The sequence below is a fragment of the Medicago sativa genome, chromosome 2, assembly GCF_051527215.1.
Source record: "Medicago sativa cultivar Bolivia chromosome 2, Bolivia_mono, whole genome shotgun sequence".
NCBI lineage: Eukaryota > Viridiplantae > Streptophyta > Magnoliopsida > Fabales > Fabaceae > Medicago > Medicago sativa.
In genome coordinates, this window is record NC_140750.1 from 47,328,249 (window position 1) to 47,472,427 (window position 144,179).

At 34.6% G+C, this 144,179-nt stretch overlaps 9 protein-coding genes, 2 long non-coding RNA genes, 3 other non-coding genes and 1 pseudogene across 16 annotated transcripts; 11 read left to right on the forward strand and 4 right to left on the reverse strand.

Annotated features, from left to right (window-relative positions):
- The first annotated feature begins 5,733 nt into the window (after positions 1–5,733).
- Positions 5,734–5,840, forward strand: LOC146946973 (small nucleolar RNA R71). Its single transcript, XR_015029477.1, has one exon. It is a non-coding gene; the product is annotated as a small nucleolar RNA R71 (small nucleolar RNA).
- Positions 5,841–11,825: 5,985 nt separating this feature from the next.
- On the forward strand, positions 11,826–11,932 carry LOC146946974 (small nucleolar RNA R71). The gene has a single exon (XR_015029460.1). It is a non-coding gene; the product is annotated as a small nucleolar RNA R71 (small nucleolar RNA).
- A 10,638-nt stretch (positions 11,933–22,570) lies between these two features.
- Positions 22,571–23,942, forward strand: LOC146946975 (uncharacterized; annotated as a pseudogene).
- A 3,555-nt stretch (positions 23,943–27,497) lies between these two features.
- Positions 27,498–30,735, forward strand: LOC146946976 (uncharacterized). Its single transcript, XR_015026875.1, has 3 exons — positions 27,498–27,603; positions 27,682–27,831; positions 30,564–30,735. It is a non-coding gene; the product is annotated as an uncharacterized LOC146946976 (long non-coding RNA).
- A 4,828-nt stretch (positions 30,736–35,563) lies between these two features.
- Positions 35,564–36,067, forward strand: LOC146946977 (uncharacterized). The gene has a single exon (XM_085748347.1). The coding sequence runs from the start codon at positions 35,564–35,566 to the stop codon at positions 36,065–36,067; it is 504 nt and encodes a 167-aa protein (XP_085604473.1).
- A 3,616-nt stretch (positions 36,068–39,683) lies between these two features.
- Positions 39,684–42,054, reverse strand: LOC146946978 (uncharacterized). Of its 2 annotated transcripts, XR_015026877.1 has the most exons (4): positions 41,918–42,054; positions 41,704–41,815; positions 41,129–41,193; positions 39,684–40,443 (listed from the first exon to the last, which is right to left on the reverse strand). It is a non-coding gene; the product is annotated as an uncharacterized LOC146946978 (long non-coding RNA). The 2 variants fall into 2 exon arrangements; XR_015026876.1 differs by lacking the exon at positions 39,684–40,443 and having other exon boundaries at positions 41,003–41,193.
- Positions 42,055–42,291: 237 nt separating this feature from the next.
- Positions 42,292–106,348, forward strand: LOC146946979 (uncharacterized). Of its 2 annotated transcripts, XM_085744744.1 has the most exons (4): positions 42,292–42,639; positions 42,872–43,012; positions 46,856–47,766; positions 47,872–48,594. In XM_085744744.1, the coding sequence occupies exons 3-4, from the start codon at positions 47,617–47,619 to the stop codon at positions 48,187–48,189; spliced, it is 468 nt and encodes a 155-aa protein (XP_085600870.1). In that variant the 5' UTR covers positions 42,292–42,639; positions 42,872–43,012; positions 46,856–47,616; the 3' UTR covers positions 48,190–48,594. The 2 variants fall into 2 exon arrangements, 1 of the variants encoding a protein (XP_085600870.1); XR_015026878.1 differs by lacking the exons at positions 46,856–47,766; positions 47,872–48,594 and adding an exon at positions 106,022–106,348.
- LOC146946980 (uncharacterized) lies at positions 62,358–63,304 on the forward strand. Its single transcript, XM_085744745.1, has 3 exons — positions 62,358–62,676; positions 62,766–62,859; positions 63,096–63,304. The coding sequence occupies exons 1-3, from the start codon at positions 62,527–62,529 to the stop codon at positions 63,164–63,166; spliced, it is 315 nt and encodes a 104-aa protein (XP_085600871.1). The 5' UTR covers positions 62,358–62,526; the 3' UTR covers positions 63,167–63,304.
- On the forward strand, positions 71,055–77,192 carry LOC146946981 (uncharacterized). The gene is made up of 10 exons (XM_085744738.1): positions 71,055–71,113; positions 71,839–71,903; positions 72,021–72,135; positions 74,074–74,110; positions 74,238–74,307; positions 74,583–74,687; positions 75,728–75,878; positions 75,968–76,050; positions 76,565–76,658; positions 76,759–77,192. The coding sequence occupies exons 2-10, from the start codon at positions 71,879–71,881 to the stop codon at positions 76,844–76,846; spliced, it is 768 nt and encodes a 255-aa protein (XP_085600864.1). The 5' UTR covers positions 71,055–71,113; positions 71,839–71,878; the 3' UTR covers positions 76,847–77,192.
- LOC146946982 (deSI-like protein At4g17486) lies at positions 78,938–82,290 on the reverse strand. Its single transcript, XM_085744737.1, has 4 exons — positions 82,016–82,290; positions 80,080–80,367; positions 79,429–79,503; positions 78,938–79,314 (listed from the first exon to the last, which is right to left on the reverse strand). Exons 1-4 carry the CDS (start codon positions 82,179–82,181, stop codon positions 79,175–79,177), a joined length of 669 nt encoding a protein of 222 aa, XP_085600863.1. The 5' UTR covers positions 82,182–82,290; the 3' UTR covers positions 78,938–79,174.
- On the forward strand, positions 94,537–96,617 carry LOC146946983 (RNA-binding protein csdA-like). The gene is made up of 4 exons (XM_085744739.1): positions 94,537–94,661; positions 95,374–95,716; positions 96,233–96,303; positions 96,393–96,617. Exons 2-4 carry the CDS (start codon positions 95,379–95,381, stop codon positions 96,404–96,406), a joined length of 423 nt encoding a protein of 140 aa, XP_085600865.1. The 5' UTR covers positions 94,537–94,661; positions 95,374–95,378; the 3' UTR covers positions 96,407–96,617.
- An 892-nt stretch (positions 106,349–107,240) lies between the features above and the next one.
- On the forward strand, positions 107,241–112,308 carry LOC146946984 (uncharacterized). Its single transcript, XM_085748348.1, has 7 exons — positions 107,241–107,363; positions 107,506–107,891; positions 108,036–109,749; positions 110,233–110,766; positions 110,902–111,195; positions 111,424–111,578; positions 111,771–112,308. Exons 1-7 carry the CDS (start codon positions 107,241–107,243, stop codon positions 112,306–112,308), a joined length of 3,744 nt encoding a protein of 1,247 aa, XP_085604474.1.
- LOC146946985 (small nucleolar RNA R71) lies at positions 107,608–107,714 on the reverse strand. The gene has a single exon (XR_015029517.1). It is a non-coding gene; the product is annotated as a small nucleolar RNA R71 (small nucleolar RNA).
- A 23,643-nt stretch (positions 112,309–135,951) lies between the features above and the next one.
- LOC146946986 (nudix hydrolase 19, chloroplastic-like) lies at positions 135,952–141,667 on the forward strand. Its single transcript, XM_085744746.1, has 6 exons — positions 135,952–136,518; positions 137,814–137,954; positions 138,039–138,143; positions 138,302–138,401; positions 139,925–140,017; positions 140,950–141,667. Exons 1-6 carry the CDS (start codon positions 135,952–135,954, stop codon positions 141,240–141,242), a joined length of 1,299 nt encoding a protein of 432 aa, XP_085600872.1. The 3' UTR covers positions 141,243–141,667.
- Positions 141,668–142,469: 802 nt separating this feature from the next.
- On the reverse strand, positions 142,470–143,017 carry LOC146946987 (zinc finger A20 and AN1 domain-containing stress-associated protein 6-like). The gene has a single exon (XM_085744747.1). It carries the CDS (start codon positions 142,964–142,966, stop codon positions 142,580–142,582), a length of 387 nt encoding a protein of 128 aa, XP_085600873.1. The 5' UTR covers positions 142,967–143,017; the 3' UTR covers positions 142,470–142,579.
- Between the last annotated feature and the right edge of the window lie 1,162 nt (positions 143,018–144,179).

The window sequence follows — 144,179 nt, forward strand, 5'->3', positions numbered from 1 at the left end:
TTCAAATATCATATAAACCATATACAACTTCGATTCTACTTCAATTCCATGAGAAAAACGAGTTTCCGGAAAATTGACGTTTTGGACCATTTTTCAAAAGTTAAGTGAAATTCACAAATTCAAGTCCAATTTGATTCAAATGAAGTTCCAGTAGGATTAAGAGTACAAACAGAGGTTAAACAAGTCAAAAGAAACATTTTAGAAAATCCGGATTGGTCCCCAAGTGCACGAAGCGAAGAAATAAAAGTGGCTAAACTGGGTGCTGCACGCTTAAGCGTCCAACTTCCAGTAGCTTCTGGGAGTTGCTCGCTTGGAGCACGCTTTCTGCACGCTGGGTAGCTCGCTTAAGCGTCCTCTGCACGCTTAAGCGTCCTACACCAGAAGTTCAAAAACCAGTTACGGGTTCCAACCCTTTTCACCCCAAAATCCCCATTTTGATCCTTCCAAACCCCAAAACTTAATTCCAAAGATGTTTATAGGTCATATAACATTCAAAACACTTAAACATACACAAGTTTTGAGATTACAACATCAAATCAACAATAATTCATCAATTCACCAAACTTCCACAACTTTCAACAACAACAACAAACCTCATCATAATTCACCAATTCATGATACCCATTGCATCAATTCAACAACAACATATGTCAAGATAACAACAACAACATTTAGACATGATTTCATTCATAGTTCAACAACCACAACATCATTCATCATCAATTTCATACAAAAACTCATCATGTTCATATCTACCCATTTTAACATACAAATTCATCAACAACAACACAATTATCATTCAATTCATGTACATAATCTTATCATCACAATTAAGCACGAATTTCTACACCAAAAATCAAATTAACCACTTAAGCAAAGAATTAGGGTAGAACTACAACTATTAATTATGATTAAAGTTTAACCCCCTTACCTTAATTCTTCACAATCTCCAACTAGGGCTTCACTTTAGCTCCAAAAGCTTGAATTCTAGCTCCCTCTAGTCCTCTCTAGATATTCCTCTTCAAACCCTTATCTTCTCTCTATCTCTTCTCAATTGTGAAAATGTTGGTAAAACCCTATTTCTCTACAAACTAGAGTTTATATAGGTTCTATCTAATTGGGCTCAACTCACAATGCCTTAATGGGCCTAACCCATTACTAATCTAACTCCAAAATGTTACTACTCACTTAACGGTAAAATGTAATAATAACGGTCACCTACCGGTAATAAAACAATTTACTACAACTCCCTAGTACTTAGTAAAATAACACTAGCCCTCACTAAACACTAAAAATAATCCTCATCAAAATTACTAAATTACCCCTACTCACAAAATGACCAAAATACCCCTGAGTCCTAAATGACTAAAATACCCTTATAATACCGAATTCTACAACTCCCAACCAAAAATACACACAGAGGCAATTAATCACATAAGAGTACATATAAACATATAATAAAACAATTAAATAAATAATAAAATAAATCTAGCGAAAAATCGGGCTGTTACAACTCTCCCCCGCTAAAAAGAATTTTCGCCCTCGAAAATTACCTGACGGAAACAACTCTGGATACGAAACCCTCATCCTACTCTCCGATTCCCAAGTGGCACTCTCACCAGTTGGTCCAACCCAAATCACTTTAACCAAAACGATTTCCTTGCCACGCAAACGTTTCACTTCCTGATCCTCAATCCTAACTGGCCAAGTCTCAACGGTCAAATTATCCCTTACTTCCAAATCATCCACTTGAATCACGTGAGACGCATCATACACATACTTTCGCAACTGAGACACATGAAACACATCATGAAGATTCGACAAAGATGGTGGTAACACAATCCGATATGCTACAACCCCAACCTTCTCAACAATCTCAAACGGTCCAACAAAATGAGGAGTCAACTTCCGAAACTTCAAAACACGACCAACACCGGTTACAGGATTCACTCTCAAAAACACATGATCACCAACCTGAAACTCAATGTCCTTCCTCCTCTTATCATGATAACTCTTCTGCCTACTCTTAAATGCTCTCATCTTCTCTTGAATCATCTTAACCTTTTCAGTAGTCTCTTGCACAACTTTCGGTCCTAACAAAGCACTTTCACCTGACTCATACCAACACAACAGAGTCCTACACCTCCGACCATACAAGGCCTTAAACGGTGCCATTTCAATACTAGAATGAAAACTGTTGTTGTAAGTAAACTCAATTAACGGTAAACATTCGACCCAACTGACACCTTGCTCCAACACACAAGCTCTTAACAAATCCTCTAAGCTCTGAATAGTCATCTCCGTCTGACCATCAGTCTGGGGATGATAAGCAGAACTCAACCTCAACTTAGTTCCCAAAGCAGCCTGCAAACTCTCCCAAAACTTAGAAGTAAACCTCGGATCCCGATCCGACACAATACTAGAAGGAATACCATGCAATCTAACAATCTGCTCAATGTAGATCTCAGCCAACTTCGCCACAGACATACCGGTCTTGATAGGAACAAAATGTGCCAACTTCGTCAACCGATCAACAATCACCCAAATCGAATCAAAAACTTTAACAATCTTTGGTAACGCTCCGACAAAATCCATAGAGATATTATCCCACTTCCACTCTGGCACAAACAACGGTTGCATCAAACCCGACGATTTCTGATGTTCAATCTTAGACTTCTGACAAACTAAACAAGCATACACAAACTCTGCAATCTCCTTCTTCATTCCAGGCCACCAAAACAACCTCTTCAAATCCTGATACATCTTAGTCGCTCCTGGATGAATACTCAAACTACTTCTGTGACCTTCTTCCAAAATCCGTCTCTTAAGCTCAAGAACATCTGGTACACAAACACGATCACGAAACATCAAGACACCGTTCTCACCCAATCTGAAGTCTCCACCCTTGCCTTGCTTAACCAACATCACTCGATCTACCAGTTCCAAGATAGAACGTGTTCCTTAAAATACCTACTCATACACTTGCTCAAAGATTGCAACTGGGTGCTTTTCTCATTGGAGAATTTTTCACAATAAAACATGATGTGGGTATAGCAAAAACATTAAAAACACAAGAAATTGCTTTGATGCACAAGAAACAACCTTTTTAAGAGAAGACAACAAAAAATTTTATGCCATATGATTTCCATTAAAAACAAGCTACTTAATCATGCCTTTCGCTATAAAAACAATAAAAGAATAAAGTTCAAGGGAGTTTGTGACACTACGACTCTAGACACTTTATTAGGCTCCCCCCCCCCCCCCCCCCACACTTAGGAGAAGCATTGTCCTCAATGATTCAAGAAGAAGAAGAAGAAGAAGAAGAAGAAGAAGAAGAAGAAGAAGAAGAAGAAGAAGAAGAGGAAGAAGAAGAGGAAGAGGAAGAGGAAGAGGAAGAGGAGTAGAGGAAGAGGAAAGCTCACAATTTTATTGAAGTCCATAGTGGACTTTGGAGGTGAAGGTGTTGCATCATGTTTTTGGAGCATTTGATTGTTTTCTTCATTTATTCGATTGCTCCTTTGGACATTGTTCCTTTCAACACCTTATTTTTGTTGCTCGGTGCTTATTCTTTGAACTTTGGTTTGCATCCATGCCCGCCGTTCATCATTATAGCTTCCACCGGCTTCTTGTTCATGGTGCAAGTTTGCACCTACCTCCGCTTCATCACCACCATCATCACGATCATTTTGTACCTGTGGGTTAGTACCAACATAAAGCAAATTTTCCACCACCTCCAGAATAGTTAAGTCCGAATTAGGTAGAATAATCAAATAATAAGCTCTAATAATTCTCCATTCATATTGGTAATTGTGAGTAGAGCCATGTGTTCTAAGGAAGGACAAAGTAGTGAGAGTATAAGTCTAGATAATTGTTCCCTCTATCCTCTTGTTCCCTTGATTCATACTCACCCCAAACTTCCTAACAAGAAAAATGATGATTCCACTTACCATTATATCACCCTTATCATCCAGTTTCTTTTTAACAATTGAAACAAGATAATCAAGCAAATAATAGCAAATTTTAATATGATAGTTATAAAACATAGCCCACAATATAAACAACTCAACAGTCCTCAACATCCCTACCTATTTCCTACTCCATATGGTACAAGCCAATGTGTTGAACAATCTAACCATAGTATCTCTAATACCTAGTGTAATCATAATATTATGATCAGGGTACCTGCAAGCAGATATAGGTCTAGAGTCAAGAGTTTTATACCTATTCGGTATCTTTGAATTTGATATCCTGGTTCATGACTGTTGATTTCTTCCTCCTTGCATCATCATCTGAGCCAACAATCTTCTTCCCTAATTTTTTTTAAAATTATTTTTTATTTTTTTTTCTTAGGCACGACCGTGCCACCATAGGCACGGGCCGTGCCTACTCTCTGGAGTTTAGGCACACATTTTTTTTTTTCTAAATTTTTTTTTTTGAAATTTTTTTTTCTTTTCTTTGCATCATCTTGGACAAGTACCTACAAAACAAATTTAAATAACACATAAGAAAAAATAAAAGCAATAAAATTCATGGGTTGCCTCCCACGAAGCGCTCGTTTAGAGTCATTAGCTTGACGGTTAGAAAGTGGTTCATCTATCCTACACCCAATCTCTCAGAAAGGGACAATGGCATCAAACTAACATTCTCTCCAAAATCACACATGGCTTTTTCTATAGTTTCAGATCCTATGACACAAGGTAGGGAAAAGCTTCCTAGATTCTTAAGTTTAGGTGGCAATTTGTTTGGAAATATTTCAATAAATTTTCTAAACTGCTCATCTAACTTGGACTCATCAAACCCCTGTGTTAATGGATTTTCATGCTCATGAGATGGTGAAACAAGTGGCTTTTCATTCTCTCCTATGGCTTTCTCACTTTGAGGCTCATCACACCCTATCTCTCCTTTATTGTTCTTAACTTTCACAACGGGGTCCTCTAATTGTTTACCATCCCTAAGAGTAATATTACTTATATGGTTTTTGGGGTTGGTTTCGATTTGGTCTAGGAGGACTTCGGAGGATTGAGAGGAAGTAGCCACCTGTTGGGGCACTTGCGAAGTCTGAGTCTCAAGCATCTGACTGTGAGTAACTATGGAGTCTTCTTTTGATGTAAGTTTGGCAAGAGAGTCCTTCAAAAATTCAGTTTGATTTTTAAGCTCTTGGAGCTGCTCGGATTGATTTATACAATGATTTTCTAAAAAAAATTCCAAGCTGGATTTTTGAGGGACTCTTTGGTTGTTTGCATAACTTGGTGATGTTGTTTGTTGTCCAAAAAGATTTTGAGGGGTTTGAAAAAAAATTTGATTGTTTCTAAACCCTTGATTATATTGAGCATAGTTTACTTGCTCAGGACTTCTAACAACACTACCTAGTTGGCAACCAATGCCAATATGGCCAAATACACCACAAATTTCACAAAAAGGAGATGCAGAAGAAGAAGAAGAGATGGCACTAACATTTATTTTTTCAAATTTTTGGGTTAATGCATCAATCTTAACGGCAAGGTGATCATAGTTAGAGACTTCATACATACCTGCCTCCTTTTTGGAGGGTGAAGAATTAGTGATGGCTCTCTCGTCGGTCCGCTTGTATGATTTTGAGCCATGTCTTCAATCAAGGCGTATGCTTCTGTGTAATTCTTGTTCATTAAAGCTCCACCTGCAGCTGCATCAACATAAATTTTTGTGGTATATAAAAGACCATTATAAAAAATGTGAATAATAAGCCAATTCTTTAAACCATGATGGGGACAAAGTCTAAGCATTTCTTTGAAGCGCTCCCACGCATCGTAAAGAGATTCACCATCTTTTTGAGTGAATTGTGTGATTTGAATCCTTAATTGGACGGTTTTAAAATAGGGAAAGAATTGGGCAAGAAAAACTTGTCTCATTTGTTGCCATGAAAAGATAGAACCAATTTCCAATGAATGAAACCAAGCACTAGCTCTACCCCCTAAGGAGAAAGGAAAGAGGTGCAGCCTTAAGGCCTCTTGGTTTGCATTCAAGGTTCCACTGAGTCTTAAAAAGGTTGAAATATGAAAATTCGGATCCTCAGTGGGTGATTCGAAAAATTGATTTTGCTGCACTAGGTGAACAAGTGCAGGTTCTATTTCAAAATTATCCTCAACCGTTGGGTACACAATAGCATCATATGACTCATTTGAAGATGGGATTGCATACTCTTTGAGAGAGCGTTCCTTAGTCATATCGTTATTATCTTCCCAAGAAGTTAAAGGAAAAAGAAGAAATAGAAATATATATATATATATATATATATTTTTGGATAGAACTATAAAAAGAAAAAATATAAAATAAAATAGAATAAAATAAAGCAAAAGATTTTTTTTTTAGAAAGAAATATATAAAATAAAATAAAATAAAATAAAGCAAAAGATTTTTTTTTAAAGTCTAATCGTTAAAAAAAATTAACCAAATTGCAATAACTCCCCGGCAACGGCGCCAAAAACTTGATAGGCCAAACCGCAAGTGCACGGTCTATCGAAGTAATAGTAGTAAAAGAGTATCGTTCCGCTAGGGAGTTATGAATTCGATTAACTTTTAGAGAATGATTAAAAAAGAAGAAAGATTATAAGAAGGGATGTTTAGTTGCTGAAGGTAAATAACAATAATAATAATAATAATAATAAAAGAGCCTTGGGATTATTGGTTCATCATAACAACGAATCTTTTCACAAGCAAGCCTTAAACTTATAATTATGCGTTAATCTTAATTTCTAAGGACAAGTTTCTCTTTAGCATATCACAGCTTCTCTCGAAGTCAGTGAGTGTATCCCTCCAACAACCACACCTATTCTCATGGGTGATTGCCTTTGGGACCCTTGAAGATCGAAACTTTATGTGTCCCAAGGTTTGCTAGACTATTCTCATGTTTCGCAAACCTTGTCTAAATTCACTTGTTCGGATATCAAAGCTCCGCGTTCGCTTTATGAATTGATATCTGTGATGATGAATTAACCATTATCAAACCCTCCGTGTTCGCTTCCACAGTTTGATAATAATTAATTCATGTTAAAACGGTGAATTTAGATTAGGAATTAAGGTAACATATAATTAGGGTTTAAGGCTTAGCTTGATCTGGATTAAGTCATTAGACTTATCCAACAATCCCAAGACAAAGAAGAGTCTACTCACTAACGTTCATTGTAGACATGGGGGAAGAAGAGAGAAAGCAATAAAGTAAAAGAACAATAATATAAAAGTGAACTTTTATTCCAAGAACAAAAGATGAATGTTTATGATGGAGTGCTACTCTATTTATAGCTTTACAATTGACTTAAAATCTAAGCAAATATAAGGGCTAATCAGTAAAACTACAACCGAGTAACTTGGCCCGAAGAAAAAGCAGCAAAAGGCCTTCTGTGAGGTGGCACGGCCGTGCCACATATTGGCACGGGTCGTGCCAAGCTTCTGACTTGGGGGCTTTATATTTTTGTTCCGAATCTTTCGTATTTTTGCTCCAAATCAGCTCCAGACTCCTTTCTTTTGCTCCAAGACACCTTCCATCATATATTCGTTCCTAAAATATAAAATATGCAATTGTAGTAAAAAGATTCAAAAAGGAAATATTATTGTAATAAAATAAATTCAAATCTAAATAAAACTAAACTAAATAATGCATAAAAATAGATTAAATATAGACTCATCACATGTTTTTGTTCCATATTTCGTATTTTCATCCCGAATTAGCTTCTAACCCTCTTTCTTTTGCTCCAAGACTCAATCTATCAAATATTCGTTCCTGAAATATAATAATTTGCAATTGAAGTAAAATGGTTCTAAAAGGAATTAATATTTAAATAAAATACACTTCTAAATAAAATGGAATCAAATATTATATTAAAACTACTAATTATTGACTCATCAAACTCCCCCACACTTGAATCTTTGCTTGTCCTCAAGCAAAAGGCATAGACACATCAGCTTAAAAAGACTAACATATGACAATTCAATTAAAAACTTATGTCTCCTCAAAGGCTTTTATTTCAAGCGTACACTAATCACAAACTCAAGCATTTCTTGTAATCTTTATTCAACCCAACAACAAAATTTCAAGTGAGTGTGTGTGTGTGTGTGTAGTCCAACCCTTTTCTTGCTCTTGTATAAGATAAATATTATGAGGAAACAGGTTCTAATCTTAGCACTAAACCAACCGAGAAAAGTCCTTTCTTCATTTCATATAAGAGAGATGGAAATTAAATGGAAATTAACTTGATTAATTTTTTTGACAATTTAAATGTATTGGGGGCTTCAGATTGCTTAAGGGATACCATATTCTCATAGGAAGTCAGCGAGGGGGTATCGTTTCCTCCTAGATTCAATGATCACCCTAAGTAGTGCTGCAAAAATTATAAGTTAAAAGACACCATCTTTACGTAGGAAGTCAGCGAGGGGGTATGCTTTCCTCCTAGTGTTAATGATGCCTCCTAATTATGCATTTGATTCTTACCTCCCTTTAGAAGGATTCATGGAAGCTACTTTTAGTTATTAGAGAAGCATCACCTTCACATAGGAAGTCAGAGAGGGGGTATCCTTTCCCCCTAGATTCAGTGAGGTCTCATTTTAGAAATATATTTGCTTCAGCCCCAATTTGATTTATCTTTTTATTCCCCACACAAACTTATCTTTTAGAACGTGCTCCTTAAAATACCTATTCATACACTTGTTCAAGGGTTGCAACTTGTGCTTTTCTCATTGGAGAATTTATTCACAATAAAACAAGATGTGGGTATAACAAGAACACTTAAAACACAAGCATTCACTTTCATGTACAAGAAACAACCATTTTAGAGAAGACAACAAAAATTTATGTCATAATTTTCAATAAAAACAAGCCGCTTAATCATGCCTTTCGCAACAAAACATAACAAAAGAATTAAAATTCAAGGGAGTTTGGAAACACTATGACTCAAGACACTTTATTTGCCCCCCCCCCACCCACGTGGGAGAAGCATTGTCCTCAATGATTAAGAAGAAGAAGAAGAAGAAGAAGAAGAAGAAGAAGAAAGGAGAAGGAGGAGGAGGAGGAGGAGGAGGAGGAGGAGGAGGAGGAGGAGAAGGAGGAGAAGAAGAAGAAAGAGTAGAGGGAGAGGAAAGCTCACAATTTTATTGAGGTCCATAAGGTAGACCTTGGACGTGAAGGTGTTTCATCATGTTCCGGAGCATTTGATTATTTTATTCATTTATTCAATTACCCCTTTGGACATTGTTCCTTAGCCCGACCATTTCAACACCTTGTCTTTGTTGCTCGGTGCTTATTCTTTGAACTTCAGTTTGCATTCATGCCCACCGTTCATCATTATAGCTTCCACCGACTTATTGTTCATGGTGTAAGTTTGCACCTACCTGCTCTTTATCACCACCATCATCACCATCATTGTACTTGTCGGTTAGTACCAACATAAAGAAAATTTTCCACCACCTCCGGATTAGTTATGTCCGGATTAGGTAGAATAATCAAACAAATAGCTCTAATAATTCTCCATTCATATTGGTAATTCCGAGTAAGGTCATGGGTTCTAAGGAAGGACAAAGTAGTGAGAGTATATAAGTCTAGATAATAGTTCCCCTCTATCCCCTTGTTCCTTGATTAACATTCACCCCAAACTTCCTAGCAATAAAGGTGATGATTCCACCTACCATTATATCACCCTTATCATGCAGTTTCTTTTTAACAATTAAAACAAGATAATCAAGCAAATAATAGCAAATGTTAACAGGGTGGTTATAAAGCATAGCCCACAACATAAACAACTCATCAGTCCTCATCATTCCTACCTCTTTCCTACTCTAAATGGTGCAAGCCATAACCCTTTGAAGGTACATAAGCACAGGGTTGTGTTATTCAACAGCCTAATCACATGTTCCTCTATTCCTGGTCTATCCATAGCATTAACATCAGGGTACCTACAGGGAGAGATAGTTCTAGAGATTAGAGATTTATACCTATTCCTTTGCTCGGGATCCTTGAATTCGATCCCATGATTTCGGACTGTTGATTGTTTTCTGCTTGTACCGCTTTCAGAGCCTTCAATCTCCTTACTTTTCCTCTTTGATGCCATTGGCCTTAATTTGACTTGGTGTGGGTTTGGGTGGATGTTAGGTTTGGACAAGGTTTTGTGTGAGAAGGGTTGGTTTAGTGATGAGGTTTGGGTTTAAGTGAGGTTTATGAGTTGAATGATGGAGATTGGTGAAAAAATCTTGGTTTTCGGGTTAGGGTTTAATGGTGTACGAATTTGGTGTTTGGATGGATGAAAGTTGGTTTTGATTGATGGTTTATGTTTGGAATGGTAATTGGATATGATTTAGAAATTGTTGGTTTTGGTGGAGTTATGAAGGTTGGGGGTTAATGAAGTTTTTAGGGAGAAATGAGTGAATGGGGAAGGAGAAGAAAATTTTTGAGGGTATATGGTGCTGATGGGCTGGCATGGCCGTGCCACCACAGGCATGGGCCGTGCCAAGCTTCTGCCATTTGGTGGTTTTTGTGTTGTTTTGGACTGGCACGGCCGTGCCACCACAAGCACGGGCTGTGCCAAGATTCAGGTCATGCTAGGCTCAATTTTTTTCATTTTTTGCATCATATTGGACAAGTACCTACAAAACAAATTAAAATAACACAAAGCAAACAAAATAAAAGCAATTAAACTCGTGGGTTGTCTCCCACAAAGCGCTTGTTTAAAGTCATTAGCTTGACAATCAAGAGGTTTCTCTACCCTATACCCAATCTTTCACTAAGGGACAAAGGAATCAAACTGACACTTTCCCCGAAATCACACATGACTTTCTCAATGGTTTCAGATCCTATGACACAAGGTATGGAAAATCTCTCTGGATCCTTAAGTTTAGGTGGCAACTTGGATTTAGCAAACCCTTGTGTTAATGGAATTTTAGGCTCATGAGGTGGTGAAACAAGTGGCTTATCATTCTCTCCTATGGCTTTCTTACCTCGAGGCTCATCACTCCCTGTCTCTCCCTCATTGTTCTTAACTTTGACAAGAGAGTCCTCTAATTGTTTACCATCCCTAAGAGTAATAGCACTTATATGGCCTTTGGGGTTGGTTTCAGTTTGACCTGGAAAGATTCCGGGGGTTTGAGAGGAAGTGACTACTTGTTGGGCTACTTGAGAGATTTGAGTCCCTAGCTTTGTTGGTGAGTAGAAATGGAGTCCACTTTAGATGTTAGCTCGACAATAGAGTCATTCAAAAATCCAGTTTGATTTTTAAGTTCTTGAAAGTGCTTGGATTGATCCATAACATATTTTTCTAGTAATATTTCCAAGATGGATTTTTGAGGGACTCCTTGGTTGTTTGCATAACCGGGTGGTGCTGTTTGTTGTCCAAAGGGAATTTGAGGAGTTTTGTTATAAAAATTTTGGTTTGACCTCATCCCTTGATTATATTTATCATAGTTCAATTGCTCGGGACTTTCAACAACACTACCTAGTTGGCATTCAACGCCAGTATGGCCAAGTATTCCACAAAATTCACATGGTGGTGAAACAGGAGTAGGTGTGACAACACTAACACTTAATTTATCAAATTTTTTGAAAAAGTGTGTCCACCTCAGCAGATAGATGATCAAGGGTAGAAACTTTGTACATACCTGCCTCTTTTTTAGAGGGTGGAGGAGTAACAGCAGTGATGGCTCTCTCACTTTTCCATTGGTAGTGGTTTTGGGCCATGTCCTCGATCAAAGCATATGCTCATGTGTATGTTTTATTCATCAAAGCTCCACCTGCAGCTGCATCAACATTCATTTTTGTGGTAAACAAAAGACCATTATAGAAAGTATGGATAATAAGCCACTTCTCTAAACCATGATGGGGGCAAAGCTTAAGCATTTCTTTGAAACGCTCCCACGCATCATAAAGAGATTCTCCATCTCTTTGAGTGAATTGTGTGATTTGATTCCTCAATTGAGCAGTTTTACTATGGGGAAAGAATCGGGAGAGGAATGCCTTCCTCATTTGGTCCCATAAAGTGATAGAACCAATTTGCAATGAATGAAAACAAACACTAGGTATATCCCTCAAAGAGAAAGGAAGGAGGTGCAGCCTTATGGCCTCTTGGTTTGCCTTCAAAGTTCCACTGAGTCTTAAAAAATTTGAAACATGAAGATTCGGATCCTGAGTGGGTGATCCGAAAAATTGATTTTGCTGCACTAAGTAAATAAATGCAGGCTTTATTTCAAAATTATTACCCTCAACCGTTGGGTACACAATAATAGCATGTGGCTCTTCCGTAGAAGGGGTTGCATACTCTTTAAGAGTGTGTTCCTCAGCCATATCGTTATTATTTCATGCTTCCCAAGAAGTTAAAGGTAAAAGAAAGAAATAGAAAAAGAAAGAAAGAAAAAACAAAAATAAAGAAAAAGATTTTTTTTTCAGTCTAATCGTTAAAAAAATTAATCAAATTGCAATAACTCCCAGGTAACGGCGCCAGAAACTTGATGAGTAAAACCGCAAGTGCGCAGCTCTACCGAAGTAGTAAAAAGAGAGCACTGTTCCAACATGGAGTTATGAATTCAATTAACTTTCAATAAGGATTAGAAGAAGATTAAATTATATAGTTGTGATTTTTAACGGTTTAGAAAATGATAATAAAAAGAGCCTTGGGATTATTGGTTCATCATAAGAACAAACCCTTCACAAACCAAAACCTTAAACCTAGAACTTTATGTTAGACCTACTTTCTAAAGACAAGTTTCTTTTTAGCCTATCACATCTCCTTTCGGTCTCAGTGAGTGTGTTTCTCTAGCAACCACACCTATTTTCATGGTTGATTTGAAGCTCGAAACTTTATTGTCTCAAGGTTTGCTAGACTATTTTCATGTTTCGCAATCCTTGTCTATATTCACTTGTTCCAATATTAAAACTTCATCTTTCAATCCTTCGCTTAATATTTGTGATGAATCAATAACAACTATTAAACTTCATCTTTCGATCTTTCGATTAATATTTGTTATTGATTATAAGAACAATGAAATAGATTAGAAATTAGGTATACATAAAATTAGGGTTTAAAGCTTGGTTTGATTAGGATTACGTCATTAGACTTATTCAACAATCCCAAGACAAGAAGAGGCTACTCACTCACGTTCATTGTAGACATAGAAGAGAATAAGAAGAAGAAGAACATAAAAGTAAATAACAATAAAATAATGGTGAACTTTTATTCCAAGAACAAAAGATGAATTGTTGTGATACCTAGCTACTCTATTTATAGTCTTATGTCGACTTAAAACCTAAGCAACTAATCACTAGAATGTTCCACAAGAAACCACGGGCATTTAGGTCAAAATAGGTAGCTTGTTTCCGAAGCAAAAGCAGCAAAAGAGCACCCTGAAGCTTGGCACGGCCGTGCCTCCTCTCTGACTTGGGGAGTGACATATTTTTGTCCCATATTTCATATTTTCATCCCGAATCAACTTCTAATCCTCTTTCTTTTGCTCCAAGACTCAATCTATCAAATATTTGTTCCTGAAATATAATAATTTGCAATTGAAGTAAAATAGTTCTAAAAGGAAATAATATTTAAATAAAATAAACTTAAATCTAAATAAAACGAAATCAAATATTATATTAAAACTACTAATTATTGACTCATCAGCTTCTTAATCAAAGCCTCTCAGATATGGTTGACGAGAATTAGCAGTACTATTCAGCTAATAATATTTTACAAAAATTAAATTATTGTGTCGATGATATGGAAGCATGGAGCAAAGCAAATAGTCCAAATTTCCGCCATGAAGCCAACAAATTACAAAACGAGCTTGCTGCCATTCGAAGTAGTAATGACCACTCAACTGATGCATCTATTGTTAACATCCAAAACAAGCTTTCTTGTGTTTTGTTGCAGGAGGATATTTATTGGAAGCAGTGATCCAAAATCTTTTGGCTCAAAGATGGGGACAAAAACAATAAGTTTTTTCATGCATCCGCTAGTGTAAGGCGCAAGAGAAATAATATAAAAAGTTACGGAATTTTCATGGTATGCATGTAAAAGATCAAGCTGGTTTGTGTAGCATTGCCCAAGACTATTTTTGTAATCTTTACACACCGAACGATGGAGATCATTCACCTATTATTGCTACTATCCCTCAATGTATTTCTCCCCAAGATAATACTTCTCTAACGACTCCTTTTAAGGAAGAAGAATTCAGACAAGCTGTTTTTTCTATGCACCCCGACAAACCAACAGGACATGATGGTCTTAATCCAGGTTTCTTTCAAAAGTTTTGTCCCCTTATTGGTACAGAGATTTTCGAAGCTTGTTGTTCATGGCTTGATGAAGGTAGCTTCCCTTTTACCTTAAATGATACTAACATTGCTTTAATTGCAAAAGTGGATCATCCATAGAGCATGAAGGACCTTCTTCCCAGCTCACTTTGCAACATCATCTACAAGATTCTCTCAAAATTCCTTGCCAATCGACTCAAACAAATCCTCCATAAATGCATCTCTGATTCTCAGGCCGCTTTTGTTCCTGGTAGAGACATTCTTGACAATGCTCTCACTGCTTTCGAAGTTCTTCATTATATGAAATGCAAGACCAGAGGTAAAGAAGGAAATATTGCCCTAAAGCTTGATGTTAGTAAAGCCTTTGACAGAGTCAAGTGGAGTTATCTTCAAGCAGTGATGGAAAAGATGTGTTTTTCAAATGTTTGGATTAATTGGATTATGCAATGTGTCTTCTCTGTCAACTATCATGCGCTTGTCAACAACGATCATGTAGGACCTATTACTCCTCTTTGTGGTCTTCGACAAGGGGATCCCCTTTCCCCTTATCTCTATATTATTTGTTCAAAGGGTTTAAGTTCTTACATCAGGCACCATGATAATAACGGTCTTATCCACGGAACACGCATCTGTCGGGGGAGTCCATCAATTACCCATTTCCTCTTCGCAGACGACAGTTTTCTTTTTTGTAAGGCTACTATCTCCGAAGTGACAACTGATGTACTAGTTTTCTATCAATCAAAAGTAAGTATTGTATATCGTCTCCACAGGGACTAGCGCGATATTCAAGCCATTCAACAATCAATATTGTTCAAAGTGTATGGATTTAAAATGCGTGTTTGTGTAAACCTATATAAACTATTTGACATAAAATAAATAGAGAATAGATAAGGCTATTTCACTTGGGGCCAGAGACACTCAACCAAGCGTAACAACTGCAATCTCACGATCAAATAATGGATTCTAGCTTTTTAAACGATATTATCACAATCACTCAACAACATCATTCGTGTCCAAATGATGTCGTGATTTCTAATGGACTATTCAAAAGTCAATTTCCCAAACTATTAAACAATCACAAAGTCGATCGGTTCATTTAATCGATGATTTCCCAATCAATTAATTGATCCAAAAGCATTAAGTTCTAGATTAAAAGTGATTATCAAAGATTAACATATATGTCTAGAATGAAAACTTAGATAGATTATTATTCTATTCCTAGATTCAAAATTATTTGTCAATATCATTTCAAATCTCAATAAAGCTTTAAATACGAGAATAACAACAATATTGAATAAATAAGCTAGAACCATATATTAAAAGATCAAGAGTTTACATAATGGCTTGTTTGAATACCTCAAAACCCACAAGGGTATATGTAGCTACATATGTCTATGCAAGCTTGGCAAAGGATGAAAGAAAGATGAAGATTCCATGCCTAGACTCATGATGTCTCAACAAATCTTGGGTAGAATCTACTCCTAACACCTTGCTTTGTGTTTCTCTATAAAAATGCCATCTCTCTATGAAATTCTGGCACGTCAAACTTAAGATGTTCTATAAGATGTTTCAACACTAATTGGATGTATTATAATGTTGAAACATATACAAGAACAACTTACAATAACAAATTAAACAGGAACAAAAACAAGCAGAAACAGAAAGATGCACAGAGAGTTTGTTAACCCAGTTCGGTGCAACGTCACCTACTTTGGGGGCTACCAAGCCAGGAAGGAAATCCACTAGTGCAGTCCGTATTCAAAATCTCTCAGCAAACCATGTTTGCACTGATAACCTAGGACCTACCCCAACAAGATTTCAACCTAGGAACTCCTAGATCTGAGATCCCATCTCACTCCCTTACAACTGATCACAAACCTTATGATTCTCAAATTAAAGACGCTTATAGAATGAAGTTACCTTCAAAGCACAACAACTTGCAACCGTGCTTAAAAGCTTTGGTGCAGTTCACAGACTACCTAACTCCTTGCTTAAAAGCTTCGGAGTAGTGCACAAATTACAACTCAAAATACAGACCTAAGCATGCATTCAAAAGATACACGAAAGGCTCACAAACAAGAGACTCAAAACCCTAAATAAACTATTCTTCTGAAATGTTGGCTTGAATACTTCATCAGGTCTTGCAGCCTCCTTTTTATACTGAAGCAAAGCGGGTCATAAACATGATCGGGCTTCAGATCAAACCGGTGATCCATTACTCAGTCAACATGGCCGGATAAGGAACTCCTAAAAGGTAGGCACTTTAATAGGAACATTATGATCACCTTCAAAAGACTTTCTTAAGTCGTTACCACTTCCTTAGGAAATCACATACGTTCTGATATTCTCATAACTGCACACGGTTTTGACCGACACATGCTGGCGTGGATTCCTTAAATCAAGTGAACGCGTGCGTAAACATAGGCAAGGCACATAACATACATACAAAGCCTGGATGCTGGAACATTGTGTTCCACATCTGAAGTGAATGTTTGTTTTAGGCAAAAGTGAAGCCAACATACAAATATCCAACAATCTCCACCTTTGGCAAATTTTTGGCTAAAACAACTCGAGGCCAATCCAATCAAACTGGAGAGATAACACACGCAACCTTTCCTTCATACTTCACAAAAAAATCTACCTTGAAGAAGGGTTCACATCCTCAGATTACCAATAGGTACCCTAAATACAGTTCTTCAGTCATCACACATAATATTTAGGATATAGAAGAAGTATATTATAGACCTCAGAACCTACTTTCACAATTTTTCACAAATAATCATCATATGAAATAGTAGGTAAGAGAAACAGGTACCATACTAGACAATCAGAGTCTCGCAAGAGCGGACATATAAGGAAAAATAAATTCCTTATATGTCAACTGTTACAACACACTACTCAGATAAACATGAAGAGAATAAACTCCCAGACAACATTCAGTAGCTCAAACAAGGATGTTCCAACATCCATAGAAACATTCAGGGACACAGATAAATACTCCCCCTCAAGGAGCGCAAACAATATTCTAATACTCCCCTTGAATATATGCACGAGGAATGATATTTTGACATCCAATTTTCAACAACTTTTTAGGGACAACCTTTTTCCTCCATTCTTATTGGACAATAACAATAGAGAGAGGAAAAGGAAGAGAGAGAATAAAGATATAATGAGAGTATGAAAGAGAGTTGTCACAAAAGTTGTTGAAAATTGGTTGTCAAAATAACATTCCTCTATATGCATAATAAGCAGAATTTTGTTCAAACTAGAGCAACATAAAAAAATACAAATGCCAGAATCAGATGTCAACATCATACACATCATCTGCTAACACAGTCAGGATTATAAAGCATCAGATCACTACTCCCCCTTTTAGCCATAAAATATGTCAAATTAGAAGTTGAGTAAAGCATAAATTATAGCCGAGGATACATGAGACTTTGAACATTAGTTGCTATAATTCCTCATGAACACAAATACCCAGCTTGTTCCTCAGTTTCTCAAATTGTTTGACATCTAAGGCCTTTGTGAAGATGTCAGCCAGTTGTTCTTCAGTAGTCACATGCTCCAGAGTTACTACTTTGTCTTCAACAAGATCCCTAATGAAGTGATGTCGGATGTCAATATGCTTTGTTCTGCTGTGTTGTATAGGATTCTTGGAGATGTTGATTACACTTAGATTATCATAGTACAATATTAGAACACTTTATTGAACATCATACTCTTCCAGCATTTGTTTCATCCATACTAACTGAGAGCAGCTACTTCCCGCAGCAATATATTCTGATTCTGTTGTTGATAGAGAAACATAATTTTGTTTCTTGCTGAACCAAGACACTAGATTGTTCCCAAGGAAGAAACAACCTCCTGAAGTACTTTTCCTTTCATCTGCACTACCTGCCAAATCTGCATCACAATAGCCAATCAACTTGGAATTTTTACTGTGAGAGTATAGAATTCTATAGTCTGTGGTGCCATTTATGTACTTTAGAATCCTCTTGACTTGAACCAAATGACTCATTTTGGGCTCTGCTTGATATCTAGCACAAACTCCTACAACGAAAGTTATATCAGGTCTGCTTGCAGTAAGATATAGGAGGCTTCCAATCATGCTTATGTACAGACTTTGATCAACAGCTACACCATTTTCATCTTTGGATAACTTTAAGTGAGTGGCTGCTGGTGTTCTCTTGTGACTGACATTGTCCAGCCCAAACTTCTTTACAATATTCTTAGCATACTTGCTCTGGGAGATGAATATTGTATCTTCCATTTGCCTGACTTGTAGACCAAGAAAGTAAGTCAGTTCTCCCACAAGACTCATCTCAAATTCAGACTGCATCTGAGGAACAAAATGTTGAACCATCTGATTCGACATTCTTCCAAACATAATGTCATCAACATAGATCTGTGCTATCATGAGTCTTCCTTTGTCCTTCTTAACAAACAAGGTCTTGTCTGTTCCTCCCTTCTTGTACCCTTGATAGGTTAAAAATTCTGTGAGTCTTTCATACCATGCCCTAGGAGCCTGCTTCAACCCATACAGTGCCTTTTTCAGCTTGTACACATGATCAGGAAAATTTGGATCAACAAATCCCTTTGGTTGCTCAACATAGACTTCTTCATGAAGGTACCCATTGAGAAAGGCACTCTTCACATCCATCTGAAACAATTTAAACTTTGGAATACAAGCCACTCCCAAGAGTAGCCTTATGGATTCCAGTCTGGCAACAGGTGCAAATCTTTCATCAAAGTTTAATCCCACTACTTGTGTATAACCTTGTGCTACCAGTCTTACCTTGTTTCTTGTAACAGTACCATTTTCATTTGACTTGTTCTTATAGATCCATTTTGTCCCAATGACATTTATGTCACTTGGTCTTGGCACCAGATCCCACACTTCACTTCTTTTGAACTGGTTGAGTTCTTCTTGCTGCTTCAATCCAGATATCATCAGTGAGAGCTTCCTTCACATTTTTAGGTTCAAATTTGGAGACAAAACAGGAATTGGTGACAACATCATTAGCTCTTCTGGTTCTGATTCCTTGATCTAGATCTCCAATAATGAGCTCTTGAGGATGATTCTTCTGAATTCTAATTGAAGGTCCTTTACTTGTTTCTGCATGTTCCAGCTCAGTATCTTCAGAGTTAGTTTCAGGTTCTTCAACAGTTTCAGGCATTACTTTTTCTTGAGTGGATGTTTCAGGATATGCTTCAACACTTGGTACAACTTCAAGAATTGGTTCTTTAGCCACATCATCTATCACCACATTGATGGATTCCATAACAACTTGAGTTCTGTTGTTAAACACTCTATAGGCTCTGCTGTTAGTGGAGTAACCCAGAAAAATTCCTTCATCACTTTTTGGATCCATTTTTCTTCTGTAATCTCTATCTGCAAGAATGTAACACTTGCTACCAAAGACATGGAAATATTTTACAGTAGGCTTTCTTTCTTTCCTTAGTTCATACAAGGTAGTTGTAGTACCTGTTCTCAAGGTGACTCTGTTATGAACATGATAGGCTGTATTCATAGCTTCAGCCCAGAAGTAAAGAGGGAGATGCTTAGAATGTAGCATGACCCTGGCTAATTCTTGTAGAGTCCTGTTCTTCCTTTCCACCACTCCATTCTGTTGAGGTGTTATGGGAGACGAGAATTCATGCCTGATTCCTTCATCTGCACAAAATTCATGAAATCTGGAGTTTTCAAATTCTATTCCATGATCACTTCTTATCCTAACAATACCTCTATTTTTCTCTCTTTGAAGTTGAATGCAAAGTTCCTTGAGTGATTCAAAGGTATCTGACTTCTCTCTGATAAAGCTCACCAGGTGAATCTTGAAAAATCATCAACAACCACCAGAACATACCTCTTTCCACCAATGATGGCCACTTGCATGGGTCCCATTAAATCAATATGAAGAAGTTCAAGAGCTTTTGAGGTTCCTTGATGTTCCAACCTAGGATGGGACATTCGAGTCTGTTTACCAACTTGACATTCACCACAAATGCTTCTATTAGTGATCTCCAGTTTGGGTATACCTTTGATTGCTTCTAGAGAGATAGCTTTCTTTATTCCTTGCATATTCAAGTGACCTAGTTTTTGATGCCACAGTTTAACCTCGTCAGCTTTGCTCAACATGCACGAGGATAAGAGAGCCTGTTCTTGAGAGGTCCATAAGTAATAGTTGTCCTTTGACCTAGTACCCTTCATACTCACCTTACCCTTTCCATATAGGATCTGGCACTCAGTTTTACTACAATTTACACTTAGCCCCTGGTCACACAGCTGACTAATACTAATCAAGTTGGCTGCCAACCCTTTGACCAACAAAACATTATTCAGTCTTGGGGATCCTTCACTAACTAAGTCACCAATACCAATAATCTTTCCTTTAGCCCCATCCCCAAAGGTGACATAGCTCTTGGCATAAGGTCTGACATTTCCTAGAAAGTTGTCCACCCCTGTCATGTGACGAGAACACCCACTATCAAAATACCAATCTTCACTGGAAGATGCTCTTAGAGAGGTATGGGCTATTAGTCCTAGACACTTAGGTCTCCACTCTTTCTTGACCCCTCTCAAGGTTGGACTAGGTTGGTATAGTCTAGGTGCTCCATACAAATCATAGCAGAAGGGTATTTTATGACCCTGTCTATTACAAAAATGACACCTCCAAGAGTGATACTCTTTTGCTAACTCAGTTTTGGGTTGTTCTGCAGAATGTTCCAACTTAGGACCTTTACCAGTTATATTATCTGTTCTAATTGATGCTACAAATTTAATTTTCTTAACTGGTTTTCCCTTCTTGGCCTTCTGATAGTGTTCTAAAGCCTAAACATAACTACTGTTTTGTTGTTCCTGTTTCAGGCGTTCATGTGTAAAGCCTATGCCATTTAGTTTACCTATCACTTGACCCTCTAACATCCTATCTAGAACATCAGTTCCAGTGGTCATCATTCTAACTTGTTTGAAGACATTATCAAGTTGAGAATTAAGTAATATTACCTCTTTATTTAGATCTGTGATTTTAGCCAGATGACCAATTCTCTCTTCCTGAAGTTAATTAATGACTTCTTCCTGCTCTATCAGACGCCTGGAAGTGTTTGTATCATGAATCTCTTGATAGCAGTAAGGCATAGTTATTTTCTCATAGTCAGGATCTTCATTATCAGATTCAGATTCAGATTCTACTCTCCCTGTCATAGCATTGACACGTTTAGCAGCATCATTCTCACCATCTCCATCTGTTCCCTCATCATCAGACCAGGACACAATCCTCCCTTTCTTTTGGTTTTTGAGAAAAGTTGCACATTCAGTCCTGATGTGTCCATACCCTTCACATTCATGGCATTGAACTCCTTTGTAATGACTGTTCTTCTCTTCATTTTTGTCATACCTCTGATTACCTTGTTGCCTATCAGTGTTCCATCTGATGTTCTGCCCATTACCTCTAGGTCTGCTGTTTACCTGTTTGAAAATGAGTAAATTACACCCCCTCCCCTGAAAGATTATGATATTACATTCCCATCCCCTCTTAAGATTAAATATACAACTTAGTCCATTTAACTTGAAAAATTTGACACCGTTAAAGAAGATTTAATTTTATGTTTAAATTGACAATAATATCCTTTCTATTTGTTTAATATTCTACGCTTCATTTCATTACCTTCTTCTTCTTCTTCTACCTATCAAAAGCCTAACCCTTATTCTCTAAGGTTTCTTAATCTGCTAACTGGCGGCTGTCGCATAAAGATTGAAACTTCTGCACACGGGTGTTATTTTTTTTATGAATATTTTCTTTCTTCTTTGACTTTGCCTCTTCTTTTTTGTCCTTTCTCTTTTTACTCATCAACTGAAAAACCCTATACACATATAGGAGTTAAAGGTTACTTTAATTTATTAATTCTTAGGATCGAATTTTATGAATCTATAAATCTTGTTTTTGGGAGCATGATAAAGATTGATGCATCATCCCTCAAAAAAAAAAAGAATGATGCATCAGACATTTCATTCATGATATTATATGTCCTTGTATTTACTCACATACATATGCCAAAAAATTGATTAATATTTAAAGAATCGGATTATTAGGTTAAGTAAAATGAATAAAGTTCTAAATATATTGTTATATTCAACAACACAATAGTGATGAACAAAATAAAAACAATGATAAGTTTCTTCCTTACGAGACATCCTCCTCCACTTTTATTTCCTGCACAAATGCAAGAGAAATAAATGTAATCAAATTTAATTTTGTTTACATACATTGAAATTACATGAATGATTTATTTGTAGTGTTTCTTATATATGATACATAATATGATTTATAGCTGCAGTAAATACATGAAAACATGATTAACAATGTGTTGGAAGGTCCAAACCCAATACCTGCTAGTTTTGATGAAGCAAACCTTGGTCATGACAATGATACAAGTGAACCAAACATAGAACAGTTACATACCGACACAGATGAAGAATACATTGTTCACAGCAATGAAGAAATTGAAGAAAGTGAGGAAATGGATGAGCATGATTACTCTTTAGATGAAGGAAGTGATGCAGAAATTGACATGGATGAGGGTGATAATTCTACAAGTGGTAGTGATGTAGAGAAGCCACAAATATCTAACATCGTAAAGAATGTGAAAGAAAAAAAGTTTGAGTATGATGATAACGGGAAAATACATTTACAAAGGTCCCAGTTATTTTTTGACGTAAACGAGTTTCGAGATGTATTGAGGGATTATATAATCCAAGAGAGTTTTGACATACTCAGGGTAAAAAATGAGAAATCAAAAGTCACAGCTATTTGTGCTTCTGAAGGATGTCCTTGGAGAATCCATGCTTCTCCTGCCCCATATGGTGTAGCATTTATGATCAAGAGTTATGAACCAAAGCACACTTGCATAAGGGGGTCTGAGAAGACTAATGCAACCTCAACATGGATAGCAAAAAAACTCAAAGGATCACTAAACGCTGATCCAAACATGAGCTATAAACTAATGTCTAATGAGTTGAGCAGTAAATTTGGAATTGAACCCAATCATATGCAATTGTACAGGGCAAGAAAAAAAAGGGAGGAGCTTGAAGGTTCTCATGCCGATAGTTATAAGAAAATAGTTAAATATGCACATTTGTTGCTAGAAAAAAAATAGGGGCAGCATAGTTAAATTGAACTTTCATGATGGAACATCCTTAGAACATCATGTTTTCAAAAGAATCTTTGTGTGTTTGGCTGCTTGCAAAGATGGATTTGTTAAAGGTTGCAGACCATTTTTTGGGCTGGATGGTTGTCACTTGAAGGGACCTTATGGAGGTGTCTTATTGTCCGCTGTTTCACTTGATGCAAATAATGGGCTATTCCCAATAGCATTTGCAGTGGTTTAGGTAGAGTCTAAAGACTCTTGGAGCTTTTTCCTAGAGTGCCTATGTGATGCAATAGATGATAAGTGTTACATGATTATGAGTGACAGACAAAAGGTAGTATTTTTTTTTTTCATTTGCATTGCTTTGATTTGTTACAACCAATCACTTACTTTGATTTGTTACTATGAAATGTAGGGATTGATACAAGCAGTTTCTGACTACTTTCCAAAATCATGGCACAGACACTGTAGTAAGCATTTATTAAATAATTTCAAAGCCAAGTTTCCATTGCTAATCTTGCGAGATCTTTTTTGGACGGCTGTTAAGGCCCCAAATGAATTTATTTTCAAAAAGGCAATGGAAAAAAATGAAAACATATGATTTGCAAGCATACCAATTTTTGATGGACATCCCTTTGCACACTTGGTCAAGACATGCATTTCATGAAAGTTATAAAAGTCCGCACATTACAAATAATGTGTGTGAATCATTTAATCAATGGATAGATGATTTTAGAAGTATGACTGTTTTGAACTTAGTAGATGGATTGAGGGAAAAAATCATGATGAGATTTTCTAAGAAGCTTCATATTTGTTCAACATGGCAACAAAGTGTTGGGCCAAGGATTATGGCAGTCTTAAATAAGACTTTAGAGGATGCAAGATATTGTAAAGTCAACCAATCTGCTAGTGGATTATTTGAAGTCTATGATGGTTTCACAAGATTTCCTGTCAACTTGAATTCACACACATGTGACTACAAAGCATGGCAAATAAGTGGGCTACCTTGTAAACATAGTGCAGCAGTCATTATGTGCATAAGAGCTAAGGTGGAGGACTATTGTGATCCATACTACAACAAAGAAAAATACATCACAACTTATTCTAGTTTGGTTAGCCCCTTACCTGATCCAAATACATTGGAGGAAGAAAATGTGCTACCGCCTCCATTACGCAGGCTTCCCGGAAGGCCTAAAAATAATCGAAGAAGGGAAAAAGATGAAGATGCACCATCAAATGCAAGAAGACTGCTTTCAACAATCAAATGTTCTAATTGTGGAAATTTAGGACATAACAAAAGAAGTTGCCAAAGGGCTCCAACAAAAAAACAAAAAACAAAACAAGTATTATCTCAATCCTTATACTTCTTTAAAACAAATCAGCACACACATGCACATGTATATTTGTATTGACAATGATATATATTTGATTCAAACTACAGGGAACACTACTAAAAAAACAGCGTTTTTGGACGGAATTTTCGGACGGATACAATTTTGTCTGAATTTTTCGGACGGATTTGAGACGGTTTTAACGGAGCGAAATTTCCGTCCCAAATCCATCCCAAAATCGTGTGAAAATTCCATGACATGTTCAAACAGGGTTTTTTCCCACGAATTTCGGACGGATTTCTTAAAAAAAACAATTCCGTCCCAAAACCGTGTGAAATATTGAGACGGATTTCAGACGGCTAATATTTTTGAGGGTTTTAATTGGGAAAGTTTCATCTCCCGCTTATCTCACAAAATTTCCCTCGCGTGTTCTGTTCTCATTACCCTAAAATTTCATCTCCCTCTCTCATAACCCTAAAACCAATTTTAAACTCAATTTCTCTGTGTGCTGCTATTCAATCAACTTCTTGTGTCCTGCTCTTGAATCAATTTCTTCCAAAATCTTCTCAAGCTCGTCAATCAATTTCTCAAGCTCACCAAGGTTAGCTTCTCTTCTCTTCTCTTCAGATCTGAGGATTCTCTGTATTTTTTTTAAATTTCTCAGTGTTTTCTTCAACAAATCAAGCATGTTACCATAAACTTGTACATGATTCTCTGTTCAATTTTAGGGTTTATTTTGTTTTACTTATTAGGGTTTTTAATGTGCTTAACTACCTAAAAGAAGATGAAAGGTGCTGGCATTTTTGGACCTGCTACAGAGGCTTGAGTGGCTCGGTTTTATGCTACTGGTTTTTTATTGTTTAGGCCACAGGTTATGTATTTGTTTTGTGTGTTCTTTTTGGTATTTTTACCTTTCCCTGTACCTTTTTTGGGCCGTGCATGTTTTGTATTTCTTCTGGTTTCTGTCGAACAATAGGCTTTCTGCTGTTGTTGCTGTAGCTTTTTGCACTTCTGGTGCGTGGTGTTATAATATATATGCTGCTTCAAAAAAAAAACTAGGTAACATGCTTATTGAAATAGGTTATGACAAATAATCTCCTATGATAAATGCTTATTGAATAAGTGCTTACTAGGTAGTGGTTTTGTTTAGATAAACAACTTAATTAAGTGCTTATTGTATTGGTGCTTATTGTATTGGTCTTGTTTTGAGGACTGTTGGAGCGCTGCTGTTTTGCTTGGCCTGCTTCTGCTGCAAATCTGAGTTGTTGTTGGCGTGTTGGGTGTTTTTCAGCAGGGAGTGTCGTGCTGTTTTCTGTTGTTCAGCAGGGGTGCGGCTGTTTTGCTGGGTTTTTTTGGGGTGTGAGGGAGGGATAGGCTTGTTTTGACACAAGTACATATCAGCCACTTTGCTTACTAGGTATTGTTGATAATGTTTTCTGCTAAATAAATACTATAAAACTTTTGCTCATAAAGTGAACATTTATGTTTCATGTTTCTCCTTTTTTGATTCTGTTAAGTTATTACAATTTTTATTCCAGATTTTGGTTTAGATTTAGATTAATTAGTGGTGATTGATTGACAAGTATGTAATTATATACTCTATTGAGTTTTGGTCATTTCCACTACTATTGTTTTTGTAACCAGCACTTAAGAGGTGGAAGGACTTTATCCTCCCAAGGTCGACACTTAACTGGTAGAGGGAGAATTGTTGTAGATGTTACACCTACTATACCATCTCCACATGTATCTCCAAATCAATCATTATCACATGTACAACCTGCACCATCACTTCTCCAGCTCTCCTCTTTCGTGAAACCTTGTAAGCCCCTAACTCATCTGCTATTTTCTTTCTTTTCCAATTCTAGTTGATAATTCTCTATGTTAATGTTCTCTCTGTTAATCTTTCGTTCATACTTGAATCATACCATAATATTATTGATTTTTGTTATGTCATCAAATTGGAACTTGAGCATATTCATAAATTTGGGGAATTTAATATTTTGATTCAGACAGACTTATGGATATTTGCACGGCTATCCCACTTTTGGGATTGACTCTCTTCCTTTATTTGTTCATTCAGTTTTGCTGAAAATTGTTAATGAATTTGGTTTCACCTTCACCTTCAATTTTCACATAACCTTAATCAAACCCTTCTGAAATCACTAAACCATGTTTCACATCACTCTGAATTCATTAACTATTTTATAAATATGTATATATCATAAGTGATATTGAGGGTGTGAAGGTTCCTCTCCATAATTTAACAGTCTCTCTTTTGGATCCACTATTTAATTGAATGAAGGTTTGCCTATCTGTCTATCATCTATGCATTTTGGTTGACTTGAAGGAAGGATTCATATATTTTCTCTTCTTGTATTTTGTTCATCAGAGCATTGAATTTCATTTTTTGAAATTGTTTAGCACAATGAAGAGTCTTTGGACATAATTAGCATATTGAGAAGTATCTTAATTACTTCTTACTGATGAAAATTGCTTTACCTAATAAAAATGCATCATCATCATTGTCTCTATTTGAAGTATAGTCCAACGTGTTTGTGTGAAAACCGTCTGAAATCCGTCTGAAATATATTTCGGACGGAATTTGGGACGAAAATACGATTTGCGACGCGGTTGTTTCGGACAGTGCCCTATCCGTCCGAATTCCATCCGAAAATGGATTTTCGTCCGAAATCCGTGGGAAATGTCCGTAAATTCCGTCCCAAAACCGTCTAAAATTCCGTTTGAAAATGACTTTTTTTTAGTAGTGGAGGTTCGGTAAATGCATCACAAACTTCAACGAGAAAAGAAACTTCACATGGTTTAACACAAGAAAGGATAAAGTCACGGTTGCAAGCTAAACAACTGAAAAGGGTAAGCTAATCATATGCTATTCCCTTTTGAATTTACTAGAATAATGTGCTAAAATATACTTTTTGTTTCATTTTGAAGAATATTAGGGAAGGAAGAATTCCTATTAATCATTCAAATCCAGAAACTCAAGGGATTATATTTTCTAATATGGATCCGTATTCAGATGGTCAATCAAATGTCAGCATGCTCGAGGTTGTCGATACTGTTGGAACTTCTTCAAGGGACAATGTAACACCCTACTTCTATTAAGCGGTAAAACGCGCTAATATACAAATATATTCTAGAAATAGATGCTACGTCTTCCAATTAAAACATACATGCATAAAGATCATGTTACATCACATAGCAGCGGAACACATACATAATCCAAATCTCATGATAATAAATACATGATCTCAAATCTCAACATAATAATGTCTCAACACCAAAACTACATAATCAAATAGAAATCCAACGTGCAAGTACTACCCTAGATCAGAGCCCTAATCTAGACACTTGCTCATAAAAAGAGGAACCCCGCTCCTCTGCAACATCAAGCATAAGGTCTAAGCATCCTGCACTCCATCTACCCGTCCATGCGGAAAGTTAGGTGGTAAACCACTGAGGGTTAACATTACATCATCATAATCCAATTAAAATTAACAAGAAACTTTGAGAATGAAAGATATATTTAAGAACGATGAATAACAAACTATACACGTACTCACAAGTATTCTTAACATTCACATCATTCAATATCATCATCTCAAGTTCATATTAACAAGGGTATCATACACACATCACAAAATCAACCATGTTAATCAACAATTAACAAATTCAATTATCATTCACAACTCAAATGCATTTCAATTCACCGACAAGGTATGCAATGGCTCTAGACTCATCTAGATGCATGTGGTACCAAATCACCTCAAGGTCGTCACCTCCGATGCAACAAAAATATCGTAATCACCTCAATTGGATATAAAATCCACCACCATCAGTCATGAATGCATGAACATATGACTCAACTCCAAATGCATATGTTCACACATACCAATCACCTCAACATCACCAAGACTTAGTATATATGCAAACAACAACAATTCACCACCACATAACATATATACAATCACCAACAACATCCATATTCCAAATAACATGTAATTGTCACATATATACACCATTAATCATCTCCACTTAAGTTATAATAACTATCCATAAAGGATTCACAAGACAATTAGCTCTTAAAGTCATATTCAACAAAGTTCGTCTCTCAAAGTCACAACATAAAATAATTAGAGGTTATGAGCCAAAACCAATTCCACAAGCTCAAATGCATATGCCATGTACCCTCACAAGTCACTTATACGTGCAGTAGAGGTTACATAAACATTTCATTGGCCACATATGGAGAATTATCAAAAATTCCGAAGTTCGTCTCACTTGATCACTTTTCACAAAAAATTCCATTTTCAAAGAAAGACAATTTAGATTCACCACATCACAGTTAAAATACCTTTGTTGAACTCATAAAAATCAAGTTTCAAAGATTGAAAACATTCCACAAGGTTTGGGTCGACTTAGAACTAGTTATGCGGGATTTTTCGATAAAACTTTTCAAGAGTATTTTCCCCATAATTTGAAAACCAAAAACCATATCCAAGTCAAACCAAAGCCTCTAGAAAGCTAAAAATATTATCTACAATTTTCATGTTTATACCAAAAGTCAGTTCAAAACAAAAACGAGGGATAAAGGCACAAAAACGCAAAACAGGGAGTACTGACCTATGCAGCTCGTCGTTGCGAGCAGGTCCACTCGCGAGTCGAGTGATCAGCTACTCGCAGTTGCGAGTAAGTTTACTCGCGAGGCGAGTTATGACAGTTCAGTCTCGGGAAAACCTCATTTTCACCCCAAAACCCCAATTTTGACATCCCAAAGCTCAAATTTGATCCCAAAGTTTGTTTAAACATTTCCAAACATGAAAAGACACTCGATTCCATATAAAATTTGCCCCAAAACATTCTCTTAACAAATCACCATTTGACCCATTTTTCATTAAAACTCCAAAAACAACACAAGGTCATAGCAAACTCCACAATTATGATTACCCAAGGTTTTAATTATCAACAACAACATCTCTTAACAACAACAACAACTAACCATCATGAATTCATCAATAATTCATCACAACAACACCTCATATCATCATTTTTGGACAAAAATGCAAAGCACACATATAACCACAATTTAAGCATGCAATTTCATCATGAACAACTCAATTAACATTCAATTTACATACCCAAACATTGTATTAAAACATGAGCAAGAATTTACAATCAATTAGGTTCAGTTCATCAATTTCACAAAATGGGTAGAAATGAAGAGCTATGAATTATGGTTGAATTCTAACCCTCTTACCTCTAGCACCAAGAATCTCTAACCCAAGCTTCAATTTAGCTCCTAGATGATGAATCCCCTCTTGCCTCTAACCCTTGTTCTTGTTCTTCCCTCTAGCCTCTATCTCTTCTCTTCTCAAATGAAAAATGTTGGTGAAAAACCCTATTTCTCTACTAACATTTGTTTATATAGGCTCACTTAATTGGGCTTATCTCACAAACCTTAATGGGCCTAACCCATTTCTATGTTAACCTCAAAAATGTTATTACTCACTTAACGGTAAAATATAACACTAATGGTCACTTACCGGTAAATAAAATAATTACTACACCCTCTAGTAACTTGGTAAAATAATAACTCTCACTAAGCACTAAAAATAACCTTCAGCAAAATTACAAAATTACCCCTGCCCTCAAATGACCAAAATGCCCCTAAGTTCAAAATGACTAAAATACCCCTCTAATACCGAATTCTACGGATCCCAACCAAAAATACTCACAGAGACAATTAATCACACAAGAGCACATATAACACACATAAATAAATAAATCTAGCGAAAAATCGGGCTGTTACAGACAAGAGAAGCCTTACTTAAACATTTGTTTATGAGTTTTTTTTTTTTAAATTTTAAACATAATCAATTTTATGGCACATTTTTGTATAATTTTCGTTGAAATAAGTAGTTCAAAATTTGGCACCAGTACATTTTTGTATAATTTTCGTTGAATAAAATAGTTCACAATTTGGCACCATGAAGTAGATATCAAATTTCATATTTCATATGCGCGGCACCGATTATAGATCTAGGAATAGAAAGAAGGTAACTTATTTATTTGCATAAACTAATTTTTCATATACTAAAAAATGAGCCAATACAAACAGGCTCTTATTAGAGTCTATCTAAGATTTGTTGAGACACCCATTATCAGACCAACTAATATCAAAGCATACTTCCTAAGTACCAACTAATATAATTTGTGTAAAAAAATAAAATTAAAAGAACCAAGGTCTACTAGATGCATGTTACTATTGTACAAAAGTTAGTGAGTAATAAAAATAGAACTGAATACAGTCCTAATAGAAAGAAAAATTCACTTAAAGAAAAAGAAAAAAAAACGAAGTGGAGTTTTGTGTGGTAGAGTTTGTCAATAGTGCTAAATACAGATCAAGTGCTCTCTAATTGTCCATAAAAACAAGAGTTTTTGAAGAGGGTCACTCTTTCACCGAGTAGCAAGACATTAAATTCACACATATTCACAACCAAAGCATAAAAATATTATAGATTAAACAAAGATCAACTCATGCAATAAATATTTTCTAAGAAACCAAGTGAAGGAGACTTACTGGACAGAGAACGGCTAGAAAACAGATGGAGTGATGGTGGACGGCGAATGGAGGTGACATCGAGAGAGAGAGAGAGGGCTTACAGGCCGACGAAGAAAGCGAAGAAGAATGGGAAGTGGTGGTTGGGCACTGAAGGGTGTTTGGGAAAGGAGAAGGAGGAATATAGAACGGGAAAGGAAGAACATCAGTGACATAAACTAGTCTTATAATAATGAAGGAAAGAGAAAAAGCAATGACAGAAAGTTGTTAATAAAGGCTATTTTAGTAATATTAAATTTATTTAACGGTGGTTAACATCTAGTTAACGGAAGAATAAAAAAATGGATCAAAATGTATCAAAAAGCATCCTTTAAGGGAGGATAATGTGTGTTTCAAATTAGGAGGGGAGGGGAGTGTAAAAGTAGCATCTCTTAGGGGAGGGGGATGTAATTTACTCTTTGAAAATCTTGTTAAACTGTCTTCCTAGCATCACCAAGTTTTCTGATAGATTCTCATCCTCCACACTTTCTTCCAGACCTTCATTATCAGTTGTGTTTGCTGTAAAGGCAATGCCTTTTCCCTTCTTCTCAGTCCTGTTGTCAACAACAAGTTCAAAGTTTTGAAGAGAACCTATGAGCCCTTCCACTTGCATGTTGGACACGTCTTGTGCTTCCTCAATGGTTGTGACCTTCATGTCAAATCTCTTAGGCAGAGATCTGAGAATTTTTCTTACCAATTTTTCATCTAACAGTTTTTCTCCAAGAGAATCAAACGAATTGGCAATGTTAAGAACATTCATATAGTAGTCCTGTATAGTCTCATCCTCTTGCATTCTCAGACTTTCAAATTTGGTCGTTAGGAGTTGAATCCTTGAGTTCTTTACCTTGGAGGTACCCTCATGAGCGGTTTTAAGGATGTCCCAAGCATCTTTAGCAACATCACATTTTTTGATGATCCCGAACATATTCTTGTCGACTCCATTGAAAAGAGCATTTAGAGCCTTAGAGTTTGCAAGAGACAGTTCATCTTCAGGCAGGGTCCACTCATCTTCTGGCTTCAAAACCGTGGTTTTATTGCCATCTTTGTCAAGAACAACCGGATGTTCCTAACCTTTCATCACAACTTTCCAAGTCTTGCTATCAATAGACTTGAGATAGGCACTCATACGTGACTTCTAGTAGTCATAATTGGTTCCGTCCAGTAAAGGTGGTCTGTTAACAAAACCTCCCTCTTTCTCCATATTGCCAGAATAAATCTCCTCTGGATCTCACCCAATAAAAGGCAGGGTGCCTGCTCTGATGCCAATTGAAATTCTGGCACGTCAAACTTAAGATGTTCTATAAGATGATTCAACACTAATTGGATGTATTATAATGTTGAAACATATACAAGAACAGCTTACAATAACAAATTAAACAGGAATAAAAACAAACAGAAACAAAAAGATGCACAGAGAGTTTGTTAACCCAGTTCGGTGCAACGTCACCTACTCTGGGGGCTACCCAGGAAGGAAATCCACTAGTGCAGTCCGTATTCAAAAGCCCTCAGCAAACCACGTTTGCACTGATGACTTAGGACCTACCCCAACAAGATTTCAACCTAGGAACTCCTAGATCTGAGATCCCATCTCACTCCCTTACAACTGATCACAAACCTTGTGATTCTCAAATTAAAGACGCTTATAGAATGAAGTTACCTTCAAAACACAACAACTTGCAACCGTGCTTAAAAGCTTTGATGCAGTTCACAGACTACCTAACTCCTTGCTTAAAAGCTTCGGAGTAGTGCACAAATTACAACTCAAAATATAGACCTAAGCATGCATCCAAAAGATACACGAAAGGCTCACAAACAAGAGACTCAAAACCCTAAATAAACTATTCTTCTGAAATGATGGCTTGAATACTTCTTCAGGTCTTGCAGCCTTCTTTTTATACTGAAGCAAAGCGGGTCATAAACATGATCGGGCTTCAGATCAAACTGGTGATCCATTACTCAGTCAACATGGCCGGATAAGGAAACTCCTAAAAGGTAGGCACTTTAATAGGAACATTATGATCACCTTCAAAAGACTTTCCTAAGTCGTTACCACTTCCTTAGGAAATCACATACGTTCTGATCTTCTCATAACTGCACACGGTTTTGACCAACACATTCTGGCGTGGAATCCTTAAATCAAGCGAACGCGTGCGTAAACATAGGAAAGGCACAAAACATACATACCAAGCCAGGATGTTGGAACATTGTGTTCCACATCTGAAGTGAATGTTTGTTTTAGGCAAAAGTGAAGCCAACATACAAATATCCAACACTCTAGGAAACCAAATCTCCACCAAAAGTGTGATGTGTGGTGCCCTTTTTCCCTTCTCCAAAACGTGAAATCCTCTCCTCGAAGTTATTGTGCGGGTCCTTCTTTTATTAGCTTCTTATGGGTCATGGTTTTCTTTCTCTCGGGTCAACACCTATCCATTTGGTCAAAGCCCATTCTTCATTTAATTGTGTATAGAACATGTTTATATTCCTACTTCCCTTTCTTGTTAGGCTAGACACTGTTTCAACTTGTTATCATTTTCCTTGGCCAATCACATTCATCATAAAACAATATTTTTGTTTCACTCTCTTTACTAGCCATTAATTGACCAATAATAGTAATATGACTCAATAAATCAACAACGACAACTTATTCAAAATGACTCTAAATTAAATACTAAAATAATAATAATAGACTAAAAACTTAATTAAAAAGACTCTAAAAATGTGATATGATGGACTCTCATTAACAACCCTTAAGAATATCTTGGATACTTATGAGACCGCTAGTGGACAAGCTATTAATTACCAAAAATCCTCTATCGCTTTCAGTAGGAATACAAATGCGACTCTCCGGAACAATATTATTCATTTATTAGGTGTTGTGGAAACTATGAGGAACTGTAAGTACCTTGGCCTCCCATCTATGGTAGGAAGAGATAAATAATCAATATTCACTTTTATTAAAGAGTGTATTTGGAAAAATATCCAAAATTGGAATGCTCGATCTCTTTCACGTGAAGGTAAGGAAGTGCTTCTAAAGTCAATTGCCCAATCTATACCTACTTATTGTATGAGTGCTTTTCTTCTCCCTACATTATTCGGGGAAGAAATAGAGCGCACGATGAATTCATTTTATTGGGGTTCAAAGAAGAATGGTGGTAGAAGTATTAATTGGCTAAACTGGGATAAGATGACTGTTTGTAAGGATCACGGTGGCCTTAACTTTCATGACCTTGAAGGTTTTAACCTTGCCATGCTAGGTAAGCAAGGATGGAAGCTCCTCACAAACTCTTCCTCTCTCCTCACCAAAGTTCTCAAAGCTAAATATTTCCCTAGAAGCGGGTTTTTGGATGCCACTATTGGCCATAGTCTAAGTTTCACATGGAGGAGTATCTGGAGCACTATTCCAATGTTATCTCTTGGTTATAGGTGGAAAATCGGTGATGGTAAAGATATTAATGTCTGGAAAGACCCCTGGATCTGCACTCGTCAGAATTTGCGACCTACCACATTACCGGCAAGCAATCTTCTCAACCTGACTGTCTCACAACTCTTCAATCCAACAACCAACACTTGGAATCTTGACTTTATTGCTTCTATAATGAACATACACGACACATCTGATATTTGTAATTTGCCTTTGCCCTCTCGAACTCACTCTGATACAATAATTTGGAATGCATCTCCTAATGGCTCATATACAGTTAAATTCGCGTATAAGATGTGTGTGTGAGTATTTCAGACCAGCGGTCAAATTATCATGTCCAAGGGGATTGGAAGTTAATTTGGTCATTGCGCATTCCGCCAAAAATCAAACATTTTTGTTGGAGATTGCTTCGCAACAGTTTACCTACAAGCCCTAATTTGCAAAGTCGTGGAGTCCATTGCCCGTCTACTTGTGTGGTTTGTAATCAGGATCTGGAAGATGAAATGCACGTGTTTATGCATTGTAAATTTGCTACGGATTGTTGGAAAGTAGTGAACCTTTGGGATAAGATAGCATCGTACATGACGTCAAGCGGTAGTTTTTCCTCTATTATGTTTGCCACTCTTAGATCGCTTGACGTGGAAAACCGTGCCAGATTTGTCGCTATGTTATGGAGTATTTGATGTGCACGTAATGCTTGCTTATGGGAACAAAAATCAGCCAATGCACACACTACTTGTGTTCTAGCATTGGATATTGTTTGAGATTTCATGTGGTGCAACCGTCCCAATGATACTATGCAGTCAGCTACTCCAGGGAGGTTTAAACCACAAGCAGATTGGATAAAGTGTAATGTTAATTGTGCCCTTTTCGAAACCGAAGGAAAATTTGGTGTTGGTATCTGTTTTCAAAACAACCTTGGACATCTTATCCAAGCTCACTCAATGGTATTTCCCTCTATTTCAACTGCAGCAAAGGGTGAAGCTACTGCTCTACAACAAGCCCTCCAAATTGCTCTCGATCTTGGTCTCAATCGGGTAGTTTTTGAAACTGATTGTCAGCTGGTTGTGAATGTTGTCCTTAGTAATAACACATATGTTAATGAACTACGAAGTTTACTTTCTAATTGCAGGGCGTTGTTTTTTTTTTCTAATGCTAGTTATGCTCTAGCTTATGTTATGAGACAAACTAATAGAGTCACTCATAATCTTGCTCGAGTGTTTATATTACATGCTAGTCCCAGTATTTTCAATCATCCTCCACACTGTATTGACTCTATTATTCTGGATGAAATAAAGTGAGCTATCTTCCCATAAAAAAAATAAAGCTCCTAGGTGGTGCGATCGGCCCAACTGCGTCACCACCAAACACCAACCGAGGTTGTATCGCGTCGCCTGTTGATAACAACAGTGCTTCGTCGCCGTTTCCGTCTTGTGCTCCGGTGCATAAATCCTTCAACAGCAGCGCTGTCAGCTTCTTGTTGTTATGGGTGTGCGAAGGAGTTGAAAATCGCATCTCTGTTACTGTGATTTGAGTTTCTGTGTTGCTGGTTTATTCGGGTCATATCCGTTGAAGGTCTACCTTGATTGAGTTTTGATTCAAATTGTGAAATGGTGTGTAATGTCGTCGTGAACTCGCTAATGTTGTGTTGATGTATCACCTCTTGATTTCTGATCCGTCCTGATCTGTTGAGATTTGCAGTTCTCTTTAGGTTTGGTTCATCGCCACACAACGCGGTGGTTTTGGTGTCTGCTATCATCCTCAAGCCCGCTTCGATCAGTAATGATTGATTTCAGAATGTTGGATAAGAAATGGATGTTAGTATGTTATGGTTTGTTGTAGCAAATGGTTGGTGCATGTGGATTCGTTAGTTACCGTACTGGCAGTTGGATCCACTCCACACTCTCAATAATTTATTTGTGGTTTCCTATCCTAGTCATCTGTTTAATTGACATGAGATTGTGTGGATTCGAAAGAGTCGTTAATTCTTGTTGTCGTTGTTGTAGGGAGTTGATGGTACGTGATCCGATTTCGTGTTGATGATCAATTCATTCTCCAATTATCAACCCGCTTGGAATTGTTTAGGGTTGGATCCATTGTGGTGTGCTTTTTGGATGTATCACCTGTAAAGGTTGATTCACATGGATTGACTGGGTTAGGTTTTATGTCCCCCCAATTTTAGAGTAGAGTACCAACTTAGTTGGACATTATTCTTTCTGATGTCATTTTATTCTTGACTTATAAAAAAATTAAGTATATGTGTTCATTTTCACACTCAATCCTGTGTTATCTTCTTCGTCTGTTTTTTCTCAAACTCAACAAAAATCCAAACAAGATGGTTTCCAGTACAAAATTGTGACAAAATAATGTTTGATGCATCAAACTACAAGCCATGATAGATTATTTTAACCAAAGTCACACTCCAACATAGGCTTCAAGATTTAAATAAAGGCACAACTAAAATATGGAATTGTATATCGACGTAGTCAGAAGTGTGGGCTAGCAAGCACTAAACCTAGATTGAAAAGAAACAAGTTTGCAAGCGACAAACTTGTGAAAATAGGGTTCCGGAATCCACCAAAAATTGAGAAAACTCTCTAAAATATTATTGAATGAATAAAAGTTAAATCTCTTAGGCTACAATTGTTAAGCTTAAATAGGAAATAACAAACCCTAATGGGCCAAAAAATAAACAACTGAAAATAAAACAAACAAATAATAAAATTAGGCTGAAATAATAAAATGCTACTAAATTACTACTAAATTACTAAGGAAACCCTCCTATATCAGTCTCCTCCTCTGACGAACTCGACCCGGGTTTTCATTCTGATGCATGTTGAATCTTCCAATGAACAAGAGACCATCCTCCTGAATCCCATTGAGTGGAATGTAATTGTTTGGCAGGTGGAGAGTCGCCTTTGTGCCGAAGATAGACTCTAACAATTTTAAAAACCCAAGCGATATACCAATCAACGGAACAGAGAGGTATGCAAATAATCACATCATCATCCAAAGTTTGGCACAAAACAATTATTTGATCAATTAGCCTACATTGTCCAATTTCACACATGTAAAACATATTTGAAAAAACTTGGAAATTTGTTCCCTTGCGTTTGGTAAATTGACAAACACGTAGGTAGTAATCTTCAAACATAAAAAGGGGTTTGTGATTATATAATAAATGCTTTTTCTTTGTTGCTCCATTTAATGTGGATCCAGTCGCCTCATGTTTGTAAGTCGATCCTATATATCCTTGAAATTCTATTTTTGGAGGATTTTGGTACGGCATTTAATCCCAAGTTTCAAAGTTTGTGATAGGAGGAAGATCAAAGATGGCATTTGGAATAACAAGAGCTTCCTCTACTTCTCGTTGTTGGTCCTCATCAAAAGCAACGGTATTGCGCTCAATCTCAGGCGGAGGCCAGTATCTCATAATAACATCATGTGATGGCATTGGAAATTGGGGTAGAACATCGGTCTCCTTTATCTCTGAAAAACTAGAATCTTCAATAGAACACGAATCTGAATTAATTCCATTGTTTCCATCATAAACCCTAATTGGTTCACATCTCCCCTTCTTTTTTTTCTTTTTTTGTTGTTGTTGTTAATGTTGTCAATCTTAGCTGTCAACACCGTTGTTGTTGTCGATGCCACTATTTGGTCTGTCAAAGCTTTGGCGTCCCAATTAAACAATTGATGGTTTCGTCACCGGTTGAGAAACTTTTGAAAATAGCGTTCCGGAATCCACCAGAAATTCAGAAAACTCTCTAAAATATTATTGAATGAATAAAAATGAAATCTTAGGCTACAATTGTTAAGCTTACACTAGTTTATTTACCCAGCGTTGCCCGGGTTAGACATATAATTAAGGATGAGTGAAATTCGCTATGTATGGTATCCGAATTTTTTGAAAAATTACTTTCATCTTTTGATACTTATTTTCTCCCCCCTCCCATAAAAAACATAATCTTAATATCTTTTAATTTGAAATTGTTTTTAGATTTTTTTTTAGATCACGGTTTTAAAAAAAAACAATAACAAAGAGAAATAATGCTCTTAAAAGTGATCTTTTTTAAAAGTTATAACGAACAACCCCTGTTTGTAACAAATTTAAATAAAAATGATTTTGACATTCAATAATTTAGAGAAATTTTTTTTACTATTAATTAACATTAAAAAATAACCAGAGCATGTTCGGTTTGACATTCAAAAATCATACTGGTTATTAACTTTCAAAAATAGTGTTTGGTGGTATGAATTTTTTAATGGATATGATAAAAATTCGAAGAAAAAAAAACCAGTTTTAAAAAAATAGCAAATTTTCCTTCAATTTTTTCTTAACAAATTTGTAAATTCAAAAACAAATAAAAAAACTACATTTATTGAAACAAATAATGCTGAGTAGCCATTAATTCATTAAACAAAAAATTATTTCACAAATGAAAATTTACAATGGTTTAGGTTTTTTTTTTGAGAGAAACACGGTTTAGGGTTTGCTATATATAGTCGGGTTTGCATGGAAATTAAGGTAGCCGAGTTTGCATGGAAATTAGGGTATTTTGTTTGTAAACGTATTAAATAAGTGAACAACAACTTGTCAAAAAAAAAAGTCTACAAAAACAATAGATATATACAAACGATGACACAACAGGATAGGAATGAAAAGCTCATCAGTGAGGAGAAATATTAGGGATTACTGCATTTTAGAGGAAATTTGTTAGGTTAAATTGGTGTGCTGCATTTTAGATGGAATTTGTTAGGTTAAATCGCTGCTAACATAATGCAGCATTTTAGAGGGGTAATTATTAGGTTAAGTTGTTGCAGACCTAGTAAAATTAATAAATAATGATAGGGAAATAACAAACCCTAATGGATCAAAAAATAACAAACTAAATATAAAATAAACAAATAATAAAATTAGGCTGAAATAATAAAATACTACTAAATTATTAAGAAAACTCTGCTACATCACATATTTGGAGATCCTTCCTACCACTATTTTGTTGCATCTCTCTTTGGTTGGGACTTGAGTTGAGGTAACAGTTACTATCATGGAGAAGATAACAAAAGCCTTTCCCAATAACAAAAAACATCTTTTTTTTAGCCAAAATAAGAAATATAATAAAAAAGATCAGGAAGTACAAGACTGGGGGGCATAAACCTGACCAGCAAACCACAAAAACAACCCGAAATGGGGATACAACAAATAAGCACATAAGTGGTATAAAAAGGACACAACTCTAAACAATCACTACCACGGACAATCCAACGAACCCTCGTGTGGGAATGAAACCGAATTGCAAAAAAACGTAGAGTGAACATTCAGAGCTTTTTAAAGGCGTATGGATCGACTGCCAACACAGAACGACCCAAGTTCCAACAGCTCCCTTCTGAACGAAGCAAGCGAAACGCCCTTTCGGGCTAAACCAACCATTTACGAACCGAAGCACGTATAGGTCTTGAAATCACAGTCCACCAACGATGCAAGACAACCCCGACAGATAATATCCTTAAGGTACGATAAACAACAGCTACCGTCAACACGGAGCGTCTACGTACCTAACCCTTTCGAGCATATCAGGACAGAACCAGAGAATCCATCTTAAACCTGGAAAGAACCAGGTTCGAGATTTACGAACCAACAACAATCAGATCATCCACCACCATCTTCCACTTCCTGTAAACAAAACAAAAGGAACAAGAACAACACACAAAACAGCCACCACCTCAACGAAGCAAACCATAAAACAACAGCGGCGGCACATTTGCTGTTGAATTCATAACATCAAATGTACTCCTACAATGAAATTGCTATGATTTGATTCGTTTTTTCAATATGTAAAGATTGCAGTGATCACTTCAACATTCCTATCATATCAATTAGTTAATCTATGCTACATCTCAATCAAAGTAACGATTTTAAAAAAAAAATAGATATGTCTGTTATATTGTTTTTTTTAAAAGAATGTCTGTTACATTGGTTTTAGAAGGCAATGAATCACATGTTTTAATTATATTAAACAAATGGAAATATTCATTCTGTTTTTAAGTACAATGTTTGTTAAACATTTCTTCCGAATTAAGCTTTTTGATCTAATATCATTCTGTTTTTAAGTACAATGTTTGTTAAACATTTCTTCCGAATTAAGCTTTCGGATCGGATTTTTATGGCATACTGCTAAATTTGATATAAAATCCGTTATGCTAACACCGTGAACTTAACTTCTGATGCAAAATTAACCGAATTCACTGTCTAATTGAAAAAATTTCTCAAGCAAATCACAATCATAACACATGAACTGAAATAAAACACTCAACGGATAAGAACCAAAATTCATGTCAAGGCTGCGATTATCACTCACCATAACCTGAAGAAAAGCCCGATAATTTCTCTTTGCAATATATTAGCTTCTCCATTGTTTATGACCTGGGCGGTAGCACGGGTAAAAGTTCTAGTTATTATCTATAGATATTATTATTTTCAATCAAGATAAATTGTAAATTAAATCTAAGGGCATTTTGTTCATGGTCTACTGGTGATGGACTCGATTGAGACCTCACCTAGAATCCACCATTTTTTTTATTTAAAAAATAAACTGATTTTTTTATTAATTTCGATTTTCTAATTTTTTTTTCATTTTGAAAATTAATTTCCTTATTTTTTAAATTGTTTTTTTACATTTTTAAATTAATTGAAATGTCACATCAGCGTCATGTGGCTATTTATACATAGTCAGCGTGTGCCACACAGACATTAGAGTGCCGATTATTTTTTTACATGGACCAAAAGTTAAACGAGGCATATTTGCATGGACTTTTCAAATATTTTAGCCAAATATAAATTAGAAAGTGAAAGCAGTAACAAGAGTAATAACATTATGATGTGTTTATAAAATTACTAAGTTCGAAGTAACATATTCTTAATTTTGAACTTAACTATATCAGTTTTATGCACAGGCATAGCTCCTCAGGAGTACAAACCACTTTCATATCAGGCATGCACAAATGTTCAGGACATGGATTGTATTCATCACAAAAATGAGCAAGACCTATGATGTAAAACAAAAACATTGGAGTTTTAACGATGGGGGATGAAGTATTATAGATAAGGTAAAGAAGGAAAGTTGAAAATGAAGAGTGAAAGGGCTTACCAGCTTTTACGTCTCTAACAACCAAAAATAAAGAGATAAAGACGATCATAACATAAAGAGGCTTAAAGAATCTAGACATATTTTTTGCCATTTTTTATATATTGAAAACCTTTTTTCTCTTCTCAAAATATAATAAGTTTTGTCAGCTTTTATAAAGATGCAAGAAAGTCTTAAGAAATTTTACGTCATTATTAATATTTTTAAATAAATCAATGTATAGTGTTTGTCCCTTTGTAGATCACACAAGTAAAGAACTAACTATTTTTTATAAACCTTTCATTATCATTTTTTTTTCTACAACCTTTCAAGGTAGGCAACGAAAAACCTTAAAACGATATAGAAATGTTGAATGATGATCAGGTTAGTCATAGGAAGAATATACCAATAAGGTGACAACATATTTTTAAAAAAATCTACACCAAAATTCCTTTGACTTTATTTAAAGTTGCAAACATGTCCTGCATTTTTTATTTGTGTTTTACTAAAAGTCTTGTTTGACCATTAAAGATGTAAATTTAATTTTCAGTTCATCAAGATAACTCTAAGTACGTGTTAGGTTACACGGTCAAAAAGAGAAAACGCGCTTCCATATGTTCAAAAGCACTTTTAGGATGTTTGGCTCCCCATCACCTTCTGCCGCCGCCTTGCTTTTGACGATTCAAAATCGATTTTGAAAGAAGCTGCTATTCCTAGCTTCTACAAATCGATTTCCTACACCTCAGGTTTGGTTTCTCTCAATTTCTCTTTTTCGCCCCTGATTACCTTCACCGCCAAATCCATGTTGATCTGAATTTTTCAATTCTCTTTTCAAACATTGAACACAAAGTTGTTTTTCACCTGTATAATAACTCCATGCTTATCTGAATTTACTAATCTCTTGTCAAACATTGAAGACAAAGTTGTTTCTTCACCTAAATCATAACTTCATTAAACTCTAATTCCTTATTTTGACAGATCAAACCAACCTATTCACCTACATGAAAACTTCTTTATATATGTTGGCTCTTCTCCCACCCTCTTATTCCCTCATACATGCAAGAAAAGGAAGGAAAAATAAGCAAAGTTCCATATAGAAGCAATGTAGTATACCTCAAGGTAAGCTCAAAGTTTCAACTTGTGTCCATTAATTTAGTTATGATAACAGTGCATTTGATGTGTATGATAAAATGCCTAAATAAAGAACTATTGTTATCTTTTGTTTTCATTGACCTTAGTTGTGATGGCTTCTTTCTTTTGCTTGAAATATTAATGATATTTTGAAAATAGCTTCTCTTATTTCATCAAATGATAGTGATATTGATGAATACTATTTTCATTACATGAATGCTTTATATTTACTCTTAACATGTTTTTTTATTACTAATTAAATGCTATATGTCTTTGTTCATTTGAAACAAAATAAAGTTATTTTGAAAACTTAACCACTTGTTCATTTGAAACAAAATAAAGTTTCTTTCCTATTGATGAATGCTATATGTCTTTGTTTTGTTAGTGACTTGGATCAGTTTTTGGTTAAGTTTTGCTAGTATTTTGGTTCAGTTTTGATGTAGGATGATACAAACTGTGTCAACAAATTCTTTATATGATAATGATAATAAAGTCTCTCTTTGTCTGCTTCTTTGTTTTACTTGAACTCATAGTGATTTTTGTTTACCATTTTCACCTCATTAGATAAGCGGTTATTTGAATATAGATTTGATTCAAATAGATTTATATTTAACCTTGTTTACATAGAATGATGAATACCAAGAAAAATGTTGTGGGTTCCTCCTCACCTAATGATGGGGGCAGAAAACAAAAGCTACTTGGGATTATAAGTCAACTGAAAACTCTGTGAAAGCATGTTTGGAGCAAGTTTCCAAGGGAGAACGTGTTGCACGAGCTTAACAAAAAAGGGTGGAAAAATATTATGGCCCGATTTCATAATTTAACCGGACTGAAGTATGAGAAGGCTCAACTAAAGAATAGGTATGACAGTCTGAGAAAGGTTTGGAGAGCATGATATAACTTATTTGGGAGAGAAACTGGATTTGGGTGGGATCCTGTGAACAACATTGTTATAGCACCTGATGAGTGGTGGGAGACCAAACAGCTGGTATGTAATAGAAAAAATTGTTATTTCGTAAGTCTTAGATATGTATACTCTTGTTTCTTATATGATGTGAGTTATGAAAATGCAGGAAAACCCTCTTTATGAAAATTTTAGGAACAAGGTGCTTCCATTCGCCAATGAGATAACAACACTTTTTAAGGATGTAGTGGCTAATGGAGAGTACACTTGGGCACCATCATGTAGGGTATTGCCATGTGTGTTTGAAAATGATGATAATGATGACAATGATGTAGTGACTGTAGAAGATCAGGCGATAGCGAGGATGCAAGTGTTGGAGCAACAACTGAATTTGCAAATATTGGACTGAGTTCTTCACAAAAAATCGATAGTCAAAAAAGTTGTGAGAAGAGGAAAAGAGTTGTTAGAGCAGACAAGCCAAGTAAGAAAAAAGCAAGTGCATCATCAAAGATAGCTGAAGTTGTTAGTTTAATTGCAGAGACATGTCGTTCTCGCAATGATGCTGCGGGAAATGCATCTATTGATGAAGTGATGGCCATGCTTCACACCATGGATGAAGTCTCAAATGATCTTTATTTGCATGCTTAGTGTTGCAACTTGCTAATGTTTAAGCCTGCAAGGGAGATTTTTATTTCCCTACGAGGTTCAGAGGAGAAAAGGTTGAATTGGCTTAAACATGCAGCTGATAACCCATTGCCATTCATGAATATGTAATTTGGAACCTGTGTGACTAGGATGTAATGGGAATTAAACTAGAAAGTACTATGAATTAAGAAGTAATCTAGGAAGTACTAGTAACTATGAAGTATTGTTATGTTTTGCCTTTTAATTAGGAAGTAATCTAAGAAGTGGTAGTAACTATGAAGTACTAGTAACTTAGTAATGTTTCTATCCCTTAATGAAGAATTATTTTGTGTGATAATTATGCTCGTATTTTTGGTTCACTTATGTTGAATTTTTCTTCAGTTTTAATTGGTATTTTGGCTTTGATTTGCTGGTTTTCACCTCTTGTTCTGGATTCATTGAATGCATTAGATTGAGTGTTTATGTGTCAAAACTAGACTTATTGTTTTAGATTGTGTGGAAGTATTGTTCTGATCATAGTTATTTGCAATGCCATGATTTCTTATGTTTTTGTGACATTCAAAGCATGTTTTTTATGACAGTAAATTGTGTGACATTTATGATTGTTCTAATCAAAGTTATGTTTATCTAATGAAGTTCAATGGTAGTTGTCGGGGTTTGAACTCCGGACCTTGCATATTTTATGCATATCCCAACCAACTAAGCTAAGCTCACGAGGACGTTCAATGTCCCATCTAATATTTGGGCAAACACATGTGAAATCTTCACAAATATATAGTTACAAAGATAGGATCATAATAAAAAATTATACAAAAAAGAAAACTAACATGTAGGTTGCACTTGGCAGTTTGTTGCAAAATGCAATACATAAGAGTTACTTTGCTGGTAAACTTATTTACATTGTTAGTGTAACACCATAAACTCTAAAAGCGATAAATTACGCTAATGATACGATCACATCAAGAATCTTGATGTTACTTCTTCAATATATCACCAATCATGCATAAATAATTTTCTCAAGCATCGCAGCGGAATAAAACATCATTACATCGACATCTAAATAAAACACTTCAACATTCATCCATAATAAAATAAGTCACCAAGTATCCATGTCATCACAAAATCATCAATACATAGTCTCGACATCTCCAACAGTCATAATATAAACAAATAATAAAGACCGACCCCTAATCAAAGCCCTAAAGTCTAAGACGTCAAAAGGCAATAGACGAGGTAGCATCCAAGCTATCCTCAAGCAACTCACCAAAGCAAAGCAAAGCAAACTATTCCTGCACACCGTCTACCCATCCATACAGATAAGGAAGGCGGTCAACCAAACAATCACTAGGGGTTAGTCACATCTCATAATTAAAGTATAATCAAACATAAGCATTCAAGAATTTCATTCATAACACATATACATACTCAACATTCCTAGAATACTACCATCTCATGAATATTATCCCACATTCTATACACATCATGTTATCACAATTCTATCATAGCATAGAAAACATATTCATCCTTTAATCAAATCATCAACAAAGTACATCACCTAACAACATCAATCAATATGAGAATTTTTTACCTCATTCTCTATTCAAGTTAATCATCAAACTATATCAACTTATCGTTTAGGAAGTATAAACATACATGTAACTTTACTCATTTTACATAAAACACGTACTTTCTCTAATGCATACAATTCATCTAATTCACAAGTATAAATAAGGAAATCATCGTCACCAAAGAACCATATAATTCAAACTTCATTATTTTCACCAAAATAAATATCATCGATTAAAATCACTAACAGTACAAGTATCACCAAAATAACGAACATCATCATGTCCACATCTTCACATATTCACCAAATTTCATCAAGTACACAATTTGTCAAGTTCACATATGCACATAATCCCCAAGCACATATTCAAATGATTCACCTAGTTCACCAATTTTAACTATTAACCAAGCACATAAGCAAAACATAACACTTTTCACCATTTATCAAATGTATGTCATGCGACTAGACACGACTCTATATGCATGTGGTATCGGTCACCTCAAGGTCGTACGTTAGATACAAATGTATCATAAACATCATCGTTGAATACAAAGTATTCTAATCACCTTCATTTTGCATACATGCATTCACCATTAATATCACCATCATTAGCATGTAATAATTCACCAACATAATTCATCATCATCATAATCAACACCATATGTGTGGTTAACCAATTTGAACTTGAATGTATGTTTTCTTTCCTTCTCTGTAGCTTAGGGGCGCTCCAATCAAACGACAGAAAAGGGAAATGCTGCTTCATTTATACCAGATATGCAGAGATTTTTTGTTCTCGACCGTGGGTTCTTGTCTATGGGGACTATGTGCAAAGATGGTTAGTTCTTTGATTATAGTTGGTCGTGTGTTGCTTGGATGGTGAATTGTTGTGTGTTGGTATGAAATTGGACAGGTGCACTTAATTTAAGATCAATATGGAATAGTTTATTAACTAATAACAACCTCATGTTTGTTATGTGGTTTGATAGTGTTTAAAATTATTTGCTATTGATTGTTAGTGATTTGTAAATTCGTAGATTAGCAGGTTTCTAAAAATTACTTGTGTCTGTCTCTCTATTAATTAGGGGAATCTTTTAATATATCTATGTTTTTACCTCTTGATGTTATAGTTCACAATTGTTTGACTGAAACTGTTGGTTGTCAAAATTTCCTCTGATGTTGTTTGTTTTTTGTTTGATGGAAATAATATTTTTAAATGTTCTGCTTTTTGAATGGACCACTTTCCCTCTACACCAAGCTATGTCCTTTATATGTATCACATAGCCCTCATTTCATATCCATGAGGTGCAGATCACTTTCCATGTTTGTATGGTGTTTTGCTCTGGTTTTCTTTCTCCTGTTTCATGATTTGAGGATGGGCAGGCTTGATGATTTTGTTAGAGACCAGTCAATAACAAAATGTAATGATTTCTGTTCATTGTCCGTGCCTGCTACATTAGAGTTGAAGAGGGTGTAGATATGTGGTTTTCTACGAATGCTACTGGCTATAATCCCAAGTTTAAACTAAATATAACGGTTGATAACAACGAGAAACAAGCTACTTTCAATCTTCGTGATGGTGTAGCCATAATGGTCGCAATGGATACCTGTGATGTCTTAATGTCCATGGTAGGTTGTGTGCAATGCAGATTATATACATGTTGATTTCTTCAATTTTTTTTATTTTCTTTAATGTTGTGGTTGCTAACAAAAGGTGTGTACTATATTTGCTAGGATGATGGGACTTCGATGAATCCTTATGAGTTTGATGATTTAGTTAGGGAGGCCTTTCTTTTCAAAGTGAACAAAAGTATGAAGGAGGGTATTGACTCGGGCATGACCTATGATGTTGAGGATGTTTTTGATGATCTCTGTTTGGTCAATATGTGGTTAGATGCCAATGAAGGAGTATACGACAGCGCTGTTGAAGAAGTTGTCGATGAGGAGGTCAAACGATGGCTTAAGAGGAGGTATAAGGAACCTCTTGCAGTTGATGATGGTATGGAGCCACTTATTCGGTTGAAATATGAGAGTGCTGCCAATGATGAATGATTTCGTATTTGGTGCATAATTTATTTTCTGATGAAGTTGTGCTTGGGATGGTTGTGTCTGGGTAAGCTATATATTATGGTGTTCTAAGTGTTTAATTATAAGTTTGAGGTGCACTGGACCATGTTTATAGATCCATCCTTCATTAGCTAGGATCTTAATGGTTGGAGTAATTTAGGGTAGCCATATTTATGTGTTCGGTTGACTTGATGGGTTCAGTTACTTCCTGTTAATGTTGTTAAGCTGCACATTTCTGCTTTTAATTGGGTCGAGTTTATTACTGATTGCAGTTGTATTGTATGGTGAAAGGTGTGTTACAGCTTGATATCAAATGTATCCGAGCTGGACTTAAATGAACCTCATGTATTGTAACTACCTTCAATGTTAATGATATTATTTGCAGATAAATGTGGTTATTTGTTGTACCCTAAATTAATTTATAAAGGGGTATTTTGTTTTTAATGTGTGATTGAGTGTCAGTCTGATCTCTATCACTGCAAAGTGCAAAGAAGTGTCATGCGTGTTTGGTGGTCGTCTTTTCCTGCCACAAATGGACAAACATGAATCACAATATGGGAAAGCTTGCTTCTTTTGTTGACCATGCATGTGACGAGGTTGTGTAAAGGTCCTTTCCTTTATGTCATGACCCTACGTGCATTGCATTAGATGATATATGTTGCCTTTTTTTGATGTATACAAATATTTGCGGTGGTGCAACTTTCCAAGTTATATAATCCAGCCACTTCCAGACATCCTGCTTGTCTGTTGTTTCTTTTTACTTGTTGAATCTGATTTAGACTATTCTTTTGGAGATGTTGTGAGGGGTCATCTCTGTCTCTGTACAGTCAGTGTATTTTCAAGTTAAGTGGACCTAACAAATTGCTTTTGTATGCATGGTCCATTTGAGGTTAAAATATTTGGACATAATTTATCATTTTTCATACTTACCCACCATGACGTGGTGGTATGATATTTTGATTGTCAAAATTTAATGTACAGACAATATGGTTGAATGTGGTCACACATCAAAATCCTAAATTTATATTCAACTGAGTTGTTTTTTGAATAACAATATTCTTTTTTCATTGTCTATACTTATAATTATTATTATAATAAGATCTTATTCACCAAAATTTTCAATAGAATAAAATTGAATTTTATTGGCACAAAATGAGTTGTTTATTAGAGAACGATATTATTCTTTTTATTGTCTAGAGTTATACATATTGTATCTTATTCACAAATCGTTGGTGAAATGAAGTCAATTTTTTCTACGCCCATAAACATTGTTTTCATTAAATAGGTTGTTAATTCGTGGATTTAAAAAGGCATGTTATCGGTATGCCTCAGTATAAGGTTGTACTGTAAAAGTTTCGGGTTTTATTAGCTATGGCCAAAGCGATTACTTGTGGTGGTTTTTGTTTCACGTAAAAGGAAAAACGATAAAGAAGATGTGAGTAATTGAATTAACGAGGGAGTAACGTATGTTCTTATCATCTATAACTATAATGAAGATATTTTATTCACCAAAATCGTTGACGAAATAAAATTGATTTTTTTTTCCATTTTAGTTGTTATTTAACAAAGGTAATATTGTTTTATCACCTATAATTAAAATGATTGTGTATTATTTGCCGAAGTTGTTCACGGTGTAAAATTGATCTTTCTTGCTCATAATCAATGAATAATGTTTTTTTCCTATAGAAGTTATTTTCTATAATATAAATGCTGACATGTAATTATTTTTTGGTTAAATTGATTATTAATTTGTGAGATTGACAAGGAATAGTGTCGATATGCCTTAATGTACGAGTGTACCGTAGAAGTTTTTGGTGTAATTAGCTTTGCTCTGTCGTACTTGGCTATTTACTTTGCATCTGGATGCGTGGTGACATAGTGTGATAGTTTGACGTGGGGAAGGAAAGTGGTTGTCATGGTGATATTGGATATGACTTTTATATATCATATTTGGCCAGAGTTGATTAGTTGTGGCAGTTTATTTTTCACAAAAAAAGGAAAACATGTGAAAGAAGGTGTGTGTAATCGAAGAAATGAGAGAGTGGCTAAGTTGCCACTTTGGGGGTATGATCCTTTGATCTATTCTCATCACTGTGATCACTTTCATATAGGGGCACAATGTGGTTATTTGCAGCTGGACATTCCATGTATTCCTCTTAGTGTATCTTGGTATAGCTATTTTCTAGGATGTTAAATGGCCACAATTTGTGTATCTTTTAGTGATAACAGGATTTGGGTCGTGGATGCGGTTGAGAGGGATTTGGGTCGTATGTTCTTTGTTGATGGTTTTGGTGGTACTGGTAAAACATATCTATGGAATGCATTGTCGTTTCGGTATCATTCGGAGGGTAAAATTGTCTTAAATGTTGCATCTAGCGAGATTGCATCCAAATTACTTCCGGGTGGGAAGACAACTCATTCTCAGTTTGCTATTCCTATGGTATTGATGGAGGAGTCGTGCTGCATGATTGAGAAAGGAAGCAAGAAGGCCGAATTATTGGCCATGGCAAGTTTGATTATTTGGGATGAAGCCCCAATGGTTAATAGGCTAGCGATCAAGGCTTTTAGCAAAACTATGCAAGATATCATGAACAATGTCGTTGAAAATTCGTTTGGTCTGCCATTTGGGGCAAATACACTGGTTCTAGGTGGTGATTTTCATCAGATTCTGCCGGTTGTCCCTAAGGGCGGACGTGCCGACGTGGTTCATGCAACAATCAATTCTTCTCATTTGTGGCGCGGGTGCAAAGTATTGAAGCTGGCCAAAAATATGAGGTTGGAATCACCGACAGATCTTACCGAGAAGGAGTCGATGAAACAGTTTGCGCAATGGATTCTTGACATAGTGGACGGTAAGGTTGGTGATATGAATGAAGGTGAAGGAATGGTTGAAATTCCTGAGGATCTTCGTGTTAGAAATTCAGGCAATGGTATACGGGACATTGTTGAGTCAACCTATCCAAATTTGTTGATAAACATGCAAAACGAGGGATTTTTTAAAGACCGTGCTATATTGGCCCCAACTCTAGAGCTGGCTGAAAAAGTTAACGACTATGTAATTGACTTGATGCCTGGGGAAAGCAAAGAGTACTTGAGTTGCGATACAGTTTGTAAATGCGACGAGGATGTCGGCATTGACAAACGATGGGTCACGACTGAATTTTTGAATGATATTAAGTGTTTGGGGTTGCCTAACCACATATTGTTCTTAAAGGTGGGTGTTTCGGTCATGTTGCTTAGGAACATTGATGTCTCTTCTGGTCTTTGTAATGGTACCCGACTGATTCTACAATAATTGGGGAAGAATGTGATTGGTGCTCAAATTCTTACTGGTCCACATAGCGGAGAATTGGTGTATATCACTCGGATGAACCTAATTACATCTGATGCCAACATTTCCATCACCGTCCAGAGACGTCAATTTCCTTTGATTTTGTGTTTGCCATGACAATCAATAAAAGTCAAGGACAGACTCTATCGAATGTTAGGCTTTATCTTTCGAGGCCTATTTTTACGCATGGTCAATTGTATGTTGCGTTGTCAAGAGTAAAGTTTAGGTGTGGGTTGAAGATGTTGATAACTAATGACAGTGGTCAACCATCAAATTCAACGATGAACGTCGTCTACCACGAGGTCTTTAGGAAGATATAGGCTGCTTTGGATTTCATCTCTGAGGTTGATGTCATAAGATTTCTCTGGTGTGTGTTTCATCCTACTTTATTACCAATAATATGGTTTCGTCTATTTTGTTGTTGATTAATCATTAATAATGCAGTTAGTGTTTAGATGTGGGTTGAAGGTGTGTTCCTCAATGTTATTTGTATGCTACTGGGATGATACCAGATTCCCTATATATTAATGTCATCTTTGGTTCTCTATGTTGTTGTATCTATATCTAAATTCATTAAATAGAATTATCTGGGTGTTAAATTGGCCTGAATGGTTACTAATATAAAAGATGTTCTGGGGTCAATGAAAAAACTGCATATATATATATATATTAGGTGATACAGGATACATAATATCATATAAGAGTAGCAATTACAATTACACATAGTGGTAATCCACGCACAACAGTTGACATTAAATTAGATAAAGTGCAAAGAGTAAATATAAAGTTTACTACACACTACTTCAAATCATCTTCCTTGACAGACAGTTGAACCCCGGACTTCTATTCTGGAAGATGTTTACATGTAACACGCACCACGGAAACAACAATATCCCACCTTGCATGGGCTGATGATCTTCAATCACAACCATCGAAACATCATCTTATTTAATAGTAAGTAGTACGTGAACGAGGTTACTGACCTAATCCAGATCTTTGTCAAGACAGATGGTAACGATCCATGCAATAACTAGGAGTGGGAGGATGATAATTATAATAATGCCCACTAAATTTTCTCCAATTTCTTCGATATTGATGACGCTAACAATGATTTAGATGACTATAAATATGGTGATGCAGATTAAGAAACCTTTACCCATTTTGGTAATATTACTAGATTAATGGATAAATAGTTTTTTTTTGGAATGGTGTGGGTATTATTGCATTATGTAGTGTATTTATAGAATCTGATGTTAATGATATTTATTACTGTTGTTCATTAGTACTGTTAGCAATATTACCGTTTTTCCTCGCTGGATGGGCTACTGCCTACTGATGTTGGTCACTTAATCAAAAGCATTTGTTGTGTTAGCAGTGTGTTTGCAGCCTTTACTACTTTTGTATGGATAGCCGTTGCCTATTTGGGAAAAAATAATGTAAAGCAGCACCATGTTAATTAATTTTGATGCATTGTTTATGAGAATAGACTCACTGGTTTTATTGCGAGTATTTCCATAAATTGACTATTTCCATTGTCTTCTTTGGTGTTTTATTATATTTTAGGAATGAGAGCCAGAGGTTATTAGAAGTTTAATGCAGGGGTATTACTAGTTTAGTCCATAAATATGTATCAAATCCTTTTTGTAAGCTTTTGTATGTTTAAATTTTATTTTATTTTGGTTGTATCAATACATGGCGAGTTTTATTTTTGCTACCGAATTTTTTTTCGTCAACAGTCTGGAGGTAGGTATTAAATATTTGGAGAGCACGTTGTTTCGGATTTATCCACTGAGTCAATGGATTTACAAATGATGTTTTAAATTGTATTAATGGGAAGAAATGTTTCATATGATTACATGTTTGTAGTATGAGAATTGAGGTGAAAAAGGTAAGTGTTAAGATTCAGTGAACATAGCAAGTAAAAACTTTCACATTCCACTAATTAACCAGAAAAAAACCAAATTTGTAGTTGCTTTGTTAAGTTAATTCCAGCACAACTGTATTTTTCGCAGGATTTTTTCATATATGACGTTGCTGGTCCTTTTCCAAAGTGTGGGTACTGAATTCATCATTTGCTTTTAAATTGTTGTGCTGAGCTGCTCCTTATTTGGCTACCTCCTCTCCCAGATTTGGCGTAATTACCTTGAACGCCAATCGTAAATTCATTCCATCAAGTTTTGTGAGATGTATACAATCTCTAACTCACCTGTGATGAATTTCACATACACCTTAATCTTTACTAGATTCCATGTTGCCATCATATCTCATTTTTTGCAATATATTGAAAAATGCAGATTTTAGTTGGAACTGGTAGCACGTTTCCTGAAGAAAAAAATACATGCATCATAAATATAAGAGCACAAACATTGATCACTTATTGAACATGCGAAGGACTAAGGTCAGTGACACGGTAAAATTGCTTTGTCAAAGCTCAAAACTATAGGAACAAAAGATGTATACCAGTTTCCAATAGAGCCCAAGGGTGTCAAATAAGTCGGCCATTGAACCATTTGGAAAGACCATTTCCCAAAAATAAAAAGGAAAAAATGCATCCAAAATAACTTATTCAATAATCAATATGGCTAACACTACTGCAATATGATAGGACTTGACATAAAATCAGTTCACATGGCTACAGTTAGGTCATCATGTTATTGCAATAATGTAACATTTTCACAAACACAAACAAGATACCACAATAATTGAATGTTCTCCATCTATAAAGCAAACATGTCACAACCATTAGAAATGCAAAATACAAGAATACTAGGAAACAATCCAATGACCAGTGGGGAAAGGGAGAATCCAATAGGAGGATTCACAACAATACACATGGCAAATCAGGTAACAATATTTTGCTTTTTTGAATCTAATATCATCCTGTTTAGTTTTCATTGTGAATTCATTGCGAATGAGCCACGTAGTTATTAAGCAAATGCCTAACTTTGACTTTCGTTGCACCATCCATTCAGCTAGAGCTGTGAAAATGGGTCGGGCCGTACGTGCCAGCCCGTTTAGCCCGATTAATTATAGGGCTTGGGCCTTAAATATTGAGCTCGAATTTTAATAGGGCTTTTAGCCCGGCCCTAAAATGCCTGGTACCCGTTAGGGCTAGCCCGAACGGAATAGGCCGCGGGTAGCCCGTTAGCCCGCATAACAAAAAAAATCCTATAAATTATATATATTTTTCAAATAATTCATTACTTAGTTGATTGTCAAAGTAAAAAATAAAAGTGAAAATTCAATGAATTAACACAAATATAAATGTAATATAAAATTATATTTACTCGTTTCGTTATTTATAATTTTAAAGATCGAATATATAAATATCTATAACCAAAACGTATCTAATTTATTTAAAATTGTTTTCCTTGCCGTTTTAATTTACGTACGAAAATGTTTACAATTTATTTTTGTGCCAGACATTATTTAAACATATTAAAAATATTATTTATAAAAAAATTATAGGAGTATTTTATAGTACCTTTTTTTTTAGAAAATAATGTAATTTTTAATATGGGCCAGCCCGTTTAGCCTGCGGCCCGTGTAGGGCCGGGCTCGGGTAGTATATTTCAAGCCCGTTTTCCATCCAGGCTTTTTGGACCGGCCCGACAAAGCCCGAAGCCCGTTAGGGCTGGCCCTACACGGGCCGGACCGCCCGTTTTGACAGCTCTACAATCAACACTATGGCGAAGTGGACCCTGATTTTGTAAAGGTACATGGGAGTGGTATCAGCAAGAAATGGAAGTTCAAACGCTCAGATGGACAACATAAAATGGTCGACTTTGAAAGATGGTGTGCATACCCAGTTCTAAGTACGGGGTGGAGCGATCTAAGAGAATTCTACCGGCTGGAGCTTCAAAATGAAACCATGCATATTGGATATTATGGGAAAAATGTATTTGAACTACTGGCAGATGTACCAACAAAAGAACCACCATATACTTCGATTTAAAGCTAACTGGCATATTCGCACAAAAAAGCAAATTAGTTAATTCTTGACTAATAGTTCCGCTATCTTGCCTGATTAAATGGAATTTGAAATAACAAAATAACTTAATGAACTTGGTTGTGACACTGATCATCGATCTTATTTTGCAGAAACTAAGTTGCAAATTTGAAGAATGTGTCAGAGGACATAGCATTGTCATACCATTCGACGTTTATTGCAAGGACAACCCTCACAATTCAACAAAAATCGAAGGTGGGTGGAAACAATTTTGCCTTTGCAACGACTTCAAGGAAGAGGACAAGATAAGATTTCGGTATGTCTACACTGGTAGACAATCTATATTTCGTGTATTTAAGGTTTGAAGAAAGACAAGACTATGATTATAGAGTGTGGTGTACCGATCAAAAGTACTGAAAAAAGTGATTTAGGGTTGACTTGTGTGTATGCGCACCGGTACCATTTCCTTTTTTTACCCATGTATTGTTGTTGATTGACATTGTTATGCTTTAGCTTATGTAATTTGTTGTATTCGTTATGGTTGTCTCGAGCTTATCATGCGTTTGTACGTTGACTTAAACCCAATTACATAATCTCTATATGAATTGGAATGATCTGATCAGGTTTGTGGCTTTCTAATAGAGCCAGATTGGTGTTTACCAAGGTTTAGATAGTACATAAGAGGAAAACTATATATAAATTATGGGTAAAGGCAACTCATTGTTTAATACATACCTATTCCTTTCGGGTTAAGTGGCGACTCCTTGATAGTTACTTTTCGGTACATTCCAAGCGAGCATGCATCCTAATGAACTTTTGATGACCTTATATCATTATTTGTCTCCATTGTGTTTGTTCCTTGCGTACCTGCCAGAACGTTCACATAATCTACTTTATTTATAGTTAAAATTTGAAAGCACAATATGATTATTATACTATGAAACTACTTCTTCTGAACAGCCTAATATAAAAAACTCTTGAAAATAGTAAGATATATGCCTGAACCCCATATCCGTAGTTTCATGGAAGTTGTTGAGTAGCATATTTTGGTTGTATCTGCCGGTTATTTTTATGATGTTTTTCCATTTTGAACATGCGTTTAGGACAGGGTTCCCAAATTTAATGGATCTGCGTCTGATGCCATGGTTACCATTTTTTCCCAAATTTTTTGACGCATTACCAACCTCAAAGGGATATGAACCATATACATTAAAGGGTAAACTTAAAGATTTCCAACCTAGCGAGGATCTAATAAACTACAATATTTTGCAATGAAATAATGTGGTCAAACCAAGCAACACAAGACATGCAAAATTTGTAGAAGTAAAAACCCAATAAACAAACTTGAATACCTGTGTTGGTGCGATTCTTCCTTATGTTTGTGGGTAATGGTAGATAACGACTGACATTGTACTTGATCAATGCGACGATCGTGGATTTTACAAAGAACTTCGTAACAAGATATGACCCATTATTCAGATATGCTCTTTTTGTGATATGTTGGCATAGAATGATGGGAAGGCCAAACGAGTGAACAGAATGTGGTCTGTCTGCCTGAATAAGGTCGATTTGGCGCTCGGGAGGAGGGGGTGGTGGCGGCGGCTTCAAGGGGAAAACCTTCCATTTAGCGTTTGCGAATAGGTGAACCGTTGATGAGTGTGGGAAAGGAAAAAAAACCTAGAGGTTATATCTTGCAGTTTTCAAGATGTATTAACCTTCAAGTTTATCCCGCTAAATTCCCAAAGAAAATTTCGAGGTAGATAATCTGTTTTCAGACTCCACTAACAATTATTGTTCTTTGCAAAAATAATTGACCACTAAATATTCGTTTAAAATGTTACATTACAAATAAATTACGATAAGAAAATATTAAAGTAGTTTACAATTTTCGTGTAGTATTCTAGCAAAATGTAACCATTGTTTCATAGGAGTTTGTCATTGTGTTTGTCGAGGACAAATACATCTTTTGTAGTTTTAATTTTATGTTCATGTGTTGTGGTTGTGTCGTAATGTCCGTGATCGGATGTTGATTCATTTTTCCTGTAATGTTTCGTCAAATATTAGTCAATTCAGATGTCTGTGTTCGAATGTAAATCCACCCACGCGTATGTGTCCGCCCGTAAATCCATTCACCCGTCAGGGACCGACTATAATTCCACCCAGACATGGCAACAAAACCTGTGCCCATGGGTACCCGCCCAAACCAACCCCGATTTGACTGGGTTTGGGTATGGGTTTGAGTTTTCCCTGATTTGAAAATACGGGTACGGGATGGGTAACAGGGATATATGTACCCACCCCGAACCCATACCCAAACCCTACCCGAATGTAGAAAGGTCATGTTTTTGTTTTTGTTGAGGGGGTTGATAATGATATGTCATGTTATTTAGTTTGATAATTGTCATAAGGGTTAATATGTCTTTACCACCCTGTAATATAGGCGAGTTCCGGTTTTCCCCCCTGTAAAAAAGATTCTTTCGATTTCAACCCTGTAATATAAAGATTCCGTCGAAAACACCCCTGAGCACATTTGAGACCCCCCAGCTGATGACGTGGCGTGACGTGGCGCGCTGAGTCACCCTTTTCTGCTGACGTGGCGTGCTGACTGTATAATTAATTTTATTTTTTATTTTTTTTATAGGGTACACGTGGCATTTGTCATTTTTTTATGTCTTTACCCCCCTGTAAATTAGGCGAGTTCCAGTTTTTCCCCCCTGTAAAAATTTAAAAAATAAAAAATAAAATCTGGAAAATTTAAAAAAATAATTATTTTTTAAAAAAAATTCTGGAAAATTAATAAAAATTGAAAATAATGAAAAAATTCCAAAAAAATTTAAAAAATTAATAAAAATGAAAAAATAGATTTTTTTCGAAATTTTCAAAATTATCAAAAAGTTCGGATTTTTTTTTTAAATTTAGAAGATATTTAAAAATACTGGAATTTAATTTTCAAAATAAAAAAGTTTAGATTTTTTTGCGAAGTTCAAAAGACATTGGAAGAGCAACTTGAGGTACTCACTTTTTAAATTTTAATGTCTCTTAAATTAGACGCTTTTTAAAATTTATTTTTAAGCAAAAAGAAAAATACATTAAAAAAAGAGAGAGATACAGAGACTCGGGGGACATAAAACCTAACCCAAGTAAAACCCAAAATGGGCATACATCGTTATAAATCAGACCAAGCAAAACAGTCCTAAAATATCCAAACAAAAATTCACTAATCATGAGCATAACCCAGCGAACGCACGTACGGGGACGAAACCAGATTACAAAAAAAAAAATATGAACAGTGAACATTTGTCAAAAACATTTAGGATTTAATTTTAGCGAATGGATTGACTGCCAACACAATAACAAACCCAACTGTCAACAACTCCCTGCTCAAGCAGCAAGCATAAAGCTCTTTCGAGCTCGATGAACCTGAGTGTAATTTTTAAAATTTTACACGCATTAATAATTCTTTTTACAAAAATATTCCTATGTAATTCAAGCTTCTTAGATTTTTTTCCTAAATTTTTAATTAAACTAAAATCAATTTTTTTTTTCTTCAGATTATATGATTTTTAAAATTTAATTTTCATATTGTAATTGGATTTTTAAAAAATATATATCCAGATTTTTAAAATTTTAAATATTTTCCAGTTTTTTTATTTCGCAAAAAAATCTAAACTTTTTATTTTGAAAACTAAATTTCAGTATTTTTAAATATCTTCTAAATTTCAAAAAAAATCCGAAATTTTTTCCAATTTTTTAAATTTTGATAAAAATCTAAATGTCTTTTCTGCTTTTTTATTTTATTTTTTGAAAAAAATAATCTGATTTTTTGTTATTTTTAAAATTTAAAAAAAATCAATCTTTTATTTTTCTTAAAAAATAATCTGATTTTTTGTTATTTTTAAAAGATTTTCAGTTTCTAAGTTTTATTATTAAAATGATTTAATGATGTGGTATGTATATACACACATGTCATGCGAATTTTTTTTTCCAAATTTTTAATTTTTTTGTATTTTTTGCAGTATTTTCAATTTTTAATAATTTTCCAGCATTTTTAAAATATAATTATTTTTTTAAATTTTCCAGATTTTATTTTTTATTTTAAAAATTTTTACGGGGGGAAAACTAGAACTCACCTAAATTACAGGGGGGTAAAGACATAAAAAAATGACAAATGCCACGTGTACCCTATAAAAAAATAAAAAATAAAAATAATTATACAGTCAGCACGCCACGTCAGCAGAAAAGGGTGACTCAGCGCGCCACGTCACGCCACGTCATCAGCTGGGGGGTCTCAAATGTGCTCAGGGGGGTTTTCGACGGAATCTTTATATTACAGGGTTGGAATCGAAAGAATCTTTTTTACAGGGGGGAAAACCGGAACTCGCCTATATTACAGGGGGTAAAGACATATTAACCCTTGTAATAATATAAGAACTTTCATTGAAGTTAAAGGAGCAACCGAATTATTAGGTAAGGAAATGTTAAAATGAGCGCAAATTATTGGATAATGCATTATAACATTACAATTGAAGCTTAAAAGTTTAAAAAACTCTTTTTTTATTAAAAAAAATTGATTCACTGCGAGGACGAGGATGGGGCGGGAATACCCGAACCCATTGAGGACGGGGATGAGATTCAATTTTTCATCCCTGTTGGGTATGAGTAAGGTAATATGTAAGTATATCGGAGTAGGGGATGGGATGGGGAAGGCAAAACCCGTCCCCACCCCGCCCCATTGCCATGCTTAATTCCACCTACGCGTTGCTCGACTGTAAGTTCACCTGTCCTGTAATATGTCGTCGACTGTAAATCGATCCAGTCCTTTGTGTCCAACTGTAAATCCACATACGCGGTTGTGTCAGCCTGTAAATCCATCCAACCGTCTGAAACCGACTGTAATTCCACCCGTGCGTCGCACGGGCAACACACTAGTAATATTACATTATAACTTTTATTAAGTCATTTCTGGCACAACTTGTGCATTGACTTGCTTGATTTGAAAATATATTTTATTTTAGTTTTCATAAGAAAATATTACAATATTCTCTCCCCGTTTCAAAATATATGTCACCGTCAACCACTTTATATATGTCAAGACAAAACTTTGATCATTAATATATTTAATTATTTTTTGAAAGACCATAATTAAAAATTATTAAAATTTGATATTTTGAAAATGCTCATCAAAACAAATCAAACAACAATTTATATTATAATATTTGCATTTATAAATTAGTTAAAAAATATAATCAAATTAAATTATGTAAATAATACACATTATCAAAATAAGACAGGTATTCTAAAATAATAATAATCTCTATTATATATATTTGCACTATTTTTTTTCAATAGTACACGTGGCATCCTATTGTTGAAAGTTTCATTTAATGTTATTGCTCATTGCTCATTGCTCATGTACACACAAGATATGATGGAGTTATTAAGGCTTATTTTTTTTACAATACATGACATACATGACATTGATGATGCTTATTATTTTTCAATATAATATCAATAATTTCCAGGATTGTTTTTTTGTCGAAAAAAACATCAGCCGATTTGTTAAAAAAAAACTATTACCTTTATCGACCGGTCAAATATTTCAATTGCAACATTTAACCATAAGTTTTGGTACTTATTTTTAAACCAAATACTAATTTTTTTTTGAAGGAAACCAAATACTAATAATCCATTACACAATTCCGATGGAGAGAAAAATCAAAACAAATAACAGTGAGACTATCATTATCGGTGTGCGAAATGTTAATCAATCCTTTAAATAAGAAAAAACAACAACGTGTGTAGCACTAATTGTGTAGCACTAATCTACTAATTCCCTCAACAAATAAATTAAAAAAGTAATCTTTCATATAACAACCATGTATTTATTGTTTTTTTGACAAAAAACCATCAGCACAATTATTAAGATAAATGTCGGTTAAAATAGATCCTAAAACGGTGGCACTACCAAAAAAAAAAAAAAACACGGTGGATTGACTAACATCAACACAGTGCAAATTTCATGATATAAGGAATGATTAATAACATCAACACGGTGCAAATCTCATGATATACGGAATGATTAATACACAAATGAGGATGCTTGAATCTCTATTATATATATTTGCACTATTTTTTTTTAAAAGTACACTTGGCATCCTATTAGTGAAAAGGTTCATTTAATGATTTTTCTCATGCACACACAAGGTATGATGGAGTTTATAATAGGAAAAAAACAAACAAAATTGGAATCCAAGTATGGTAACCGAAAATGTTGTGCAAAAAGTCAGAATTTTAAATTGTTGTTTAATTCACCAATGTTTTCTTTTATGTACACAATAAATATGAAAAAGTTTATAATAGAAACAACAATCATAATTTGATGAATTATCCTAAAATGTTATCTCTATTTTATAAGAGTATTTAATGCACATGATTTCAATCAAAAGTTATCTCTATTTGAAAAAAGAGGATTATTGTTATTTCCTTAACAGAATTTTATAGGAGTATGTTATGCATATAGTATCAATTTTTTCGTATTTCCTTAATTTTTTCCTATTACGGAAATAATGAAGGATTATTGTTATTTCCTGCGGATTTCCTAATTTGATGATGTTAATGGGCATGAATATTTCACTAGAACATTTCCCGTGCAAGAAGATTATGGAAGATTAAGGATTAAAATATTTTTGCCTTTTGTGTAGCTGTTTTTAAATCGATAGAACTGATATAATCCTTATTCTCTATACTATTTTATGCATATAGTGCTTTTTTCTCTAAAAAAAAAAAAAAACCTCTGTCACAAAATAGAATTATTAAAATTAATTCATTTCATTTGTAAATATTCGTCCAATATTACATTGACATGTGTCAATGTCATTCTTTTAAACCAATCGTTGCAACTATTTGATCTTATTTTTTATTTTCACATTGCTTCCATTAATATTTTATTTGTGCAATTAGCCTATTTATACCAATGTTTTCTTCTGTTAAATCATCTGTCTACTTCTCTTCCCTCTCAACCTAGAAAAAAAGGTATATTCAAATGGCTCCAAGATCAGATATAATATCTGAGATCAGTCCGGTGAAGGATTCTTGGACCATAGTTGTACGAATTGTCCGTGCTTGGTTTGTTCGTGATGTCAATCGGGATGCTCATCCGTTTTCTCTCGACATGGTTCTCATGGATGCATCTGTGAGCATATTACGTTGCTTTTTTTATTATTAATGTTTTGTTTTGTGTTACTGATTATATATTGATTGTTTTATTCCTTGCGTTTTCAGGGAAACAAGATTCACGCCACTGTACGAAGAACTCTGATCTACAAATTTGAGAAGGACCTGCAAGAGGGAAAGGTCTACTCTATGAGTGGTTTTGGTGTGGCTGCAAATCTTGGATCTTGATTATTCAATGATTTTTCTCTCTCTATATACCGACACTTTGTTTTTCATTATTTTCATGTGTCTCTTCCCCCCATAATTTTTTTTTGTTGTAAAAACAAGTATTTTATGTGTTTTAAAAGCATATTAGTTTAATCACTTGGTTGTAGACTATGAGGTTGATTTTATTTTTTATTTGTATCTAATTGTTTATTGCTAATGCTACTTTCTCAGGGTTCCATTGGAGAGCATGTGTCTACGTTCTACAACTTCAAGATGTTCAGCATCAACAATATAATTTTTAGTCAAGGCAATGTTTTGTATTTGATATAGAATCAAGATGTTAGAGTTTAGATACGTTAGGTTAATTTTTAATGAATTGTTATGTCGAAAAGCTAATCTCAATAAATTGATTTAGCCTTTATCTATATTTATTTTATGAATATTTGTCTTGCACAATGGGTATATTACACATGAAATCTTATTTGATGAATCTTAATTGATGCTTTTAAGCACATCTCCGGACATGTTAAACGTCACCGTAAAAGTTGCATACAATTGGTTCACATCATCTAAGTTGGACAAACCATTTCTAATAAGAAGACATCTTAACATCATCATGTTTTACAATGACTGTTTTTCACTTATCATAATTTCTTCGATATAATGAATGTATCAAAATCTTCAATCAGCCATTGAGCATTAATCATGGTTTCTATTTTATTTCTTTTGACCGGATAAAACACAATCCTTTAAGTGTCATTTTATCTTATTTATTTGACAATCAATATATGACTTTTTCTACTTTAATTTGTCAATGAGATAGTTACTATTAAATAAATATATACCGTTTATTATAAATAGCTTCCATTTGTAAGCAATTTCATGCACCATTTCAATCAAAAATTGTATTTTTTAAATCTTTTGTATCAATGTCATGTCTTTTTTTTTTTGTCTTTCTAAATTTCACGTATTTGGTATTTTTAACAAGGCAAAATGAATTATGCTAACACGAAAGTTTCAAGTATTTGTATAATTAATATAATTCTCAAATATTAGTTTTTTTCTTTTTATTAAGGATAATAATGACAGAGAAACTTAAAAGTAATTAATGTCATTTAAATTAAAATGATTTTGTAAAGGTTAAAATGTGTCATGTAATTATTTAGAATGAAAAGGCCTTGATCGATGGATCAGACGGATAAAGAAAAAAATGATAGTGTTAGTTTTAGCCCCTAATTAAAGGAAACAACTAAACCAAAAAAATATGGAAACAAACAAATATTGAAGTATATTATAACAAATAAATCAAAGACATTTAAAATTCCAATAGTTCAGGTTTCTATCCGTATAAAAAAAAGTGAATTATTTAATCTTTTAACCTTTTCTATTAATGTTTTATATTCAATTCTTTTAAGAGAATATTTAATTTACAAAAAAGTTTTTGACAAATTTTCCAAAAAATAAATTGTCATTAAATTTTGAAATTTTATATTTTTATAATGTAAAATAATTAAATTTTATGTGTCATTTCAATTGGGTTGATTCTATAAATATTAGACTTTGTTGTTTAATAGGTCAAAAAAATAATAAAACGATCTTTAAATAAGATCCTTAATTGTAACCCTTAATTAAATTAAATAAAAAATATTAAATTATATTGCAAAAAAAAATGATGTGCTGTCGAAATTTAAATAATTGAGGTTACTTAGAAAAAACCTATTGAATATTTTATTTTTTTAATAAACTAAAAAAAATTTAAGTTTTTTATTATTGTTTCACATCCATTCTTTAAAAAGGAATATTTCATGTACCTAAAAAAATTATCGCTAAATTTTCAAAAAAAAAAATTATTAAATTTCGAATACTTCAATTTGAATAATTTAATATTTTTCTTTTTTTTGTGATTTTTTTTTTCTGTTATTAAGTATAATCATGATAAAATAAATTAAGAGTCATTAATGTGACCATTTAAATTAAAATGATTCTATTAAATGTCTCATTTATTATGTCAGATGAAAAAAATGTTATTTAAATGATACCATTATATTTTTTTTGGTGGTGGTCGGGGTTCGAACCCCAGACCTTACATATTTTATGCATTGTTCATACCAATTGCAACTGAGCTAAGCTCACGAGGACAAATGATACCATTTTATGATATCATGTTTTGAATCACTATTTTTGCTATTAATACTAATAATAGCATTCCTAATCAAGGTTAATTCGGCTAATAACAAGTTGATTCAACCTCAAGGGCGTGGATTCAATCCACACTATTAGCGTGAGGATCTCTTTGATCGGGAGTAACTTTGTAAGTGCTCATTGAGTCATGAGACATATCTTGATCTTGATGTATCCTCCAGAGCCTAACTCACCTAAATTTTTTTATAATAAAAAAACATTTTTTTTTTTTAAAATTGTAGATTATGATAGTAGTCTTTGAAATGCCTCAATTTACTTTATGAAAAATTAATGATGTGTTTGTTTCAAGGCAAAAAATTACATTCCTTGAAACGACATTCCTACCCATTTGTTTGGTAAAAATTTAGATTTCCTGGAATATTTTATAAATTAATTAATTAAAAAAATAAAAATGGAAATAAATGTTAATGGTAGTGAGAATTTATGGCAAGTTGAGTTTTATTACCATGGGAATTTTATATTCACATCCTTTAAGCATGAGAATAACAATAGAAGAAAACATGTAAATAACATTCCTCATAATATAATATTCAAGGGAACAAATTTTCAAAACTTGAAACAAACATGGGAATGTTGCATATTTCTAATCTCATGTTCCTAGGAATCATATTATAAACCTTAAAATAAACACACCCTAAGGCCTAAAGTCTCTTTGACATATTCTAAAGGAACTTTTTTATGAAAAGAAATGATAATAACAATCAAAATTTAAAAGGAGAATTGAATGATATCCAAAATTAAATTTTAGCAACAACTCAGTGATTTGTAAATTTCAATTTTACAAATTTTCAACAATTTATTTTATAAAATTTATTTTGGGGTCCCTCACAAAAGTGAAGAGAGATAGGGTGCTTCTATAGCCACCCTTCTTTGCAAGCACCTTATTTATTTGCTTCAAAACGGGAGTGTTTATTTATTATGGTGCTAAATAGGTGAAACACTCACCATTGTGGATAGTCTTAGAGACAAAAGAGCACTTATAAATATATTTATGTTTACTTTTCTCAAAGGATACAAGCTGAGTTCGAAACTCAAAATCTCGAAATTCAAAGTTTGTCCTTCTACTACTAGATTAAACTCTTAAGTTGGAAAATCGCATTGAACAAGAAAATGAATTTTTATTTCAAATTAATAATGACAAATGAAATATCCCTTATATCCAAACCATCTATCATCTTGATTTTTTACTAAAAGAGTTTGTTGGTTTAATTGTTCATGCTAATTGGGATTTCTCGGTCAAACATATTGTCCAAAAGTTGTTGGTAATTTTATGGATTTTTTAAAGGAGTTGAAAAAATGACACCACAAAATGAACCAAAACCTTAAGTCATCAGGTATATTGGTCATCTAACTTATACGTAACATCCACTCTAGCATCCAATATAAAACTTTAACTCACACTTGACACGTTGACATCTCTCCTTTAAGTTTGAGACTCTTTGCGACTGGGATATAGAGACATAATAAAATAAAGTTAGACGGATGCACACCATGCTAAAAAGGTGGGTTGATGGTGGCTTTATACAAAGAGTTTTTATCCCTTTCTTTCATGATAAATATAATGAATTAAGAAAATGAAATCCAAAATAGAAGAAAACATTTCATCATAACGTTAGGACTTTCGCAGGAGTGTAAACTGGGTTGGATAAACACATTAGACTAAGAGCAACTACTCAAATGATATTAACATCACATCTTCATCCAAATCCTAAAGGCATTGGATTTATGAGTCATCTCACTTATATGTTTGTCACTATATTCTCTTGCATCCAATCTAAAACTTTAACTCATATAAGACATGTTAACATCTCTCTCTTTAAGTGTGAGACTCTCCACATCTGTGATTTGGTAACAAAGCCAAATAAAATTAGATGAAGACATATCATGGTAAAAATGGTGAGTTGGTGGTGATTTAATGGAGGGAGTTTTATGTTCCTTTCTTTCATGAGAAGCTACGAAATAAATTAGAAAAGGAAAGACAATAAAAAAATAATTTGAACATGAGAGAAATGATAAGGAAAAAAAGGAGTGTGTGCTTTTATGGGAGCGTATAAGGAATAGAGTGAATTGTCGATAATTTTACTGGTTCGATTCAGGAGTTGGACATTTTTTAGTAAATATTTAACCAACACACATATTTAACCAACATTTAGGAGTTGGTTCTAATAAGTATTTATTTTTGTCAAATTAACAAAACACATATGCGTTTTCTTCCGTTGTCAAATTTTACCAAAGAATAAAAGTGAAGGAGTTTGAAGTAGTTGAGGTTGAATAACAAAAAAAATATAGCATGAAAGAGAATGACATCCAATAACTAAAGTTTAAGATAAATAAATAAACAATTGACAACTGAAAACTAGCAAAATAAATTATCAAAATGTTGGGATTTTTGGGTGAGTCTTCACCGGGTTGGATGATCGTATTACGTCAGTAACAACCATACAGGTGAGATTGACACCACATCTTTACATAAAACCTTAAGACATTATGTATTTCGGTCATCTCATTTATATGTTGTTCAAAATCTACTCTCCCATCCAATGTATAACGTTAACTCAAATTTGACACAATAACATATCTTAATCAATAATGTAACTATCTGCGTCCATAATTATGTAATGTAGTCAAATAAGGTCAAAATTAGGTACAAATGTTCAAAAAGATTGATTGGTGGTGATTTCATGAAGGGATGTTTATATTCCTTTCATCCATGAGAATAGAGAAAGGAAACTAGATAGAAAAATAAAACAAATATGAAGAAGTAAAAAATTGAACATGGGAGAAACATTAAGGTGAAAAATATATAGTGTGTGTTTTGTTCATGAGATTATAAAAAATAGATTGAATTATCAGTAATTATGTGGTTTTGTTGAAAGAGTTGAAGATTTTTGGGTAATTATTACAAAAAAAAATATACTTAATTAAAAAAACGTTGTACCATTTTAAAATTTCTAATAAACATGTATTTTGTAAATTCATCATGACACATGTACATTTTCCATTGTCACACCCCATCATAGATCATATGCAAATGAATTTGAAAAAAGAGTTTGAATACAAAAATAGAATGAAAGTGAATGACATCCAAAAACAAAGTTTTACGGTAAAAATGATTAATTAAGTAAATGTTTCCCATAAATATTAAGATTTTTTTTTCAGTCCCTTGATTTTTTTTTTTTGTATATCCGAATTTTTTGTTAAACATGAAGATCTTGGATTTTTTCCAAGAGTGAGGGATACTTTCTCTCCCACACTGGACGTAGTTGAGCACGTAAACAAATTCCTTCTTTCATTGGTTTCAGGAGACGAAAAGGAATATATCAGTTCTGATTCGGTTTGCAAATCAGATGAGAATAATGAGGTACAAAGCGTCAAGTTGTGGATTTGATAAAGAGAGCAACAAAGCTGCTATGTTCAAAATTAATAATATGGGATGAGGCACCGATAATACATCGTTATTGTTTTGAGGCATTTGACCAAACCATGCGCGATATAATGTCTTATGATGGTCGATATAACCATTTGGGGGTGTTTCTGTGGTGTTGGGCGGTGATTTCAGACAAATTTTGCCAGTGATAAGAAAAGGATGCAGACAAGATATACTTGCTTCATCCATCAACTCATCAAAGTTGTGGAGTCACTGTAAGGTTCTCACACTTACAACAAATATGTGTTTAAGTGGTTCAACCGTTCGTGCCGAGCAAGATGAGATAAGAAAGTTTGTCGATTGGATGCTTTCAATTGGAAATTGAATAGGATCCGCCAACGAGAGTGCAGAAATTAACGTACTCATTCCTGATGAGTTGTTGATAAAAGATTCCTCTGATCCGTTGCGTTCTCTGGTTGATTTTGTTTATCCGGATTTTTTGCAAAACATGAAGATCTCGGATTTTTTCCAAAAGTGGGGGATACTTGGTCCTACACTGGACGCAGTTGAACACGTAAAAAAATTCATCCTATCATTGGTTCCAAGAGACGAAAAGGAATATATCAGTTTTGATTTGGTTTGCAAATCAGACGAGAATAATGAGGTACAAAGCGAATGGTTTACCACCGAATTCTTAAACAATATCAAGTTTTCCGATATTCCAAACAACAAGTTGAGATTTAAAGTTGGATGTCCAGTTATGTTGATGAGGAACATTGACCAAGCAACTGGGTTGTGCAATGGGACTAGGTTGATCGTAGACAATCTTTGGAAGAACTTTATCGGTGCAACTGTTATTACCGAAAAAAATGCTGGTGAAAAAGTAATTATTCCAAGAATGAACTTAGTTCCGAGTGATCCTAAACTGCCTTTCAAATTTACTACGAGACAGATCCAGTTGGCTTTGTGCTTTGCAATGACAATAAATAAAAGTCAGGGTCAGTCATTGTCTCATGTTGGAATCTATCTTTCCGAATCGGTTTTTACTCATGGACAGTTATACGTCGCTGTGTCGAGAGTCACTTCCAAAAAGGGATTGAAAATGCTTATACTGGATGAAGAAAATCGTGTGTGTACTGAGACCACTAATGTTGTGTACCGTGATGTTTTTCGGAACGTTTAACCGGTCGTTCCTGATGACGCAGGTGGGTATGATTTTTTTTTCTATTTTGAACTTCGTTGTGTGTGTGTGTGTGTGTGTGTGTGTGTGTGTTATTTGGATATGAATTGGTTGTTGCTACTTGCAACCATTCTAATAGTTGCGTAAATAAAGATTAATGGATTGGTCATGTAGATAAGCTACAATTCTGCAACTAACAATTGAGATCACACTTCTTATTTCATTGTATAAAATCCAATGACATTTATTGTTGTGCAAAGAACATGTTGAGTGATCGATTTGTTATAGGGACTAATATGTTATATGGAGTAATATTTTTGATCCTTTTTTGATAATATTTTTGGTCTCATGTACCTTCAGGTGTTGGTTTTGTGCTTCAGGTGACGTGATATCATTTAGATGTACACAGGCTCACGTTAATGGAATTTCTATGGCATTGAAATATCATTGACCAATTGCAATAGGTGCAATACCTTCTTTTCAACAACGTACTTAACACTGCCTGATACATTAATGTGTTTATCTACTGAGACTTCAGTTTTTCTATTATCTGATAGAGCAACTCCAATATTCTCATACTCAGTTTAATTTTATTTATAATGTCAGTATCCTTCTGATCTTTCTCATTTTTCCTAATGTAAGCCGTACTCTTCCAGTGACCATATTATCAGCTATATGTTCTGCTTCATTTTTTTATACAATCAGCTATATATCTGTCTTTTTTTTTCTTTGTTCTTTGGAGTGCCTATGTTTATGTGCATGCACATGAGAATTTTGTAGTCCCTTTTTCAAGCATTTTTTGTTGTGTTTTTGTTGATGAGTTATTTTATAATATGCTTAGTTAAAAAAAGTGATAGATAGTTGGTGTCTTTGTCGTTGTTTGTTATACTTATTTGTTACACGATTGAATAATTACAAATTCGTGTTGGATGTTAAGATGAATCAAGTGTATGCACGATATTAACATTGTATATATAAGGGTATCCGCTATAGAAATTATGGAATTTGAAAGAAACTGTATATAAGGGCATTTGGTAGAAAATGTATATGCAGTGGTAGGCCTCGAGACTCCAACACCCCCAGTTATATGCATAATAGCCAAAAAAAAAAAAACAAGACTCATGATGTCTCCGTGATTACTTTTAGTCATCCGTGTAAAATATTCCGACATTAAATACTAATATTTCGACGTTACATCCGTTAAATCATTCCTGTTTATCGATACGAAAATCCAAATAACTACATACGCATTGATATTTGTATATAACATGCAATCGAAAATACGATAACGATGCGTTTTATTAATATATTGTGTATAAAATAATGAATTTGCTATTTAATTAGATTTTATATAAAAAAATAGTCGTAATTCTAGCCCGTGCTTGGCACGGGTTTCCAAGCTAGTTTTCTATAATTACCAAATGTTAAGAGAAAAACGAGTAAGAAAGTTAAGAAGACAACGCGCGGAGCTTCGGAGTCTCAACACTGCCGGCCATTAAGGTAGAAAGTCGAAACTGAAATCTCATCAATCCTTACAATCTCATGCTTTTTTTCTCTTTCCTTTTCATTTTCAATTATGAATTGGGGTTATTGATTTCTAAATTGTGGATTCATTATTTACTTTTATCTATTTTTCTCTTCACTGTTTCGTTATTCAGATTTATCTATGCCATGTTATATTTTGTTTTTTCTTTTCTTGGAATGTATGGTATTGGTGACACTAATAACTATTTTAGAACTGTATAGATGAGATTTGAACTATGGAGGACAGACTCTCCTCGGATTAGGTGTGTCCTGAGTTGGAAAAAGCGTTAGTGTCCAACTCCGACACCAACACCTATGATTATACTGACTTATGTCATTTTCTCAAATTATTATCGGTGTCAGTGTCCAATGTCCATGTTAGGATTTGAATTATATCCATTGAGGTTATAAAGTTAAGCTCCTACCACTGACATGTCATATGGTTTGACCCACTTTATTGAAAGAGAAATGATATTTGTACAACTATTTTCTAACAACTTTTGTGACAACTTTCTCTTTCATACTCACATTATATTTTTACTTTCTCTCTCTACTGCTTTGGTTTTCGTGTAAATACATAACTTTCTTTGTAAAATCATGGTTGTCAATGTGGTTTTCAATCAAATTGATGTTCAAATAACATTGCTCTTATTGAAAATAGATATTGACTATTACTAATTGTCAATGATTGTTCATTGCAGCTTTAAGACTGCTCAATAGGTGTATTCTTTAGAGGCTAAAATGAGCTTTGCTGCATCATCAGTTGGTAAGTTTTTCTCAGCAATCACCATTTTGATTATGCGTGTAATTTTCGGGTGTAACTTCGGAGTTCTCGTGTTATTATTTGGGATCTCTTACGGTGGATGACTGTTGTTTTTATCAGGTGGTAGATCTGCTGCAACAGCATATGAGTTTGGAAGAACCTATGTAGTCAGGCCTAAAGGTAAACACCAAGCAACTATAGTTTGGTTGCACGGCCTCGGTGATAATGGCTCCAGGTGATATGACATTACCTATTTTGTTTTTTCCAAATTTGTATGACTGAAAATTCTTCTATTAGTTTTCGGGCTTTAATTTATAATTATTCACGTTGGTAGTTATGAAATGAACAATTTATTATTTTTAGGCTTTAATTTTTATTATTTTACATTTTCTCCACCTCATAACTTACTGGTGAAAGGAGCTGTTACTCGTATTGTTGTGATGAAGCCCCTTTTGAATAATTGCTTATAATGTATTTATTTGATTTGTGGGGCCAAAATGGAAGAGATAGTTTCAAGACAGAAACCAAACAGGCTTTCATATCTGTCTGATTTATCTTCTGAAAAACCCTTCCCTTTTACAATAAGAATGTGTTTTGTTGGGTCTTCGATAGTACATTTGTTAGTTGTCCATGCAATAGAACATCTTGTGTGCTCTTTTCTTTATAATATGAGTGTTCAGTATATGCTTTGATAGTCCCATTTTACAAGCGTGTCTTAGGATAGGGAAAAGAGGGAAAGAGAAGGATAATGGGCTGTAAGATAGAGACATGCGTTTATAAAAGAAGAAAAAAGTTTGCACGAGAGGATTTGGTTTGAAGAGGGAGTTGGATTATAAAGAAAAATGACAAGTGACCAGGTGAGAGTGTGGGAGAGGATGCATGATTCATGCTAGGAGGGGTATGAGATGATTTCTCTCTGGTTTACAGTAGGTTAATCAGGTTTCGAGGAGGAGCTGGCCTTTTCCTCATGCTGCTGGTGTTATATTTCTCTATCTTATTTTCCTGTTGTCAACTTGCGATGAACTTTTTGACTTGTGATAGGACACTGACTTTGGGACTAAGCCCAAATAATTATGCTAACTAGGGAAGTTAGAGAGAAATTGATAATATAGCAGTTAGTTCGGAGAAAGCAACTTAGTTGTAAAAAGAGGGCATGTAAAAATGAAATAGTTCTGCAATTTTTGGTTAGGACCTTAGAGGTTTGAGAAGACATAGTTATCTTTACTTCAGGGAGCTTAGCTATGGGATTACAGCCTACAGGGGCTTTCTTTTGTTATATTGCACTTATCTTTTCAATCAATAGTACCATCACTATCTCTTTTTATATTTTTTGGTCAAATAGCCTAATGGCTAGAAATTCACCTTTTTAAGGTGAATAAGTGGGGTGTCCGGGGTTCGAACCCCGGCCCCTGCATATATTATGCAATGTCCCTACCAACTGAGTTAAGCTCACGGGGACCCATCACTATTTCTCTTTAACTCATATCAAATAGTCTTACCTGCCTAAATTTGAGGTAGAGCCAATGTTGATGGATATAAATGAAGCTCACATGGTGGGGTTGCCAGTACATAACTGCAACCTAGTATATAGCTGCTTCCTAATACACAATAACTACAGCCGAATCTCATAATAACGATACTAATAAGAGGTCTAACAATACTTCCTCACAAAAGCATCACCTTTTCCTCAAAAGGTGATATGAAATAAATTGCTCCATGATAGTTGCAATGCAACCGGTTCCCTAGTGGCTTCAAAATTCGGAATTTTCAGATTTCCTCCATGGTGGTCCATTACTCCGAGAACTAGTTTGATTCCCAAAGTCGATATCCTGTCGTGACTCCGCTAAACACTGCAATAGCGGTTTCTTTTTGCATGTCGATGATAGTGACTATTGCTTACAAGGAAGTTTATGTTTTTTATGCCTTTTCTCTAATTATAATTTATAACATTCAAAACATCATGTGAGCTGCACATGACATATATTTGAAAACAGTGAAATGTTCCACTTGATGCTTCTCCTGCTGTTTCTAATCAAATGCAACAATCCATTAAAAGAGATACGTAAAACTTCAAACGGATAACAGGAATGCCAATTTGATGCTTTACGGTGGTTTTAATGTTGTGGTTATAAATCAGAAGTCAGAACCCTGATTTAACTCTCTTTTTTTGCAGTTGGTCGCAGCTTTTAGAGACTCTTCCTCTTCCAAATGTAAGGACACGACTTTGATTGTTGGAGGAAGACATACATGATTATTGCCAAATTATTTATCTTTAGAATCAATAAGATGGTTTCTATACTAATAAGAAAAACTATACCGTTGATTTGTGTGATGCAGATTAAATGGATATGTCCAACTGCTCCAACTCGGCCAATGTCTTTATTTGGTGGCTTTCCATCTACTGCTTGTATGTTTGATTGTTTTGTAGGCTATCCTCTGATTATTGTCTTCAACTTTTAGTGTTTAATGTTTTCATATAATAAATTAGGTGTATGAGGTGCGATACAGAATATGCACAATTACTGTGTCATATTGATTAGTAGAATTTTGAATAATTTCCATATTTAGTAATGCTTGGAGTATCAAAATGCATTCAATGAACGAGGTGATTCGAGTTTAAATCTTAAAATAACCTTAAATTGGTCTTGATAAATTTCTTAACTGCGACTCTATGTCTTTTAGGGTTTGATGTGGCAGAGCTTTCTGAAGAAGCTCCCGATGATCTAGAAGGTTTGGATGCTTCAGCTGCACATGTTGCCAATTTGTTGTCTACAGAACCCACAGACAGTAGGTTTCTTACCTGAATTTTATCTGTTAATGCTTCTGACGTAATTCGTATTTGTGGAGTGCTATGAACACTCTTTCTAACACTCTAACACTCACTCTCTTATTGGGTGAAATCCATGTGGGTACCATACTTTGGAAATGGGTCCCAAATAAAGTGGTGAGACCCACACGAGTTTCACCCAATTGGAGAGAGTGTTAGATATAGAGTGTGCTCCTAGCATTTTTCTTATGTTGATGCTAGTTTATCATAAAACATATTTTAATGATTGTAAACAAACACAGAAAATATGCTGGTTATTGTGACACATGTTAAATTTCGAATTTGCATAAAAGTGAAAATTGCCCAAATAACTTATCTCGGGTATTTACCACGGATACCTGTCTAACCTTTTAGTTATGTATGTCAATGTGTTTAAATGTTCTTTTTGTATTAGTCTAAGGATTAACTTTTGTTTATAGCTAAATTTCTCAAAATTTTGCTATACTTATGCTTCGGATGAAAGTGTGAATCCCTCTTAAGCATGGGTACTCCTAAAATGGTGAAGTACCCGTACCGGGTACTGGCATAGTACTTGCACCATACGTACCGATCCGTACACGTGCAGGCGGTGAAAAAAAAAAGCAGAAATTATTTTGATTTTTTAATGCATTTCAATTATCTCCCTTTTGCTTTTGATGAAAATAGTGGATTCGCTGGACAAGATAAACAAATTTTTGAAGCATGATGATAGATGTGTGGTTAAACACGTGGTTAAAATATGAATAGTTTTATACTATTATAATTGAGTTTTTTTTTTTTCCTAAACATAGGTTTTTACAACAACGGTTGTACCCATACCCATACGTTCAATTTTTAAAATTTTCCGTATTTCGTACCCATACCATTATTGGGTACCGTACTTGTACCTATGCATCATAGGTAAATCCTCAATTTCAGATGATGTTGGAAGGCAATATTTTTTTTTTTTTTTTTTTTCTGTCGCATGATATTTTATTTATTAGATGTTATATTAATTTCAATTCTGATATGTGTGTGGCAGTTAAGCTTGGTGTTGGAGGGTTTAGCATGGGAGCTGCTACTGCCCTTTACTCTGCATCCTGCTTTACTTCCGGGAAGTATGGGAATGGCAATGCTTATCCAGCCAACATAAGTGCAGCTGTTGGTTTAAGTGGCTGGCTTCCATGTTCAAAGTATGTCCATATTTTACTTCAGCGCATCATGTTGTGAAAAAAAATCACTTTTTGTACTATGAAATATTTATATTTCTATTGTTGTCTAGGACCTTGAGTAACAAGTTACAAGGGGTAGATGAAGCCACGAGGCGTGCTCAGTCCTTTCCCATTTTGATGTGTCATGGAAAAGGTAAAATCTATGAAATTAAAAAAATATACTTTAATTAAACTGAACTTAATTAAACATATGTGGTAAGTGAGATATCAAGATTGGATAACTCATTAACCATTAACTGGGCTCAATTAAGCACAAATCTGAACATTATTAATCAAAACTTCAAGTGTTCCAACAACATGTAGAGATGAACACTTGAAAATCAAGATTAATCACGTTTAGCTTGTGGCTAATAAAGTTCAGTAGACGGTTAATAAGTTGTACAGCTTATATATCTATTAATCAAATCTAATACTTCATTTGTGTTAACCATTTAAAATGTCAATTTTTTGTCCGAAATTGATGTTCAAATAATATTTTTTTTTATCTAGTTTGTAGAACTTATTTTTGCATACTTATGAATGCATTAGCCACAATTACATTCTATAAACTGTTATATTAATAGAGATTAGTCTTGATTTTTGCTGCCATGAAACATAGGTGATTTAATGTAAATGGTGGAATGACATTTACAAATATATTATTTCAGGTGATGATGTGGTTCCCTACAAGTTTGGTGAGAAATCATCGAAGTGCTTGACTTCTAATGGATTTCAAGATGTAACTTTCAAAGCTTATAATGGGTAATAGCCGAAAAATTATAAATAAATTTTATTCTAGTTTCTATAGAATCATTACCACTTGCTTCATATTAATTTTTGGTTTGGTTCTTACACATTATAGGCTTGGCCACTACACAATTCCAGAAGAAACGGACGATGTTTGTGCTTGGCTAACATCAAAATTGGGCCTTGAGGGCAATGCTGCCTAGTTAGCTTTAGCAAGAAAGGAACCAAAATGTGAAAAAAGAATTCTTTCATCCTTTTTCCTATTATTATTTAATATTAGTCGCATATTTGTGGGCGAGTACATTGGGGGTATTGGTTAGGAAAACAAATATGAGAAGTATTTAATGGAGAACAGTATTTAATAGTCCTATTTCTACTTTCCAAATAAACATGTTATTTTGACAGATCCAGATTGTCTGCTGTCACAAAATGTTACAGTATACAGTCCGTAAATCATGATTGTTAGATGGAGATTGGATGGTAAACTTCTAACATCTGATTTACATCATAAAGTACAAAAGAAAACCGATACCGTTTAGTTCTCCAAAACATATGTTTGTCTCCTTTTGATATCTCTGTTGGTTGGTTACAATAATATGATCTCTGCTTGCGATTAATGCCTGTGATTATTCAACATTTCTATTTGAATCATTTTTCTGGTTGCACTATCTATTTGAAACATTTGAATTATATAATAGCTGTAAATACAGATGTTTTTACAGTTGGTCCCAGCTATTAAATTCGAATGTTGTAAAAACATGTTAAAAACACCCTTCAATACCCTACATTATTCCGGTTTTCAGAATTCAAACTAGGTGTAGAGGGTGGGGAAAGAAACTCTCTTAAGTTCAATATGCACATGATTTCCCTACCCACCTACGATAACCTTGCTCTCAAAGTGATAAAAACAAGCATCAACCTATTCAGTGTCATCAGTAGAGAGATCTTGTACCTAGACACAATAATGGTTAAGATCTTATTGAAAGCTGAAGGTGAGACTGTCGCAGAAATCTTGCTCTGTCACGTAATCCTCTTTTCTTTCAAAGGAAATCTCAAACAAAGAAACATACCACTTGTTGCTCACAATTACATCCAGTTTTTCATTTTCAACGCAATAACAGTGTTCGATACATGGTGCTCCACCGGTTTCAATGTGAGCTACTGTAAAATGTCGAAACATATATCCATTGCTAAAAGTCTTTCAATTCTTCCCTGCATATTCACCTTAGCACTGAATCATTTTCCAGCTACGCTGAAGCTTAGGCTCAAATCCCTCCAAACGGTTTCAATTTAGGAAGCTACTGATGTTAGCTAAGACCATAATCATGATCACAATCAGCTTGAAAATTGTACTTCGGGAACCAATCAAATTGATGATGATTCCATGTGAAATACTGAATGTCGGTATGGAGGAACCACATTGCCCAAAGAGATGAGGAAAGCTTGATATGATGCAGAATTTTATCAATGACAGGGAAAGTGACCAAAAACATGAAAAGGTGGTCGACTGAGATGCGGTGAGAGGAAGGAATGAGAATATCTGCCGCAGACTGTGTTGAGGTACACAACAACTAGACAAACCCACCCGCCAACCCCCCACCAGCCCTAATTGTAGTCGAAGCTAATGAATGTAGGTGATAATCTTTGTTCATCGGTTATCTTTGGGTGGACAATTTTTTATCTGAATCCGACAATATCTAACCTATGCACATCCCTACACACAAGAGCATGAAAAGTTGTTGCAATTGACTAATGACTACCCTCACAAACGACATATTTTGTTTTCACTAAAGACAACGGATTCTTGTCTTACCAAATAATTCACGAAAAGTTAACGATACACATATGGTTACTGTAGCAACTCTTCAATTTCACTTCCAACCATCCTTGTATTCCACTAATCTCAATATCTAATGCTCACAATTCGTTCGCAATAGGCTCAGGATAGAATTCTTCGCTATCAATATCACTAACCTCTCTAAAATATTTGTTTGAGAAGTGAGTAAATATTCAACAGTAATGCAATTTCTTGCGAATTGGTTAGTCGTGAAATTTCATGAAGTTTACGTTTTGGACTTACAAAGACACGCAAGAGTGGTTCACAGAGACTAACTTGATGAATTGAAAGAAGTTTAGAAATTACTATTTACTATATTTCTATGTTGAAGGATCAAATATAAGAGAATGATTACTTCACTTTGGATCAGGAATATAGCAATCTTACCTAGTCATCATTATTTCAATTTGAAGTTTTCCATATATATCCATCAAAGAAAATAACAAAAAATACACTCTTAAAATAATCTTTAATATCTCAGACATTTTGCAAACTTAGATGTCATACACATGTTTTATGAGCTCCAACAATCCCTCCAAAAAATAAAAAATAAATCCTGGATGAAACCCATTACACTAACCTCATTTACAACCGTTAATACACAAAAATCAGTGCAAATGCCCTAGCACACAAAAACCCATTAATTAACAAATGAAACAAGGAGAGCAGAAAGCTATAAAAAAAAAATGTGAAATCATTTTACTTGAGTCCCTTTAACAAAAGAAACATCTTCTGTGCTATCAAGAGATGATAGAAGGCGTTTCGCTTGTTCATCATCTAATTCCATTGATTCACAAGGCGTGGCAGTTGAAAGAGAATCGGTAACTTCATCTTCTGCAAACATTGACCAAGACATATGATATTGAGAATTTGAGATGGAAAAATCAGAATGAACAAGTATAAACATTATAGGCCGAAAAAGTCGGAAAAAGATTGTACACTACACACCTGAATGGTATTCAGGTAGCTGTTTAACAGTGGTTACTTGAATACTATCAGGAAGTAGACAGCTGCATAAAGAACCTGAGATTTTGACCAAAAGGCTTCACTTAGGAATATAAACACAAGTATATGTAAATATAAAGGACTATTGAGGATATGGCATGAAAAGTATATTGAACAAAGAAAGTGATGCAATGATTTAAATTTGTCACCCAAGTTATCTTCTTCCTGTAAAGATACTGCAGATGAATGTTTCTACTATAAAGTGGTATTTTCAGATAAGGTAACATGATTTAAACATAGTAAATGCAATTGACAAATTTTTTTTTTTTTAAATTTGTTGGAAATGATAGACTATAATATTGCTAGTGAAGCTTTAATTATATGATATATTTATCTAATCATGAAATTGAACTTCAAAAACCATAAATGTTTAGGCACAGACAAGTTGATTCAGAAGGGAAATATGGTGTAAAAACATTAGGGGTTGAGATCGTCCCCCGTAGGATTTTCACTTTAGCGAGTCCAGTGAAAATCTTCACCATTCGATTTCCTCTTAATGACTTCGACTACAAACTATAAAAATAAATGAGTAGCGGAGATTCAATGGAAGCATGAAACATAAGATGTTTTACCAAATTTCATGTTCTAACATACCTAACCTAGCAAGTCGATTCACCCAACCAGGGGCTCGTTTTCCTGTCAACCGACCCGCGATATCATCAGTGAAATGATTGCAGTTCTTAGATATAAGGTGATAGGTATCTCCATGATATTCACTAGCCATGTTCTCAATAAATGTCCGAAACTCGGAAGGATGGATGTTTACTTGGCCCATATTGACAGATGTTCTGTATACAAATCCAGGGCACTTCCTTGGCTCCACTTCAAATACTCCACTTGATGGGAAGTCATGAGCTCCAAATCCATACTCCTTATTATGTACTATTCAAACACAGAAATTTCCCAGATTAATATCAGTAAAAGAATCAAAACAATAAAACAAGAGAGATAATTTCTTGATTGTAACATCATAAGAATAATTGAAAAAAAAAAAAAAATCAATAATCTTTCCAAACAAGAACACAAAAAATGAAAGAAAAAAAGGATATGCTATTAAAAAGAACTCTTAATCCTACTTAGGTGGATAAAACTTCTCAAGTTGGATGGCTGCTGAGCAGGATTCTCAGCATTAACTGAGGCATGAAGGGTACGTTTTTTTTGGCGTGAACCAAGTATCCTCTGCGTGCCGGGTATGACTACAATATGTGACAAAACTCTTCCTCAAGAGATTTAACACTTTTGCATGTCCATGTCTGGATTCGAACTCAGACTATCCCTTATCATCCCATCCAAGTTCTCTTGGGTACGTAAAGGGTATATTTTGATGGAAAAGGTTTTGATTTTTTTAAAAGAAAATAAAATAACCATTTTCATTCATTTTTGGTTCCCCTAATCATAAGACATACAATGCATATATAAGTTAATGCAAACACATGATAAGATAACTACATCAACTACACAATAACAATGCTACCAAACAAACTAGTAGAATATGCTTAAAAGATTCTCTTCTAGAATAAACTAGAAGATTCATTATTCTAACCTCCTTGATCATATCATGTTGTTTTCAATTTTTAAATCACAGACACTAATATATTTCAATGAGTTAAGATTGATGCAATAGCATATGATCATTTATCATATTGTACTAACAATTTTTATAAAATATTAAATGAAATAAGCACCAAGATGTATACACTTATCCTCCTCTAAAGACACCGGGAGCTTTCCAAATATAAAGAGGACACCACGTTTTCAAGCGTATAAGAAGAAATGGATTTTGTATTAAAACCTTATAAGCAATTAAAATCTTACCGTCATCTAAATTAAATTTCACACGACTTTTCTTCGGCATAAATCGGGTATCATCCACGCGCGCAACTAATTTATTGAGCCTTGTGAGACCTAAATGGACGACAAACCATCCCTATGAGTTTTAACGCTGTTTGCATGCCCAATGCTAGATTCAAACTAGGACCTTGGTTAAACTAGATGAGACCTGCGCCATCTCATATAAACGTTGTTGGGTAATTTCACACGACTTTCTTCGCAAGAAATTGTATTCGAAAATTTCAATTCAATAAACACCCCTTGTTATCTTCACATGAATTTCAATATATATTTGTTGAGGCAGTTTCTGGGTTTGTATATATTATATGTGTGTATATGTTTTGGCTGTTGAGGTATTTTGGTTACCATAAATGCATCATGTTTAAAATTCATGGCATCATCCAATCCAGAAGGAGAAAGTTATTTCTAGATTTCAAATTTATATATTTTTATTTTATAAAAGACAATTTGCACGTATGAAACATATCCAGCATGTAAGATCTATAGAGAGAAAATGCAATCACAACTAGCCTCTTTCCTCACGTGTTCTATATAATTTCAAAGAGAAAATTTGTATATAATCATGCAGCATGTGAAAAATATTAAATCCATATGAAGATGAAACCATTACACATTAAAATGAAAAATGTTTAAACAATACGAATATCAAATTATTGAAGGATGGTTATTGGAAACGAACCTTGAATGCCAGAGTGAAAGATTCCAAATCCAAACCAATAAAAGTAATTATTAAGAGGTGTGAGATCATACACATTCAACACAACATTTGTGTTATTGTTGCTTTTATTATTTGCATAGTCTTTTTCAGAATGGGATGTAGAATTTGTGTTGCACTTTGTCCCCATTTTATTTCACAGAGATTAATGTATCAAAACAACATTGTCTCTCTATGAAATCATTGGGGAAAGGAAAAGGCAACGTTGCAAATCTCCAAAATATTTTGGATTAATTAATTAAATTTTTATCAATCTATGTTTGAGAGGATTTTTTAATCAATCCTTATATATTATTATTATTATTATTATTATTATTATTATTATTATTATTATTATTATTATTTGGTCAAATAGCCTAGCGGCTAAAGCTCACACAATTTAATTGTTTAGGAAAATAATAATTAAATAATTAAATTAATTAAGCCCCATTTTTAATATTAATCAAATTATTCCACCAAACAGAGTTAAACCGCCACTCCTCAGCGATTATTATTTGGTCAAATAGTGGTTAGGAAAATAATAATAATTAATCCCCATTTTTAATATTAATCAAATTATTCCACCAAACAGAGTTAAACCGCCCCTCCTCAGCGATTATTCCTCCTACCTCCCCGTATCGTGATGCTAGAACTCTATACCACAAACTCATATTTTCAACCTTCATCCGCCAACACCATTTAACAAGTAACGCCAAATTAAATTCCCTTATCCTCCGCACCCCCAAGCCTCCGTTCTCTTTTTTGGAACAAATAGTGTCCCAGTTAATCTAAGAAATTTTCCTAACCTCCTCACATCCCCCCAAAAAAAAAACAATTAAAAATAGGATGCATGTTGAGCGTAATCCCCCTTATATATTTCTCATTAAAAGACAATTTGATCAAAATTAAGGGTCTCCATTTTGAATACACTAATGTAACTTTAAAAGACATGTTTCTCGCCTAAGTGGTTAGTTCGGTGGGATCTAGCGTCCCTTCAGATGTCATGTTGTTCCTTAATCACCTTAAAGGTCATATTAGCAATACGGAGTTAATGGTCGTCAATCCTCCAGAGTTCTATACACGGTCTGATAACTAAAACGGGGACTTACTGTCACGGGTAATTGAAACGTAGCATAGTTGAAATTCCCTAAATTGTCATCTAAAAGAATCACTTATAGAAATCTTGGAATATCACCACATACCTTAATTATCTCTAATTGATTTAACAAATAAGAATAGGCCTAGTTGATTAGAGAAAGAAGAACAAAGTTCATATGTAACGATTTTGAAATAAGCCAGATCCTAATCTGCATAAACAATAATTGTGTTTTTTTTTTTACAGAAATAAACATATTGCATTTCATTAATCAGAATGTCGAAAATACAAGATGGAATGTTTGAATAAATATGGAAACTAGGATTAGACAGTGTTTCCTTAGCTAAACTATGAGTAGCATTGTTTGCTTGTCTTCGAATGAACTTCAAGTCTAAGTTCGCTAAATCAATTGCTAACATGTGTCTACAATCATTGATAATGGCCATATAATTTGAGACACCATTGTTTCCTCCATAAATGATACTCACTACCGTTTTGGAGTCCATTTCAAAATCCATATCCAGCCGTTGTAAATCCTTAACCAATTGCATAGCAGTCAGAGTCCCATTGCTTCCCCCACATCAACGTTAAACCATTCTGTCTTTGCAAGGACAAGGCGCCCCTCCTCATATCTAATGCAAATACTGTTGCCAACTTTGTTAAGAAAGTTGGAAAAAGATGCCAATTGTGTTATTTAAACATCTAAATAAGAATATTATATATGATACCGTATATATTTATATTTATCTTCATCATTCTCTTACTTTTCATCTTATAGAACTTAAATACCTTTCCTTTCGTAAAAAAAAAACTTAAATACCTTTTCCCCAAAAAAAAAAATTATATACTTTTCATAAATACAAATAAAAACAAAAAAATAATCATATTTGATTGACAGCAAAATTTTGATGTCAAAATATTATTTCTTTCGGCAACCTTATCCTTATTTATTAATTTTATTAGGTCTGCAGCAATTTAACCTAATTTTTTCCCTCCTAATACTAACCCTAATTTTGTTAGGTTTGGCTAATACTAACCCTAACTTGTAGGAATTTTTGTTACTTCCCTCAAATATATTAGCAAGCAACAAATTTCACTACTATTTATCCGCTATATTTAATTTTATTAGGTCTGCAGCAACTTAATCTAATTTTTTCCCTCCTAATACTAACCCTAATTTTTTTAGGTTTGGCTAAAACTAACCCTAATTTGTAGGAGTTTTTGTTACTTCCCTAAAAAAATATTAGCAAGCAACAAATTTTACTACTATTTATCAGGCATATACCAATCAAATCCTAAACACTAAATCACATATCTTCTCCTCCATATATTTTTATTTTCTGATTTTTGCACATTATTTTTTCTCCTCTAATCCTTTATTTGCTAATACTATCCCTAATTTGGTAGGTTTCGCTAATACTTTTGTAGGAGTTTTTGTTACTTCCCTCAAATATATTAGCAAGCAACAAATTTTACTACTATTTATCAGTTATATACCAATCAAATCCTAAACCCTAATTCGCATGTCTTCTCCTCCATATATTTTATTTTCTGATTTTTGCAGATTATTTTTCCTCCTCTAATCCTTTATTTTAACAGCTAATACTAACCCTAATTTGTTAGGTTTGGCTAATACTAACCCTAATTTGTAGGAGTTTTTGTTACTTCCCTCAAACCCTAATTTGTTTAGGTTTGGCTAATACTAACCCTAATTTGTAGGAGTTTTTGTTGCTTCCCTCAAATGACACCATTGCAAGCTCTCTATTGTTGTTATAAATTGAAGAATGAGATGGTTACAATAGAGGTTCCATTGTCATTACATATTGAAGAATTGAATGAGAGTAATTGGCATGAGAAAATAAAATTATTGTTTATGTTGAATTGTTTTCTTATATATGTAATGGATCATATTGCAATATATTAGTTTCTCCATTGTTTATGACCCGGGCGGTAGCACGGGGTAAAAGTTCTAGTGTAAACTAGAATTCGACCCGTGCGATGCACATTTTTTTTTTTAAAGTGTCATATATAAGTATTAAATTGACTGTATTTTTAGAGTGTCATATATAAGTATCAAATTGACTATCAAATTGACTATCTTTTGGGCTCTTTGATAACATCCCTACACAAACATCATGTCTTTGATGATATCTCTTATATCAGTAAATCATGTCTTTCCAGCCCACTATAAAGTTTAACCTTGCATATCTCCCTAGTCATGGATGTTACCCAATGTGAGCATCTTTCAAAAGTGCACTGTCTACAAAAAGAATGCAAGAAAATTAATTAAAACAAAGAAAAAAAATTAGCAAACTAAAAAGCAAATACATGGTTCAAAAATAAAATAGAATAGAAAAATCTAGAAGAAAAATTAACATAAATTACTACTTCATTGCACTTATTGTTTCTTTCCTGCTCATCCTTTCTGCTCCAAGAGTTAGCATTTAAGGAAATTAGTTTTATTTAGTCATCAATTAGAATGCGATTAAATTTTTCAACAAAAAAAAACAACAGTAGAATACGATTAACAAAAAAGATACATAATATAGAATCCATTGACTACCTTCATTCCAATTTTGATGTTGAGTCTCTTAAATAATGGGCATTGTTACTTTGCTATAAAAGGAAGACTGCCAAAATTGGTGTAAACATCTCAAACTAAAAACAAAAAACGCAAAAAGGGTATTCCATTTCTCAAAAAAATATGCATATCGATAAAATGCGTGTTAAATTAGAATACCAGTAAAGCAGTGGTATGAGAGGAAGGTTGTAAGGTCACGTCCTTCCATTTACAAAAATCAAAATATCAAAATATATGATTCTTCTGCTGTCTGTGTAATTTACCACGGTTTAGGGTTTTTTTTTGAGAGAAACACGGTTTAGGGTTTGCTATATATATAGCAAAGTTTGCATGAAAATTAGGGTAGCCGAGTTTGCATGGATATTAGGGTATTCTGTTTTTAAACGTATTAAATAAGTGTGCAACAACTTGAAAAAAAAGTCTACAAAAACAATAGATATATACAAACGGTGACACAACATGATAGGAATGAAAAACTCATCAGTGAGGAAAAATATTAGGGATTGCTGCATTTTCGAGGGAATTTGTTAGGTTAAATTGGTGCGCTGCATTTTAGATGGAATTTGTTAGGTTAAATTGCTGCTAACCTAATGCAACATTTTAGAGGAAAATTATTAGGTTAAGTTGCTGCATAACTAATAAAATTAATAAATAAGGATAAGGATATAGCCAAGTTTACATGGAAATTAGGGTAGTCGAGTTTGCCTGGAAATTAGGGTATTCTGTTTGTAAACATATTAAATAAGTGTACAAAATATTGTCAAAGAAAAAAAGAAATCTGGATAGGAATGAAATTGGTGCAATGCATTTTTTTAGTATTAAATAAGTGTACAAAATATTGTAAAAAAGAAGAAGGCATAAGCGTACAAAATATTGTCAAAAAAAAGGAAAAAAAAGGCATAAGTGTACAAAATATTGTCAAAAAAAGGCATAAGTGTACAAATATTGTCAAAAAAAAAAGGCAAGGGGATATGAATTAAATTGGTGCGATGCATTTTTTTAGATGGAATTTGTTAGGTTAAATTACTGCTAACCTAATACAACAAATGAGCGGGAAAATATTAGGTTAAATTGCTGCAGACCTAACAAAATTAATAAAGAAGGATAATATGTTGATTGCGTTATCCTTGTACCAACCGCCATTTTTTTTGTTTTGGCAAGCCCATAATAATAGCTTCATTCAGTGTAAAGGGAAATATTCAGAATGCAAAAGCAATGGCTATATTTTGAATGTAATTAATGTCGTTGGATGTGGATTCTCCAAAGTATTATTGGAGAGAGATGCCCCTCTTTGGAAATATCAAGTGTTCTGGTAAAGAGAAAAAGATTGAGATTGAGATTGAGAATAAATAGTGGATTGTCTAAGGTTTTGTTTCATAATAGCTGTGTTAATCATTAAATTAAAATTAAAATATTCACCTTGTCTAGCTAATAACGGTGATTAGGATTCTCCCTTATCGAACACAAGGAAGGGTCAACCGGCCAGAATTGATATTCTATCCATGTCAGCAGTTGTGGATCCCTCCAGCCATGATCAAGGAGTCTCCAATCAGCTGAGTATATTCATTCACTTGCAAAGAAGGGATCTCTATGATATGATTTTTTATTACATTATTTATTTCATCCTATCTCTCTTTATAAGTTCATATTCTCTCTACCTCATAAAGTTTTGTTAGTGTGTTTTGAAGTAATTAATAAAGATAAAAGAAATATCTGTAATAAAAAAAAAAATACTACATCCCTTCCAAAATATAAGACCACTTTGGTCAAATTACTGGAATCGAGAAAGTTGATAATAGTATTAAACTTATTTGTAATTACTACTATTATATTTACAATTTTATTTAGAGATGTAAATGGATATTCATAGATGTAGATAATGTGATATTCGTGTCCGCTCTGTTGGATAAATACGAAATCCGTACTCTGTCCATATTCATGCGGATATCCTTTTAACGGGTAATCCACAAATTTTGAGATATCTGCGGATTTATACAGATATCCATGGATCACATTTATAAAAAAAAATTGCTAATTTTTTTATCTAAAATTTAAAAACAAAAGTTCATCACATGCATTTTCTTTTCTTTTTAGCAAAACATAATATTCATACATTAAAAAAACAACAAAGATCAATGACTCAACAAAAACAAAAATAAAGTTCCTTACATTTAATAAAAATAAAGTTCTTCGATTTAACAAAAGCATAAATAATGTTCATCATATTCAACAAAAACAAAGCTTATTCAACAAAAACAAAGCTTCTTGCTTCAACAATCCCGATCACTTTCATTTTTTTTTGGTCAATATTTTCACTTTCTTTTAAAGGAGTATAATACAGATTTAAGCAGTAGTATATTAACTAATAACACTCACAGTACTGAGGTGTTTTACTTAGGAAGTTGAAAGGAATTCACGTTATTTATTTAATTTATTTGGTTTAATAGCGGGTATGGATATCTGCGTGTGCGGATACCATTAAATTTGCATTCATATCCATTAATTAGAGGGTAGTTAAAATATCCCTTTAGTTTATTATGGATGTCAATTAAGTTATCCGCTCCGTGTCCGTGGTGTATTTTATCCGCGGATATCCACAAGTGCAGATTTTTTTGTCATCCCTAATTTTATCATTTAAAAGAGAGATTTAGTTTATGTTTTCAACGTAAAATTTATGGTTAAATATGTTTTTGGTCCTATAAATATACAAATTTTTTGTTTTAGTCCCTCTAAAAAATTTCTTTGATTTTTAGTCCCCCAAAAGTTTTCTATCTTCATTGGTCCATCTTTTTAAGAAAAATCATATGTAAAATTCATATTTTTGGATTAAAACTTTCAGAAAAAATTATAATATTATAAAGATCTCTCAAAAAAAAATTAATTTTTTTTAACAATTAATGAGTTACATATGAATTTTTATATTTTTTGTGGTTAAAAATTCATATTTTGTTGAAAATTTCCAATTTGTTTAGGAGAGAGTTTTACAATATTCTACACAATTTGATTAAAAAATACAAATTCTACACATGAATTGATTTAAAAATAGGGACCAAAAGTGGTGATTGAAAATTTTATAAGACTAAAAGTCGAAGATTTTTTTTAGAGGAACTAAAATGAAAAGTTCGTATATTTATAGGGATCAAAAACATATTTAACCCTAATATTTATTGTTTATTGACGAAAAAGATGTAAAATAAATATAGTTAGGTTGGTAAATAAATAATCAATGTGGTTCGAAATACCTAACGACTCTTATAAAAAAAGGACAAAAAAAATAATCAAAAGAGTCTTACAATTAAAGACATAAGTAGTATTTTTTTTTTTTTTTAAGTTGTGTGAACCAAATCATTTGTTCCACAGCTAAAAATGAACGACATTCAGTTGTCTATTCATCGCGCTTCACATTACATGTGATCATTACTAACAATTTTGGGCTCGTAAACTCAAACCATTTCTTTTTTTTGTTTTGGTCTCGAAACTCAAACCATTTATAATGAATGATAACATGAAGCATCTTATGTGTGTTAAATCAAACATCAACCATAATAAATTATCAACATGCCTCCCTAGTGCTAAAATTTTATCGTCTTATAGAAATGACAAACTTAATCATGTAGAAATAATTTTATCGTTTTTAATCAAATTTGAAACGCATTAAACAACCCTTGTTTCAGTCCCCTTAGACTCTATTTTATAGAGAAAATAAATATCGTGACATAATGTAACAAAAAACCAATTCAAAAAAAGAAAGAAAAAAAAGTACAACTTAAAAGATCAATCCGAAAAAGAAAAAAAAAAAAAAAGATCAATCCAAAAAAGTGTTAATCAAGCGTAATTTTACCAACAAAAAACTTCAAAAATTGTCTGGTACCGTTAGTGAAATCAATTAAATAATTTCTTCATTTATGTGGGAAACCTTAAATTACCAAACCAGTTCATCGTGTCCAAATTTTGGCGGGAATAATTTTGTTTAAATTAACTTATTTTTTTACCGAACTTTAAATTTGTAGAGATTCATCTGTTAAGACCGGATGTTAACAAAAAAATCCTTTTTTTTTTTGAAGAAAACCTTTTTTATTTTGAAGAAAACCTTTTTTTTTGAAGAAAAACATTTTTTTTTGTTGTTGAGAGGATTAAAAAAAAAGGAAACTTCTACGGTACATTCGCAAATTTTAGTGTACCGGTACTCTTGTTTTATAAATTAACGATCATTTTTATAAAATAAAAAGTTATTTGTCAATATTTATATTTTAGAAAACATCATATCATAAGAAAAAACATCACTTCATTGTTTATAAGGATCATATTAAAAAATTTACATTTTGTCATAAAAAATAATCAATATTCATTGTTTTGAGTAATAAAAATTCGTAAAACTTAAATTTTATTTCGTCGAAACTTTTGGTAAATAAAATTTAATTATTATAGTTGTCAATGATAGAATATAATTATAGAATATAATTATTTTTCTTCAAAAAACAACTCATTTATTATTAATTTAACAACTTGGTGTACCGATACACCCAAATTTATTGGGTGTACCATATAATTTTCCTAAAAAAAACCTTAAATTACCAAATATGAAATTGGGATAGTAATAAATCTAAATCCCTGTCAAAAAGAAACATTATTTTAAGGAGAACAAAAAAAAAAATATTATTTTAAGGAGAAATGATATTTGAACAACCACTTTTAAATAACTTTTGTGACAACTTTCTCTCTCATATTTTTTTTTGGTGGAATTCTCTCTTATATTTTCATTGTACTTTTTATTCTCTCTATTTTTTTTTCTTTCTCTTGTTGCAAAAAAAAAAATTTCTTTTTCTTTCTCTATTGTTATTGTCTAGTAAGAAGAGATGAAAAAAGATTATCACTAAAGTTGTTTGATTTTAGTTGTCCAAATATCACTTTTGTGACAACTAATTTTGTACAACTAATTTTAGACAACTTTTGTAACCACCACTTTTCCTCTCTTTTTATTGAATAAAAACAATAAAGAGAAAAAAGAAAAGATAGAATAAAAACACGAGAAATTCTTACGTGAACTCTTACCCAACACATCATTCTTACACCAACCAATTAAAATCAAACACCTCATTAAAATAATAAAAAGAATTAATATTAGAATTTTTTCTCATTATTTTTAATATTTCTCTCTTCTTTTTCCACTTTCTTTAACCGACAAGAACCACCCACCACCATTTATGTTTCCATTTCCTTAATTAAAATCACACTTTTTTAAAAGTTAATAACATGTGTCATATTTTTATTGGTTGAGTGTAAGAATAATGTGTTGGGTAAGAGTTCATGGAAGAATATCTCTTAAAACACATGTGAGTAAAAGAGAAAATTATTCTAATAATTATCAAAAAGTATCGTATAAATATCATTTCTCTTTTCAATATCCCAACGATTTCCATACCAAAGTGGCAATCCAACTTGCAAATAAACCTAAGATCATCTTTCCATTCTGAACGGCGTCAAGTCGCCGCCATCCATATTCTAACGATTTTTCTTACACTTTTACTAATAAATAAAAAAGAAGAAACATGTTAAAGCAATAAAAGAAACTTTGCTAGCCAAGCTTGTAATCTTTTTATATACTATGTCATGTCACAATACGCGGCAGACAAGTATGTGTGAGTAACCATAATAATCAGAATCATATCTTGTGGTTTCTAGTTAGAGAAATAATACATCAACGGTCATTTATATGATTCATAAGTGAGACAAATTTTACATCAAGAAAAAGTTAGTTTTCACCATTGAATCATCAAGTTTCACCGTTAGATAGAATGAAATATAAAGTAACTTATTGATCTAATGGTAAAAAAAAACATATAAAATTATTTTACTAATGCATGTTAAATATTTGTGCACGATGCAAAATGTGGTGTCATTTGCTTTGATGCTTATTTTTAAAATATATGTTAGTCGTAAAATATTAAAAGTAAAATAAAGATAGAAATAAATATATTTTATCATTTTGATGTTCAAATAACACAACGTAATTAAAGTGCAATCAAAGTGTGTTCATGAAAAAAAGGATTGACATATGTTTTTTTATCTTTGTTGAGTTAATTAGATTTTGTTGGATATGTCGAATGGCATTTCTATTATTGCTATAAAGTGATTCAAAAGAGAGAAAAGAAGTTGATAATGGAAATGGGCAATTGGTCGTGAATAAGGAATCAATTCCCCCATCATGTGATTTTTCACAAGGTCTTTCAACTTAATAGACACCAACACCATGCTCTACAAGCCTACCCATATTTCCTAGTGAAGGTTGATTTGCAAGTTGGATTATAGACCAAAGAGTTAGGATGCGATATTATGTATACATAAGATAATGTCGTCATATTATTATTTAAGGTGGGGTTCAGGGGTTATTGGATTCTGTTGCAATCTGCCACATATATAAGAACTTCCCCTCATAACACCTCATACCATGGATATGTTCTGCAATAATGCATTGGAATCGTTTAAAGAAGGGCAAAAGAGGGGTTTTGTATGAAAAAAGGAAGAGGGGAAGGGAAGAGGGGAACAAGCACCATTTTTTTTTTCCACCTTGACAAAATTATAAGTCCACTTCTTTTCCACTAAGAAACACAATTTAGAAAAAGGTCCACAACTACGATATGGATAGTGATGCCGAAATCTTTGATGTTTTTGGGATTAGTGTTTTAAAAATCAGACCGAACCGATTGGTGTTCTATTTATTTAACTGAAAATTAATTAGTTCATTGATTGGTTTTATTTTGATTGTATTTTATTCTCATTGAGCAGGATTGAATTGAGATATAGAATAGGATCAAACTAGATTAATATCTACTTTTTAATATGATTTTAATTTTTATTTATTTATTTGTCGTCCACTTCAAACATGGTTGAATCAATTGAAGATTAATGTTATACTATATTTGCATTTGACCGCAATTTTCTTCAAATTATTTTGTATTGACCTTGTATGACCTTTTTTATAATCATTTTAACAGAAGGAACATTTCACCAAGTTTTGGAGTTCAATAGCTATACCATAGTTCAAACCCATTATATATATATATATATATATATATATATATATATATATATATATATATATATGGGATTTGCTAGAACACACCCACTAGTTTTTATGTGGGAGTGTTTTAGCAAGCTAGACCTTAAGGTGCATTTAACTACTTTTTAGTTATAACTTGCTAAAACACACCTTCTAAAAAATAAGTGGGTGTATTCTAGCAAATTCCTATAGGAGTTGTTAACATACACCCACTTATTTTTTAAGAAGATGTGTTTTAGCAACATTCATCTTAAGGTGTATTTAACAACTTTTCGTGTTATATTTTTGCTAAAACACACCTTAATAAAAACTAGTGGGTGTATCCTAGCAAACCCATATATACATATACATATATACATATATACATATATATATATATATATATATATATATATATATATATCATCTTATTACAAGCATAAAATATGTTTATGTATTAAAATTATGATTCTTCAAATTGATTAAACATAATAGAAACATCTTAGAATTCGAGTAGGACTTAACTCAATCCTTAGAAAACTGATTGGTAAGGCTGAGAGTACCTCCACTCATAAGCAAATGTTCATGTCTTACCTCATGCAATGTGAGAATGTTAACACGTACGCACTCCCTCACGTCTAAGACTAAACATTTGGAGCATGAGAGAGAGAGAGAGAGAGAGAGAGAGAGAGAGAGAGAGAGAGAGAGAGAGAGAGAGAGAGAGAGAGAGAGAGAGAGAGAGAGAGAGAGAGAGAGAGAGAGAGAGGAGAGAGATGTACATAATAGTGAAGGAGATCATCCAAATGTGAGTGTTAGAAAGAGTATTGAAAATAAAGTATTCTTAACTCTATTCTAAAATGTGAGTGCTCCTCCTCAAGATCAATAGAGAGTGATGAAAATAAAGCATTCTTAACTCTCTTTTAAAATGTGAGTGTTACTCCTCAAGGTTTCAGGTTCGATTCTTTCTGATACCAATTTAAGTGGGCTAGCTTAATTTTTTTTTTAAATATAATATAAAATTTAATAGTTGAACTGGTGTAATTTCTTGTCTACAGAGAGTTCTTAAAAATGTCTACAAAGAGTTCTCAAATGGAGTTACTACGTAAAAGTTACTCGTGAGTAATTGGCTCTCCACTCACATTTATAAATCCTATTTTCATTTTTGAAATTATATTCAAATTTCTTTCAATAAAAAATAACGAAAAGAGGAAAAGTATTTAATACAAAAAAAATGTCAAAATCAAAAAGGGATAAAAAAAAGTATGCATGTGGCACGTAGGTTTTTTTTCTTGGTCAAGGGCAAGTTAGATTTTTATCTTGAGTAATTTCGTAAGATTGTAAAAAGAATTACATAGTCATCTAATTATATCATACTATGTAAATATTTAAATTCTCGTAGTCATTAAATATTTATACAAAGCTTTACTTACCTCTCAGTTAAAACTTTAGATTAATCTTGGACATGCAACAACGTTAAAACTTAAAACTCTAACGAAGAGTTTGCCGTTCATTTGAGACCCACAATGCTCGAAGAATTAATCTCCGCAGTTGCACACGAAGGATACCCAACTTATTTTTCTCTAAAAATCGGAGGGTTAACACCAAAAATTACCACGTAAATAATTAGAATATGATTGTGTAAAAGAAAATCATCTTTATTGGAGGGAAAAGTAAGGAAACGAGAATATGTGACAAGTGATGGTTCTTTGATATCTAGATTACAAAAGTACTAAAAGAGACATTCATTCATATGTTCCCCACACAGTAAGTCACCAACTAGTATATATAGCCTCTCAACCTATGCAAAATACTCATCAATCATCTGGATTTACAAGGGGTTCTTAAACAACAGCTCAAAGGATATAAACGATTACTTGTTTCATACTTCTATCATTCCTTTTCCTTCTTCTAAAAGGTAAATTTCTCGTTTCGGTGTTTATAGTTCACATCAAGAAAAATTTATCTACATATGATTATTATATTTCTTGATCCAGGAAGTGGCCTTTCAAAAATAATTTTGCCGATTAAAAAATATATATTATATCAAAGAACACTTAGACCTGCACGGACACATCCGCGCCTGTAATAATTTGAAAAATACTACCTCCGTCCTTATATATAAGACCCTTTTGCTAAAATTACGGGAATTAAGAAAGTGGATATTTGTATTACAGTTGTTTGTAATCACTATTGTTTTTACAATTTTATCCTTAAGAGAGAGAGAGTTAATTTATGTTTTCCATATGCTATTTTTGCTGATTGAAGAAAAAGATGTATAATAAATAGGGGTATGTATGTAAAGAAATAATTAATGTAGTTGGAAATAGCAAATGAGTCTTATAAAAAGAGACAAAAAAAATCCTCAAAAGGGTATTATTATTAGGGACTGAGGTAGTAAAATATTTTATTGGAAACTGAAACATTCCAAACACCAACCACGTACACCCTTGATCTGAAATGTCGGTATTATTTCTCATTGACATATTTTATTTCTAGAATACATGCAATAAGGTTAAGCTATTGCTTGTTCAAAAATAAAATAAGGTTAAGCTATATTTCTTTTTTCAGGCTGCATTGGGAATTGATGGAAAAATATATTAGAACTAAAGTTTGTATACATGTAACAGGAAAAATGAGCTGGTCAGGAGGAGATTGGATGTGCAATGCTTGCCAGCATATAAATTTCAAGAAGAGGGATGCATGCCAAAATTGTGGATACCCTAAGATTGGAGGCCCTGATCCAGAAACCTATAGATATAACTGGACTGAAACCTTGGCAGGGGACTGGTATTGCAGTGGTATGAACTGTGGAGCTCACAATTATGCTAGCAGAACAAGCTGTTATAGATGTGGTGCATTGAAAAATGGTTACTCTTGTGGATTTGGTGGGAACATGGATGCCTCTGGTGGATATGGATCTGATTGCAATTACCCCCCTGGATGGAAAACTGGTGACTGGATATGCACTAGGTATTTTCACATCATCACATATTTTGTAATTGAGGGGTAATCTTGGCGCGACTGGCAAAGTTGTTGTCATGTGACTGTAAGGTCACCGGTTCAAGTCCTGGAAACAGCCTCTTGTGTAAAAACAGGTTAAGGCTGCGTACAATACACCAAATGGTGGGACCCCTTCCCAAACCCTGCGTATGCGGGAGCTTCAGTGCACCGGGATGCCCTATCACATATTTTGTAATTAACTTCACTAAAATATGCTGCTAAAATATGCTGCATTTTCATGTACTGAAGTTGCTGCATTTTGTAATTAGACTTGGGAAACGGAGAAATTATTATTAATAAGAATGATGACACTAATGACAGTTTTACAATTGTCTCCGAGGAGATTTGAAATTTATCGGTTAAGACTACAAAGTCAACTCTCATCTCTGCGCTGACATAAAATAACTCGTTTCATTGTATTACATAAAAAGAAATATGAAATATCATAGAAATACATTTTTATTTTCTTTGCTTCTCATGTATCAGATATGGCTGTGGAGTGCACAATTATGCTAGCAGAGCCGAATGCTTCAAGTGCAAAACACCCAAAAGTTTTGGTATGAAATGTTTATCCTTCAGTACTTAAAGTATATGCTATTCAACCTCATCAGATCCATGATGCTTATATAATTAATTCCTATTTCAGGTGGTTCAGATTGAAAGAAGAATTTCAGCTGTCACTGGCTTCGTTCACAGCTTTCTTCTGCGATAAACATTCGATCTTGCTCTCCAAAGTGTTGAGTGATCATGGACAAAGGTCCTTTGTTAGCATCATCACAGCCTTTGTTTTTGTACTAGGAAGTTTTTTGCTTTTGTTCTTGTGCCAGATGTTTTGACAAGATACTAATGAAAATCCATATATATTTTGTCATATTGGACCTTTCACTCCCATTAGTTGCTTCCCTTAGTTAGATTTTAATAAAGGTCTACGATCGGTGTGATCTGGGACGTGACATAACAATTTTTTTCTATTGCTAAAACGACAATGCGACCACATTTGAGACTGCAATGAGCGCCTTTGACTGCGATTCTTCATAATATCAAGGATCATGGCGCGGCTGTTACCGCAACTGCTATTTCAAGCCCTTTACCAAATTGAGAAACTTATTGTGTGGAATTTTTACATAATTTTGCTGTTTCCATTGGGGTGGTAAAAATAATGATTTGCATGGTTTTTGAATTAGAAGAGAATACAAAATTGCAATGAAGATCAAAATGAGTTAAAAATCAAGTTTGTTCTTGCTTCAAAATCCAAAAAAAATTATAATTCCCAAGCATGAAATAATTGAATGGATAAGAACCTGATGCACCATTTAAAAGCAGCAAGCTACAAGTAAGTTCCAAATATGTCAAATAAATCCTTTTCTTAATTAGTTTGTTTTGGTGGAATAAGTACAGTGATTATTCCTTATTATGCTCCAAAATTAATGGGTAATATTCTAAGTCTCAAATCAAGCATATAGAACTTCATTATCATTTGGTGCCCCTAATATGCACCCAAAAAAGATTTTTAATGGTGGACCTCTTGAATTTTACTTGCTATAGCTGGTTCACATACTTTTTACTTAATTTTTACTACATAAACATATCATTTACAAATTAAAAAGTATGTTAACCATAACATGTAAATTTTAAGAGTTCACCATATGACATTTTTTGAGTTTCATATTAGGGGCACCCTCATTTATTTATTTATTTGTTGTCAGGTAGCCTAGTGGTTAGACTCACACATATTATGTGTAAATTGGGGAATTTGAAGTTCAAACCCTAATCCCAACACATAATTTCTCTAGTAGCTACCAACTTGACTAACATTTATTGTTTTCCTTCATTGACTTCAATAGAAATTTTGGTATGTGGATGATGAGTCAAAAAGCATATATATGTTCTTCCTTTCTAACTGTTCCCTATTACTTAGCTATCAATATATTCTAGCCATATGCTTTGAAGATGTTAAGCTTAGCATTAGCAAAGTACCCCACTTTTCATGAACTAGTTCCCTAGCATATAGCATGGATCCAAAGTGCAGGACCATTTATGTCCATATGTCGGATGCTTTTATTTTCCTCTTATTGTTTTTTAATATTTCTTTTCTTGCTATCCTCATTATAGAAAAAAGATGCACTAGATATTCACAAAAAGTATGTCATATTAATTTAATTGATGCCCAAGATTCAAACTAAATTGTTTTGTCTAAGTTCTAAGCTAACGGGATGATAAAACATTAGAGTTAACATGAAAATTTTCCTTAAAGTGACAATTTATATGGCTTCAGTTGAAAGAATGTACGACTTCTCTGCAAAAATTGATCCTAAAAACCTTATGTTAATTGGGGGTTCAACGAAATGTAATTAACAAAGATATATAATGATAAGGACAAGTAGCATTATTTGAGAGTCAAAATGAAGGCCCTTTTTTGAGCACATTTTGTTAGGGAGCTCGTTGAAAAATGCCACAATAAATCACAATGATGAGAATTCACTACCTTAATAACAAGGGTCTCTTGCTAACCAATGCCCTCAGGGCAACAATTAAAGAATCTATAAATAAAAAATTTGTTTTAAAAATATAAGTTAAGTAATAATTACACTACTTTTAATAAAAAGGTATTTGTTTTAGTTGTGTAATCAATGCTTTGAGAGTACTGTTTAGCATTCTCCTAGTATAACAGAGAGATTTTGAAGGATTAAAGAAAGAGACAAGAAAGTTGTCATCTTCATCTACCAAGCACTAGATGAAGTTGAAGAAGAAAATATTTCCGGTGCAACATCACTAAAGAGGCATGGGAGAAGCTTCTAACACCTCTTATAAACGAGAAGACAAAGTACAAGGTGTGTCTCAAAACTCTAAAAAATGAGTTTGAATCCTTGCATATGAAGGAATAGGAGACAATTTTTTGTTATATTCTAAGTTTTTTTTTTAAAAAAAATCTATTAAAAATATATAGTGAGAAGGTAGAAGGCATAAGAAAAGAAAACCAAAGATTTGGATACCATGTCGATTTAGCAACTGCAAGGATCAATGCTGCCTTACGAGGATAAGCCCAAGAACATGAATGACATCAATGAGCAAACTGCTTCCATGCTTCTCTATTAGATTAGACACAGGTTGCGTTTAATTTGGACTCATGAAATTATGGTTTCATGCTGGACCAATTTGATATGAACCATGGATATATAATTTAATAATTTGTATGGACAGATTTGATACTTGGCAACCTTCTCTTCAGGTGGATGGTACGAATGTGTGGTATTTGCAGGAATACCAAGATAGTTATACTATTTAGTTTTGAGATTTACTTTTCCCAGCCTTCTCACGCGCCCTACGCAAATTACCAACATGCCCTTTCGGATTATATAATCCGGAAAACCTAGATGCATTCCGGATTATAAAATCCGGACAATTGCGAAGTATAAAAGGAACTTCACCCCATATTTTTACAGTTTCACTTTCACAAGTCTCTCTCTCTCTCTCTCTACATTATCCCAAAATCCACAAATGAGAGATCTGCACCAAATTTGAAGTTTTCTTGCTTAAAAGGACCACATTTCAACCCTTGTCAAACATCATGGAAGGTTAGTTCGATTTCTGTACAGATGCATGGTTAATTTGTCCGATTTTTTTTTTTGAATTCTGGTCTGGCGCAATCCGGATTTCATTTTCCGGACTAGATTGTTGCAGTCCGGAAATTGAAATCCGGAAACACCTAGAATGTTTTTTTGCTTCTATTTTGTGCTGTTTGATTGTGATGTTTGATTACCCTAATTTGATTACTCTAATATGCATGTTACAGAAACTTCGTCCTCTACTCGGCGCGTAAGGGAGGCAGGGCATGCTTCCCGTAGGAAGGAGCGTCTCCAACAAATGGAGGAGGAAGGTGTTGTTGCTCCGAGGCGTCGGGGTGGCAAAGGACGTCGTGCTAATGTCGAGCCTCAGCCGGAACCGGAGCATGAGCAAGAGCATGAGGATATGGACGTGCAGCAACAACAAATAGAGGAGGAGGAGTTTCAGGAGGAGCATGAGGCAATGGAGGAGGATATGGAAGACGCGTAGCCACAGCGAAGGCGGACGAGGAAGAAGCGTGTGGTGGACCCTGAACCACTTGATGACTACCCCGGTGGCCCACACAACACTAGCTTGTTGTGGAGGTACCATGTGCACATGGCTAGGAAGGCGGCTGATGGCGTGGTATTTATTAATTTTGAAATTACTTTAATATGTTGTTAATCTTTGTGAAAATGATGTTTATATTTGTGAAACCTAAAGTTTATTAATGTTACTTTAACAAATTGTTGAACTGCTCGGTTTGTGAAGTCATGAGTGTAAACTGATGTTTAGGTATTGTTTTTTTATGATTTGTAGTGGCTTGGCAATATAAAATGCATCAACAACGGAAAGAAGATAGAGGCGATGCATGATGACGATACCACCCCTATCATGAATGCACGGTGGTGGGAAGCCAGAATACAGGGCACCGGTCTTGGTTGGCTTCAGGATACCAGCTACAGCCTGATTGACCACAGTCTGATATGTGCTTTTGCGGAAAGGTGGCACGAGGAGACTTCGAGTTTCCACCTTTCGTTTGGGGAGATGACAGTGACACTTGATGATGTGTCCTGTTTGCTGCATCTCCCCATTGATGGCATGCTTCTGTCCCATAGTACCATCTCACGGGACGAGGCGATGGAGTGGATGGTGGAGCAGTTGGGGTCTGACCCGGGTGAAGCTCTAGTTGAGGTGACTCAGACGAAAGGTGCACATTGTCGATTCAGCTACTTGAGGAGGATTTTCAAGGACCGTATGTTGGAGCAGTTGGCGTTGGAGACTGAGTATGGCGTGATTCAGGAGGTGCAGAGGTTGCGGGACTAGGCTGTCCGCATTTATTTGCTATACTTGGTGGGGATCACGCTCTTCACTGACAAGAGCGCCACTGCTGTGGATGTTGTCTACCTCAAGTACTTTAGAGACCTTGATATTATTGCTGGTTATTCATGGGGAGCTGCGGCACTAGCTCACTTATATAGGGAGCTTAACAAGGCTGCACGTTGGAACTGTGTTCAGGTGTCGGGATACCTGACTTTGTTGCAGGTATAAATTAAAAATCATGTTTTGTTTTATTAAATGTAAGTGTTTATTGTTTGTATATTTATATGTGATTGTCATTGCTGCAGGCTTGGGTGTTTCAGCACTTCCAAGGTATGGGAAGCAAGGATGTCTGGGCAGAATATCGGGAGGAGCGGGATCCCCGCGCGATACTTTTTATACCACTGTCTGGTTTGAGCACAACAGACAACTACAGAAACCTACTAGATAGGCTAGATCTGAGTGGCATTGTCATGGCCCCATATGGAGAGCACCGTCAGGCACGTCCGTTTGACCGGGTCAACCTTTTCACTGGATGACTTAGATATATATGCCAGAGCGGGTTCTTCGTCAGTTTGGGTGGGTTTAGACCTTACCGAGACATCCCGTTGAGGTTGCACCTCCTGAGACTAATTTGGGGGAGATCTCCCTCCACTTTCAGCATACTCTTGATCATGCGCTGACTCCTGAGCAGTCGGGGCAGCGTGCAGTTCACGGCGTGGAGGTAGAAGATGGATACATCGAGTGGTTTTATCTCCATTCTCATCCACGCATGATTCTTCCTGATATCCCGGTACCGGTGTCGATGCCACCGGAGCGTGAGGTCCTTGATACGCAAGCTGCTCAGAAGGAATGAGATGTTGGGTACTTACTGTAACGCCCTATTTCTATTAAAGCGGTAAAACATGCGAATAATGCAATTATTCAAGAAATAGATGTCACGTCTACAAAAGTTCTCCAAAAATATAACATGCATAAAAATTCAAACAACTACGCAACGGATATAAATCATACATCACCAAAGTATACATATCATAAATTCCAAATACATCAATACATAAAATCTCCAAATCCCGACAAATGGGCAAAACCTCCATAACATAAACAAATCCAGAGAATCATAAAGACTGACACCTAATCAGAGCCTAATCTAGGACTCTAACAGATAAACAGAGGAAGCTCCAGTTATCCTCAAGCAACTCATTAAGAAAGCAATCAAACTAAACATGCACGCCGTCTACCCATTCATACAAATAGGTAGTCGGTCCACCACAGACCACTAGGGGTTAGCTTCACATCAATCATAATCAACATAAACAATCATAAGCATTCAAGGATTCATGCATACCACATATACATATCCATCCCTCCTAGAATACTAACATCACATGATTATTTATGCCCCAATCCATACACATCATGCTATCACAATTCTAACATAGCATAGCAAGCATATTCAATCCTTAATCAAGTCATCGACATAAGCTCATCATTTATCAACATCAATCAATGAAAGGATAACTCACCTTATTCCTCATTTAGCATACTTAACTCAACAAGTACAATTCATCATTTCAAAATTAGAAGCAAGCAATCATCATTATCAAAGAAATCACCACATCATATATATATATAGACACACACACACACATACACTTCTCACCTCATTACTATTACCAAAATAATTATCATCAAATAGATTCACCAAGTGTATAAGCACAAACAAGTAAGACATGCAATTAGAGCATAGTTCAATTATTTACAACCATCAACAAAGTCCAGCAATGTACATATACACCAATCCACATAAATCACAACATTCAACAAATTTCACCAATGTACAAATTCACCAAGTCACATATTCAATTATGACACGATTCATCAACCATTCCAATGCATGCAATGTTCTAGACTCTTCTAGATGCATGCAGTACCGTCACCAACAACAAAGGTCGTCACCTCAATATGCCAACAGAACATCTTATGTAAGATTTCACGCCCGTCTTACATTTTCGCCGAAGTAAAAGAGCACACCCTTTTACAACATCAACAACTCAACATGACTATGATGCATAGACATACAAGCAAAGACTCGACAATGCAAAATCACCTCATATATATTCAACAACAATATAAAGGATATCCTCCATTTATATTGATCAACTTCAACAACAATTGCATTATCAAGTATTTACGTCCACACAATCAACAAGTCAAAATTCAAATAAGAATCATCACCACATTATCATCAACATGATCATCATCATAATTATCAACAAACATCCACATCACCATCATCATAATTAACATATATGCATTACTCAACATCAACTATGTTTAACATATATGCCTTCACCAACAATATCACCATCAATTAACATATATGCATTAATCAACATCAACTATATCATATAGTTCTACAACTCCATACAATTTCTCACAATTTAAGTAAAGGAGAAAATACAACACATTATGATAAACATCATTTAACACCTAGCGACCATTCACACATCTTCATATAAACATATCAAACTATCCACAAAAGATTTGCCAAGTATTTGGTCTCAAAGACTATTTTCAACAAAGTTCGTCTATTATTTCACAACTTTAAAATAATTGAGACAATTGAACCAAAACCAAGTGAATAAACTCTAGGGCCTCAACTATGCATACACTTAGATCAAATATGAGTGTAATTGAGTATACATGTGCGTTTCACCAACCAACTACGACAAAATCATCAAATCACAACGTTACGACAAGTTCGTATCATTTCTCTCATAATGTAAAACCAATTCATTATCAAAAGAAAACCAAGTTTAATTCAATAGGACATAAACGTCTTAATTAAACTCCTAATATTCAAGTTTTGAAGTTTGGAAACAAATCATAAGTTTTGGGTCGACGTAGAAATAGTTATGCGGAATTTTCATAAACTTTCACCGAGACCTCCTTGGAGTGTTTTCATCATAACTCAAAATTTAAAAATCATTTTCAAGTCAAACCAAAGCCACTAGAAAGCTAACTCAATTATCTAAAACTTTCATGTTTACACCAAAAGCCAATTCAAAACAGAAATATGTGAAAAAGACGCAAGAACGCGAAACAGGGGATGTTGTCACTGTGTAGCTCGCCCCAGCGAGTAAATCACTCGCCATGGCGAGCTAGACATTTGCTGTATTCGTCATGGCCACCAAATTACCCGCCATGGCGGGCTATGACAGTTAGCTCTCGGGAAAACTCCATTTTCACCCAAAAATCCCAATTTTGACTTCCCAATGCCCAAATTTGATCCCAAGGTTTGTCCAAACGTTTCTAAGCATAAAAAGACACTCAAATCCATATAAAACTTGAACCAAAACATCCTTTCAACAAAAATCACCATTTGACCCATTTTCATGAAAACCCTCAAGAACAACTCAATTTTACATCAAGCTCTATGATTATGATTACCCATGACATCAATCATCAATAACAACATTTCATAACAACAACAACAACAGTAATTCATGAATTCATCAACAATTCGTCAACAACATCATCACATTTCATCAATTTTTGAGTAAAACACAAAGTATACATACATATATATATATATATATATATATATATATATATATATATATATATATATATATATATATATATATATATGCTTTGAGCATGTAATTTCATCATCAACAACTTAATCAACATCAAAGTCACATACCCAAACATTACATCAAAGTATAAGCACGAATTTCACCAATTAAATTCACAATAATCACTTTTCACAAATAAGCACTTTTGAATTTGAGAAGAAAAAGAGATTATATAAAGGATTATGAATGAAATCTAACCCCTTACCTCAATTGACAATAATCCTAGCAAAAGCTTCAATTTAGCTCCTAGAATCTCTATCACGTCTTGATTCTTCAAGCTTCCTCTTCTAACCCTCTTCTTTCTTCCTCTTGCTATCCATTTGTAGTTGTTTTATAATAAGAGAGATGGTCATCGTGAACTTAGTTCAATTTATAGGGACAATGCATAATAATATATCTAAGGTCTGAGGTTCAAACCTTAGCCACCACAAAAAAAAATATAAGAGAGATGGAAATGATAACATTTATTACCGTGTAAATTATTGCAACTATTTTTATTCTCATTAGAAATTTAGTTAGAATAGGGCTTAGCCCCCTTTGTTTCCAATAAAAAAGAAATTTAGTTAAAATAAAAATAATAATCTCTTTAGTAGTAAAACAAATATCTTTTAATTCATGTAAAAAAACAACTTTTAGTTTGTACCGAAAAAATTCTTTAGAAAAAATTGTACCAAAAAAAATTAACTTTTAATTTAATTTTTATTTATTAACCTTATACTTTTTTTCTTTTTTTTTTAATCAAATCAATATAGTCCTCTTAGTCTAAATTGTGTGAGAGAGGACTTCAATAGAATTACAAAGTTACATAACAAAGAAAGAAACAAGAAATAACAAAGAAAAGAACAAGCTAGGTAACGGTTGTCATATAATGAATATGATTGAGCCTCCAATAATGGTAATCAAAATCGAACGTAACATATGTCGATTTCAACCATAAAATGTTTGAAGCTATATTTTTTCACATAAACTTTGCAATTGTCCCTGCTTGTGCTGAAACACACGCATATTTCTTTCTTTCCAAACCAACGATATTGTTGAGTGCCATATAACCTTCAAATCCACTGTAATAGAATCCTAAACAGTTTGAAACCAATGACCAAAGACTACCAAAAAAGTCACATCAAACAAATAAGTGATATCTTTCTTACATCAGACAAATATGTGATCTTTTTCTTCGTTCATACCACACACTCCGGTACAAATTTGGTCATTGATTGAAAGAATACCCTCCCTAACAAAGTGTCCTTATTGGGTATATGATTGGGAAGCAACCGTCAAGCAAAGAGAGTTTACTTTGAGCGGAACCGCTTTAAGCTAGAGAATGTGATTGTTGTCTAAAGGATTGATTATTTTCACCACTGTAAAGTAGTTTATAAGTGCTACTCACTTAATAGCATTTCAAAGAATGAAACATCCAAATCCACAAGTTTGCCACATCACCTTGAAAATCAATATAAGTTAATAGCTCTCAACATTCCCTCATGTTCTTCCTCCCAAGCAAATACACTCCTTATCCAACTCCATGCTTCTTCATTCTCCCCAGCCTAAAGTGGAGAGGTTGTCAGAACTTAGTTGGGATCTTACAAACTTAGGTTATAATGATAATGATAGTAGTACATTTGCATGCTCTTTATTCTTGATTGATGAGTCATAGATTAGTATATTTTAATGCATTATTTAGTTTAGTTTTAAATAAGATTTGATTTGATTTTATTGCATTTTATTTCCTTTTAGAATATTTTACTTTAAATTGCTTTTTATTTTATTTTAGGAACGAATATATGGTGGAAGGTGTCTTGGAGCAAAAGAAAGAGGACTGGAGCAAATACAGTGCAAAAATACGAAGATATGGAACAAAAATATGTTCCCACCAAGTCAGAAGCTTGGCACGGCCGTGCCACCTCCAGAAGCCTCTTTTGCTGCTTTTTCTTCGGGCCCAAGTTACCCTGTTGCAGCTTTACTGTTTTACCCTTTTAGTTGCTTAGTTTCTAAGTCGATTGTAAAGCTATAAATAGAGTAGCTCTCCACCATAAACATTCACCTTTTACTTTGTTTATTTCAAGTATTATTTCAATAAAAAGTCTTTATTTCCTTTTTACTTTCTTTGCAATTTATTTTACTGTTTATCTCTCTTCTTCCCCCATGTCTACGATGAACATGAGTGAGTAGACTTCTTCGTCTTGGGATTGTTGGGGAGTCTAATGACTCAATCCTAAACAAAACAAGCCTAAACCCTAATTTCTATGTAATCCTAATTTCTAATCTAGATTCACCGTCTTAACGTGGATTAACAATTATCAAACTGTGGAAGCGAAAGCGAAGGGTTTGATAATCGTTAATCCATCATCCCAAACATCAATTCATAAAGCGAGAGCGGAGTCTTGATGTTGGAACAAGTGAATCTAGACAATAATTGCAAAACAGTGAAATAGTCTTTGCAATTATTGAGACAAAGAGTAGTTTCAATCCTCTATGCATCTTCTAGTAATCATGTCAGCGAAATAGGCTTGGTTGCTAGAAGTAAACTCTCACCGGACTTTCATCGGAAAGGTGAGGGGCTAAGGGAAACCAGTCTTTAGAAATTAGTGTGTAAACCATGAAATTAGATGTTTAGGTCTTGTCTAGTGAAGGATTTGTCATTATGATGAACCAATGATCCCGAGGCCCTTTATTATTATTGTTTTTACCTTCAGCAATAAAACTTCCTTTTTCTAAATTTCTCTCCTCTAATCATTCACTAAAAGTTAATTAAGTTGAACAACTCCCTAGCGGAATGATACTCTTACTTACTACTATTACTTCGATAGGCCGTGCACTTGCGGTTTGGCTCTATCAAGTTTTTGGCGCCGTTGCCGGGGAGTTAACTAATTTAATTAGCTTTTTATTAGTGATTAGAATTCTCTCTTCTTTCTCTTTTCTTTTTATTTTTAACTTTTTATCTTTTTTCCTTCATCATTAACTTCTTGGAAAGCATAAAAATAATACCAAACATGGCTGAAAGACGTGCTCTTAAAGAATACGTGACTCCTTCAACGGAAGAGCCATATGCTATTATTGTGTATCCAACGGTTGAAGATGAAGATTTTGAAATTAAGCCTGCCCAACTTAAGATGGTGCAGCAAAATTATTTTTCGAGATCCCCCGATGAGGATCCCAATCTCCATATCTCAACTTTTTGGCGGCTCACCGTAACATATAAGAAAAACCAAGAAACTTTGAGACTACATCTCTTCCCTTTTTCTCTAAAAAAACAAGGCTCTTAATTGGTTCCATTCCCTAAGAGTTGGTTCCATCACCTCATGGGACCAATTGAAGCGTGAATTTCTTATCCGTTTCCTTCCCCCTTCAAAAATCGGCCAACTAAGGGCCAAGCTTTTTCAATTCACTCAAAAAGAGGGGGAATCCCTTCATGATTCATGGGGACGTTTTAAAGATATGCTTAAACTTTGCCCCCTCCATGGACTAGAGGAATGGTTGATCATCCACACTTTCTACAATGGTTTATCTCAGACCACTAAAATCTTTGTTGATACAGCTGCAGGTGGTGCTCTAATGAACAAGGACTTCGAAACAGCTTATGCCTTGATTGAAGACATGGCTCGAAATCTCTTTCTATGGACTGATGAAGAATTCTCTACAAAGTCTTCACCCTCCAAAAAGAGGGCAGGTATGTACGAAGTCTCTAACTATGACCACTTTGCTTCTAGGATTGATGCACTAACCCACAAATTTGAAAAACTTAATGTTAGTGATACTACTTCTACATCTCCTTGTAAAACATGTAGTGAATGCAAACTAGGTAGTGTTGAGCAAATAAACTTTATTCAAAGCAACCAAGGGGTAAGTTTTGAACAAAGCCCTAATGAAAATCCCCTGGTTTACGGAACAACACCACCAAGTTATGCTAATGATCAAAAGGTTATTCAAAAGTCTAATCTTGAACTTTTAATGGAAAACTATCTTCTTAACCAATCCGAGCAGATCAAGGAGCTTGCAAATCAAACTAGACTTTTAAATGACTCTTTTGTTTCACTTACATCAAAAGTAGACTCCATTTCCTCTCACAACAAAGTCTTAGAGGCTCAGCTCTCTCTAGTTGTTCAATTTTGCCAACCTAGAATGAACGCCGTTACACTTAGAAGTGGTAAGCAATTAGAAGACCCCTTAAGAGTCAAGCCTAGTGAGGAAGAGACTAGTGAACCACAAGGTGAGATGACTAGGGAAGAGAGTGAGAAACCACAAAGTGAGGAAGTTACACCACCCCTCTTTAAACCAAAAATTCCTTTCCCTCAAAGATTTGCCAAGTCTAAGCTTGATGAGCAATTTAAAAAGTTCATTGAAATGATGAATAAAATCTACATTGATGTTCCCTTCACCGACGTTCTAACTCAAATGCCTACCTATGCTAAGTTTTTAAAAGAAATTCTTTCAAAAAAGAGGAAAATAGAGGAAAGTGAAACGGTGAACCTTACGGAAGAATGTAGTGCCATCATCCAAAATAAGTTGCCACCCAAGCTTAAGGATCCAGGAAGTTTCTCCATACCTTGTGTCATAGGGTCTGAAATAGTAAAGAGGGCAATGTGTGACTTAGGAGCCAGTGTAAGCTTGATGCCTTTATCTCTTTACGAAAGATTGGGGTTGAGGGAACTTAAGTCAACTAGGATGACCCTACAATTAGCGGACCGTTCCCTTAAGTATCCAGCTGGAATCATAGAGGATGTCCCTGTCAAGGTAGGAGAAATCTATGTCCCTACGGACTTTGTTGTGATGGAAATAGAGGAAGATAACCAAGTACCAATACTTTTGGGAAGGCCTTTCCTTGCTACCGCTGGGGCTATAATTGATGTTAAACATGGGAAGTTGGAATTTAATGTTGGTGAAGATACTGTTGAATTTGAACTTGCTAAACTAATGAAAAATCCCTCCATTAAAGATTCTTGTTGCATGTTAGATATAATTGACCATTGTGTGAAAGAGTGCTCCTTAGCATCAACTACACATGATGGCTTGGAGGTGTGCTTGGTTAGTGATGCAGGTACAAAGCTAGAAGGAGATGCCAAGACCTACGAAGAGTTATTGAATGAAAACCCTCCCATGCAAGGTTTGGGAATGGAAGAATTAATAAGGGAGGAAGCATCCCCTCTACCAAAAGAGGCACCAAAGGTGGAGCTCAAGCCACTTCCACCAAGCTTGAGTTATGAATTCTTAGGCCCTAACTCAACCTACCCTGTTATTGTGAATGCAAGCTTGAATAAGGTAGAAACTGAAAAATTGCTTTATGTTCTCAAGAAATACCCTAAAGCCATAGGTTATACCATTGATGACATTAACGGAATAAATCCCTCATTGTGTACGCATAGGATATTGCTTGAGGAGGACTATAAGCCCTCCGTTGAACACCAAAGAAAATTAAATCCTAACATGAAAGAAGTTGTGAAAAAAGAAGTCTTAAAGCTCCTAGATGCAGGTGTTATCTATCCAATTTCTGATTCTAAATGGGTTAGCCCGGTTCAAGTAGTACCTAAAAAGGGTGGTCTTACAGTTATTAAAAATGATAAAAATGAATCCATTGCAACTAGAACCGTCACCGGTTGGAGGATGTGCATCGACTATAGGAAGCTTAACAAAGCAACCCGTAAAGATCACTTCCCACTCCCCTTTATAGACCAAATGTTAGAAAGGTTAGCTAAGCATTCACACTTTTGTTACTTAGATGGCTATTCTGGATTCTTCCAAATACCCATTCACCCTAATGACCAAGAGAAAACCACTTTCACATGTCCCTTTGGTACCTTTGCCTATAGGAGAATGCCCTTTGGTCTTTGCAATGCCCCCACTACCTTTCAAAGATGCATGATGTCTATTTTTTCTGATTTTATTGAAGATATAATGGAAGTTTTTATGGATGATTTTTCTGTGCATGGATCTAGTTTTGATAATTGTTTAACTAACCTGGAAAAAGTTTTGGAAAGATGTGAACAGGTGAACTTAGTGTTGAATTGGGAAAAATGTCACTTCATGGTAAGAGAAGGGATTGTCCTAGGACACTTAGTCTCTGAACGAGGTATAGAGGTAGATAAAGCAAAAATTGAAATTATTGAAAAAATGTCTCCTCCTACCTCGGTCAAAGAAGTTAGAAGCTTCCTAGGACATGCGGGATTCTACCGTCGTTTCATTAAAGATTTTTCTTCAATCACTAAGCCACTAACAAGCTTGCTCCTTAAGGATGCAGATTTTGTGTCTGATGATACATGCCTAAAAGCATTCTGCAGGTTAAAAGAAGCCCTGGTCACTGCCCCAATCATACAACCACCAGATTGGAACTTACCTTTTGAAATAATGTGTGATGCAAGTGACTATGCAGTTGGAGCTGTGTTGGGACAAAGAAAAGACAAGAAGATGTACGCCATTTATTATGCAAGTAAGACCCTTGATGAGGCACAGGTAAATTATGCTACAACTGAGAAGGAACTGTTAGCAGTAGTCTACGCTATTGACAAATTCAGGCCATACTTGGTAGGATCAAAAATCATTATTTACATAGATCACTCGGCAATAAAATATTTGTTAAACAAAAAAGATGCCAAACCGAGGTTGATCCGATGGATTTTGCTCCTCCAAGAATTTGATATTGAAATAAAAGATAAAAAGGGCACTGAAAATGTTGTGGCTGATCACCTGTCCCGTCTTAGGGAACCCAATGAGGACGAGTTGCCTTTGGATGATTCTTTTCCGGATGACCAACTCTTCTTATTGGCACAAACTAACGCACCTTGGTATGCAGACTTTGTTAATTTTCTTGCAGCAGGAGTACTACCGCCTAACTTGAACTACCAGCAAAAGAAAAAATTCTTCCATGATCTCAAGCACTACTATTGGGATGAGCCTTACCTCTTCAAAAGAGGTTCAGATGGGGTTTTTCGAAGATGCATCCTTGAAAGCGAGGTAAGTAGTATTCTTCACCATTGTCACTCCTCCTCCTATGGTGGCCACGCCAGTAGTCAAAAAACTTCTTTCAAAATTCTTCAATCTGGTTTCTGGTGGCCATCACTTTTTAAGGACGTGCATCTCTTTGTTTCTAAATGTGACAATTGTCAACGCACATGTAATATTACTAAAAGGAATGAAATGCCCTTGAACAATATCCTTGAAGTGGAAATTTTCGATGTATAGGGTATTGATTTCATGGGGCCATTTCCTTCCTCTTTTGGTAATCAATACATATTAGTGGCTGTTGACTATGTGTCCAAATGGGTTGAGGCCATTGCTTCCCCCACCAATGATGCACATGTAGTTATGAAATTGTTCAAAAAAGTTATCTTTCCAAGGTTTGGGGTGCCAAGGGTTGTCATAAGCGATGGAGAGTCTCACTTCATTTCTAAACATTTTGAAAAACTTTTACAAAAATATGGAGTGAAACATAAAGTTGCAACACCCTATCACCCACAAACTAGTGGACAAGTCGAGGTCTCAAATAGACAAATAAAGGCCATTCTTGAAAAGACAGTTTCTATCTCTAGGAAAGATTGGTCAAGTAAGCTTGATGATGCTCTTTGGGCCTATCGAACGGCTTATAAAACTCCCATTGGAATGACTCCTTTTAAGCTAATTTATGGGAAATCTTGTCACCTCCCGGTTGAACTCGAGCACAAGGCTTATTGGGCAATTAGGAACCTTAACTTGGACCCCAACTTAGCCGGTCAAAAAAGGAAACTTCAACTAAGTGAGTTAGAAGAACTTAGGATAGATGCCTATGAGAATGCTCGCATTTATAAAGAAAGAACTAAAAAATGGCATGATAAGCATATCCTTAAAAAGGACTTCAAAATTGGTGACCTTGTGCTGCTCTTTAACTCTAGGATGAAGCTCTTTCCAGGAAAACTAAGGTCTAGGTGGTCTGGTCCGTTTCAAGTCCGCAAGGTCTATCCCTATGGGGCTATTGAAATCTTTTCTGAAAAAACTGGACCATTCAAAGTTAACGGACAAAGGCTAAAAGTTTACAATGTAGGAGAAGGGACTGAAGTAGTGGCTGCTTGGAAACTTATTGACCCGCCTTAAAGTTGTTTTTCTTTTCGTCAAGCTAATGACGTAAAAGAGCGCTTCGTGGGAGGTAACCCACGCATTTAATTGCTTTTGTTTTGTTTGTTTTTCTTTGTTTTGAGTTGTTTTGTAGGTAATTGTCCAAGTATGATTCGACAAGAAGTCAAGAAGTTGACAATTTTTGAAGTCCCCTTACCAGAATGTTGGCACGACCCGTGCTGAGGATGGCACGGCCGTGCCATGGTTTTTAAGCAAAAGAGGGAGGGCTGCCACAGAATGTTGGCACGACCCGTGCTGAGGATGGCACGGCCGTGCCAGCTTGCAGATTCCAAAAATCAACATTTTTTTGCTATTTATAGCACAATGTGAGCTTTCTTCACCCTTTTCTTCTTTCTTCTTATTCTTCTCTTTTAATTTCTTTTTCTTTTGAATCATTGAGGACAATGCTTCCCCTAAGTGTGGGGGGGGGGGGGGGGGGGGGGGGGGCGCTAATAAAGTGTCTAGAGTCGTAGTGTCCAAACTCCCTTGAACTTTATTCTTTTGTTTTGTTTTTATAGTGAAAGGCATGATTAGTAGCTTGTTTTCAATGTAAAAAATGGCATGAAATTTTTTGTTTTGTCTCTTCTTAAGGTTGCTTCTTGTACATAAAAGTAGTTTCTTGTGTTTCTTATGTTCTTGCTATACCCATGTCTTGTTTTATTGTGAAAATCTCCAATGAGAAAAGCACTCGGTTGCAATCCTTGAGCAAATGTATGAATAGGTATTTTAAGGAACACGTTCTATCTTTAGTGTTAACTTAGACCCTTTAAAGTCTTAAGAGTAAAAGTAGTATAAGTTTGTGTGGGAAATTAATCTATGTTCTTAATTGTTATATCCTTAATTGTTAAAGTTAAAATGGGGCGGGAGAATGGCACCAACATGTGGGGGAAAGGACAATCCCTAACTTCCTAATTGTGGTGGTGACTCCCTAATTTGAACCTAAAGTGAAACAAATTCATCAATGCTAGGGGGAAAGGACAATTACATCCAAAAAGACTTCCTACGCGGAGATGAAACAAATAATAATTTTGCAGCACTGCTTAGGGTGATTTTGAATCTAGGGGGAAAGGACAATTACATCCGAGAAGACTTCCTACGAGGATATATAGCCCCTAAGCATCTGCAGCCCCTTGTGCTTAATTGTTAATCTAATCTAATTTTAACTTAAATTCCCATCACTCTTATATGAAATGAAGAAAGGACTTTTCTCGGTTACTTTAGCACTAAGGATAGAACCTATTCCTCATAATATCTGTCTTATACAGGAGCAATAAAAGGGTTGGACTGCACACACACACACTCGCTTGAGACTTGATGTCGGGTAGAATAGGTTCATGAGAAGCATTTGAAATTGTAATTAGTGTACTTGAAGCAAAGCCTTTCTTTTGAGACATGTGTTCTTAATATTGCCATGAATAAATCTTTTGTTGCCTGCTATGTCTATTGCCTTTTGCTTGAGGACAAGCAAAGATTCAAGTGTGGGGGAGTTTGATGAGTCATAGATTAGTATATTTTAATGCTTTATTTAGTTTAGTTTTAAATAAGATTTGATTCGATTTTATTGCATTTTATTTCCTTTTAGAATATTTTACTTTAAATTGCTTTTTATTTTATTTTAGGAACGAATATATGGTGGAAGGTGTCTTGGAGCAAAAGAAAGAGGACTGGAGCAAATACAGTGCGAAAATACGAAGATATGGAACAAAAATATGTTCCCACCAAGTCAGAAGCTTGGCACGGCCGTGCCACCTCCAGAAGCCTCTTTTGCTGCTTTTTCTTCGGGCCCAAGTTACCCTGTTGCAGCTTTACTGTTTTACCCTTTTAGTTGCTTAGTTTCTAAGTCGATTGTAAAGCTATAAATAGAGTATCTCTCCACCATAAACATTCACCTTTTACTTTGTTTATTTCAAGTATTATTTCAATAAAAAGTCTTTATTTCCTTTTTACTTTCTTTGCAATTTATTTTACTGTTTATCTCTCTTCTTCCCCCATGTCTACGATGAACATGAGTGAGTACACTTCTTCGTCTTGGGATTGTTGGGGAGTCTAATGACTCAATCCTAAACAAAACAAGCCTAAACCCTAATTTCTATGTAACCCTAATTTCTAATCTAGATTCACCGTCTTAACGTGGATTAACAATTATCAAACTATGGAAGCGAAAGCCGAGGGTTTGATAATCGTTAATCCATCATCCCAAACATCAATTCATAAAGCGAGAGCGGAGTCTTGATGTTGGAACAAGTGAATCTAGACAATAATTGCAAAACAGTGAAATAGTCTTTGCAATTATTGAGACAAAGAGTAGTTTCAATCCTCTATGCATCTTCTAGTAATCATGTCAGCGAAATAGGCTTGGTTGCTAGAAGTAAACTCTCACCGGACTTTCATCGAAAAGGTGAGGGGCTAAGGGAAACCGGTCTTTAGAAATTAGTGTGTAAACCATGAAATTAGATGTTTAGGTCTTGTCTAGTGAAGGATTTGTCATTATGATGAACCAATGATCCCGAGACCCTTTATTATTATTGTTTTTACCTTCAGCAATAAAACTCCCTTTTTCTAACTTTCTCTCCTCTAATCATTCACTAAAAGTTAATTAAGTTGAACAACTCCCTAGCGGAACGATACTCTTACTTACTACTATTACTTCGATAGGCCGTGCACTTGCGGTTTGGCTCTATCATTGATCAAATTATCCTTATCTCATGGGCGAACTCCGAAATATTAGGGCCCCTTTTCCTTGGGAACCAGAGGTTAATGCCAATAAATAAATAAATAAATGTGTTGGATTTTTCTGAAAATTAAATGTTTTGGATTATACCCCATGCGTCACTTTTTATGGGACTATTTTACTTAAATTGCGGGTATTAAGAAAAATTGTTGGGGTAATAAATTTATCACAAATGTACGTAACTATTACCAAATTGTCATTTTTTTTATAGATATATTCAATGATAATTTTTCATATTTAAAAATGCATTTATGGGTAAATAGTCATTTTCGTGCATGAATGTAACGAATAGTCACAATAATCATTCAATTGTATCGAAATTCCAAAATAATCTCTGATTATGCACTACGTTAGACAAAATACTCCATCTCGTTAACATGTTCTGTTAATATTGTCATATCAGTACCTTAATATAGTTATTGTCATATCATTTTCTATAAACATTTACTGTCATATCAATCTCTGTAGGTATTTACTGTCAAATCAGTCTATATAATAAAATAGTTATTGTCAACATTAAATTAATGATTATATTTTCCTAAAAAAATTTAAAGATTATGTTAACGTCAGAGACTATTTTGACCAACATATTATTTAATCAATGACTATTTTGAAATTTTGATAAAATGATGAACTATCGTGACTATTCATTATACATTCAGAGACAAAAATGACTACTTTTCATACATTTATAGTATTGATTTTTTTTTGAAGGAATACATTTATAGTATTGATAAATAGTATATTTTAAGAAAAAAATAATAAATACATTTAAAATTTGTAGATAATTTTATACTTAAAGATAAAACGTTTTTCAAATAGTCTTATAATTAAAACTAAAATAATTTGATTATTAAGCGGGGTGTAGGCTACCACGTTCATGACCTAAATTGTGGTGGTTGACGGTGTGGTTGGTTCCTGGTGCTTGGTAGGTGTTGTAAAAGAGGAAACTTTTGGCTTTCCTTTTTGCTTGCTTTTAATGACTTGGATATTTTGCAACAGTCCCGTTGTATATCACGTAATTAGTACTCCCTCCGTTCCTTATTACATGACCTGTTTAACAATATACACTTTTGATCTGACATGCTTTGATCGTATTTTTATACATATATACAAAGATAAATAATATCATATAAGATGTTGGATTCGTCTTGACGAATATTTTAAAAATATTAAATTTTCATAGTTTTTTTAAATAGATAATTAAAGATATTAAAGATAAAAAATATGCATTGGTATGTGTGTCAGAGTCAACTAGGTCATCTAATAAGGGATGGAGGAAGTATTTTCTTTTGTAACCTGTGTCATTGAATGATGCTCACATACAACTATTTGAACAATATTGTGCAATCAAACTAAAGTAAGAATAAATGGTATGTCATTGGTTGACACTTTGTTATGTAACAAAATATACATATTGTGTTTTGAGTCATATTTGCAACAATATAAAAAGAACTCATTTTACATTGCACGAATCAAAGACTAATTGTAGTTCAATACAAACTTCACCATGTCTCAATGTATTGTGTGATGGTAAAGATGAAACTGTCCTAGTTAAGTAAATGTTTTGTCTACCAATAATTTCAAGGTTATAAAAAATATTTTCCTCATTGCAAACTACGTACGCCAAATAACATGACACAATGAGTAAGGTGTGTTGCATCAATCATGTGTCTAAGGTGGCATTTAGGCTGGACCTGTTATTGTTTTGGTTCATATTGAACCCATTGATAATACTTGCTACTGTAGGTTGTTCCAGTAACATGGTTATTTATATTTTCACCTCACATATATGATAAATCATAACAGGCTCCACATTAGTTAATAAATTTACAAATTATACACATGTAGATAAAATAGCTTTCTTACCGTTTCTATGAAAATCTCAACAAAAACACAAGAAACCCTTTTACGATGGTGAACTTTCTTATTTCTTAGTTGTCTTTTGAATAATCCTTGGTGAAAATCTCAACAAAAACTCTCTTTTCGATTTATGTATGTTATCTTCTTCAATTCCCTTCCTACTTAAGCGAAAATTTTCAACCTTATCACTATTGTTGTTCTTTGATAATAATCAAATAGCATAAAAGCCTATTCATTCTCAAACGATGCAGATGCAGATCCGGAATTTGGGTTAAAAACTTAAATTCAGTTTTTCATGAGCGTTTGATCCATCTCTAGCAACAAAGGTTAGTCCTTATTTGGTAATTTGTTGTCCTAAATTGTTGGCAGAGGAATGCTAGGGACAGTTGCTTTTACATTCTCTCTTAAACACTTGCTCTTTCATTGGTCCACAAAGCCTTATTAATTCTGTTGTTACTTGCTTATCTGCTGCACCTGTTGAGCTATTTCTCATATAAGACAAAACATTCATTTAAGACAATACACTCATTTTTTATTTATTTATTTTAACGATTTCAAAACATGGGTATGGGACGGGTAACGGGTATATAGGTACCCACCCCGAACTCATACCCAAACCCGTCCCAAATGTAAAAAATTACTTTATGTTGATATGTCATGTTATTTTGTTTGATAATTGTCATGTTAATAAAAACTATCATTGATATTTAAAGTATCAACTAAATCATTCCATCTAACAAATGTTAAAATGAGTGTATTGTTGGATAATGTATTACAACGTTGCTCTTGGGAATGAAAAAAACTTCTATTTTTTATTAAAAACAATTATTCAATGCGGGGATGGGGATGGGGCGGGGATACCCGAACCCGTCGGGTACGGGGATGAAATTCAATTTCTCATCCCCGTTGGGTATGGGTAGGGTAACGGGTAAGTATATGAGAATCGGGTATGGGGACGGGGAAGGTAAAACCCGTCCCCACCCCGCCCCATTGCCATGCCTATCTGAAACACACTAGCATTTCCATAAAAGTCAAAACACTCATTTATACTTCATCTCTCCAAAACACACCTACCATCGTCCATACTCATATATATTCGATACTGCCATAGATATGCCATCAATTATTTTCAAAGGCTGCTTATATAGTGCAGAAAAAATGAACAAGTATAAAAGGAAATTCATACTGCCATACACCTGAAGCAAATGCTGCAAAACAATTATAAGCTTACTGTTATGCTAAAGGGAGTAACATAGTCAACAATTATAAGATTTATAGAATATCAAAATTATAACCATACTGCCATACACTTGAAGCAAATGGAACAAGTATGAAATTAACTAAAAAGTTTCAAAGAGACATAATTGATACTGATACAAAAACATTTATCAAATTAGGAGTTCAATCCTTTTACACAACAAATTCAGCAATCAAGTTAAACAAATGTCATGTCCTTTAACTTGTATGACTCTACTTCCTTGCCTGAAAATTGAGAAAAGAAAATGAGAGAGATAATTAGTTGGTTACTCAAATGCAACTCTATAATACACATGCATCAACTGCTTCATCATTGATAGTATCAGAGGATATCACTGCTTCTTTTACAACAAATGCAGACTTCATTTTCACATAACACCATCACAAAAACAACAATGAGAAATCATCTTAAATATGAATATTTTAAGAAAGTTTAGTGAAATGAAATAGGTTCATTGGGAACACACTCTTCATTTTCATCAATAGGTTCCATTAGTTCCTAATATATGTACAAAAGAAGTAACAGTTAATTGATCATTACATACCAAAAAAAATATTAAATACGATGTTTTGATACTGCTCTAGAAAATTAGATGTTTGATACTACAAAAAGGCATATACTACACATAGGAGGCACACAAAAGACAATTTTTTTATACGAAAAAAAAAATACCTTACAAAAATGACCAATGACGTGCAACACTTTTCTTCTCTTGATGAATTTGTAGATAAACACATATATCCACTTTCTGATAATTGAGAAATTGAAGAAAAAGCCAATGATTTTTTATTTTTTATTTTTATAAATGGACAAATCACTTTGTAAAGGAAAATGGTGGGAGTAGCAACTGTGAACTTGCAGCAGAGTTTACTTAGCGCCAATTTATCTTGGCGCCAAAACGTCTGAGGTCCCAATAAAAAATAAACAAAAAACAATTAAATGGTGTCTGCTTTCAAGATTCGTGATTGGATTCTTCAAAAAAAAAAAAGAGCCGGTAATTGAAAAAAGCAAGTAAATGAAAAGTAAGATGAGGTGGACTAATGAAAGAGCAAGTGTTTAAGAGAGAATGTAAAAGCAACTGTCCCTAGCATTCCTCTACCAACAATTTAGGACAACAAATTACCAAATAAGGACTAACCTTTGTTGCTGGAGATGGATCAAACGCTCATGAAAAACTGAATTTAAGTTTTTAACCCAAATTCCGGATCTGCATCTGCATCGTTTGAGAATGAATAGGCTTTTATGCTATTTGGATATTATCAAAGAACAACAATGGTGATAAGGTTGAAAATTTTCGCTTAAGTAGGAAGGGAATTGAAGAAGATAACAGACATAAATCGAAAAGAGAGTTTTTGTTGAGATTTTCACCAAGGATTATTCAAAAGACAACTAAGAAATAAGAAAGTTCACCATCGTAAAAGGGTTTCTTGTGTTTTTGTTGAGATTTTCATAGAAACGGTAAGAAAACTATTTTATCTACATGTGTATAATTTGTAAATTTATTAACTAATGTGGAGCCTGTTATGATTTATCATATATATGGGGTGAAAATATAAATAACCATGTTACTGGAACAACCTACAGTAGCAAGTATTATCAATGGGTTCAATATGAACCAAAACAATAACAGGTCCAGCCTAAATGCCACCTTAGACACATGATTGATGCACACACCTTACTCTTTGTGTCATGTTATTTGGCGTACGTAGTTTGCATTGAGGAAAATATTTTTTATAACCTTGAAATTATTGGTAGACAAAATATTTACTTAACTAGGACAGTTTCATCTTTACCATCACACAATACATTGAGACATGGTGAAGTTTGTATTGAACTACAATTAGTCTTTGATTCGAGCAAACACACATGTAAAATGAGTTCTTTTTATATTGTTGCAAATATGACTCAAAACACAATATGTATATTTTGTTACATAACAAAGTGTCAACCAATGACATACCATTTATTCTTACTTTAGTTTTTTTTTTTTTTTTTTGACATAAATTCTTACTTTAGTTTGATTGCACAATATTGTTCAAATAGTTGTAGGTGAGCATCATTCAATGACACAGGTTTCAAAAGAAAATACTTTCTCCATCCCTTATTAGATGACCTAGTTGACTCTGACACACATACCAATGCATATTTTTTATCTTTAATTATCTATTTAAAAAAATTATGTAAATTTAATATTTTTAAAATATTCGTCAAGACGAATCCAACAACATCTTTAATATTTTTAATATTTGTTTTACTACTAAAAAGATTATTATTTTTATTTTAACTAAATTTCTTTTTTATTGGAAACAAAGGGGGCTAAGCCCGATTCTAACTAAATTTCTAATGAGAATAAAAATAGTTGCAATAATTTACACGGTAATAAATGTTATCATTTCCATCTCTCTTATATTTTTTTTTTTGTGGTGGCTAAGGTTTGAACCTCAAACCTTAGATATATTATTATGCATTGTTTGTAATACCCACACTAAACGTATCTAGAAAGTTTAGCGTGTGTATTGGTTTAGTACTGGATACATTAAAATTTACAACATTAAAACTTCGAATGAATATCTTATACAACAATATGCGTTCGTACAATAATAATACAACTCAACTTCTCTAAAACATAGCAATGTGTCCTTGAAGATCCATATAATCTTGCAGCGGGTATGAACGAGCACTTGTTGAAATATCCATTCGGCTACTAGCTTGCCATCCAACATGTTTATCTGAAACAAATAAGGATTGGGATGAGACATAATGTCTCAGTGAGTTCCACCTAATCCTAGGCTATAGGTAACCTCAGGGGAAACCTACGGTCATCACGTGTCTACAATACAACCTGCCGGTTGATTATACGTGTGTGGGGACTTGGATACTCAGACGGCCGTGCATACTAGGGTCGTCATAAGATTCTTCTTAACTTGTTATAGGCCTTGTTATCATTATACGTGTCATGGCGGTTAAGGGGAACCTAAGACCACAATGCCAAGATACGCTCTACGCATTGAGGCCTACACATACTATAATCATGACACGATTCTAAACCGGACGATTAGGGAAACCTAAGATCGTCATCGGCATAACCTTCTCTACTTGTTCTATTGCATATACACGTTGCGTCTAACAACATATCATTCTCGCTAACATACTAGTTCCTGACGATCTACGTCAAGGCTTCACTAGTTCTTGACGATCTACGTCAAGGCTCTATTACATAACATATAAATGTCTAATCAAAATGCATAGTCAGATTCACTCATTAGGTTAGCGTTGATCAAACAATCACTTATCTGAGTCCAATTTTACGGAGAGCCCCGGGGTGGAGTATGTTTTATCTTGGTCTTCGGGTGTCAAACATTGATTACGTTTGAACCTTTTAACCGGTGATATCTTATTTTTTCTTGGGAAGGGAAAAAGTAAGCAAAACCCTTGAGAATCGGGAGTTGTTTTCGCTACGGGAAGGTGTTAGGCACCCATAACGACTATAGTATCCTATAGGAACCGTCTTTAATTTTCTACGCGCGCGCTTTATTTTTAAAATGCTATTTTGAAAGAAAATGTTAAGCCTAAGAGTTTCTAAGTGAAGAATTGGAGGGAGAAGAATGTTTTTGGATTTTTATTTTAGTTGAATTGAAGGAATTTTGTTCCTTGCCTACGTACCCGATTAAGGGATCAAATCCACCGTAGTTCTCTTCCAAAAAATGTTTTTGTTTTTGTTGGTTGATTTTAAGTTTGAAAATTGGAATTTGAAGAATAGAAAGAGGCCTCAAGGGCATGAGATTAAGAAATTGTGAGGTTGAATTAGTAATTTGCAAAATATGGTCTAAGTATGATTATTTTCATTGAATTTTTGATTAAGAAAACAAAAGGGAAAATACAATGGGATTTTGATCCCAAGGTTTATTGTGAAAATGGTTTGGGTGATGTTATTCACATTTTTTTTTGAAATTGATTTTTCTAAGTGTAAAGCCTAAACATACATCTAAACATACAATCCTAAACATACATCTAAACATGCATATTCTAACTATATAGTGATGTGTGTGCATGTGTCGGTGCTTGTGTCGGTGTACATCATTAGAGTCCATTGTCCTTATTACATCATACCCTAGATACATTCTATGGCCTCTTTGCCAAGAAATTTAAATTGCATGAAAGTAAAATATCACAAGAACTCCTAAATCTTTACATTCTAATTTTTGCATGAAATTGAAACTTAAAATGCAAGAAATAGGGTGGAGAGGAAGATGAAGTGTGAATGTTTATGATGAATATGAGACATGAAATGGAATGGTTAGTAACACATGGCAATATCAAAAGAAATAAAGCAAGAGAAGTACTAGAACATAAAAGATAGAAAATAAACCAAAATAAAGGCAAAATGAGTGCAAACATGACTAAAATTTGTTCATAGAATGCAAGAACCATATGACCTATAATTCTCACATTCCAATACATTTTAAAGGTTTAGAATCAAATCTTGGAATGGGAATTAAGGCAACATGATTAACTTGGCATTTCAAAGCAAACTTTAAGCATATTAACATTGTTTATTTACACAAGTAACTTGTAACCTAAGCAATTAACCAAGATTCACAATTATGCAACAATATCAAGCACAAACAGGGGCTAAAACTCCCTCAAATCAAGTGGCATAGGTCACAAATGTTCATCAAGCAATTGGGATTGAAATCAAGCAAATTTTCATTCATTTTTAGCACAAAATATCACAAAAATAGTAAGAAAATTAGCCACATTATTTTTTACCAATTTATTATGTAAAATTAACACTAAAAGGTCACAAAATTATCAAGAAGCACTCATGAATGTTTTTAGGAATTTTTTTAAAGGTTTTTTGATCACAAGAACATGTAAAATTTTCACAAGTTTTAACAAATGCAATAAACAACTGGAAAAAATGCTACTTATTTTTTATCCAAATTCAACACATAACAGCATCACAAGAAAGTCAAGAACCTAGTCAAAAACACATGAAAAATTAATTGGAATTTTTAACAAAGTTTTTGAGCATGAAGGTGTGCAAATAGCAAGAAGTAGTGACAAAAATAGCAAAAACAGGGGAAATTCGCAGGAAAACCAAGCCCAAACCCAAGCCCAAGGAGGAAATGGATCCTGGATCCTTCAGGAATCAAAGAAGGCCGTTGGATTGATCCAACTGGATCAACCCCTAGATCTAATGGCCAGGACGTAAAGCCAGTGAACCAAGACTGAACCAGACCGGTTCAGTCACCTATACAAAGGCTGGTGGACCGGTCCAATTCATTATCACCATTCGTTTCTCTCTCTTCTCTCAGGTTTCTCTCGTTCTCTCTTCTTCTCACCCTAACCCTAACGGCGCCGTTCATGGTTTTCACACATCAAACATGATTTTTGGCTCATAAACTATGAATCAACACTCAAATTAACACTGAATGAACATGAATCACTTCGATCTTGCTATCTTTCTGAAGAAAGTGGTTCAAACCGTTCGATCTTGACATTTTTGAAGAGAACGAGTTCGAAACGTTTCGATCTATGTGTTCTTTGAAGAAGGATGCTCAAAACGTTTCGATCTACGTGTTTCACACAGGTTTGATTTTGGATCTTTACGGTTTTTTAGGGTTTCAACTTTCTTTTCGAATTTTTCTGAAGCAAAACCCTAATTCGAACTACTTTCTTCACTGATTATGGATTTGAACCTCAATTAATGAAATAAACGGTGAATTCTTGGACGATTCACATTTTTAGGGTTTCGTTCGAATTTCTTCGAATCTTTTTCAAATCATTCTTCGATTCACCGTTTATTCTTGATTTCAAACCTTCGATGATGATTATAAGCAAAAAAACGAGAATGTTTTTCTTGAATATACCTGGATTTTTGAGGTTCGAACGAAGGATCCTTGAACAAGCTTCGGCTTCTTCTGGTGAGCTTCGAGACCGAAAATAAATCGGTGTTTTGATCTTCCTCTTCTTCGAACTGTGATCTTGCTTCAATTTCCCCTTCTTCTCTCTTCTTCGAGCTGTGATCGCACAATTTTTTTGAAATTGTGCTTGAATTGCAGTTTTTCAATTCGATGATGAAGATTCGAATGTGAATCTCTGAGAATTGCAGTGAATTCACTTCAATTCGATTCAATCCTTTGTTCTGGAATTCTAGGGTTCTTCATTGTGTTCTTCGTGTTTTTGAGAAACGGTTATGATTTTGATCTGTTTGGGAGAAGAGAGAGAAATGAGAAAGTGTTTTTGCTGATTTGGCACATTGTGTATGGATTCTGGTACTGCATTGATGAATTGGCTCCTTTTATAGGCTGCCAAGTGGCCTTGGTGGCCAATGAAAGCTTGCCACCTGTTCTGGACTTGTAACTAATTCGAAACTGGACTGAAAATTTGCCTGAGGACCTTTGTGCAATTTCTGGGCTTTAAGGGACTAACCTGCAAAATTGTTAAGATTCTGGACTAAAGTGCAATTGACCAAAAGATTTAAAAAGTTTGACTTTTAAAAAACGAATAAAGAAAAGGACCCAAAAGAAAATAAAGTGACTTAAGGGATGAAAATGCAATTTTTGGAATTTTGATGATTTAAAAGAAAATAAAAATAAAGAAATAAAATTGGATTAAAAAATGGTAAATTTGACCAAACGTAAAGTGAAACGATTAAAATTTGACAAAACGGACTAAAACGAACCAATGGCTTAAATGAGGTACTTTAAAGTAACCTCTCTCTGCCAAAATTTCGTGTGAAATGACCAAAATGCCCCTGGGGCTAAAACGACTGAAAATGACTCAGATGCAAATTTTAAAATGGATTTTTAACAAGGGATTAAAGCAAAAACTCATACAAGCAAAGTTAAAAGACTCAGAGGCAAATTTAAAAGTTTAAACAGAGTCTTGACACATGAAAAGACCAAAATGCCCCTAGGGGCAAAATTGACTCAAAATGACTAAAATGCAGTTTTCAAAATGGACTTTGACATAGAATGAAACAGAGGCTTATTCAAACTCCTTGAAAGGACTCAAACAAAATTTTAGAAGACTGGAAGAAATTTTGACATAGGAAATGACTGAAATACCCTTCCATGTGAATTTTGCAAATAAAATTGAAATAAAATGCAGGGAAAGATGCAATTGATCAGAGACAGTTCAAATGACATGTAATGCAAAAAAGAATTGAATCAGTATTTTTAGGTCCAAAATTAGGGTATAACAGAGTAAACCCGAGCGCAATCCCTATCTAACCGATGGAAACCTATCTAAGGTATAACCAACGACACTCCCTCAGTGACGTGCGGGTTCCCTACGGCTAACCCCGTTTCACCTAGTGGAAACCCCTTGAGCCAACCTAGTGTGGATCACAAGGGACACGACACCCACATCATTATTAAAGTCTTGGTCTATACATGCATGAAGATTACTTCTATACATGCTATTTCTTTTACCTCGGATCCTTATACGATCCTATTAGAGGTAAACTAAATGCTTGCTTAACTTACTATGTGAAGAGATATCTAATCAATTCACGTCTAGACAAGCTTGCATGATCATTCTAGTTCCTATGCGAATATCACTTCGCGTCTTATCAAGCATATTGCTCATGCGTAGCATTCTATTTCTTTACAAGCTATTCTGGTTCTTGACAAGCTATGTCAAGGCTCTACTTTTGTTCCCTTCAAGAATGATTAAATTGCTACCCGATTCTTATCGTAACATCTCTCGTTTGCCATGCTTTGCTAACTTTGTCAAATACTTGCTTCTTTCTCAAGAAAACCTTGCACAAGATTATCAAATAGGACCTTGGTTTTAGGGGTTTACTTTTATAAAAAGACTACTCGAAGAAAAACTGAACTGGAACATGCCAACAACGCCTGAAGCGAGCAAATAGTGCACTCGCACACTGTCTACTCGCCTAGGCGAGTGACTTACTCGCTGTGGCGAGTTGCTACTCGCTGTGGCGAGTTGGGGGTGAGCAACCCCCCGTTCTGTGGTCTAGGTCGCCTAGCGAGCTACCTGCTCGCTGTGGCGAGTTGTGACAGTCCAGCACTTGTAAAAATAGTATTTTTGACCCAAAAATCTCAAAACCAAATGTCTCTATGTATATTATGACTCTAGTGGTCATAGAAAACCTGTAAAACATTTATATGGCAAGTATTTACAAGCTTAGTAAGCATGGCATATAAAAGGGGTACTAAACTCTATGTATAAACCCTAGAAATTCATGGTTATCTTACAAGAGTAAAACACATAATCCCAAGGGTGGAAATCTATCTAAGAACTCACCTAAAAAAATTCTTGTGACAGCTCCAAGTCCCAAGCTCAAGCAAGCCAAAACCCTAGCTCTTGAATCACCAACATCCCTAGCCCTAGCTCATCAATCCAACTTCAAAACATCTTTCTCTTTGATTCTTGACCATGAAGAAACCATAACTTGAATCATCTTTCAACTTACCAAGAACCAAACCCTAAATTTTGAATCTCTTCTTGAGAGGAGAAGTAGATAAATCAAACAAAGTACAAGCTTCCCTTAGCTTAAGAGATCATGAGGGAACATAATCTAAAAGCTTGCCATAAAAAGAGAAAGATTTGGAAGGCTTGGTGGAGAGAAAGAGGGAAAAGGGGCGTGGAAGAAAAGAGAGAAGGAGGAGAGAAAATCCTTGCCAAAAACTTAGAGAGAGAAGGAAGATGGGAAATGAGATATTTTTGGTGCCAAAACCATATAAATATCCATTTGCATGCAATTACCATTATGCCCTTGCCTTAAACGTGTTTAATATGACACTGATACTTAACTCGTATTTAGCTGACATCACATAATAAATATTTCCGTCAAACTTTCTTTCCGTAACATTAATCCTCTGGCACGATCGACTGGTAATATTCCGATACTGACAGGCGGGATATTACACTCTACCCCCCTTAAAGAAATTTTGTCTTCGAAATTTAGAGATCATCTACCAATCACCGCGACTAAGACCTGCCTTTTTTAGTTTCAGTTATACAAAGTCTAATCATACCCACTCCAAAGAGTTCAAAGCATATTTTCCTCATCAAAACATATAACTCATCTCCTTTCTTAATTCGCATAAAATCGAATATAGTCTCTTCAATCTTAATGTCTTTCTAAAAATCACAGAACTATCTTAGGACATTGTGATTGAAACTTTACCTTTGCTACATGTGGATTGGTTGTCCACATTAGTATTAGTCTTTCACATAATAACCTTTCATTAACTAAAACACTCAGGATTTGCCTTTAAACTAGGGTCCTACTGGAATCCAGGTTTGCCCTGCAGTGCTTACTTGCATCTACAACATCTTATCATGCATACATCTTATCATGCATACATAATGTTTCTTACCGCACCTTGCGACTTATGCCTCTTACTTATGTTACTTATCTTGATGATTCTACAAATCTCTTATCTCTTTTCGGAGTCTTAAGAAACCTTTCTATCTCTTCACAATCTCCTTGCACCCGAATTCATGGGTAACTCACATAACTTGACTTGGAGAAACGAAATCAATTACGCCTATTCACCTAACAATCTATTAACCAGTTTTGCGGTTCACATGCTCTTAAAACTTTCTACCAAGTCCATTTTCCCTTGCACTTGAACGCTCTTAGCAAAAATCTGTGCATCCCCGCATGCTATTGGTATCACACGGACATTGTTGTTCCTCATAAAACCTTATCTTCGTGGTATTCACATACTTTCAAGTACCGCTTCTTGTTAGTTAATAACGATACTCATTCTAGTATTTTGCTTCTAGAAATTTCTAAACATTGGTACATAGGTTCTTGGAACGAGTAGATACATGTCTAAAACAAGATCCTTTTAAAATCGAGTCTGTAATGGTACTGCAGAACCACAGGACGAGTCTCTATATCTTGATAAAGGTTTTACAACTCGCCCCAAACTTGTCTATAACAAGTTGGTCCTGAAGTTTGTACTTCTTAAGCGAGCGTACTTGCTTACGACGTACCTCATCAGTTTCAACAATGTACAAGATCATGTTTTTAAAACAACATCGTTCCCAAGTTCCTTAATACCAATCTTAACCTTAAAAGTTATAAATCATGGCTTAACATTATTCTAGCAAGTATCGTTATCACTTAACAAGTATGGTATAAGAGGGTACGTACTTCATCGTGCATAATTCATGAACCGAATTTCCTTATCATAGCACATACTCTTCCGGACTAACCAATAGCTTTTCTACGCATCCGACATCACCAATCAGGCAACCCGATTACTTCATTTGTGGCGACTCTAGTCTTTCTTGTTTTTCTTAAGTGAAGATACATCCTATATACTTTCACCTAAATCATCACTGACTGAATGAGCATCAATACTTACTTATCATATCGAGAACTCCTCGCTCATCTCACAATGCTTTTCACTAAAACTATATTACTACACCGAACATTCTTACTACCAAATTCCATCTCCCATGGTTACCGTCAACAACTTTACCGATTAACTTCCGTTGCGCTACTCTGATTCCCACCGGTTGGCTTTAACCAATACTCTAATCCGTTGAGACGAGTGAAACTTCACACTCCTTCTATCATTTCATTAATATCTTTTTGAACTCTTCTCAAGACTTCCTATGTTGCAATCAATTCTGCAACCTTGCTTTACCCTTTGCTTGTAAGATTAAATCTCAAGGTAGACTTACCTCTTGACATATCAATGCCATACTTACACTTGTTCTCGAGCAATTTTAACTCATAGAGCACATCTTTTTTACTACATACTTACTATTTCCATGAATCGTTCTTACGACTTCCCATGGTAGACTCATCTTGCACTAGGACATACCTTCCTCAAATATCTAACCTTGTTCCAGGTGAATTTCACTTACTCTATACGAGCCGTGACCGACTGGTACCTGTAGAATTCCATTTTAATTCCAAAAAAATGTCAACTTCAATAACCCATATGCGTATATCTTTCTAAACTCAGGTAACTTTATGATTCAACATCATAACGAGCCTTAGCAAGTCAATCAAGCAAAACATAGGTTCGAGGGATACTCATAACTCCACAAAAACCGAGAACCTTGTGATTTCACACCACTTTAACTCATTTCATCATGTCTTCACATCCGCGACGTCCATTCTAGATACCGAAACCTCTAAACTCTTGTTCTAAGCTCAATCTCAACTCTTAACACTTTAACTTCCAAAGTTACCTTAAACCGAATCGATTTCGTTAATAGTTGCTCATGCCTTTTTCCTTTGGAAACCTTAGGATGTGATATGCATTCGTCACTTGATGTCATAAAAGGTTTTCGTCGCATAAAAGATTGTGAAGACAACCCCCCCCCCAATAGTCACTGCAGACCCTAGAGACGAACTGACAGTTTTCGGAAAAAACTGAAAATTTTGCCCCAGGTTCGCTATTGACGAGTTTCTTCAGCTCAATTTTCCAGAAAACATTCTTTGCATGAAAATTCTTATTTCTCAAGTAATCTAATGCACATCATTCATTCCTAACATCGTAAAATATTCTGTAATATATGCATGGCAAACATCAACCTATTTCGATACAATTCTCGGCACGTCAGAAATTAATGCCTTAGTCCTGATAACATAAAACTTTCACTTAACTCCTTAACTTCTATCACATAACGCTATTCCTGATAGCCTACTTACTCCGTCAACATATGTCGACTTCTCCCTATCTTGTAGCCTTGCACTTACTTCCAGAATACAATTCCTTTCTATACCATACCCGTTCCAACACGTCTCTTACCGAAGCTTCAGGTCATACTTAGATATTTCCCTAATTCTTCACTTACGAGTATACGAAGTATCATTAACAACTTACCCAACGCTGTCGGAACATCCCTTCTTAACATTGCCTTACATTCCCGGAGGATTCATACTTCTACTTGCTTAGTTCACCGGCCATCTACTGGCATGATCAACTTCTTACTAATACTCAATCCGAGTTCTTACTTCTGAGTTCACACTTTTCAGTGCATCTTCATCACATACTTCGTTCCTCCCGGGTCCTATTCAGCTCTGAGGCATCCGTTCTAATCATCGAATGCTAAATTGAGTTGATTAGGCTCAACTAGCAACAACAACTAGAACATTTACCCGAAACCCAATGGTCTCACTACCTTTGTTGTAACTTAATGACCCAAGGCACGATCTGAATCGACCTGCTCTGATACCAAATGTAATACCCACACTAATCGTATCTAGAAAGTTTAGCATGTGCATTAGTTTAGTACTAGATACATTAAAATTTACAACATTAAAACTTCGAATGAATATCTTATACAACAATATGCGTTCGTACAATAATAATACAACTCAACTTCTCTAAAACATAGCAATGTGTCCTTGAAGATCCATATCATCCTGCAGCGGGTACGAACGAGCACTTGCTGAAATATCCATTCGGCTACTAACTTGTCATTCAACCTGTTTATCTGAAACAAATAAGGATTGAGATGAGACATAATGTCTCAGTGAGTTCCACCTAATCCTAGGCTATAGGTAACCTCGGGGGAAACCTACGGTCACCACGTGTCTACAATACAACCTGCTGGTTGATTATACGTGTGTGGGGACTTGCATAATCAGACGGCCGTGTATACTAGGGCCATCATAAGATTCTTCTTAACTTGTTATAGGCCTTGATATCACTATACGTGTCATGGCAGTTAAGGGGAACCTAAGACCGCAATGCCAAGATAGGCTTTACGCATCGAGGCCTACACATACTATAATCATGACACGATTCTAAACCGGACGATTAGGGGAAACCTAAGATCTTCATCGGCATAACCTTCTCTACTTGTTCTATTGCATATACACGTTGCGTCTAACAACATATCATTCTCGCTAACATACTAATTCCTGACGATCTACGTCAAGGCTTCACTAGTTCTTGACTATCTACGTCAAGGCTCTATTACATAACATATAAATGTCTAATCAAAATGCATTGTTAGATTCATTCATTAGGTTAACGTTGATCAAACAATCACTTATCTGAGTTCAATTTTACGGAGAGCCCCGGGGTGGAGTAAACCCGAGCGCAATCCCTATCTAACCGATGGAAACCTATCTAAGGTATAACCAACGGCACTCCCTCAGTGACGTGCAGGTTCCTTACGGCTAACCCCGTTTCACCTAGTGGAAACCCCTTGAGCCAACCTAGTGTGGATCACAAGGGACACGACACCTACATCATTATTAAAGTCTTGGTCTATACATGCATGAAGATTACATCTATACATGCTATCTCTTTTACCTCGGATCCTTATATGATCCTACTAGAGGTAAACTAAATGCTTGCTTATCTTACTATGTGAAGAGATATCTAATCAATTCACGTCTAGACATGCTTGCATGATCATTCTAGTTCCTATGCGAAGAGAATACTCTATATCACTTCACGTCTTATCAAGCATATTGCTCATGCGTAGCATTCTATTTCTTTACAAGCTATTCTAGTTCTTGACAAGCTATGTCAAAGCTCTACTTTCATTCCCTTCCTGAATGATTAAATTGCTACCCGATTCTTATCGTAACATCTCTCGTTTGCCATGCTTTGCGAACTTTGTCAAATACTTGCTTCTTTCTCAAGAAAACCTTGCACAAGATTATCAAATAGGACCTTGGTTTGAGGGGTTTACTTTTATAAAAAGACTACTCGAAGAAAAACTGAACCAGAACATGCCAACAATGCCTGAAGCGAGCAAACAGTGCACTCGCACACTGTCTACTCGCCTAGGCGAGTGACTTACTCGCTGTGGCAAGTTGCTACTCGCTGTGGCGAGTTGGGGGCGAGCAACCTCTCCCCCCCCCCCCCCCCGTTCTATGGCCAAGTTTGCCTAACGAGCTACCTGCTCGCTGTGGCGAGTTGTGACAGTCCAGCACTTGTAAAAATGGTATTTTTGACCCAAAAACCTCAAAACCAAGTCTCTCTATGTATATTATAACCCTAGTGGTCATAGAAAATCTGTAAAAAATTTATATGGCAAGTATTTACAAGCTTAGTAAGCATGGCATAAAAAGGGGGTACTAAACTCTATGTATAAACCCTAGAAATTCATGGTTATCTTACAAGAGTAAAACACATAATCCCAAGGGTGGAAAACTATCTAAGAACTCACCTAAAAAAATTCTTGTGACAGCTCCAAGTCCCAAGCTCAAGCAAGCCAAAACCCTAGCTCTTGAATCACCAACATCCCTAGCCCTAGCTCATCAATCCAACTTCAAAACATCTTTCTCTTTGATTCTTGACCATGAAGAACCCATAACTTGAATCATCTTTCAACTTACCAAGAACCAAACCCTAAATTTTGAATCTCTTCTTGAGAGGAGAAGTAGAGAAATCAAACAAAGTACATGCTTCCCTTAGCTTAAGAGATCATGAGGGAACATAATCTAAAAGCTTGCCATGAAAAGAGAAAGATTTGGAAGGCTTGGTGGAGAGAAAGAGGGAAAAGGGGCGTGGAAGAAGAGAGAGAAGGAGGAGAGAAAATCCTTGCCAAAAACTTAGAGAGAGAAGGAAGATGGGAAATGAGATATTTTGGGGGCCAAAACCATATAAATATCCATCTGCGTGCAATTACCATTATGCCCTTGCCTTAAACGTGTTTAATACGGCACTGATACTTAACTCGTATTTAGCTGAAATCACATAATAAATATTTCCGTCAAACTTTCTTTTTGTAACATTAATCCTCTGGCACGATCGACTGGTAATATTCCGATACTGACAGGCGGGACATTATATTGTCCCTATAAATTGAACTAAGTTCACGATGACCATCTCTCTTATTATAAAACAACTACAAATGGATATATCTATACCTATATCTATACTATATATAATGAAAACTACCTATTTCAGCATTTTTGGGTTGGACTTTTCTTTTCAAAAATACCATCAATTTTCAATTCAAATAACACATGTAACAAATAAATAAGAATAAATTTAAATATTAAAACAAATGTAACAAACACGATATGAATATATTTTATCGTTTTTTTCCTTAGATAAGAATAAATTTAAATATTAAAACAAATGTAACAAACACAATATGAATATATTTTATCGTTTTTTTTCCTTTATCATTTGAAAAGTGTAACAAACTATATGAGTATATTTATACTTACTTTTTTATCATTCCAATTATACCATTAAACAACTTTTTTTATAATAAAATTGTTGTTGGTGTCATGAGAAAAAGAATTTAGATTTTTTTTTGTTATATTGTATTATTGTCGGTGTCGTTGAAAAAGATAATCATGGTTAGTTTGATTTTTTATAAGTTGAAAGCAACAAGCATTTATATTTTTTTATTTTTAATCAAAATCAAAATTTCATAAAAAAAACACCGTTCATAATTTTCAAACGTTAGCGCAATAAAAAGAGCGGAAAGACGGACACGTGAGTGCGCGTCTTTTCGCTAGTTATATGTAAATAAAACTACCCATTTCAACACTTTTGGGCTGAATTTTTCTTTTCAAAAATACCCTTAATTTTCAATACAAATAATACATGTAACAAATAAATAAGAATAAATTTAAATATTAAAACAAATGTAACAAATACGTTATGAATATATATTTTTTGTTTTTTTCCTTTATCATTTAAAAAGTGTAACAAGCTAGATGAGTATATTTATACTTACTTTTTTTATCATTCCAGTTATACCCTTAAACAACTTTTTCTATAATAAAATTGTTGTTGGTGTCATCAAAAAAAGAATTTAGATTATATTTTTTTTTGTTATATTGTATTATTGTCGGTATCGTTGAAATAAATAATCATGATTAGTTTGATTTTTTATAACTTGAAAGCAACAAACATTTATATTTTTTTTTTAGTTTTAATCAAAATCAAAATTTCATAAAAAAAAACACCGTTCATAATCTTCAAACGTTAGCGTAATAAAAAGAGTGGAAAGACGGGCACGTGAGTGTCCGTCTTTTCGCTAGTATTAATAAAGTTTTTTGTAACTTTTAAAATTTGTTATTTAATTTTTTTTGGTTTTTAGAATCACGGATAAAAAGCTTTATTTTGAATACGAAAAAAGCTTCTTTGCTTTCCAACCTTTCTCTTCCTTTCCCAATCCTCGCCGACCTTCCACAAACCACCACCGTTTCTTTCCAATTCTCCTTCATTACCCAATCTTTCCGTCGAGATGTAGCCTAACTCTCACGGTGGTGCGATCGGCTCCTCTTTCGCCGCGACGCCACCATCGTCACAAGCAGTCGTCGGCGTCCTCTGTCACGACATGCTTGCTGTTCCGTAGCAGATCTCGTCGTTTTGCTATTCTATGGTTGTCGTCGCCGTTGATGGCTGCAACGGTGTTCTTTTTGTTCACCGTCGTTTTCTCAGACCTTTTCGGGTAGGATACATCAGATCTCAGATCTCTGCCTCCACGTTGTTCTCAGACCCTTTCGCGTGATCTGGTTTCGTTGCTGGGTTTCGCAATCCGTCGCAACCTTTTCGTGATGGTTGTTCAAAACACCTCCATCACATCAGTGGAATTTGTTCTGGTTCAAGCGTGATATTTCAACATCGAAGCTGTAGTCATGGATTGTGTTCGGTTGGTGGTTCTGTCTCTTAACAGATTCACACCACCGTCGCCGGCTTATCCGAGTCACTATTAATTTGACAATGGACTCTTAGGCTCGAAATAGCCATGAATACTCGCTGTTTTTGTTGCAGTGGGTTGTCGGTGAGTAAACTTGTTATCCGTGTTGGCGGTCAGGTTACCTCACCACCCTCAAAGTCTAAGTTCCGTGCTTGCAAACATCACAAATCTGTGCACTGGTGCGCGATAGTTTGTTTGCTTTTAATATGTAATTTAGTTGGTGCGCGTGGATTCGCTAATTACCGTGTTGGCGGTCGAACTCACCCCCCACTTTCAAGCATTTTTCACATGGGACTGTTTGGACTCGAAAGAGTCGTCAATGCTTGATGTCTTTGTTGCAGGGAGTTGATGGCAAGTGATTCGATTTTGTGTTGATGATCGATTCACTCGTCAAACTCTTAATTGTTACAACTGTTTAGGGTTGAATCCACTTTGTGGATATTCATTTTTTATTTTTGTTTTATTTTGCCTGATAGGGTTGTCGACTGGGTCAGGTCTTATGTCCCCCCAGTTTTATTTTGTAATTTTTCCTTTTTTTTAATAATATATATGAGTAATCGGCAATAGATTAGAGTAGGGTACCAACTAAGTTGGACACTATTCTTTTCTATGTCACTTTGCTCTTGGCTTATCAAAAAAAAAAAATCACGGATAAAAAATTTGTTTTTGTAACTTTCCATCTCTCTTCACGGATCAAAAATTTGTTATTAACTTTTTTGTTTCTTGTTAATCCTTCGGTAAATAGAGTTAAAAATATGAAGTTTTGTTGTAAAATAAGCATAATTTGATGCAAAATTGTTTTGTTAAGTAGTCTATAGTTAGAGTTTACACATTTTAAATATGGAAAAATGAAATGTTTGAGATTCAAACCCAACACCTACCTATACAATATTTCTACCATACTGAGTTAAATTCACACTATCAACAAACTCTTCTTTATTAATCACCTTATCTAAAACACTTCTTGTTTTTTTTTTTTTAAGGATCACTTCTTTAATTTTTGTAAAATTTAGGTAAAAAAAAAGGTAAATTACATTTTTTTTATCACAATAATTGTTTTTCATCTTACTTTTTTGTTTTTCATCTTACTTTTTTTTTTCTCCATCAAAACCAAACATCACCTCTATGGAAGAAGAACATGTTGAAGCTACAATCTACAAAACTCATTTCCTTACTTTCACTCTCTAAGAACCTCACACACAAATCTACAACACCTTTCTCTCATTCTACTCACTACCTCACCATGTCCATAAACCTTACCACCCACGCTTTCGCCGGAAACCCACTAATCTCCAAAACCCAAAACAAAAACGATCTATTTTCCCCCACAACCGCTCTCGAAACCCTAAAATCCCGAATCACCGACAATACCAACCACCACTCTCCGAATTTCAAGATACTTCCGTTCAGGAACGGGAGGCCTCTCGCGACTGCCGGTGGCGGTGAGCCGTGGCGACTCGGTTGGATTGGTGTTGGGGAAATTAGGGGAGTGATGGGGACTGAATTGAATGGTGATTTGTTTGTTTATTTGGGTTCGAATGTTGAAGAAGACGCGGTTTATTGGACGATTGATGTGTCTGGGGAGAGTGGTTTTGTGGCGGAGTTTGGTGGAGTGAGGTTTAGTTTTGTTGAGTTGAGGACACTTATGGTTGCTACTGATTGGGTTGATTTTAAAGCTATGGGGAATTTGGCTATTGCTGGTCATGTGAGTTTCTTTTTGTTGTGTTGTTGAGTAATTACACTGTTTAATTAATATACCATTGTTTTTGGAGGATAATTTGTAATTGATGCGATGTTTGGTGGAAACTATGCGATTGAGCATATAGAGAGTAGTTGAATCACTAGAGGCAGAAGAAAACTTAGAAAACCTATACGAGAAACTATTAAGAAATATGGTATATGGTAGAGTGTTATGACATTTGATCCATGTGACGGACTACATTTAGTGGGATAAGATTAAGTGGTTGTTGTTGTTGATGATAAGCAAATGTTAATTGTGATTAAATTAATGGTTATGTTAGTTTTTTGGGTTTGAGTTTGAACCTCTTGGTTAGAATTACCTCAACGTTTCTCACCTCACCAACCAAGTTGCGTACTTGGTCGAGACATAATATATTTTGCAAAATAAAAGAGAACTAACGATGGATTGAAGAATGGTACATTTAGGATTTGCAAGTGGTTCATTGTTGTAAAACAACAACAACAATCAATCTTTATCCCACTAAGCGGGGGTCAGCTACATGGATCAAACAACGTTGTAATGTGGTTCATTGTTATCACTATATCAATATATTATCTTATATTATTATATAACCATAATAAAAACATACATACATAACAAAACAACACGATTATCGAGTAAAAAACTGTTGGTGATGGATGATGTTAGAACTTCGGAGGGTTCAGAACATAATATATCAATACGAGTTTTGTAATCTTAGAAAGTAGAAATCATTGTCTTGTTTTCTTCATCTTTTAAGAATGGAACCCAACACCTTATTGTTGACTGACTATGTTTGATCTCACTTACCAGTTGGACCGACTTTCATTGGCAGAATATTTGAATTAAATTATGTTCAGATTAGTCTCTGAAAAATTGGAGGTGAAAAGAGCATCCAAATGTGTTGGGGTTGAGTATGTGATTTCAGTTTTTCTTTTTATTTTATTCACCTCAGATGTTTGACATCAAATTATAGGAAGAGAAAATGATTTTCTACTTGCTCATGTTCATCTCCTTCTTTACTTTCCCACCTTTCAATTGTCTGAGAATTTGTTTATAGATTTTACAAGCTTGAGAGTTATTAGTCTTCATTTTATTTAGGATTTATCATATTTCATTGTGACAAATACTAAAATACTTATGCAAGTGTCTGCAGTTATGTTATTTTTCTAGTTTGTTGATCTTTATCATATTTCAGTGGTAAATGACTGTTGTAAGATATTTACATATCGAAATACCAATTGGCAATTGCTGCTTTACTAATTCCTAGATTTTTCCAGGCAAGAGCACTGTTAGAATGGCATAATATATCACGTTTTTGTGGACATTGTGGGGAGAAAACAGTCCCAAAGGAAGCTGGGAGGCGGAAGCAGTGTTCAAACGAATCATGCAAAAAGAGGATATATCCACGAGTTGACCCGGTTTGCTAGTTTCTGTTTTAAGTTTTAATGGTCAATTGAATGATTTGATGTTTTGCTGAAGACTGATCAATTGATCTTATGCAGGTGGTCATTATGCTGGTAATTGATCGAGAGAATGATCGTGCCCTTTTGAGCAAACAATCCAGATTTGTGCCTAGAATGTGGAGTTGCTTAGCAGGTTTTATAGAGGTGCATTCTTGACCTTATTTAATGTGTCTTTGGCATGAGATTAGATTTTAGTTTATGCATGGTTATTTTTATTTTTTTTATTTTTTTTATTTTTTAGTTGTAACATTTTATCACTATATTTAAAAAACTTATAATTTGTCTGTGGGTGTTGCATTTAGCCAGGAGAAAGCTTGGAGGAGGCTGTGAGAAGAGAAACATGGGAGGAGACTGGTATTGAAGTTGGAGAAGTTGTATATCACAGTTCTCAGCCATGGCCTGGTATAACATATTTTGATTAATGATTTTATTTAAATTAACTTTTGTACTGCTATTATTTTCTCCATTGTTTGTATCAGCAAAAATACGAAAGATCTTCGTTTATAAACATCTATTAGTGGATGTTCTAACTGATGTGTGTAAAAAAAATTTGGTTTTGGCTCTTGCTTTTTCTTTCCCCCATGATTATCTTCGAGGGCATTAAGGATGACCAAATTGAATATGAGACTTCTACTTAGTTTATGGTAGAATTTATTAAAAAGGAAATGAATGTAGTCAGGGTAGTCTGAGTTGAGATCCTGTGCAGGGTCAGGGAGAGGTAACTAGATCGTAAATCATGGAATGTCACAAAGATCGTAAGATCCTACAAAATACTTAATATAACAACTTAAGTGAAATAAACTTCAAATCACATCCAAAATACTTAATGAAACTCAAATTTAGGATCATAAGATTCATAACATGAAGTGGTACAAAATTCATAAATGGCACAAACAGCCAAAGCCATGGATATAAAATGTCAATGGGAAGGAATATAAATCCGAGCAGTGCCAGGACAGATGGAAAGGGTCAAATGGGTTACTGCTTAAGGGTAGCACTCGCACAAAGCCTGAAGGTTGCTACCTCGTTTGACTCTATGAGATGGAAACGGTTATGTATGCACGATGGGAAGGCAGCACCCAGAAGCAGTGGCTGAAGGCAAAAAAAGAGCGCAAAACAGAGCAATTCAAACGAAAGCCAGGTTTCCGCAAATTATTAGGCTTAGTGACTTAGACACTAACTATCACACCCTTTTCATGTCTTTAAAACATGACTTTCTAGGGTTATTTAATGCTATTTTTCGTTTTCATGAAACTGGATCGCGGACCCAACCCGTGAACAACTGCTCTGTGCAGACACAAACACAATCGACCAGATCAGCGCACATGATTCAACCAGTTCTACAGCTCTGAATGGATATCCATGCCGCTCCCACCAATTTACGATTCTTTGCATGCACAAACAGTGAGACCTAGTATGATCACAGAACACACAATTCGATGCTCTGAGTCCTGATTTTTACTACAATGGATGTAGTTGTTTTCATCTTATAAATGTGACTACTGACTACATTTATTACTACCTTCCAAATGTGTAATCATGTTTCAATTTGTATTGTGATTTGCCTATTATCATATGAATCAACTTTTTTTGTTGTAAAAGGAACGTCATAGAAAACTTATAGGCTGTACACTATTGGTATATGTTAACTAATTATTTTGTCCTGATTTTCAACTTGCTTTAGGATCTGTTATGGAATACACTATTTTTCCTTTATCATATTCTCAGAAAGTTATGCAATACACTATTTCTTCCTTTATCATAATCTAAGAAGAAATTTAATCACTTGTGTGGTGTTTTGATGATATTGAAATTAACATAATCTGAGTTAATGTCTTGAATATGTTCAGTCTACATGAATGTTCTAATATTTTACTTTCTTTCATTTGTATGTTAATACTTTCTTTTCTATTGGTTGTATCTAGTTGGACCAAACAGTATGCCATGTCAGCTTATGGTTGGATTCTTTGCATATGCTAAATCCCTGGAAATTAACGTCGACAAGGAAGAGTTGGAAGGTATAATAGCCACCATTGTTTCATTGAATTTATTTAATACCCACTCCCCACCTATTGCATCCCTTTTTCCTTGATATATATGCATGATATCGAGCGGTGAGCAAATGACGTACTAATTATGAGTTATGACTGACACTTGCATACATGTGTATAGTTGCATTCGTCGAGCGGTGAGTGATAGACATAAATTATGAGCAGTGAGGATTGAGCCCTACATGTGTATTGTTATGTATTCGTCTTGTATACATGTATAGTTGCAAGTATTAGAGTTATTATATAAGTGAATTTTTAAATGGTGTTTGGTTGAAATTCTGAAACCACGAGAAGAGTATGTGGTTCATTTTTCCAGAAATCATGGTGGCTCACCATGGCTCACTGGTGATAAGCATAGTGGGGTTGCCGAAATCACAGTGGGGATGGCCAATAGTGTAAAAGCACACTTTGTAGCTTTTTTAAATTCACGGTGGCTCACCATGATTTCGGCAACGCCATTGTGATGCCAAACATGCACGAAGAGTGTTTTTAATTGATGCCGTGTTTCTCTTCACCCCATTTGCATTCTTATCTAGCAAGCCTTTCTCTCCTATGTTGATGGCTTCTTTTTTTGTTACAACAATGCAATTGTTTAACTTCCCAAGCATTTGCTTCCACGCCACTTCACACACACTCCCATTTCTATCGTAGTATTATTTTTTAGAGGTCTGCTATTTGGTGCGAAAATACCATCCACGATGAGACACGATACAATTACAAAGTGGGTAGTGTGTTTATGTTTTTAAATAAATAAAAGTAACAGATGGATAAAATCAAAATTTAATCAAATGGCTAACATGAATTCGTTCTTTTTCGTCATCACATCCCTCGTACCGTTTAGTGTTTTCCTATTTTTTTATGATCAGTGACATATAATATGCTTCAACTTTCTTATGTAGATGCTCAGTGGCACAGTAGAGAAGATGTAAGAAAAGCTCTGACATTTGCCGAGTACAAGAAAGCTCAAACAACAGCAGCAGCTAAGGTAGAACAAATGTGTAAAGGAGTTGAAAAAACCCATAGCTTGTCTACTGATTTCAACGTGGAAAGTGGTGAACTTGCACCAATGTTTGTTCCTGGACCCTTTGCAATAGCCCACCACCTTATTTCCTCCTGGGCATTCCCAGATCAAAACGTAAAAGGTACTGAATGCCATTCAAAACAACCTAGTGGTTCTGTTTCAAATTTGTAGTATTGTCAGAGTTTTTTTGAAGATAACTTTGGATATAAGGGATGAGTGACCAAAGGGTATTTTAAGTTCAGTTCCAATAGTTGTAAAGATTATGCACACCTGGAACTGGAAACATCTACCTTTGATGTTGCTGTTAGCCGGCCCAATATAGTTTATTTACATGTATTAAATAGAATAAGTATGGAGATTTACTTCCATTCAGGTGTTTTTATGTTGGTTTGGTTGAGATAGAGTTGGCTCTTTAATTCCTAAAGGTTGTGTTAGCAACTAGCAGTTATTGTAGTTTCTGTGTTCTTGTAACAAACTCTCCATAGTGTTATTTATATTTCCATAATTGTAGTTTCTGTATTATTGTAACCAACTCTCCATAGTTTTACTTATATTTCCATAATATTGTTGAATATAATACAAGTATCGTTCCATTATATCTATCTATTACTTACTCTATACAATAGATCTGAGTTACTTTCTTTTCCGTACTATACTGGCTGGCTATGCTAGTATTGTGTGCTCATAACTGTGTTAGCAAAAGTAGTGGTGATGAGGAGTGAAATATGTTATATGAAAAACCAAATCCCCTGTTTAGAGGTTGAGATAACTGATAAAGATAGGATTTAGGGTTTTTATTAGGTCGAAATCCCCAAATTAACCCTGTCACAGGTCTAAAAATTGAGGGTACAATCATGGCTGTAGCGGTCCCTCCGCATCTCTACAACTACGAAACACAATACTTTTGGACTACTATCATGGACAATTGCTGTTCCGCCCCACCATTGTCGTGGCTGTGGCCGCCATCAACAGGAGAGGTTTGGAATCCTTTTTAAATACCTTTTTGATAAGAACAACTCTATCCATATAAATATCATTTTGGACCTTTCCAAAAAAAAAACAAAAAATATATATCATTTTGGGCAGTTGTGATAAGGTTGCTACAAGTTATGTGTGCAGTATCAGATGAGAACATCTAGATGACCAACCTATCTTTGGTAAGGTTGAGTATCAAGTCAGTCCCGGTACAGTAATAACCATCACGGGTTGATAGAGAAAGTAATGTGCAATAACCAATCAAGAAAATAAGGAAACTCATTCACATCAGGAAGATCTTCACAAATTGACAATAAGAAACCAAAAAAATAAAAATGCAATGGCTTCTTTTTTATAAAAACAAATTGTAATGAGTACGAAATTCATCAAGAATAGCAATTCTTTATAAGAGAAAAAAAGAATACCAAAAACAATAGTACCCAATATCTATTAAAAATTGAACCGAAGAAATATAATTTAAAATACTCCCTCACCTCTTCTCTCATCAACAACCTTAATATATCCTTAATAACCTATACCCTAAATTCTAGTTTATTTAGGACACATTTTGGATTTTGTTTGGCCAAAATTTGACGACCGATGCTTTTCAAATCAACATTACAAGAGTGTGTTTCTGGATACCTATGCCTTCCACAAAATACATCACCACAACTACACTCGAACCCTGTTAGTCCAATTCTTTTGTTGCAAGTCTTGCACCTATTGTAATTCTTCTTGCCAGTAGTGTCTGTGAAAGTAATAGAATCAATTTCTAAAATACTTGAGTTTTGAGAAGGAGATGACCCAAGAATAAGACCTTCAATTTCTGATAGAGTGAGGCAATCATCAGAACATTTTGGACACAAGAATTTCTCTATAGCAGAACTGCAATTATTAAGACAAAGTGGTGGTGGATCCATGTTGATTTCACTTGACAAATTAAGAGAAATCTTTCAGGGCAGAAGAGAAGTTTCTCAATGACTAAGAATATGAGAGAAATTATTGATTTTTATTTTGAGGGGACAAATAATTGATTTATTGAAAGGGGTGTTTATTGAATTTATTTTATAAGAAAAACATCCTAAAATACTATCTTGTCATTACTAATGGTATGATAACATCCTAAAATACTTTCTCGTCATTAACAATGGCATAATTAACATCCTAAAATATTATGTCGTCTATTTTTTTATAGTCACCATTTGCGCAACTTAGCTATATCCATATTTTAATATATACGTATCTTCATGTCCTCATAAGCTTAGCTCAGTTGGGTTGGTAAGGACAACACATAAAATATGCAAGGTCTGGGTTCAAATCCCTGCCAAAAAAAAAATAAATATAAATATGTATCTTCATTTTTTTTTTATGATATGGACGATCATTTTCTTTTAGGCTTCTGGGTGAATTTACCGATGTTTTTTTCTTCTTCAAACTAGTTACAAACCCGTGCTTCACACGGGTTCAATAACGTATTCGATAAAAAAATTCTTCAAAAGAAGAGATGTTAAAACGACGGAACATTGTGATTCATCATAAAATATATATGGGCTGATTAAGAGAACATATAATCAGTTTATAAAAATTAGTTTATGAGATTAGGAATTGACATAATATTTAGGATGAAAACAATTGGAACCAATGATGTGTGAATTATGATTACATATTATCCAAAATTATAAAAAAGAGTGTTGCTATAGAGTTACCAAAAAAAGGATTGATACCCATATTTACATCAGATGAAATCAAGCAAAGAAGTAGCATCGGTGAGGGAAGATAATCTAGTCTAGGATTAGAGTTAAGGTGATATGTTCAAAGTGCGGATCATGAACACCAAATCTTTATCTGGGAACGACTTGAACATGCATATTTTTAGGTGGCTTCTCTAGATCAAAAATTAGCTTATCACCTACCTCTAACATATGTTCTCGGCAAAAGTTGAACCATTGGCCGCCTAAGTATTTTTCGTATCTTGCTCTCTTTGCCGTTATCAAGCGACACTTATACCTTTTTTTGAGCTTGTCTGTCGATGAGTGTGATTGTTTTCCGTGTTCCTTTTAGAAATGTCCTTGATATCTCATTTGGGAAGTGTTGGGTACAAATCAAATTGCAGATAAATAAGAACCTTGCTGC

Excerpts from the sequence above, each read along its gene's own strand:
- LOC146946977 (XM_085748347.1), top strand. The coding sequence starts at position 35,564 with ATGCAGTCAGCTACTCCAGGGAGGTTTAAACCACAAGCAGATTGGATA.
- LOC146946979 (XM_085744744.1), top strand. The coding sequence starts at position 47,617 with ATGTGGTTTTCTACGAATGCTACTGGCTATAATCCCAAGTTTAAACTA. Across the intron at positions 47,767-47,871 it reads GTGATGTCTTAATGTCCATG|GATGATGGGACTTCGATGAA; the intron begins GTAGGTTGTGTG and ends TATATTTGCTAG.
- LOC146946980 (XM_085744745.1), top strand. The coding sequence starts at position 62,527 with ATGGCTCCAAGATCAGATATAATATCTGAGATCAGTCCGGTGAAGGAT. Across the intron at positions 62,677-62,765 it reads TGGTTCTCATGGATGCATCT|GGAAACAAGATTCACGCCAC; the intron begins GTGAGCATATTA and ends TTGCGTTTTCAG. Across the intron at positions 62,860-63,095 it reads CTACTCTATGAGTGGTTTTG|GGTTCCATTGGAGAGCATGT; the intron begins GTGTGGCTGCAA and ends CTACTTTCTCAG.
- LOC146946981 (XM_085744738.1), top strand. The coding sequence starts at position 71,879 with ATGAGCTTTGCTGCATCATCAGTTG. Across the intron at positions 76,051-76,564 it reads TTTGATGTGTCATGGAAAAG|GTGATGATGTGGTTCCCTAC; the intron begins GTAAAATCTATG and ends ATATTATTTCAG. Across the intron at positions 76,659-76,758 it reads ACTTTCAAAGCTTATAATGG|GCTTGGCCACTACACAATTC; the intron begins GTAATAGCCGAA and ends TACACATTATAG.
- LOC146946982 (XM_085744737.1), bottom strand. The coding sequence starts at position 82,181 with ATGGGGACAAAGTGCAACACAAATTCTACATCCCATTCTGAAAAAGAC. Across the intron at positions 80,368-82,015 it reads CTTTCACTCTGGCATTCAAG|TACATAATAAGGAGTATGGA; the intron begins GTTCGTTTCCAA and ends GTGTTTGAATAG. Across the intron at positions 79,504-80,079 it reads GAATCGACTTGCTAGGTTAG|GTTCTTTATGCAGCTGTCTA; the intron begins GTATGTTAGAAC and ends TCAAAATCTCAG.
- LOC146946983 (XM_085744739.1), top strand. The coding sequence starts at position 95,379 with ATGAGCTGGTCAGGAGGAGATTGGATGTGCAATGCTTGCCAGCATATA. Across the intron at positions 95,717-96,232 it reads GGTGACTGGATATGCACTAG|ATATGGCTGTGGAGTGCACA; the intron begins GTATTTTCACAT and ends CTCATGTATCAG.
- LOC146946984 (XM_085748348.1), top strand. The coding sequence starts at position 107,241 with ATGGCTGAAAGACGTGCTCTTAAAGAATACGTGACTCCTTCAACGGAA. Across the intron at positions 107,364-107,505 it reads AGCCTGCCCAACTTAAGATG|GCTCTTAATTGGTTCCATTC; the intron begins GTGCAGCAAAAT and ends TAAAAAAACAAG. Across the intron at positions 111,579-111,770 it reads AAAAAAGTTATCTTTCCAAG|GAAAGATTGGTCAAGTAAGC; the intron begins GTTTGGGGTGCC and ends TTCTATCTCTAG.
- LOC146946986 (XM_085744746.1), top strand. The coding sequence starts at position 135,952 with ATGTTGAAGCTACAATCTACAAAACTCATTTCCTTACTTTCACTCTCT. Across the intron at positions 137,955-138,038 it reads TATATCCACGAGTTGACCCG|GTGGTCATTATGCTGGTAAT; the intron begins GTTTGCTAGTTT and ends GATCTTATGCAG. Across the intron at positions 138,402-139,924 it reads CAGTTCTCAGCCATGGCCTG|TTGGACCAAACAGTATGCCA; the intron begins GTATAACATATT and ends GGTTGTATCTAG.
- LOC146946987 (XM_085744747.1), bottom strand. The coding sequence starts at position 142,966 with ATGGATCCACCACCACTTTGTCTTAATAATTGCAGTTCTGCTATAGAG.